Genomic DNA, 121,896 nt, shown 5'->3' with positions numbered 1-121,896 from the left:
TATACATGACATTATTTTGGAATTCATATACACTGGGTGTACAAAACAGTAGGAACACCTGCTCTTTCCATCACAGACTGACAGTTTGAATCCAGGTGAAAGCCATGATCACTTTTTGTTCTCACCTGGTAAATCCACCTGAAGATATATACAATAGTTAAAAGAGGGATTTTTCAGCCTTGAGACAACTGACAAATGGATTGTGTTTGTTGTGTGTGTGTGTGTGTGTGTGTGCGTGTGTGCGTGCGTGTGTCATTCAGTGGATGAATGGGGAAGACAAAAGATTGAAAAAGAGTGTAAAGAGCTTCAACACTACTAGCTTTTCCACACTCAACATGTTCCCGTGTTCATCAAGAATGGACAATCACTCAAAGAACATTCAACCAAAGACAGGTGAGTGTTCAAAACAGTTCACTAATGAAAAAGGCCCAAGGGTACAGACATAAATTATCCAGAGCACCAGACGGGCTACAGTCAGTCACCTGACAGTCTAGTACAACACTGATGCTGAAATTCTCATTAAACAATGCACACTTCATCATAACTTCTATGTCATTTAGATAAAGAAACTCATTGGATATTTGAGGATTGGATATACAGTACATTACCCGGTCTGATGAATTCTGGTCTCTTGCACAACTATGAGTACATGCCTCCATCTTGTTGCCTGTCAACAGCGCAGACTGGTGGTGCTGGTGTGGGATGTGCTTTCATGGCACACAGAGGGCCCCTTGATAAAAACAGAGCAACATTTGCACACTACTGGATACCTGAACATCATTCCCAATCAAGTGCATCCGTTCCTGACAGCAGAGTATTCAGACTCGATTCAACAGAACAGTGGGAAGCACTGAAGTCAGCATCACTAAGGAATGCATTCAACACCATGTCTACGCCCAGGAAAACGGAGGTTTCACTCGGGGCGAAAGTGATTGCAACTTATCATCAAGAAAGTGTTCCTAATGTTTCATACTGCAAGTACAATATGCACTATTTTACCTTTATCTATTATTATTGTTATTGTCGGTAACTGTGGTTGAGGTGATGGTGTTGGTGTTGTTGTCCACACTTTTACTTTCATAAATTCAATAGGTTTAGATTCAATACAGCATGTTCACCAAGTTTTAGTGGACTGGGGCAGTTTGTAACACACTGTCACATCAGATGAACCAGGTCTACCTTTGTAATGGTGTAGATCACTTGTGTGTTTTAGCCTACCTTATAACCCCTGCTTCCCACACCCGCAACCAATCCTCCAAATTCCAAAATCTAGTATTCTTCTAGTATAATTATTTCATATTATCACAGCTCGAGGTATATGGAGAGATGTGGTGGTTTGACTGTATAGTTTGCTTCAGCCACTCCTCATGACAAGCGCATGGTGAGCGCATCACAAGGATACTTCTCTACAGTCCAAGGCTGCTCTTGGTTGGATGACTCGGGTTCATTGCTTTCGTTGGGATGCACCGCCCTGCTGAAGTGTCTTTGAGCGAGACGCTGAGCTCCTTCCAGCTCCAGGGGTGCTGTTCTGTAGCTGAGCCTGACCTCTGACCTCCCTGTGGCTGTGGAGAGGAGCAAGTGAGAAAGAAAATTTCCCTACAGGGACCAATAAAGTCACACATTAATAAATCAAAACCAACAAGATTTTTCCAAAGGAGGACGCAGCTGCAAAATGTCAAATGGGGGTATTTTTCTGTCTTGTAAATCATGGTGCCCCCCTTCCTTAAATACTGAGCACATTGGATTTAGACAATTTCCAACTAAGTAGCCTACTGTTATAAGCACATCTGTGGCAAAAGTTGTGCAACACTGTCCTCTGCTGATTGTTACTGGTCTGTGCAGGTTGAGCTCTGGTTACAAAACAGGCACATGTAAGGAATGCAACTAACTTGGAGGCATCAATGAGACCAATAAACACAATCACAGAGTTAGTGATTGAAGTTTTTGGTCACAGTGTGGACGCAGTAGCCTAAATTAAAAACGTTTTTCCATAATAGTAAAAGTTTTGAGAGTTTAACATGTTCTGCTTCTCTAAATGGAAAATAGTATTATTATTATTGCTTATTTTCTCATGTTCCCTCTATTTCACTTCTTACTTTGCGTGATGTCAAGTTCTTAGCTTTTTTACTTGTTAAAAGTTATCTGACTTAAAACGACCATTGGTTATAACTCAAACATAAACGAGTATCTTCCGTTAAACGAACAACTATCCAATACGACCTTCTGCTGCTTTTGGCTAAAAAACGTTTGTCCAATTTTGTTGTTTTTAATTGAAACATCAGTTATGCCTAATGTGCATTCTGTGCTATTCATTCTGCGGCTTGTTTTCTAAAACAAAACATCAGCCACCAAAAACTACCTTTGTAACAGTGTGCGTTGTGTTATTCTTTCTTACCAAAAGCACTGGAATTCCTGAGTAGTTGTCTTTATTTTGATAGTGAGAAGTAGGAGCTTAGGAGGAGCACTTGAAGGCAGCACTATGTTTCGCCTGTGTGGGATGAGAGCAGCCAAAGCGTCTGAAGCACGACGTCAACGGAGACAACAGAGAGGGGAGGCTGAGAGACGAGGGATGTAGCTAGCTATTATTAGCAGTTTGAGCTAGTTGTATTTTCGATACAGCGATAAAATCCAACCTAGCTGATCATAAGTTTACTTGCTAATACAACGATAAGGTAAGATGCCGCTCCCGTGCTAACTTAACGTTAGCTTGGTGAACAGTAAACTAGCTTGTTGGAAACATGATTGAACTTCCGAGCAACATTAGCCGGTCAATGTAAGCTAGCTTGCTATTGTTAGCTAAACAAATTGAGTTCGTAGCTAAAGAACAGTTTGAAACAAGATAGCTAGCTAGCAGCAGATGGCTATAGATACTAGATCGCTACTAGCCGAAACTGCTTCTGTTTTCGTCAGTGCCTTTGCCACAGTGTTGTTCTCAGTAAACTTCAACAGTTGGCATATTTAGCTAAGAACATTAGCTAACTATATTTTTGGTGGGTTAGCTCACTTGGCATCAGTGCATGTTTGTTTGGGTAACAATCAAGCTAACTGAGCCAACCTGATCTGATCTGTTGGCTAAAGAACTTTGCAGCCCGTCTGTTATCAAATTCGGCATGGTATCTGCTCAACAAAGTAACCTTTTTTGGCTTGATGGCAAAAAAAAAAAGTTACTCCAAGAATATTGAATCCATGTAAGCTGCAGTTAAGACATTCTAAGTTTCAGCACTAGCGTTACATATCTTGTAACAATCTAGTATTCAGCCAATAATGGAATGCACCAGGTGGACACTCTTTACCTCGCTGGCTAGATTTTAATTATTTATTTATTTTTAAGATACACTGAAATGACTTGTGCTTTCCCCCTGTTTGGCAGCATAGTGGACTCTATCCCACTGCCACAGTCACCCTCAGAAGCTCTCCAGCCTGATTCCTCTGAAGATGGAGGAGCACCATGTCCACTGTATGTCCTGTGTGAACCAGCGATGCATGTTCAGACTGAAACCAGGCATTTCTTGTGATCTTATCACCTGTCCTCTGGTGTGCGGGGCTGTATTTCACTCCTGTAAAGTCACTGAGCACCGCCTTCTGTGCCCACTGGAGAGGGTTCCCTGTCTGAACAGTGGCTTTGGCTGCCCCGCTACCCTGATGCGCAACCGAATGTCTGCACACCTCGAGGTGTGTCCAGCCGGGGTGGTGTGCTGCACTATGGAGTGGAACAGATGGCCTGTTAGTTGTCTGGACTACACTTCCTATGAGAGCCTGAGCCGGGGGGTGGAGGAGGTGGAGCAACTGGACATGGCGCTTGCCCTTCAGGACCAGCGTACACTACTCGAGTCCCTCAAGGTGGTTGCCATGGCACCTACCACAGAGAGAGAGACACTTGTCACTGAGAGTGAGGAGGACAGTGCAACACACTCAGCTTTGCCTACAACTGCTCCTGTGGCCTCCACCTCTGACTCACCTCCACAGTCGTCATCCTTAGCTCAGCCACAACCACCCCCACCAGGCTCGGCAAAGGAGAAAATTGCCAATGGAATTAATGGTTTGAATGAGGAGCACTTCAGTAAACTCTACGAGGCCACAGTTGAGACGGCAAGAAGCTTAGCTGCTGCTTTAGACATCTTCAGCAGTGCCAACTCCTCTGACAGCAGCACAGAGTGTATGAACAGAGGAGCTGCTGTGCAGGAGAGCAGCAAGAGCAGCAACAGGAATGGGGAGCTGCACAATGGACTGGAAGCCAAAACACCTGTGGCCGCTGAGGGTTTTGACGTAAGAGAGATGGATGAGCAGAGTGTTTGTTATGGCTGTTTGAGTGGAAATGGAGCTCAGAAAGGAACAGAATTGCAGATTTTAGACAAAACAAACGGACCACTGTCAGGAGCTACGGGGGCCTCTCTGGAGGCAGCCTGTCCTGTTGAGGGGCAGGATAACATGAATGGTGGTGTTTCTCAGGAGCTAGTGACCTCTCCGATGACACCACCACTGCATGTCAGCCAGGGTATCGCACAGAGGGCTGGTCACGTGGTCCTGGAAGACAGGGGGCTGGTGCTTTTAGAAAACCGGGGGCTGGAACGGAAGTTCCACAACCACCCGTTGCTCAGGGGCCTAGGCCAGTTCTCACTACCTAATGGACGGAGGGGTTTCTTCCCTGACCGGTCACTGTATAGATTGCGACCCAAAATGGAGGACAAAGCAGTGGACACCTCAGACCTGGAGCAAGAGGATGACCCTATGGGTCTGGGAGAGATTGATTTGATCACAGCAGCCCTGCTTTTCTGTTTAGAGGAGTCCAGAGAGTGTAGAAGGATCTCTGATACGGTTTATGTTGACGGCTACCATGTCGACTTTGGCACACAGACTTTCACCTTCCCGGCGGCTATCTTGGTAACCAACACTAGAGTGGGCGACATGGCTTCTGCATCTGCCTGTGACCACGCTGCCCCCCAGCTGTCCTACCCCAGCCCTTTCCGCACACTCCGCCTCGGCCTTGTCCTGGAAGCTCTGGAAGTGGAGGAGGTCCCGCATAATCGCTACCTCCCCCCTAACCCGCGCTACCAGCACATGTTCCCCTTCGTGTGCGGCCAGTCCTTCCGCCGGGACCAGTTCTCTTCTCACTTCACAAACGTACACGGTGACATTCACGCTGGCCTCAACGGCTGGATGGAGCACCGCTGCCCCCTGGCCTACTACGGCTGCACATTCTCCCAGCGGAGGTTCTACCCCTCCACTCAGGGAGCCAAGGTGGTTCACGACAGGCACCTCAGGTCCTTCGGGGTTCAGCCGTGCCCAGGGGCAAAACTTCCGAGCGTCTGCCAGTCTGACCAGTTTAGTGGGCTTCCCATTGAGATATTGTGGCACATAGCTGGGTTCCTGGACAGCTTCAGCCTGTGCCAGCTGTCCATGGTGTCACGGACGATGAGGGAGGTGTGTGCCAGCCTCCTCCAGGCCAGGGGCATTGTGGAGCTGCAGTGGGAGCGATCGCAGTACCCCAACGTCCAGGGCACTGTGTCATGGCAGATAAAAAACAGAGTAAGTGGAAAACGGCAAATAACTCTTTTTCCTGGAAAAATTATTTGATGTAAATCACTTTTCAAGTGCTACCAAGAGACAACATTCCAAATAGGTGACACACCACTACAGCACTACTACTACTACTACTAGTTTATCGCCACACATACAAAATAACAAGTTTAAAAAATGACTATTACAAATCTAATTTACACATATTACAGTGACATAGCATGTAATCACTAGACTGAAAATAACAATACAAGTAATCAATAACAATAGATAAATGTAATTCAAGTAGACAGTAGTTTATGCATGTGCCATAGGGCTACAATGCAAGATGTCCTTATTCCAGCAATGAGACTAATTGTTAACCTCATAACCCTCATAAACATTTAGATATGCAACACCCTCTTTGTTATAACTACTTTCTTTTTTTCCCCTTATGTTTGTTTTTTCCCCCGTTGTAGGTATGGAGATTCAGCACTGCCTTCAGCCCTGTGTCGTCTTGGGGTTTCACAGACCTCCCCAGCATGTCAGACCATCTTAGGAAGTGCCACTTCAACACAGTGGAGCGCAAGACGGAGCCTGTGCCCCTTCCTGCCATGTGCACTGCACGGGATGGACACTCCCTCCGTCGCGTCCTGCGTCATATTAACACCTGACCTAACACCTGCCTAACCTCTTGTAGCTGCGCCACAGTCACTGTGTAATTTAATATGTTTAATACGTTTTTGATGTTAGATTTATTTTCTGTTTTGCAAAAAAAAAACTCCCGTGTTATACAGGAGTTGAACGAGGAGAGCCTTAATGAAAGAACACTTAACTTGCTACAATGGAGGTCTCTGTGCTTGTGGGTGGTCCATAAGAGGAACAAAAATACAGTTTAGCATTTACCTTTGCATGGATTTGTGCTGCAGATGTGCCCCTATTCTGGTAACATATATTTTCTTGAAAACAAATATGCACAATAGCAGATTTATATTGTTATTCTCTGTGAGATACTGAGAAAGAGGAGATGGAAATGTTTTCACTGTCTTGCCTTTCAGTCGTAGCCATGGGATAAGCAAATTGTTTGCCATATTGCACCGTTTTTGCGTAACACAAGTTATGCTAGCACTTTAAATGAGATTTGCTAATCCCTATTTTAATCAATTACCCATTTTACCCAAATGGTCTAGTCATTTTATTCCCTATAGTGGGTGTCATCCCAGTGCAAACTGGACTAATGACAAGTCTGTTGTCTGGGTGGGTAGGATATGAATGTCAGGACACAAGTCAAAACAGATGGGAAGTCACATGGAGATATCCCAATAGTGCATGTGATTTGCTACCATTTAATAAAGTCTTTACAGCCTGTTATGCATTTCTTTTATTTAACCAGGCATGCAACCTGCAGCTCCCCTGGTTTTAAATTACTCTAGCTCACGTAAAGCTGCATTCTTTTCAAAAAGGTTGTATGATGAAAAAGAATGTCCTTAAAACTTCGCTCACAAAGTCCAAGTATCTTTTACTGTTCAACCATAACAGAGCCATGCTTATAGCACGGGTGCCAACATCTGTGCCTTCACAATGGTATTTCTCCCATTGCCAGTTTTGCACAGGAGTGAGGGACTGTAACCATAAATCAGATTAAAATTTGTCAAAACCTACCCAAACTGAAAAATAGCCTTTAAAAGATTTCAAAGTTGAACATCCATGACAAAAGTGTAGCTAAACTAAAACTAATTTTCAATTTGTCCAGGTGGCATGTTAATAACAGTTATGAAAGTAGAATTGCCGTTGTACTGTAGTAATTGTAGCCTCAATTTAAGTCTTTACAATGACATTTGTGAAGTATTTCTCCCCACACCAACCAAATAACGCAGTTATGTTTTATTCAAGACATAACATTCCATTTAATGATTTGAGAATAGCCAGATGCATACCGTTGATTAACAAAATACTTCATCCATTAAAGTTGTGAGAACATTTATTTTTAGAATGAGCAATCAGTGTCAGTTACAATACAGGGATCTCAGTAAATGGGACAATATTCTCACAGGAGGAGAAAGCAAGAACACTTGAAGTGATGGCTACAAATGTTTAAATCAGAAAATGTTGACTTAAATTGACATTTCAAGACTTAAAAAATACAGCTTTGTAATGCACTGCAATGCAAAATAGTCCAAGTGTCCCATCATATTGCAGATCTCATTTAAATGGTTACACTGTTTTCTATCTCTGTAGGGTTCAAGTAGTTGTAAGGCAGCTCAAGCTGCGAGTTCCTCTTGGCAATAGCCTCACTGAGGGAGGACAACTCTGCTTGAAAATCCTTGATCATCTGTTTGGCGGCAGGCTCATCAAAGTGTTGGTCAGGATATGTGCCCAGAGGTATCTGACAAGGACAGAGCCAAGATGTCATGTTAGGACAGTGAGAGACTGTTGATCTTGGATCAAAAGGTACAAACACTGGTGCAACACCTGTGGTAGTTTTGACTGAAATACATTATCCATGCTAAACTTACAAAATCATCATATTTCTTGCCGAGCACCCACATAAGCGTCACAATACGGGCTCCAAATGCTTTATTTGGCAGTGTCTCCAAAATGTTCTCCATGGTGGACTGCCCCTTGGTAGTTGGGGGAGCTTTACGTAGGATCAATGGAGCATTGGGGATCCAGCCTAGATAATCAAACTGAGGAGGATATACAACAGCCATCAACAGTTGTACTTTTTCAATTAAGCAATAAACTTAAATCTAGTTCAAATCTACACCTGATAATTGTATTTACAATCCCTCAGACATACTAGTTCAGTTCAAAGCTATATAAAAAACAAGTGAAATGAAAAATATTTCTAAATATCCCCCCCCTCCTCCCCAATAGGTACTTATTTTATCAGTTTAAGAGACTCAGTAGTTTTAAATTTCAATAAATTTAAGACATGGGGTGGAATTGGAAAATTTGGACTTCAGGATATGAAGTTTTCCTATTGGGATGAAAAGATTTACTATTGAGGACAATTTATAATCGTTACATTCAAAATATGAATATTTTCCCTTCTATGGTAATTATGTGCAATATTGTGCACAATATATATCTAAGAATTTTCAAAATTTAAGACCATATGAGAAACCATAAAATAGATGTTTGTTTCTTGTTCGACATTAGAAAAAGTTCACCTGCCCACTGTTGACTGCAGCATGTTGAACTGATGACGTGTAGATCACCATGGTGACAAACTTGATCACTTCCTCCACAGTTTCAAAGCTTTCGGGGATTCCTGTCAGAAATGTGCTAGTTAAAATACACTCCCTAGTACAAAATATAAGAAGCACCTTCCCCATACTGGATCACATCCTCATTTGTACAATCCATGGCCTAAGGCTTAAGATCTCTTTAAATCTGTCCCCTCCCCTTCATGACCAAAATTAATTTAGTAGTTCAAATCAATAAGGGATTATAGCTTTCACCTGGTCCATCCATCTCCTGGAAAGAGCAAGTTCGCCAAATAATTCATACACTTGGTACATGTCCTATTCCCTCCGTCTATGAAAACTTCTCAGTTAAAAGCTTCTTGAAGGAGCAGCAATATAATGAACTACTAGCCACAACATGGGAGGTACCGGAGTTGCTATTTCGCAGAAACCCGTAGGTGAAGATCTCGTTGATCCAGGCCTGGAGCTCAGAATCCCAGGACACTTCACTGTCAGATGGGTAATAGTACGCCACCATTACCTTGACAAAGCTGAGGCCGAAACAAAAAACATACCAATATAATACAGTTCACATGTTCATTTTGATACTAAATAATGACCAGTGGCCAGTTTTAGCTTTTGTACTTAACGTCCTATTTGTATTGGTAGCGTTTGAATGCAGTCAGTGCATTTTAATTCATTTCATTTCTTTCTTTCATTTTCATTTAATTTCATTTCTGCTAAACTCACAGATCAGGTGTGCCATACATTTGAAAGCAGATACTCAGATTTCACTGATCCAGCTCTGACATCAAAACCACCAGGGTTCACCACCTCCAGTGTACCTGTTGATGATGTTCCACAGTCTCAGTCCATCGTCTCTGTAGTAGAAGTTGGGGATCGACTCCAGTCCTCGTGCAGCGATGTCTTCTGGCAGACAGAGGGAGCTGTAGGTCGTTTTAGAGAGAGCCCTTCTCATGAGCTCTGTTGATCCTTCTGTTGCAAGTGAACTCTGAAGAAATGATTTGCATTAGATAGGAGGCACTTGAGCTCATATAAATCAAATATTTAACATGTAATTGAAATGTTTTGCTTCCAACTAGTAAAATATTACTAATAACATTGTATTTATCAGTGGTGTAAGTGCTTTTCATACCTGTGATAAAACTTTTGATTGCTTTGTTTTTTTGTTTTGAGCAGCTATCATTCTATTAGTTTAGGACAAGTAAGAGTACAATTTTTATAATACACAAATTTAGTTAATCTCTCAGGGTTAACTTGAAATTATGCATTATGTTCATAGTAGAAAAAAGCTTTAGTTCACCATACATTGTCTAAAACTCTACCAGGCCCATGAAGCCGAGCACGGGAAAGGATGTTTATGTGGAGAGTATGTCGATGGTGGGGGATCAGCAACTGTAAAAAGGGAGAAAGTGAAAATGACACACCATTTATCAATTAATAGAGAACAATGTTATTAGGAATTATGGGCGTAGAAGCAGAGCTAATTTTGGCCTGGAACACAGAACCATCATTTAGAAAAAGCTCAAAGGCCTGTAGTGATAGTACCTTGTGCAGGGGGTGAATCATAGGGAGGTTGCGAAGCGTAGCGATTACAAAGACTTCTGACAGTAAGTGAGTATTCTGCAAATGACTGATGAATACGTGATGGACGAAATCTGCATTCCTCACAAATATCTTGGCCAGCAGCCAGTCAGACTCTGAGTCGCTCGGCAGAAAGATAGGGTTGTTCTCTGAGGGCTGCTGACCCAACTGAGAGGGGAGGTAGAACAGGTTTGCAGTGGTTGATCAAGAACAATAAAAAAAAAAAAAAAGAATATTCAAGTCATGACAAAAATAAATAAGTTAATTGATTCACTATATCAAAGAAGAACCTGAATGGCGATGGGCAATAGTTTCTTCTCTGGGTTCACGTACAACAGGCAGAGGGCAGCAGTCAGAGCCACCGGTTTACCATCAATAAGCCTTGTAGGCAAACCCTCCATGATCTTGTAGTCAGAGATGAATATGTTGCCCTTCTGTGGAAGAACAAACATGTGAGGCATTATAAAGGATCAATGGTTGAGGGAAAATGGTATAAAAAGGTCTGGATTACTGGAAATGCACTCTTTATACCTTCATCTCCATAGTCAGAGAGCTTCCATTGGCTAGAAAGGGCTTCACCATCTCCTCTTTGACGGGGAAGTTGGAGGGAAGCTTTGAGCACCGCTGGATCACTTTGGGGTTGACTCCATTCAGAAACTGGTATCCAAAAATGTTGTCCTCTTTCCAATGCTCTGAGACATACTCTGGGACATAATCAGGTAAATACATTTTTCTACAAATAGGTTAAATCAGATCATACACACAGTACACTAACAATACCTGAGATGGGCGTCCTGTTGAACCAGAAGACCTTTTTCATGGCCTCAAAGCTTTCCCACTGCTCAGTAGAATCTATCAGACCTTTCAGGTTGAGCTCAGCCAATCTGGATCAAAGAAGGTAAAATAATTCACTTTTACATAGTTTATCAACTAACTAATAAATCACTTCTCACTGCTGTTCCAATGAACCTAGGTTGCCGGTGATAAAACATTTTATGCAAAACATGCATCAGAAACCATGACATCGTCGTTATAACTTGTTGGAAATAGTATTGTAGGCTTAATAATTTGAAACCTGAGGCACTGCGTTACATTACATTTGTGTTCATTGCACCAATTATTCAACTTTAGCATCATCAAGGATTAATGTTTAGATAAAATGAATAAAAGCTTGTCTCCAATAGTGGCCAGTCAATTAACACTTGGTAATTTTGGTAATTGAAATAAGTTATTGGAAGTTTATTGGCAAGATGTAGCACTCACGTCACATCTTGTGTATGACTAAATTCAAAGGCTTTGGAGAAGGAGAAGCGGATTTCTGCTGGGAGGGATGTTGGATCTTTGATGTTTAAGGTATAAGGCATTCCTTCGGCATAATTATCCCATCTATGGAGGAAGGAGAGTACAAGAAATCAAAACGTTGGGAATGAGAAACCCACTCAAGACTTGTAGAAATACATCTAGTTCAACTCTTCATGAAACACTCACTGGTACATTTGTTTTTGAAGAACCAATTCTTTTCTCCGTTGGTCTACCAGTCGAGGATGGTCATCCTCAAAAGCCTTTGTAGCTGTGTGGGTTACAGCCCAAAATTAAAAAAAAAAAAAGTTAATGCATTGAAACCATGTTTTATACAAACAGCATGATCAAAGGAATAATGCTGCACCGTTTTTAACCCTAATTAGCCATTGTGACACAGTTAATGGTTCAAATTTGCACATGACATAACTCCATTACAAGTGGGGAAAAAAAGACAGATCCAAAACTAACCTCTCCCTCCTCTCAACAGCACAAGTTCCCCCCTGGACACCCATCTGTGACAGGGGAAAAGGATGACGTCGTCCTCGGGTGTCGTCACCAATACCTTGGAGCAAAACCACTCATTTTCTGGAAATTCATGATAAGGGTCTTTCTCCAATTTGAGCAGGAGAAGACATCCCAGAGACAAAAGGGTAGTCACTGTGTAGGTCCCAGTCTGTAGTTGGAGAAGGTGACATAGTTGTTTAAACCATTTTGTCAGTCATGAGCACATATAGACCCCAAATAGTGAAGAACACTACATGTCAATTGACTCAAGTATAGACCTTCCTCCAAAACCACAGCAAACCATTCCCCAAAGACACCATCATTTTGTTTTGAATTCCCAGCAAGCAGCTAAAAGTGCTGATATGAGGTCAACACTTTAAAGTTCTTCTTGTCAGATAAGAATCAAGAAACGCTACTACAAAACAGTAGCTTTAGTCAGTACAATAGTTTGTGCAACATGTAACTGAAATTCATCAAAAAAATGTATAGAAACAGTGAAGCACATCATTTAAGACATATGGGCATTTCCAGTTATTGCATTTTTATAACTCACCTGTCCAACTTTAAAATCCAAACCATAATTGGTCAGCTCAGTGCGTTCAGACTGCCTCTCAGTTCCTATCAGAGTGGCATAGAGGCTATCAAACATGCCTGCATGTAGCATGCTCCCTGTAGTCACCTGTAGGTTGTACTCTACCATAATGCTTAGCTTGATTTGAGAGTTTTAAGATAAAAAAAAGGCACTCTAACCCTCTATTGTCCCTGTTCACAACTGTCAAATTACACTATGATGAGGTCAAACACACGCAAACATTACAACATATACTCTAAGAAGACAGGTGAGGTTCGAGGACACCCAACAATTTGAAGCACTGAACATATTTAGATGAAATGCAACACCCATTGAGCTAGTAATCAGCAACCTCAGCTGTTAGACATTCTCTAATTACAAGAATCCACTGCAGTTCAATGTCGGAGCAACCTCTGTGGAGCAGGTCACTCCACCACAAGGGGGCTTTGGGGAATAGATGAACAAACACCAGCACAGTCACTGACTGACATGACAGCACAGCCTTAAGTCTCCATAATTTCACCAGTGTCAATTTGTCTTTGTCCACTGCCCCGCCCCGCCCTGCCCCGCCCACCCCACCTCACCCAACCCCACCCCGCCCCACCTATCTCTTTGTGTCTTGACTAGTGTGGACCATAGGAGTGTACAGCTAAATTCTGATGGATGGCTTTAACTGGAAGGACTGTTCTTATCCAGGTTTCATCGGGTTGGATAAAGCAGTAAATTTTAGAAGAAAAGCTCCAAAAAAAAATTGGGCAAAAAAACAAAGTTCCCTTCCTGGAAAGACATGCATGTTAGGGATGTTAGGTATCAGATACTCCTGCCAATGCCCTTAACCAAGGCACTGGCCTCAAAATTGGAGTTGTACCCAGGTGCTGCACTGTGGCTGCACTGCTCCTGAGCAGTTAGGATGAGTCAGATGTAGAGGATCGCAAGGTGAGCAGAAGCAAATTCTTTTATCACTCATAATCAGTTGTATCAAACATTTTTCAAACAATCAGTTCTATCAAACAAAAAATCTGAATTAAAAAAAAAAAGTGAAATATTGATTTAACAGAAAACCCTTGTAAAAAATATTGAATAAAGATGGTTTTCTGTGAGAACTGTAGTAGAGGTCATTGAGAAAATAATATTGATTAGGCTAATTATATTAAAGTTTGCATTTCAAAATGATCTATAACATGCTTATATATTTTGGCCCGCGACTCACTGATGAGATTACATTCTGGCCCAGATAGCCTAAAACTTCACCCCTGTACTTACTTTTGTCTTAATACGTGCTACGATATAATCAAGGAGATTGTCTATAGAGAAGATATTTTGTTATAAAAAAAGACACTTTTCATGTATTTGTCCATTGTTTTGTATGCTATATATCTCTTTGTAAATAGATGTATAGAACCTGGATAATGACTCACAAGGTGTGGCTACGTATCATGTGATTATGCCATCCCATCCTAAGTATTTTTAGTTTAGTTTTTAAGTGCGTGGATTCCTTGCATTTTCTCATAAACTCTCTGCTAATTGAACCAATGTACCTTCTGCCAATTACACTGGAGGACTAAACATAGGTGCAACAGTTCCCTAAATAACTTAACTTAGGAACATGGTGAATGGAGTATACTTCCATCCATTAGGTCAGTGGATAAAGGAGTCAGGCCACATATGAGATGAAACACAACACTTTTATTTTAGTAAGTTTGGTTACCGTGAATATCATGTAAATGATTAAAATTCAGAATTGTATGAACTAAATAAAACAGCACATTTTGACATTTCAAAAGGTTTTAGATTTTGCTAGACACAGCGATTACATGAAAGCTGATATATACTGAGCCACTGTCATTTTCATTGTGTAGCCTACGTCTCTTCTTAATAACTTAACATTCTCTTTATCTAGTTGATCCCTGCCCTCTCCCTCTTCATATTGTGTCTCCAGGTGGACTAATTGCATTCTGTCCAGTCAGATCTTATCCGCTTCAATTAGATATAAAAGTACAAATCTGTTTGGAATTTAGCATCTGAAAATAATGAAAAATGAAAGAACATATCAAGTTATGTGACATGTATTATTGTTGTGAAGCAGCAGAAATAGCCACTTGGATTCAAATCAGATTGAGTAATTCTGTTAAGAATAAATCATAGTCAAACAGTTTGGAATATTGTTAAACCATGACATGGTTTTAAATTCAGAATGCTGTCAAAGTCAAATATCTGCTCTTACAGGAAGACTATAACGAAAAAAGAAAATCAGTGGCAACAATGATACTAAGGTATTGAATGCAGGTTTAACAGAAATTAAGGCATGCTTTGCTGTGTCCTCAAACTTATTTAAATGGCTATACTGTTCTCCATTAGAGCAGGGTCTAAGTAGTTGTAGGCCAATGCAAGCTTTGAGTTCCTCTTTTCAATAGCCTCACTGAGCTGGGCCAACTTTTCTTGAAATTCCTTAATAATCTTCTTGGGGGCAGGCTCATCGAAGCGTTCAACTGGATATGAACCCATAGGAACCTGACAAAAAATAGGAATTGAAACAAAAACCATGACTGACACAGTTTAAGGTAAGTTTAAGTGTCTCAAGGCAGTTTCTAAAGGAATCAGTTGCAATAAGTGTTTATTCATTCATGTCTGCCAAACTTACAACGTCAGTGTATTTGTAGGTAAGCAGCAAAGCCATTGCTAGAAAGATGGCTGTCTCTCCAACATTTGGCATCGTCTCAAAAAGTGTCTTCATGCTAGACTGCCCCTTAGTCTTTGGAGGCGCTTTGCGCGTCATGAGAGGGCAGCTGGGTATCCAACTGTAGTCATACTAAAATTAAGAGAGATGCATCAGTATGTATTGCAGTATCAATTATTTTTAGGGTTGTGAACTCACAATTAACTGAAACCTACTTCATAACATTGAATCGACCATTATGAAATGACATGCTTTCATTGCTATGTTGCTTCTTTGTTAACGTTATAAAAGGAAATGATAACCAAAGACACCAGCAATAGATTAAATAAATTCACTTGATCTGGCACATGACCTATTGTACAATATTTTTTCAAATCACAAAGCATTCTATTTTCCCAACTCTTAATTGTCTGACCTGCCCGTTGTTGACTGAAGCATGTTTGGCTGTCACTCTGAAGATCAACATGGTGATGAACTTGATCAGTTCCTCCACAGTTTGAAAGCTTGTAGGGATACCTGTTGGTCACCATCAACAACCATTTTATAAAATAAATCTTTGGAATCTTTGGTATTTTTATGTTATGTTTTTCAGTAGAGGCACACACAACATCATGCTACTAGAACAAACTAAAATACCTGAGTTTTTGTTCGCTAAGAAGGAGTGGATGTATATCTCATTGATCCATGCCTGGAGCTCAGAGTCTTTACGCACATCACTGTCTGAGGGGTAGTAGTACTCCACCATTGCCTTAGCAAAGCTGGTGGTAAAAAACAATGGATATTAATATTAGGTGTCAGTGGCCAGAGATTGTAGAAATAAATAACCAATCAATGAAGCTGAAGCAATCACACTAATAATGCAAAAGAACATTGTTCCTGGCCAATTCCTGTGTGCGTTCAATGACAACATGTAAGTCTATTTCCTTGATATTCCCTTCATATTTGTGGCTGATGCATGAGTAGCATGGAGGCTAGGTTAGCGGTAAGTAGTCAGGTCAAACCTAAACAAGCCCTTGTAATAGTTGTACCTGCAGTATAGGTTAGACATCATGTTTAGTACCAGTACTATTTATTGTTTAGTATCTTTAAGTTCACAGAATCTGTTTAGTTGCTAAGTCTATATTATTACTGTGTAAAGCAGAGAGTTCAAGAAATTATGGTCCATTAGCCTTGTGCCCCCTCTAGTGGGTAGTTTGGAGGATGCGCTTATGTTCCTTAAACCATTAGGGTAATTTATGCTTATGCACAACGAAGACCTACATCATAGCTATGCCGTAGGTCTTTGTGGTGCCGGAATAGCCCATAGAGGCTGCCGCCGTAGCTTGCATAAACCTCTCCAAAAAGGTAACCGTGCGTGGGACGATGCAAGACCACAAGAACTGTGATTGGTCGTATTTGTATTTCTTTCTACCTGTATACGGTTGATGTCAATGGAGCAGATCGAAGAGAAAATAGCAGAGCAGGTTCACAAGTATGTTCATTTTTATGACACCTCATCTGCGAATTATAAAGACTACCAGATGTCACAGAATTCAAGGTGAGAAATACCCCAGAATCCAGATCCCAGAGTTTCGAGAGAATGTAAAAACTACTACTTCTTCTGTTACTACTTCTATGTTAACAAAGTACACCACTGCTGGCTAGCGCTTTGATTGTATATGCACAGAATCACCAACGCAGAACCATCCGTGCTTGAACTGCTGTAGACATCTATGGCGTAGCTTCGGCACACCTAATTTGGGGGCAGTGGTGGCCTAAAGGTTAGAGAAGCGAGCTTGTGACTGGAAGGTCGTCGGTTCAATCCCCCGGACCGGCAGGATAAATCTGGGTGGGGAAAGTGAAAAGCAGCGCTTGCCCCTCCCTCATTACCACCACTGAGGTGCCCTTGAGCAAGGCCCTTAACCCCAACCGCTCCAGTGGAGCTGCTCAGTGGCAGCAGATCAGACTGTGGTTGTACTGATCAGCTTCCAGGTGTGAATGTGATCAGGGCGTTCCTGAAAAAGAGAGCATTGCTCTCAGTGAAACTCCCCTGAATAAATAAAGGTTAAAAAAAAAAAAAAAAAAAAAAATTTGGCCTTTACTGCTTATGTTTGTAGTGCAATGTATGTTACCACATACAGTAACCCTTAGATTACTGTGTCACACTTGAGGTTTATGTACATATCTTACTGAACCAAGTAGCCTAAATTGCACCATTTATCCATATGTAAGACCGTTGTCTCTATATTTCCTTTCCAGACCACACACTCACTTACACCTGCTCAGACCTGAGAATACTGTTGCTGTTATTGACCCACAAGTAAAACACCTCAACCGCGCATCCTGTCTACCGTCTTTGCTTACACCCCACTGCTAACATTCCTGTCCTGACCAGATCACATACAGTTCCTAGCTTCCTAAAAATGTACATGAATCAACAATACCATCACCATTAGAATATATATTAGAATATTAGAATATAACCTGTTGATGATGCTCCACAGCTTCAGTCCATCATCTCTGTAGTAGAAGTTGGGGACAGACTCCAGTCCTCGTGCAGCGATGTCTTCTGGCAGACAGAGGGAGCTGTAGGTCATTTCAGAGAGAGCCCTTCTCATGATCTCGTTCAGCCCCTCTGTTCCTAGGGAACACTACACAAACAATTAGCATTAGACTACATTAGGTTTGCCAGAATGTCTTGCTGACATACTGAAAACCTAAATCTCAATTTTCACTATTTTAAGATTAAAATCTGATTATCAAGAAAATCACAGTAAAAGATTCATACTTGACTTAAAGCTCCTTTAGGTCCTATAAGTTTTGGGCGTCCGTCAATGATCACTTGGATGGTGTAACGGAAGTGTGGGATCAGCAACTGAATGCACAACAGAGAGAAGAATATCAATATCAAACAATTATTCATGGCAGGGCTAAAATCACATTTTACAGAGGGATGAATTACAAAATAAGCCTCTTGTTCACATGTAATCTAATTTAGGTGTGCTGATAGGTGGTTTAATTCTTAAATTACCTCTTAACCCCTTGTACCCTGACTTTACCTGACCTTACCCTTAAATTTCCCCTTAAGCAGCTTCAAAGTTAGAAAAAAAAAAAAGTCCTAACTGTACAACAATGTCACGTCCATATTCTGTATCTGCTCATTCCAACTCTTTCTTGAAGCTCTAGCTGCTTATATTGAATTAAATATTAAAATACAAGACGCCATGTTTTTATGGCTGCACCATTACATCAAATGGAAAAAATCTATATGTTTGTGTATCATTTTATACACATTTCCCTGTAATTCAGCATGACACATTTGGTGTCTTTGGAAAACTTGTTATCTTGACTAGAATTTAAGCTAGCTCGTAGTTGTAACTCAAACATTCACTAGCAAAAAATTATTTTTGTCAGCACAGATTACGGTTACAAACACTCATTGTGATACAAATGGTGGTAGATCAAGGTTCACCCTACACTGGATAGAGCACCCATCTCGGGCAAACTTGATAAATTCCAAACCTTTTACGCAAAACACAGCTTTGCTTGCTCAGTGTAGTTGTTACTGAAATATTTGCCGGCAATTTTTTTTTTTTCACATATAGATTAGCTACCGCAGTATGCAATTTTGTGCCATGGGAAAAACTTCCCTTCCCTTCCCTTCTCCCTTATTGCAGTCCCAGTATTCAATTTGGATTAGGGCTGTTACACATCATCTCTTCTGTGGATATAAGTTATTTGTTTTCTCTCTGTAGTCGGCAGGGTGGGCAGGACTATACTGAGCTGTGTGCACGTGTGTTTGACAGGCAGTAGGTACGCCTCCTCATAGAGAGTTCACCTTGAACTCACTCTGAAAACAGAGGCAGGGGCTTTCACAGAGACGGATCTTCTGTCAGACCACGGAATTACCGTTGGCTGAAAAGGTGTTATGAACTTTTCACCAAATAACAATACTGAACAGGACTCTCATAAACACACCCCAGTAACCATCATTTCAAGTTGTGTCCTGTCATATTTAAGGTCTTGTGTGCCTCATGACTCGATCAGTCATCCAAGATTTGGTGTCTTATTCCTAAAAACTTCACAAATATGGTCCCACAAGTTGTACTTGGAAACTGAGTGCAATGTCATGTTCAGATCATAAAACATAGGACCACAGAAAAACAACTGAACTAGATCCATGATCTCTGCTACGTGATCATACCTTGTAGAGGGGATGAATTGCGGGGAAGCTGCGAACAGTGGCAACAGTAAAGCCTTCTGCCAGATAATGAGTGTTCATGAGGTGATAAATAGCCTCATGTAGCATGGCATCTGCATTTTTCAGAAACAACTTGGCTAGCATCCAGTCGCTCTCTGAGTCACTGGGCAGAAAAATGGGGTTCTGCTCAGAGGGTTGTTGATACAGCTGGGATGTTGAAAAAGAGACATCATATTTTTAGTTCTTTTTCTTATTATGAATGATGATACTTTTTTCATGAAATCATGATTCAATTTTAGTGCTCATAAATTTTTTATCTTGTGTAATATAGTTGTGTGAGTTGACCAATGATTTGACCAATGATTCTATATTCAGTATTCCTGTTCTTTGAATCTATGAAGTATGAATACAGGCATTGATTCACTGCATCAGTGAAATACCTGGATTGCGATTGGCATCAGTTTGTTGTCTGGGTTCATGTAGAACAAGCCGAGCCCAGCAGTCAGAGGCAGAGGTTTACCGTTACATATCCTTGTGGGTAACCCATCCATCCTCTTGTAGTCACAGAGGAATATATTGCCTTTCTGTGGGAGGCAGAGATAGATTAAAGAGCAGTATACGACATGAAAAGGTAGCAAGAATTAGCACAACAAATGGAAGCAAAGCGATCCATTCTATACATTAAAAAAAAAAAAAAACTAAAATGATCTAACATTAAACCAAGAGAACATCAAGCTGTCAAACTGTTATCCAAACCATCAGTGTTCAAGAGTCATAGACCTTACAAGACTCAGGGTCATCCCACTACTACACAAGCATAGGTTCAAACCTACAAATTGTCTCTTAAGACAACTATTATCAAACATCTTAAGGCACTCTTCTTCCATACCTCCATCTCCTTCTTCAGAGAGCTACCCTTTTGCAGGAAGGGCTTCACCATCTCCTCTGTGACTGGAAAGTTTGAGGGAAGCTTCAGGCAGCGCTGGATCACATTGGGGTTGCTTCCATTCAGAAACTGGTATCCATAAAACTCATCTTCCTTCCAATGCTCTGTGACATACTCTGGAAGGATAGCAGTTGACAGATACATTTTCCTGACATGTTTAATGAAGTTATAAAAATTAAAAAGTTAACTCAACTAAGGTAAACTATCAACATGTCATCGCTGTATGGTGAAACCCTTTTTTAACTTTAATTGAAGAATTACATGCTCCTCTATAGGATGAGAAAATTCTATAACAATGGTCGTCAAGCTAGAAGCAGGGTTTTTTTTCTTAGTCCCTGAAAATGTGACATTTTGGAGATCAAGGGAAGCTCATCACAGCACAATCACATTGTGATTGGTTGCATTCAGAAAGAGTCCATAATCGTCATCTTCCCTCCAATACTCTGGAAGGGTGGCAATTGGCAAATCTAATTTCCTCAAATGTCTAATAAAGTAATGAAAATAAGTTAACTCGACAAATGTGAGCATACATGTATCTTTAACTCCAGAGTGCCCAAACCAAGGCCCGCCCAGCAAAGACACTTGGTTTGGCCCCCGCCAGAGGGGGGTCACAAATATGAGATAATTTAGAATAGATAAACTTGTGTATAAACACAAAAGTATATTATTCAAGTGGCAAAAATACATGATTAATATATTATGTTACATTATAAATAAATATGTAATGAGCCTCCTGTTGTGAAAACTAAAGTGAAAATTAAAATTCCACAATTTGCTCTAAACTTGCATGTGTTAGTAATGGGATTTGTAAACAGTAACCTGATAACATGTCTTCTGTTGCCCTACAAACTTAAACGGTAGGTAACGTTTTACTTTGTGGTATTTCAGTAACGTTGGTGGTGCAGTGCTTCAATGCACTGAGTGGAATTGAATTGAACAGAACACACGCACCGTTATTCAATGCAGAGAATGAACAAGCACCCCCCAGCAGAGTAATTTAATGGACTAGCCATCACCAAGTGAACTGGCATCTGAATATCAGTCCATTGGTGTCCTTGAAAATGAGACTTGGTTCTCAATGGACTTAGGTGGTTCAATAAATGTTAAAGAAAATAAATAAATAAATAAATAAATACACTTGACATCTTGAGTTCGCCTAACTTACAATAATTTAGTAACTGGTTACAGTTGATTTTTCAAATAATTTTTTGTTTTGTTTTTTACAGTGAATGTTATAGAGTATACTACATAATAATCTGTATCAAACATTTTTCAAACAATCAGTTGTATCAAACTAAGAATAGATAGAAACATTTTTTAATAATATTGATTTAACAGAAAACCCTTGATAAAATGTTGAATAAAGATGATTTTTGGGAGAACTGTTGTAGTAGAGGACATTGAGAAAAGAATATTGATAACAATTATATGAAAGTATATATTTTGGCCCACGGCTCACTGGTGAGATTACATTTTGGCCCACAGAGCCTAAAACTTTGGTCACCCCTACTTTAACTCAACAAAACCCAGAGAGCTGGATGCATCTCTTTATCAAATGTGGATGCAATGCAACATGGTTAGTTAGTTATACATTTCCCAGTCCTTACGCACATCCAATTTCTTTGGTGCTGAGCCAAACTGTATACCACAGGCATCTACCGCCTGACGAAGATCCCATTGGGGATCGAAATGTTGTCAACCTAACTAAATAAAATTGTTGGGAGCATTCAACGAGAGTCGCGAGCCACTCCTCTACAAACTAGTTAGTTATACATGCCATAAATGCATATAAGCATAACCATCTGTGATTATTAGGAAACCATGAGAGTGCAATGGGTTAACTTCTACCTGCGGTCGGTGTTGTGTGGGACAAGAAGACCTTTTTTATGTCCTCAATGTTTTCCCAGTCTTCAGTTGATTCTATCATGCCTTTAAACTTGAATTCAGCAAAACTGAGGAGGTAAGAAAGGATAGGACAGGAAAAGCCCATTACTACAGAGCCCATCTGGTGACATCTCATGTTAATAAAATAAAGCATGTCCACGACTTTGGCGTGGGAGCGAGATCATTATGTTTGGGACTGAGAGACTGGAAAGGAGAGAGAGACAGAGAGGGGGCAAGAGAGAGGCGCTGTTTAAATCAGTAATAATAATAGGAAACTTTATTTTTGATAGAAAATATGTTCAAAGATCATTTTACTAATCCATCGTCCTGTCTGGAACAATTTCATCTTCCTATTCCTGAGTGCTGTGAATGCTCTTACGAGTTCATTTTCATCCTTTTTTTTTGCATCACTAAGCAGAGAAATGGTATTTATGTCCAAACCACGTTAAACGGGTGTGCATGCAATAACCATGGACATAAACACCACAAAATACAGAATTAACTTTTTGGAGCTTTCACAGCACTCAGGAATAGGAAGGTGAAGTTGTGCTCGAAAGGATGTCGGATTAGTAAAATGGTCTTTGAACATATTTTCTATAAATAAAAATATTTTTTAGAAATAAAGTTTCCTATTATTATTGCTGAATTAAACAGCGCCTCCCTCTTGCTCCCTCTCTGTCTCTCTCCTTTCCGCTCTCCAGGCCTCCATGGTGCTGAAAGGATGCACTGCGCTGTATGTTGACTTGAAGCTTCAGCAGCTACTTCTCAGTCCCAAACATAATGATCTCGTTCCCACGCCATACTAAGTTATTCCCACAACATAATGATCTTGTTCCCACATGTTACTAAGCTGTGGCCGCTCATTAGGATCCCGTTCCCACAGGTTAATAAGTCGTACTATTATTTTATTAAGATGAGTTGGCACCAGATGGGCTGCATACATTACAATACAGGAGCGTAAACGATATTCTGACATGACTTTTTCTACACAGTTTTGTGGCTTAAAACAGACAAGGGATGTGACTATATTGTTAAGTGGTTATACTATGAATATATAATGCAATACCCATTGTGGAATTTCAACGTCAATATCTACATAGCCTTACCTCGCTATAGTTGTATAATGTATTTCCAAATGTTTTGACCAAGTGAAGCGGATTTCATCTGGGAGCCTGGAATTATATTTGAAATTGCTCATGTGTGGCAACCCGGGAACATTTATCGTCCATCTAAAAAACAAAGACAGAAAAAAAAGCAGCATGTAAAATTTTGTTCTAGACTTCTGACTCTATAGTATTACGGTGGCCCTGAGGGTCAAAACACAACGACATTTCACAAAACACAACGACATTTCACCAAACACAACAATATTTCAGAAAACAAATGAACATTTCACAAAACACAACATTTCACAAAACAAATTAACATTTCACAAAACACAACATTTCACAAAACAAATTAACATTTCACAAAACACAACATTTCACAAAACACAACATTTCACAAAACACAACAACATTTCACAAAACACAACATTTCACAAAACAAATGTGAAATGTTAATTTGTTTTGTGAAATGTTGTGTTTTGTGAAATGTTAATTTGTTTTTTGAAATGTGTTTTGTGAAATGTGTTTTGTGAAATGTTGTTGTGTTTTGAAATATTGTGTTTTGTGAAATGTTGTTGGGTTTTGTTAAATGTCGTTGTATTTTGTGAAATGTTGTTGTGTTTTGACCCTCAGGGCCACCATAAGCATCACTTTATAACTTGAAAAACTCACTGGTACACGCAGGAAGAAAGTATCAGCTCTTTTTTCCGGTGTTCAATCAGTAGAGGATGCTCCTCCTCAAAAACCTTCATGGCTGAGAAGTTCAGGGCAACAATGAGGACACAAAACAGGTCATATAAAATCATACATCGAATCTTGACCACTAAGGAATTTTTTAATATGAGATATGAGACTTCTGTTATTTTATACATATGACAACCACAATGTATGATCAAAAACACTTGAAGCAGACCTTTTCCTCCTCTGAGCTCAACAAGTTCCCCCCTGGACACCCATCTGTTACAGGGGAAAAATATAACTTCTTTCTCTGGAGTTGTCACCACTATTTTGGAGCAGAACCACTCGTCATCTACGAGAGAAAAAAGGGGATCTTTCTCCACCTTGACCAGCAGAAGTTTCCCCAGAGACGCTTTGGATTTCACAGTATAGGTCCCTGTCTGTGGAGAATGGTTGGAGGAGGGTAGATGTGTTTGAACAGCTGCTGTATTTTTATCAGATAGATCTCTGATTTGTGACTACTGACTGCTGTTCTCTTTGCAAAATAACCATTTATCAACTATCACAGCCTAGGACTGAGCTTTGACCACAAATAAATGGTGCATATATTCAAAATATTCATTAAATGGTGAGAAAGTCTATCCTCTCTCTCTCTCTCTCTCTCTCTCACTCTCTCTCTGTCACACACACACACACACACACACACACACAAAATCATTTCTATTGTCCTAGTCCTAATGTGAAACATACCAATGTTCAACACTTGGATTCAACTTACCTTCCCAGCAGTAAAATCGATGCCATAGTTGTCCAACTCTGTACGCTCACTCTTTCCCGCAGTTCCAATTAAGGTGACAAATATGTAGTCAAATGTTCCTGCATTTGTTATGTCACCTGTTGTCACCTCTATCTTGTACTCAGCCATGATCACTCAGTGGAAAAACTGTCTGGAATAACAAAAGGAAATGTCTGAATTCTATGGCAAATCTTACTAACATAAGTTTATAGAGTAATAAAATATTTATCCATCAGTTCAGATAAGATTCCAGCCATTGCTAAATGGCTTTGCCTCGCTCGGACTGCTTTGTAAACGAGTGTCAGTACAAAGCAGGATTTGCAGCAAAACTGTCCCGATCAAAAGAGCTATTTTGGTGGTTTGTGAAAGATGGATCAATTCTAACTGGACGTGATCCAGCAGCAAACGTACAATCAGTAAGTGTTGCCACTTTATGATAATACTTACAGTACAGTAAGTTGGGCTTGAGAACATGTCACGGTTTGCTAACTATGTTCCATGTGCTTGTTTGCGACATTGTTTTCTTGCTTATGTTTTAATACAGTCTGTGGTGCTTTCTTGCTGAATTAGTTGACTTGTGTGGAGAGACGTGTCCGCTAACATATCTTGAGAATGAGAAATGGATACGGTAGTTTATGGTATTTCTGTCCGATTAGCATCAGGTAGCAATTTAGCTACAGCCCTGATGAGACAGAGTTTGTTGCGGGCCTGGGAATACGAGGAAGCCTGTTGGCCACAATGACAACAGTTAGAAATTGGGGCAAAAACATTTGCAGCCAGAGTTGGTTGTACCTCACCCGGCCAAAATGAGCACCTCGTCGTTAACCCGGTGCCGTTAGGACAAACCTACTATCATCAAGGTTAGGGGCTAGTGCCACTAGCAACTAACTGTTGTCTGTTGTGTTTTTAAGCTGCAAAACAAATTGCCTCAATGGGAACATTTACGTTTTTCTAATCGTATCTCTCTCTAGTCAGAAGATAATTGGGTAAAGTGATTAGCCTACATATGCTGTAATATGAAGCCCAGTTTTTTTGTCAAGAAGCAAAAGTATCACCTACCTCTTTGCTTTAGTTGCAGGCGCAGAGTCTCTTTCCTTCTTGATATTCTCAGTTTCTTTGCTCTCTCTCTTATATCTCCAGATCTCATGTCACCCCCCACTTTTTTGCATTCCCAATGAGCAACATGATATAACTGATGGCAACCAAGACAGAAGACATTTTAATAAAGATTTGACGCTACGCTTGTGCCCTACTTGCATATTACTGAAAATAACATGCATTTGCAAATTCACATGCAAATCACACCTTACAGCCAATATGAGATGCTAATCTTAAACCGACCAGGCCGTTGACATACTAGCAATAATAAAAGAAAAGATACTGTTCATCCTAACCACCTGTAAAGGTAACACTTCACAGATATAGCTTACATCTGGCCAGAAATTCTAGGACAGGTGAAAAAAATCCACTTAAACAGGAAATTTACAATGTTTAAAAAATTGACAGAGCAAAGTGCCCAAGAATCACTCAAACAGCATCACAAAATAAGGTCATGAAGACGGCAAAGCAAGGCTAAAAAAAATGTCCTTTTACATGAAAATATTTGGGAACCCTTGCTGTAGCTGACACACTTCTTGCACTTCTTGCATGCAATTAGTAGCTCAGGTCCAAGTATTCAAAACATGGTGGCTAGGTTCAGTGAGGGCCGAGTGTGTGTACTCCACACTGCAGGCGTGTCAAACCATGTCCCATGGTGGGTCGAGAGTATGCAGGATTTCATTTGAACCAAAGACTACAGCAGGTGATTACACTGATTAGTTCCCCTTGTTGGGTTGAGGATGTGTTAAAAAGCCTGGTGTAGTGTGTTTGCTTGGAATGAAACCCTGCAGACTCTTGGCCCTCCATGGCACCTACTGTGTGAATCTCCCCACCCTGTACCCCCTGCTATATTGGCCCCCTTCAATGTGTGACTATTTAACCCATGACAGGATCTGTCTGTGATTAAAGGTCCCATATCGTGTAAAACAGGTTTTCCCTTGCCTCTTTGATTATAAAGGAGTTGGATGTGCTATCTAAACATTGTGAAAGTATCAAAATGCACAGTAGCCAACTAAATCCACACAATCCATATTAGAAAACCAAAATGTTTTTTTACCGGAGAGTTTTCCCTAACTGTCTGCTGCCATTAGCTGCCAATCTGTGGTGTCTCACATTTCACTCTTGAAACGGTTAGCCAATCAGAACAGAGGGGTGTAATGTTAATGTAAATGAGCCTTAAAGACACAGCAACAGAAACAGCCTGTTCTTGGTAAGGCTCAGAGAGATGCAGGAAAATGAACGTGTAAAAATGGATTGAGAGTGTTTTTGGTACATGACACCACACAAACAGCTGTTAATGGACCTTAAGACATAAAATATAACACAAGTGTAGAATATGGGACCATTAACACATTTTTCAAGGCACAGAGCCATGTGCATGAATTCTGAAGGTTTTTGAATTCTATTATAAATGTAAAAATCTTTTTTGCATACTTGGAAATGAGCTATTTGAACTATTTGGATTGGCAAAGGTTCTGACCTCCATGTATCAAGTGTGTCTGCTATAGCAAGGGTTCTCTTTTCATGACAAACACCCCTACATCAATACACTTAAGATAACAGACCCCCATATGACAAAGGATTGTCCAAGGGATCCCCATCTGAGAAGATTTTTTTGTCTGTCCATTCTATAGGTGGGGAGATACTAGTGGAAAGTGAAACCTCCGACAACAGTTAGCAATTGGGGCAAAAACATTTGCAGCCAGAGTTAGTTGTACCTCACACGGCCAAAACGAGCACCTTGTCGTTAACCCGGTGCCGTTAGGACAAACCTACTATCATCAAGGTTAGGGGCTAGTGCCACTAGCAGCAAGCTAGCGTTAGCGTTAGCTAAGGTTAGCTCCTCTGGCTTACTTTGCGGACACATCTCCTTAAACGAGACAGCCGCACCTGTAACGTGGCAAAACTCGAGTAGTACTTTGTTTATCGGGGACTTTTGTCACCACAAACATTTCTAACGCCAAATGAATGGAAGAGAGTTATTGGCTGATGAGATGTAACATTTCACGTTCTGTCTTTGCACCTAGTCTGGTAATTCTAGTCTTGTAAACTGTCAGCTGGGGTTGTGACAAAAAAATAACTAGAAAACCTGAACACCAAGACTACAATAAATACTACCTTTCTGGAGGTTATGATGTCCTATTTTTCTTGAGACTGTGTTGGAGACATTTAGAATCAACTACACAGTAATTATTGAGGCTGTAGTGGTAGTGGTAATGTAGTATTGGATTGCAGTATATTGTAAGGCAGGCCTATTCAACTGGTGGCCCGCGGGCCAAATCCGGCCCGCCAATCAAGTCACACCGGCCCGCCGATCAGTTCCGTTTACAAATAAATGAAATTTAAAACCTGAATTGAAAGAAATCATGCGAATAACGGGCATCCTTCAAACCAGCAGAGCGCTCCTGTGTAATCTAAACTAGATGGGGTCATTCCTATGTTCCCAGGGTCCTAGGCATGAAGTCCCTCTGGTTGAGATAAGGGCAGGTTTGCGGTTGAGTGGTTCCCAGGCAGAGGAGGTGGTTGGGTTGAGGCATGGGGTCACTGAGGTTAGGGTTAGAGCAAGCTTACGGAGCCAGGCATGGAGTTGTGATGGCTGGGTGGAACTTAGGACCCTGGGAACATAGGACCCTGGGCACATAGATACGCTCCCAACTAGATCCTGTTCTACATACTCCAGTACCGTAGGTGCAGTGTTGCCAACTTGGCGAATTTGTCGCTAGACTTAGTGACTTTTCAGACCCCCCTGGCGACTTCATTTCTCAAAAGCGACTAGCGACAAGTCTGGCGACTTTTTCTGACCGTGGGAAGCAATGTTAATGTGTTAACATTAACATTTTAGCAATAAATTGGTATGGCTGATTCCGGTTTGCTCTACTTGCATGTCGAGGTCTGACGATCACAGAGCAGGGACTGTAGGATAGGGTCCACTTGTAATTTCTACCGGTGTACGCCAAAACTGGCCAGGGTGGGCGGAGTCAGCACTTATAGCCTATTAAAACGGGCTACGCCGCGGCGTGCATAACAAGTGCAGTATTATACGTATGACATCATCAATGTCACTATCAACGCTTAAGAAAAGAAACGTTGATGCCGAAAATCATCAATTCAACAGCGACTGGACTGAGAAATATGTATAAATAAAGAAAAAGAAAAAATTAAAGAAAATGAAATTAAGCACTTGGCCTAATTACTTAAAGAATGCCTGTTTATTTTCTTTTTTAATTTATGATTAGGCTACTTTTGCAATGTAGCGAAATAAAAGTTTTGAAAATGTGGTGGCGCGTTATGTCAAGTGTACATACATAATGAGAATAATAGCTCAGGGAAATGTCCGGCCCCCGGGCCCTTAGCTTTCTGACAATGTGGCCCCCTGAACAATATAGTTGAATAGCCCTGTTGTAAGGTGTAGATATAGTCATGATGCAATATCCTAAAAAAATATTTGAGATAATTGGTTGCAGTAAACATTTCTATTACCTGCTATTAGGCCAGCACATCTCAGACATTCCCAATGGTACAACATGTTGGCTGCCAGACTGCCCCCCCAGCTACAGACCGCTTGGCACACAGCTATCACTGAAATCTCTGCAGCATCACATCTGAAGTACAGGTTAGTGGTCTGGCAGACGAGATCATATGTTGAATACACCAGTTATTGTGTTCAGAATTTTTTACAGGAATGACTCATTGCAGCTCAGACATGAAAAGTCATGGTTAAATTTTCATTACTTCATATTGCACAATCTGATGTCACTGACACACTGGTATCACTGCTCTTACCCTGCAACCCAAAATGCCCCAGCACTAGCTGACAAAGGATCTGTAGGCTAGATACCTGTAACCACTGAGCAATGGTACACATACTGTCAATACATTTCATTGGAATACTTCAAATACTCTTCTTCCTTTGTTTTGGTTAACTGGCATGAGGTCAGGTTGTAGTTGGGTGTTTTCCAAGAATACGTAACAGATACCTAAACACATCAATTTATAAATCATTTTTGTGATTGATACTGCACTACTGTACTACACTGCAATAACTGCTACAATGGAACACACCCCTGTGTACACTCACAGATGTAGATTTTGTAACATAACAGCACTCCATTATGGTCCTGCATAAGCAGTATATTATGTGCCTTTTTTATGCCTTTTCTATAATAAAATAATTTTATTCTGTATGAACAGTCAGTGTTGTGGTTACTTATTAGTTTAACCTTTAATTTACATGGCTGCATAAGGAAAAAAATATATAACCCCACACACTTGCATGGTGCTTTACAGCACCAGTTTAGACAGTGGGATTATATTACATTTTTGTCCTATGTCACTAAAAGACTTTTAGGTGTGCTAAAGTTGTTTTTCTACATGGATGTGTAATAAAGTATAACAACACAGAGTTATTTTACTCAAATTTATTGTCATGTACATTATTATCCAAAGTCACATGTTGGCCATATCATTATTTGGCATATCAATTCATGCACAGAATGCATAAAAGAAACTTACTGCTCTATACCTCTAAGCTGTAAGGGCCCATAGTCTGCTTTATAAATGTTCATTGCATTCTGTAGTGAGAAAACATTCAAACATACAGGCTCCAGACCAGGATGATCCACCATGCATGTAGGTGGCTCCTGAAGCTGATTCATTCTTCTGGTAAGGAATGAGAAAGAGTAACCGTTAATGATTTTGCAAGGTTTATAAGAACATTACACTGACAATTACGTTTATCTATACTACAGACAATTTAGAGTAGATGTGAATACTGTACAAATTAATGTAATTTAGGACATAAACAATAAAGGTGTCAACTCCAAAACTGGTAAGATGTGCAGTGTTATGTACAGGGGGAATGACCAGCAGGCCTCCATGAGATGCAATGTTTGAATATCTCAGCTATAGTTGTACATGTTAGATCTCAAACTGTTGAACTATAGCTGAATAACACTGGCATAAATTATGACAGTCATATGTCCAAACGGTAGATATCATGGGACATAACCATATGGTTTGCCGGTGTCATGACAATGTTTCCCTGAACATGATTTTTTCTTTTGCGTCTTCACATCAATTTGATATAATTGAACGTAATAACTACATAATGTCTGGTGTGGATTTGTTTCCTATCGCTAGCCAGTACAACGGCAATTGTAAGACATTTCATGGAATAACATTACAGCAGCTATCAAAGTAGCCAGCAAAAAACTACCGACACCTACTGTGTTGACGAACTTACTAGACAGCCTCAAACCACTGGCACTGGTGAACGTCAGACTAAAAATGTATCAAACCATATGGTACAGTAACCGTATAATGACAAAACAATAACACACACTCACAAAGCGAGACACTCCCAACAGGTAACGTTAGATATCATTTTTACAGGACACACATTTTTCTGCTATGGCTAGCCAGCAGGAAAACATAGCCGACACAACCACATACACACGCACGGTGAGAAAGCACCAACAACACACTCAAATTACTACCAGTCAGAGACATCCTGCTGTAACCGTGTCTGTAAAACTTCAGCAGCTGCCTCCTCTTGTTCGGTTGTCAGATTCCGGCTCTAACATGTGCGGTCTTACATGTTCTGTCACAGAGTTTTCTCCTGTAGCAGCTGCCATGTTGGTTTTGGAGTTTTTCCGCGTCTGCACCTGCACCCTCCCTCCTCACCCAGCCAATCAGGCAACAAATCAGAGCGTCCTCGCCCACTCAGAACAGCGCATAGTTAATGAGGGGAGAAACTGAGGCACCACAGAGGCTGGATTTGTGTGTTTTTTTGGAACAGAATTCAAAACCATGATTTAAAGACCACTGGGAAATATTTTAAACTGCTAAAAAGAGCATAATATCGGACCTTTAACATTCAAATCCTGTATTCAGTGATTTGATATAGTCACTGCCACCTGTAGTTTTTCTATAGTTTTTCTAAGGTGTTCCAGTCATTAGTCAATGCAAATATGACCATCTACAGTGTATTTTCACACACAGCTCTCCATCTCTCTATTTGACGCTCTGTGACCATTGCTACTACTGCAAACACCAAGTCAAAGTGACTATTGCAAGCACACTTAAATTTTCTTCAGAAAATGTAGCCTTTTCTAGTTTCCTTCTACTATTTTCAGGTTAGTAATGTACAAACAACCACAAAACTTGTTGCATATATCTGGGTGACTATTGCTTATTTGGATTCATGTAACTAGGTGATTTGACCGAAATATGGGATTTTATTGCCAGTGTTAGAAATCAACTGCCCGCCGAGTATAGCTGGTAAGGTGACGGCATTGCCATTTTGTTTAGCTGCAAATACTAGCTAAAGTAACCTAACCCCACACATCATCTTTTTGGTTTAAAATAGCTCTGAATCTGCTCATGTTATGTTTATTGGACAGATTTTTAGGCATGTCACTTTTTTGTGTTTGCAGATGTGTAGTTAGGTTTTTTTTTTTAGAATGTTTAGTTTATGGTACCATTAGCTAGCTCCGATTAGCCATTTGTTCCCGTCTTGCTACCTCATAGTTGCCTCAAGTGTTGTAAACATCTTTCTAGATGTGTTATTTACCACAAGAAAGTAAATCTTCTAAGGAAATGGAAGTTACCTTGTAATGGGAACAGTATTAATGTAACTTAGGATATACTGAATATAACAGCTTGACAGTCTGCAGGCCCCATACTCTTAGAATCTGTTTATCTCATTTTAATAGCTCTCTTATAATACTATAGTGCCTGTCCTCTCTTGCACAATTCTTTTTCTGTGACAATCCAGCAAACAAGATTGCAGTTAGCCAGATAGTTCATAAATATAAAACGCCATGGAGGTAATGTTTTCACCCGCGCCTGTGTGTTTGTCCATCTGTTAGCAGGATATCTCAGAAAGTTGGGCACGGAGGTCTATGCTCTACTGAGCATATTTTCTATTTACCTCTGCCAAGGAGGTAATGTTTTCACCCACGTCTGTGTGTGTGTCCGTCCGTCCGTCCAACTGTTGGCCACTGATTTGCACAAAACTTGGTTTGAAGGTTGGTTATGGGCCAAGGCAGAACTGATTAACTTTACATGTCGATTGACCAAAAGGGGGCAGGTGGTGGGCGTGGCATATCACCAAAAGGTGCACAACTTCCTTACTGGGTGTTGTCAGACATAGAGGAGGTCTGTGCTCTACTGAGCACATTTTCTAGTTAATACTGTAATTGGAGATCCAAAGTACAAATGACTAAAATACATTCCAGAACTTTATTTCAATGATTTTGAAATATTCTAATCCAAATGTGACAACATAGCCTTTAACTTGCTTTTTTTTGGTCTCTTCAACTCTCCTCTCCTTTCTTGTAGAATTGTAGAAGTGCTGAGGCCGCCATCAGTTCACTGACAGGCAAAGGGGCCCCACAAGGGGGTTAAAGAATAATGTCACATCTAGCTCCATGTAAAAGTTTAATGACCATGAAAAAATCTTATGGTCATTCAATTTTTTTTGTCATTTTATTTTTTTTGTCTTAATACATACTACGATATAATCAAGAATTTTATTGGGAAGATATTTTGTTATAAAAAAGATACTTCTCATGTATTTGTCCATTGTTTTCCATTTGTATGCTTTGTTAATAGATTTCTAGAACCTGGATAATGATTCACAAGGTGTGGCTATGTATCTTGTGACTATGCTATTCTATCATGTGACTGTCTTTTACCTATAATGGGTTCTGATATTGGAACTGGTAAGACACTGATGATGTACTATTGAAAAGTTTGTCTGCTGTTTGGTGAGCAGAACATGGTTTAATAAATAACATGAGAAGACTTTTTCTACCCCATAGTGCATGGATTCCTTGCCATTTCTCATTAAGTCTCTACTAATTGAACCTACGGACCTTCTGCCAATTACACTGAAGGACTGACCATAGGCGCAACAGTGCCCTGAATAGCTTTGGATTCAATTTTTTTATTGCAACAGTCCCCATCATGACAGATATATGTATGAGAAGAAGAACATGGTGAATGGAGTGTATTTCCACCTGTTAGGTCACTGGATAAAGGAGACAGGCCACATATGAGATGAAACACACAAGCAACTTTTATTTTAAGTGAACAGAATGAGAAGAGGAGTGCTACTTGGGTGTCTCTGCTACCTTCCACTGGTGCTCTTTGGTGACAGGGATTGGAGTCTTCAATAGTAAAAAAGGAGGTCCAAGGCACTCACGTGGACTACAATGGCTGGTGGACTACAATGGCTGGTGACCTACGCGTTGCGGCTACATAGACCTTCATCAAGGACTGATGAAACGCCAAGTCCACTTGAGTGCCTTGGACCTCCTTTTTTACTATTGAAAACTTTTATTTTAGCTTTTACTTTTATTTACGTCTGGTTACCGTAAATATCATATAAATTAGGCGAAATTCTGAATTGTATGAACTAAATAAAACACAGGTAAAACACATTTTAACATTTCAAATGGTTTTAGATTTTGCTAGACACAGCAATTACATGAAAGCTGATATATACTGAGCCATTATCATTTTCATTGTACATGTCTCTTCTTAATAACTTAATAACTCTTTATCTAGTTGATGCCTGCCCTCTCGCTCTTCATATTGTGTCTGTTAATTTTAAAGCCAAATAGAATTACACTAGGTTAACTGCATTCTGTCCAGTCAGATCTTATCCGCTTCAATTAGTTATAAAACCGCAAATCTCTGTTTGGGAATTAGCATCTGAAAATAATCAACAATGAAAGAAAATTTGACGTGTTGTTGTTGTGAAGCAACAGAAATAGGCACTTGGATCCAAGCCTGACCAGGTAATTCTGTTAAGTATAAATCATAGTCAAACAGTTTGGAATATTGTTAAACCATGACATGGTTTTAAATTCAGAATGCTTTCAAAGTGAAATGTCTGCTCTTACAGGAAGATTATAATGAAAAAAGAAAATCTGTGGTAAAAATTATACTGAATTAGAAGACGTTTATAAAGGTCTTGAATGCAGGTTTATCATTAAGGCATGCTTTGTTGTGTCCTCAAATTTATTTAAATGGCTATACTGTTCTCCATTTGAGCAGGGTCTAAGTAGTTGTAGGGCAATGCAAGCTTTGAGTTCCTCTTTCCAATAGCCTCACTGAGCTGGGCCAACTTTTCTTGAAATTCCTTAATAATCTTCTTGGGGGCAGGCTCATCGAAGCGTTCAACTGGATATGAACCCACAGGAACCTGACAAAAAATAGAAATTGAGACAAAAACCATGACTGACACAGCAGATTTTTTTAAGGTACAGTGTCTCAAAGCAGTTTCAAAGCAATAAGTGTTCATTCATGCCTGCCAAACTTACAACGTCGCTGTATTTGTAGGTAAGCACCAAAGCCATTGTCATAAAGTGGATTGTCTCTCCAATATTTGGGAGTGTCTCCATAATTGTCTTCATGCTAGACTGCCCCTTAGTGGTTGGAGGAGCTTTGCGCATCAGGAGAGAGCTGTTGGGCATCCAGCCTTGGTAGTCATACTAAAATTAAGAGAGATGCTTCAGTATCTATTGCAGTATTAATTACTTTTAGGGTTTGAAATCATGATTAACTGAAACCTACTTTATAACACTGAATTGAACATTAAACATTAAAAAATATATAGTAGAAATGGCATGCTTCTATTGCTGTTGTTTCTCTGATAACCTACGAAAAGGACATAACCAAAGACACCAGCAATAGATCATATAAATTCACTTGTACTGGCACATTATCTATTGCATTTCTTCAATAGAGAACCTAAGTCCCTCCCCTTCCGGTGGACCACCATGGGACCTTATTTCAGAAAAAATATGTACGGTAGTCAACGGCGAGAGACAAATAATTGTTTGATCCTGTTTGAATTGTGCCATGAATTACACATATGATGTTTTGTCAATTTAAAAGATAATTTTGCAAGTCAAGAAAGTCGCAGTTTGTCGTAAAACTGTTGAAGTATAAGACTGAGAATACGTAATTAGAAAGACTACACACCCAAAAGTCGCGCAAGTGACGTAACTTTCTTTCTCCACAAGCTACCCAGAGCCGCTGAAGCTAAGTCCCTCTCAGATAGCAGGAGTATTATACACAACCTGGAAGGTAGACAGTAAGAACGGATTTAAACTGGTTTAGGATAGTTTTAGTACAGTGGGGGCTAACGTTAACGCGATGCCTGTGTGTTTCGTATGTTTCGTTCCATGTTGGTGTTGGTGACGTATATTGTGCGAGACGAGAGATGTAGTTCACTGAGCGGTTTCTCACAAAACTAAACGTTACTTTACTGTTTTATGACAAACTGCGACTTTCTTGACTTGCAAAATTATCTTTTAAATTGACAAAACATCATATGTGTAATTCATGGCACAATTCAAACAGGATCAAACAATTATTTGTCTCTCGCCGTTGACTACCGTACATATTTTTTCCGAAATAAGGTCTCATGGGGGACAGCGGAAGGGGAGGGACTTAGGCTCTCTATTGACAAAGCATTCTATTTTCCCAACTCTTAATTGTCTGACCTGCCCATTGTTGACTGCAGCATGTTGGCCTGTCACTCTGAAGATCACCATGGTGATGAACTTGATCAGTTCCTCCACAGTTTGAAAGCTTGTAGGGATACCTGTTGGGGTCACCATCAATAACCATTTTATAATCATAAATCTTTGGCATTCATTATTTTTAGTTTAAGTTTAGTTTAAGTTTTCAGTAGAGGCTACTATAGAGATTTGCTGTTTACACAACATCATGCTTCTAGAACATAAACTAAAATACCTGTTTTTTTGTTCGCTAAGAAGGAGTGGCTGTATATATCATTGATCCATGCCTGGAGCTCAATGTCTTTACGCACCTCACTGTCTGAGGGGTAGTAGTACTCCACCATTTCCTTAGCAAAGCTGGAGGTAAAAAAAAAAAAGTCATTGTCAATATTATGTCAGCGGCCAGAGATTGTAGTTAGGCTACTTTTTCCAATTTGAAATGAATGGCTCACTTTTTATAATTCTAAATAAAAAAAATTATTAGTAAATGAATAATACATGAAAAAAAACTACACTTCTATAGCCCATCTGAAATATGGTGTTCCACAAGGGTCAGTCTTAGGCCCTCTACTATTCTCCATTTATATGCCTCCATTTGGGGACATCATCTGCAAACATAATATTCCTTTTCACTGTTAAGCAGATGACACTCATATACACGTAGTATGTGCTAGGGTTCAACTGATTTATCGGGGTGTCCATGTCTTTCCTCTCTGCTCCCTTATATGAAAGAGGTTAGTCTATTCGCCTCCTGGCCTGCCCATTTTGTTTAATTTTGCCCTCTAGAGGCAATTCAGAAAACTGTTTCCCTCTACCACTGCCTGTCGGCTCAGAAGGCTGGTTTTATTGTCATGCAACTTTGGAGCAGCCTGTATGGCTGCAAACAAGAGGTAAATGATCTCTGTTGTAAGCTATAAAAATTGACAAAGTGACCAGAATTGAACTTAAGTTTCACATACAATAGAAGTTTACCTGTCCTTACAATAATATGTCCAGGTAGGAATATAGTGTTATGTGTAATTTACTCTGCTAACAGTTAAACGATGGCTGGCTAAATGACAGTGAGTAAGCTCAGTAGCCACACCATTAGCTATAATGTGCAAGTTTATGTGCAAGTGAAGGCTAGTTGCCCTTTTCACCGCCATTTGTTCTTCATGAGAGTTGATAAATGGCTCATGATAAAGAGCCTTTTTAAAAAGAACAGTTTACAGTCACGCTGATTATTCTCTTTTTTTTCAACTATTGTAGAAAAAAAAACGTATGATGGATCATCAGCTCTTATGAGCGGAACTGCGTAGCTCCGTCATATTTGACCAATAAAGTTATTTTGACTCAAGGCAGGGTAAGTACCGTGAAGACATGATTGGACACGCAACAAAATATAAAGAGCAGCTGGCAAGAGCATGATTTTACAAGAGACTGCTCACTTGACTGCAGTCCCTAAACCATGCATTAGGTGGAGTGCTAACTTTATAGGTCTCAGGGCACTTCTATTTTGCATTTGAAGTATTATTTTCTTTGCACATGTTATTTATTTAATGTTTTATTTAAAAGATAATTATTTTAGCCGTGCATCCTGTCTACTGTCTTTGCTTGACACCCCACTGCTAACATTCCTGTCCTGACCAGATCATATACAGTCCCTAGCTTCCTAATAATGTAGCTTCTGTAACTTGTGGTGCTTGGACCCCTAATTAGAATATAACCTGTTGACGATGCTCCACAGCTTCAGTCCATCATCTCTGTAGTAGAAGTTAGGGATAGACTCCAGTCCTCGTGCAGCGATGTCTTCTGGCAGACAGAGGAAGCTGTAGGTAATTTCAGAGAAACCCCTTCTCATGAGCTCGGTCAGCCCTTCTGTTCCTAGGGAACCCTACACAAACAATTAACATTAGACTACATTAGGTTTGCCAGAATGTCTTGCTGACATACTGAAAACTTAAAGGATACGGCTGGTGTTTTTAAATACATTTCTTATCATGAACAAATCCTATGAAAATAACAAAATCAACAATGCGTTTGCTCTACTCCCATTAATTTCCGACTTCCCACGTATGCTTTTTAGCCTACAAACCGGAAGTCATTGGCTCCAATTGTAAGCTAAAAACCTTGAAATACAGCTCACAAAGACATAGTTTCAATTTTAAAAATCACTAACTGTTACCAAAAGTCAGGCTATTGTAGTTATTACCAAATCAAATTCAAATGGGAACAAATTCTTCATTACGATGGGGACTATTTTCAGTGCTACGGAACTACTTTCCTGAGATCGAAAACGTGTTTACAGCTAGCTTGTTTAGTTGTTTGAGGAAAAAGTCGGCCGGCCCGGTGCATCGCGATGATGAAATATGTTGCCCAGAGCAACGGCATGGCTCTTTGACGTGTTTTTAATCGTTTTTTTAATACAATGGAGTTCTATGGCTACTGAGACATGGCTTTATTGGGCATCGACTACATGGACCAGACTTGTTAACAAAACAAATGAATTGCTGATTTTATTATTTACCTAGGATTTGTTGACGGTAAGAAATGCATTTAAAAACACTAGCCTTATCCTTTAAATCACAATTTTCACTATCTTAAGATTAAGATCTGAATATTATCAAGAAGATCACAGTAAAAGATTCATACTTGACTTAAAGCTCCATCAGGTCCCATAAGTTTTGGGCGGCCGTCAGTGTTTATTTGGAGAGTGTAACGGAAGTGTGGGATCAGCAACTGAATGCACAACAGAGAGAAGAATATCAATATCAAACAATTATTCATGGCAGGGCTAAAATCACATTTTACAGCGGGATGAATTACAAAATAAGCCTCTTGTTCACATGTAATCTAATTTAGGTCTGCTGATAATTCTTAAATTACCTCTTAAAGTCCTCTCATACTGAGGTTTAGTTGGCTTTATGTCCTGAATATGGTGGATTAGTGCTCTTATTAAAGATGGTTAGGCAGCTTTGGAGAAATTAGCAAGAATTTGAAAGTACACAAGAAAAAAAATCCACCCCGTCACTCTCCGCTCCCTCCCTCCAGTAACTCCTCCCTCCCAACAAAACTCTGGTGCGTGTGTGAGAAATGCAGAAATTAAGCACTCAATAATGTGACTCTGGTTCATTTGCTTTTTACCTTAGACAAGATTGGGCTCTGCATTCAAACTGAAATTCACCTGGATTTGCTAGGTTCGGTTTTTCACCACAAGAGCGCAGCCATCTTCGAACAATCTAGGTGGTGACGTCACATGGATGGTTTGTCTCTGCTGAAGATTAAGGTGCTATGGGTTCTACGTGCTAGGTGATTCAGTATGTGGTGTGTCCACATCAAGGATCAAAAATGAATCTACACCGAGAGGAGGATAGGTGCACGAACGCAAAACCAAGCAGTTTTCACCTGGCACTAGATATCTAACCCGAAACGCACAACTAGTGGGATACTGTTGGGAGGAATGTCGCAATCAACCTGACAATTCTTCTGATGGTGAGTCATACCATTTATTTTGCCTATGCTTCTGCCTGCTTCATGATGCAGAAAGCGCTTAGATTTGACTTGACTTCTAGATGGGAATGGTATATTGATCCTGATATGGTGGCATGTGGCCATGACCGCTGGATTAGCAGCGATGTAATACGCATTGAGCACAGTTGTTGTGGTGCGACAAGTTGATTGTGACAGTGGTAGAGCACAGACTTTGTGTGGAGAGTTGTGTTTTTTGTGGTTTGGTTTCATGGTATACTTTAAACACCTTCCCGCAACAGCAGGGGTTCTATGGATCGCAATAATGGTTGTTCGGTCGGTCGCTCTGTTCAACACATTTGGTCACCTGGTTGAAAGTGTGCTGCAGGGAGTTAGATTGCAGACTCTCAATCGGGAGACCCGTGTTTGATTCCTGACAGAGACGCTTCTACAAAATGCAATGTCACGGGGCTGTTAGACTCTTAGTCTTGTTATATCTTCTGCAGATAGTATTATAAGTTATTTGTTTTCTCTCTGCAGTCTGCAGGGTGGGCAGGACTACACTGGGCTGTGTGCATTTGATTGACAGGTTGCCTCCTTGCAGAGAGCTCATCTGCTTGGTTGAGACCTACCCGGAATGGAGAGATTTTGGAGAGTCTGAAAACAGAGACAGGGGCTTTCACAGAGGCCTGATCTTCTCTCAGACCATTTGAATTACTGTTAGCTGAAAAGGTGTTATGAAATTTTCACCAAATAATATGAAAAGAAAGTTGCCTACTCCAGCTTTAAAGCTTCATGACTATGGTCTGAAAGGTTTGACTGAAACTGAGCAGGAAAACAAATGAACCAGCTACATCATCTCTGCTACATGATTATGCCTTGTAGAGGGGATGAAGTTTCAAACAGTGGCAATTGCAAAGGGTTTTGCCAACCATGGACTGTTTACTCCCTTAACATCTGGAACCGCAACATTCCAGCACCAGTAGATTCGAGAACACTGACTGCGTTTACATGGACTTGAGTATCCCAGTTATGATCGGGTTTTTGAAGTATCCCGTTTTTGTGTTTGCGCATGTAAACATCATATCCCGATTTCAGAAACCTGGATAAGCCCTTATCCCGGTTTTGAGAAACCCGATTATGCTAGCTGGAGTACTCCGAAAGAAACCGGGATACTGTTGCATGTATACATCTTATCCCGGTTTCTGACCGCTGCCGACTACCTGCGCAGGCGCGGCTTCAGCCAAGTGACGTAACAGAAAAACACAAACAATGGCAGCAACGAGAGCGTCTCACTTCTGAGGAAACTGAGTTTTGTCTTTCAGTGATGAAAGAATTAAATATACTTGGCAATTTAGATGGGAGAAAACATCGAAATGCTGACCTATTCAAGTCTGTAGTATACAGACTTGAATAGGAAAATACTAAAGAAGCATTAATTTACTACGTGGCCAAACATCAAAACAAAACAGTCAAATTAATTTAAGGTTAACAGTCACAGAGGAATATCAGATTAATGATATCAAAATTGCCGGTTTGTGTTGTAAACATCACAGGTGCCTGCGCATATAGCATGCAGTAATCAGTAACCGGGATACTAGTATTTATCATGTATACGGGGATATGAATAACCAGATTTCTCTGTGTTCCATGTAAACGCCATATCCCGAATATGATCAAAACCGGGATAAGCCTCATAACCGGGATACTCAAGTCCATGTAAACGCAGTCACATTTTACTTCCAAGCCATAAGAACACTGAACAGGACTCTCACAAACACACCCCACTGGCCATCAGTTCTAGTTGTGTCCTCTCATATTTAAGTTCTCATTTGCCTCATGACTAGATCAGTCACCCAAGATTTGTTCCCTTATTCCTAAAAACTTCACAAATATGGTCGTTGTGCTTGGAAACTGAGTGCAATGTCATGTTCAGATCATAAAACATAGGACCAGAGAATGACAACTGAACTAGATCCATGATCTCTGCTATGTGATCATACCTTGTAGAAGGGATGAATTGCAGGGAAGTTGCGAAGAGTGGCAATAGTAAAGCCTTCTGCCAGATAATGAGTGCTTGTGAGGTGATAAACAGCCTCATATTGTATGGTATCTGCATTTTTCAGAAACATCTTGGCTAGTATCCAGTCGCTCTCTGGGTCACTGGGCAGAAAAATGGGGTTCTGCTCAGAGGGTTGTTGATGCAGCTGGGATGTTGAAAAAGAGACATTATAATAGTTTTACTTCTTTTTTCATCATGATTGAATGATTATTTTTTTCATGGAAACACGGTCATGGTTCAATTTGAGTGCTCATACATTTTTAATCCTGGGGTAATATGGTTGTGTGATTTGACCAGTTATTCTATATCAGTATTCCTGCATCAGTGAGGACAGTGCATCACCTGGATTGCGATTGGCATCAGTTTGTTCTCTGGGTTCACATAGAACAAGCCGAGCCCAGCAGTCAGAGGCAGAGGTTTACCGTTATACATCCTTGTGGGTAACCCATCCATCCTCTTGTAGTCACAGAGGAATATATTGCCTTTCTGTATGGGAGGCAGAGATAGATTAAAGAGCAGTATACGACATGAAAAGGTAGCAAGAATTAGCACAACAAATGGAAGCAAAGTGATCCATTCTACACATTTAAAAAAAAAAAAAAAAGATCTAACATTAAACCAAGAGAATATCAAGCAGTCAACCCATTATCCAAACCATCAGTGTCATAGACCTTACAAGACTCAGGGTCATCCCACTACTACACAAGCATAGGTTCAAACCTACAAATTGTCTCTTAAGACAACTATTATCAAACATCTTAAGGCACTCTTCTTCCATACCTCCATCTCCTTCTTCAGAGAGCTACCCTTTTGCAGGAAGGGCTTCACCATCTCCTCTGTGACTGGAAAGTTTGAGGGAAGCTTCAGGCAGCGCTGGATCACAGAGGGGTTGCTTCCATTCAGAAACTGGTATCCATAAAACTCATCTTCCTTCCAATGCTCTGAGACATACTCTGGAAGGATAGCAGTTGACAACCAAGGTAAACTATCAACATATCGCCGCTGTCTCGTGAAACCCTTGTAACTCCAATAGGGTTCGACCAATATCCGCCTTTTTTGGAATACCGGATATCGACGTGTCCATGTCTTTCCTCTCCAATCAAAGAGGTTATTCTCTAAATCCCTTATATGAAAGAGGTTACTCTATTCACCTCCTGCCCAATTGGCTAATTCTGCCCTCTAGTGGCAATTCAGAAAACTGTCTCCCTCAACCACTGCCTGTTGGTTCTGAGAAGCTCAGTTTGTTGTCATGCAACTTTGGAGAAGCTGACCGCTTGGATGGCTGCAAAGTGGGTAAATTATCTCAGTTGTAAACTATAGAAATTGACAAAGTGACCAAAACTGAACTTAAGTTTTCACTTAACTCATGAGTGCTTACAATAATCTGTCCAGGTATGTAATATGGTGTAATTCACTCAACAAAGTTTGCTAACAGTTAAATGATGGCTGGCTAAACTACAGTGAGTTTAGTGACCCTAACCCTAAAACGTCAATCAAATAATATTTTTCATGGTAACATGTTTAACATGTATAGGTGAAGGCTGGTTGCCCTTTTCACAGCCATTTTTTCTTCATGACATGGGTATACGGTACAGCGCTGGCAGTGGCCATATTAGCAGGCTCGAATTAAAGCTGCAATAAGTAAAATTTTCTGACCACTAGAGAGTGACAGAAACCGCAACACATTTGTAAATAACTACGTCAATAGCTAAGCTAACCGTACCTACAGAGAAGTGTCGCTGGTTACCAGTCTTACTTTACCAGAACTTTCTCCTGCTGAAGGTTATGTGTCCCATGATGACAAGTGAAGAGGTAGGTAACAAATTGCTAGTTTACATGCTTGCTTCATCGATTACGCCGTTACGAGAAAATTTTCAGGAATGGGAGGGGGTGAGGGCCACTTTTAAAAAGCGAGGGAGGTGCCAGGCTAGTTTTAAAAAAAATGAAAAGCTACTGAATGGCCCGGGAGGAGCTTTGTTCCGGAGCAGAATTTGACAACAAGCTTTAGAAAAGAGGTGAAAACAGCAACACAGTTGGCCCGTGTATGTGGATATTGGCATATATCATTATGTCTCAATGAAATCTCCACATAGCACACATTAGTTTCAGGATTGGTTATAAGGTCTCGTATCGCTTATTGCAGGTTTAACACAGTGTGGTTCCCTAGGGTGACCACACTTGAAGTACCTTTGTTCTTTTTGTTCATTCAAGTATTTCATTAAAAAGGGATTTACTCTAGTAATAGTTTTCTTGTTTATTTTTTTGCATAGTAATTTTCAAATGTAAAGATATTGAATATTGGCACAGAATATCAGCTATCGGTCAAACCCTAGTTGGTAATTATCATGTTTTAACTATAACTGAAGGATTACATGCTCTATTGGATGAGAAAATTATAAACCATTTGGATAAACTAAGCGAGTAAACTTGTTAAAATAGTAAACTTGCTACCTACCTCTTGTCATTGTGGGACATGTAACCTTCAGCATGAGACTGTTAACAGGCGACACTTCTCTGTAGGTATGTTTATCTTAGCTATTAGCCTTTATGCACGGTTTGTCCTTGGGGGCATCTGTAGTCCATTAGCTTTGCTGTGGTTTGTTGACAAATGTGTTGCGGTTTCTGTCACCCTCTAGTGGTTGGAAAATCGCTTAGTTTAGCTTTAACAAAACCCAGAGAGCTGCATACATCTCTTTATCAAATGTGGATGTTTTCGTCATGGTTAGTTACTTGTATGCCATAAATGCATATCATCATAAGCATAATCATCCGTAATTATTAGAAAACCAAGAGAGTGCGAATGTTGCAATGGGTTAAACTGCAAACCAATGGGCAACATCTACCTGAGGTCGGTGTTTTGTTGAGCATTAAGATCTCCTTCATGGCCTCAATGTTTTCCCACTCTCCAGTTGATCCTACCAGCCCCTTTAACTTGAGTTCACCACCACTGAGGCAGAGGTAAGAAAGGATAAAAAAGACAAATTAAAAACCCATTACAATGCAGGGGCATAAACAATATTCTGACATTACTGTTTCTATACAGTTTTGTGGCTTAAACCAGATGAGGGATGTGACTGAATTGTTAGGTGGTTTTACTATGAATAGCCTATATAATGGAATAAGCATTGTGGCATTTCATCTTCAATATTTACATAGCCTTACCCCACTATACTGGTATGAACTATTTCCAATTTTTTTGACACAGAGAAGCGGATTTCTTCTGGGAGATCCGAAGTATCTTTGAAATTGTTGATGTGTGGCATCGCGGGATCATATAGCGCCCATCTAAAAAACAAAGAAAAAAGCAACATGTAAGATTTTGTCTGGATACACTTCTGAGTCTATAGCATCACTTTATAACTTGAAAAACTCACTTGTACAAGCGGTTATTAAGTATCAGCTCTTTTTTCCGGTGATCAATCAGTAGGGGATGCTCCTCCTCAAAAATCTTCACAGCTGAGAAGTTCAGAGCAACATTAAAATCATACATTGAAACTTGACCACTAAGGAATTTTTTTATATCTTCTGAGACACGAGACTTCTTCTGTTATCTTATACATATGACAACCACAATGTGTGATCAAAAATGCTTTAAGCAGACCTTTCCCTCCTCTGAGCTCAACAAGTTCCCCGCTGGACACCCATCTGTTACAGGGGAAAAGGATGACTTCTTTCTCTGGAGTTGTCACCACTATTTTGGAGCAGAACCACTCGTCATCTATGAGAGAAAAAAGGGGATCTTTCTCCACCTTGACCAGCAGAAGTTTCCCCAGAGACGCTTTGGATTTCACAGTATAGGTCCCTGTCTGTGGAGAATGGTTGGAGGAGGGTAGATGTGTTTGAACAGCTGCTGTACTTTTATCAGATAGATCTCTGATTTGTGACTACTGACTGCTGTTCTCTTTGCAAAATAACCATTTATCAACCACCACAGTTTAAGACTGAGCTTTGATCACAACTAAATGGTGTATATATTTAAAACAATCATATGGTGAGAAATTCTATCCCCTCTCTCTCTGTCTCTCTCTCTCTCTCACACACACACACACACACAAAATCATTTCTATTGTTATTGTCCTAGTCCTAATGTGAAACATACTAATGTTCAACACTTGGATTCAACTTACCTTCCCAGCTGTAAAATCGATGCCATAGTTGTCCAACTCTGTACGCTCACTCTCTCCCTCAGTTCCGATTAAGGTGACATATATGTAGTCAGATGTTCCTGCATGTGTCATGTCACCTGTTGTCACCTCTAGCTTGTACTCAGCCATGATCACTCAGTAGAAAAACTGTCTGGAATAACAAATAGAAATGTTTAAAAATGTGTAAAATATTTATCGATCAGATCAGTTCAGATAAGATTCCCTGTGGGGAAACTGCGTTGTTGCAGCAGCGAAATGAAAATAGAATACAGCAAAGAAAAATAGATTAAGAAATATAGCTGGGGTGGGTGTATATTAAACATAACACAACCAACAATTCCAACATTTCAAGAACAAGTGTAAAAGTATGTATGAATGAAAAGTATGAAAAAATATGGAGTAGGGCCTACAGCATTATGAGGGGAGGCAAAATAGTAGAAGTCAAACACACTGGAACAAAGAAAGCTCAAATAAAAACGCCATATTCACGTTGACAGGTCCACTGAAGGCTGTACATATGTTCTGTACAGAGTCTTGGCATGCAGATGTGTGTTGTAAAGAAATGTTCACCTTATCAAAAAAATGCAATTAAAACTGTCATAAAACTACCTGTTTGCCTTATTGTTCAATCCACCTCTCACAAACATACAGTATATAGATGTATAAATAACGTGATGTTTTTTTAATCATCAATAAATAATGAAAAAGTTTATTCTAAGCTAAACTCTATATATTTTGTAAACCATAACCCCCACAGGCAGTAAAAGATGTTTTCGACATTTTTACTTAGCCTAGACTTATCCTACTTTTTCAGTTACATGTAGTTAGGTTGTTTTGGTCATCATTTGTGGTTAAATTATAGGTGAGCAGCAGCAGTTTTTCCATGTGATATAATTGTGTGTTGAATGTTGAAATAACTGTTGTCTGTTGCAAAACAAATTGCCTCAATGAGATCATTGAAGGCACATATCCTGTCATATGCTCAAGAAGCAAAAGTATCACCTACCTCTTTGCTTTAGTTGCAGGTGCAGAGTCTCTTTCCTTCTTGATATTCTCAGTTTCTTTGCTCTCTCTTATATCTCCAGATCTGATGGCAACCAAGACAGTAATAGAGACCTTTTAATAAAGATTTGACAATATTCAAACCAACAGAGATGCTTTTGCCCCACATTTGCATTGCAACTTCACATGTAAATCACACCTTACAGTCTATATGAGATGCTAATGTAACACCGACCAGGCCGTTTACATACTAGCAATAGCACTGATGTTCCTAACCACCTGTAAAGGTAACACTTCACTGTTTGCTTTAATACTTAAAGGATCTATGTGTAATTTTTTGTGTAATGCTAGCCTCTATTGTTCAGTGTTGTCATTGCAACAACACTCTGCCCTCCGCAGAGCGAGACCATCGTTAGCATGGTGGCACCGGTTCAACTGTTTCAGAATCAACAATAATGAACGTTCGATCATGTTTCACCAACATAACCACAATTCCTTTTGTCTGTGTATTTCTGGAACATATCGAAGGTAAGGAATTGACAATTTGTGTGTGAAGTAACACCACTTATCCGCCGTGTAAATGGGCTGCTCCGTTGAAATTTGAGCTGTTTGGAGGACTATATACATGCCAAATTTTCCAGAACACCCTACAGATTAATGCTGAATTCTCAAATTATATTTTCCGATGTGTGTTTTTTGCCAATAAGCAAGGCAAAAACAAATTGCCAGTTTTTGGACATTAGCGTAGTAGGAGGGCCTTCAAACAACAACAAAAACATCAGCCTTGTCTCGCAGAGCATGCGAGGCTGTTAACTTTGTTTCACTCACTACTATTCAGGAACCTCTGCTGATTTTTACTAGTCATATTATGCTTCAGTATAGCAGAAATATTACACATTTAACCTTTAAAATTTTCATAAATATGAAATCAAGTAACAACACTTGCTAACAGATTGCTAACTAACTACAATATGTTACCTGCATGCCTGCCACTCATGATTCAGCAGAAATTTCTCTGAAGAAATGTAAGTTTTCACCTTTCAACTGACTTACTATTTTATTGATTCAGCAACCTTGGTTTTCAGTTTTTAACAGTTAAAAACAACGTCATTGTCCATATAGGATTTGTGATGTGAGAAAGCTCTGTGGCTGTTTGCAGTAAAATTCCAAATTCACATTACTTGTTGATTGTAATATTTCTTTAGATTCCGAGAAATTGTTTTGTATTAAAGTTGGATAGCCTAAGATAAATGAGTGTTCAAAGATACCATTAGTGCTTCATCTTCAAATGCTTTGTATTTACATTTGGTAGACAAGACAGCACATTTTGACTCAGCCTAAGTATTACTAGTAAGTAGTATCAAATTGATGTTATATGATAATAGGGTCTTTTAAGTGTAAAAAGTGTAAAGTAATGCTTTTCTTCAAGTATAATTTGGTTTTTGTTTATATTTGTAGTTATTTGTCTTTGGATGATCACCCATTGGAGGTCATAGTTTTGTCATGATCTGCCCCTGTCTGGCCCCTGTCTGCATGACCTGCCCCTGTCTGCATGTTCTGCCCCTGTGGTCTATCATTCCATTCGCTCCCCAGTCCTGCCATCCTGTAGACATCCACTAGATGTCCTCGGACTTCCCCTCATCACCTGTTCCCCCCTCCTGCTCCCACACACCTGTATTCCATCACCCATTAGCCCAGTTACCTTGTTCCCTCTTCTCCTGCCTGCTTCAGCCAATCATCTCCCAGACTCTCCCCTGCCAGCCAGCTGTCCCTCATTTGTAATCAGTCTGTGTGTGTATATCTAGTCTTGTTTCCTTGTAGTCTTTGCCAGTTCATTGTTCAGTTTTGTTACGTGTGGAGTTACCTGCCCTCCCCTGGACTTTCTGTTCTCGTTGCCTTTTGACCTGTTTTCTGTTATCTGCCTTTTTGGATTGCCTGTTTTAGTTCTGGACTCTGCCTTAGTTTTTTCATTAAAGCCTTTTTCAGCCAAGTTCCCTCTCTGCTGGTTCTTGCATTTGGGTCCAGCCTCCTTATCCCTCATACGTGACAAGTTTATCCACATTGTTTATCACTGTTGATTTTGATTGATGTTAATCAGGGTTCATTAGATCTCTGGTTGAACTGACATGTATTTCTGATATAATGGCATGTAACTAAATTATCCACATCCAAAACTATTGTATCGTGATATATAAGCTATGCTATCATGTTTGATTTACTTCTTCCAGATATCAATTCATATACACACACAAAATACCCTGCAAGGATGTGTGATGCGCATGGTGCCAACAATGCTGTGACTGCCACAGGGGAAAACCTCTTTAGGGTCTTTCACCCCATTGATGAGGTGCCCGGATGAGAAGTTTAGGAGTTCCCAAACTGGGGTCCTTGACAGAGTTTGATGGGGCCCCTTGGCAAAGTATCAATTTGCCTTAAGTTGGTACCAAAGAGAAATTGTGTAAGAATGAAGATTCAGATCAGGTTTCACTCTTTCCCATCTAATCACCTACAACAAAAATGTTCTCAGATGGGGATCCCTCGAATAATCCTTTGTCGTATGGGGGCTTGTTAACGTAAATGTATTGCTCTAGGGGTATTTGACATCCAAAAGTTTGGTAACCCTTGCTATAGTTCAGCTGACACACTTATACATGGACGTTGGAACCTGTACCAATGCAAATTAGTATGTAGCTCAGCTCCATATATACAAAAAAAAAATTGCATCCGTTATTCAAAAACCATGAAAAATATGTTACGTCACAAACAACCGTGTAACGAAGGCGCACTTCATTACCAATCCTTTGCACTATTTGCACATTTATATTGTACACTTGATTTATTGAGTGGTTTGCACAGCATAGTTTGCACAACATAATTTGCACAGTAGCATTTGCACAGCATTAATAATTGCACAGTCATGATTTAAAGTATTTTATTGAATATATATTTTACTAAACATTTTAAGTTGTTTGTGAGTTATTTTATCTTGTCCTGCTGGATCAGCTACTCAGCATGGGCAACGATAAGCTCCACCTGTAGAAGCAAACAAATGTTCAGTACTTAACCTGACATGAAATAGGTTTTCATTGTTTGGTTGAATGTCATGATTTGGCATGGGCAAGTGCAGTATAACTTAAGTGCAATATTGGTGCAATGTAAGGGTTTTAATTGTTGGTTCATGCAATCACTTACCTGTGCTGTCTTGTCTGTGTTCCAGGGTGTCTGAGTATTATATATATATATATATATATATATATATACATATATATATTTATTAATATTAGTTCCGGGAGGGACCATGTGATGGGATAGTAGAGGGGGGTGTTGTTGTGTGTGTGAACTAAAATGTATATTGTTTATATGTTGCAATATTTATTTATTGTTTGAGAGCAACATCTGTTAAACTGTACAGTATGTTATTCAATATGTAGAATGGCATTTTAAAGGGGAAGTGTAGAATATTGTTGAATGTCATTAAGTACACCCCTATAGTTGGTAGCATCCAGGTAATTACCTGTGGCAGGGTATAAAAGGCTGCCAGTGTTTATCTGACTCTGCTGTTGGTAGGACCCTGGAGAGCTGCTCACAGCCATGCCTCTCACTTATGTCAAACTAGTTTTGTTTTTGTCTTATGTCATTTTTGTGGGTGAATAAACACCTTTTGGTTCACCGTACCACCGCCTCTTTTGCTGTGAATCCAGCTGCTAATCAGGTCAAACCTAACAAACGTAGTTTTTCAGTTCCGTTCAGTGCTTGCAAGGTGACTGAGGAAGAATATCATTACTTCTTTCTTACAAAGCCTTTGTAAATATATGCCTCTAAACAAATTACCTTATTTCTGCTGTCACTGAAAGTTTATGGCTCTCAGAATATGGAGGTGGAAGATGTGGCAAGTTAACCTCAAAGAAATCATGGTAATTAGAGCCAGTGTACTGTATAGTAATTTGTTATGAGTTAGCAACAAGCTAACTGACTATATACTTACCTAGCTCTGTTGAACTGCAATGACAATTAAGCCATTTATTTTTTTTACATTACTTGATCTGATATAACATTGAATAACACGTATATAGATATGACACCAGTTACAATCTTTCTGTATTTTCAGTTTTGCAAGAAAAGTTCCTTCAAAGATCATCTCAAGGAAACACCCTAACTTACCTTTAGCCTCTGGTGTGTGTTTATACATGGTGGCTGGGTTCAGTGAGGGCCGAGTGTGTGTACTCCACACTGCAGGGGTGTCAAACCATGTCCCATGGTGGGTCGAGAGTATGCAGGTTTTCATTGAACCAAAGACTACACCAGGTGATTACACTGATTAGTTCCCCTTGTTGGGATGAGGATGTGTTAAAAAGCCTGGTGTAGTGTGTTTGGTTGGAATGAAACCCTGCAGACTCTTGGCCCTCCATGGCACATGGGTTGACACCCCTGCCCTACTGTGTGGGACTCCCCACCCTGTACCTCCTGCTATATTGGTCCCCTTCAATGTGTGACTGACTATTTCACACAAGGCACAGAGCCATGTGCATAAATTATAAAGGCTTTTGAATTCCATTACAGATGTAAAAATCTTTTTTGCATACTTGGAAATGGGCTACTATCTGGATTGGCAGAGGTTCCAGTGTATCAGCTACAGCAAGCCTTTTCAAACTTTTTCATGACAAAGACCCCTACATCAATGCACTTGTCTCAGGAATATATGAGAAGATTTTTGTTGTCTGTCTATTCTGTAGGTGGGGAGATACTAGTGGAAAGTGAAACCTCTGATGCGAATTGGCTAGTAGTTTCGCTGAAACTAGTTTAGGTGAAACCAGTTAAATTTCAAAGTGCTTGGCTGGGGAAGGCCAGTTGGTGTTGAAGTAGTTGTTAATTGTTGGGAGTGGCTAGGGTTGGCTATTGTAACTACCTTTCCTAGTTAACTGCTTTCCTACTTAACTGCTTTCCTGTCTGCTACACTGTGTCTCTCTCCCATCCCTGTAACATCAGCTCATAGACCCCGTAGACATGGCACTATTTTCAGGTGTAGGAACTCATGTAATCTTATTTACCCAATTTGCACCAGCAGTCCTTCTCTTACTATTGCTGATTCTGGAGCTGACAATCGGCAGTTAAGAAAACTGAGACCATCTCAGCCCATTCTCTATCTCAATCCCTCCACTTTCTGGCCCTCACTGAGACCTGGATCATACCTGAAAATACTGCCACCCCAGCATCCCTCTCTGCTGCTTATTCTTTTTCTCACACCCCCAGAGCCTCTGGCCATGGGGGAGGCACTGGACTCCTCATTTCACCCAAGTGGACTTACACTGTCATTCCTCTTTCACACCTCTCAATCCTCTCTCTTGTCCTCTTCTCCTTCTTTTCTGAGGATGGCACTCCACTCATTCTTCTGGGTGACATCCAGCCAGAGAAATTGCAATCCCTGGCCTTCCTTAACTTTTTCTCATCTTTTGACCTCACCCTTTCTCAATCTCCTCCGACTCACAAGGCAGGGAACCTGCTTGACCTGATCTTCACCAGATCCTGCTGCACCTCCAACCTTACTGATACCTTCCTGTATCTGACCATCACTTTAAAACCTTCTCCCTTCCCATCTCACCTCCCACTCAACATCCACTCATACTATCACCACCCGGCACAACCTAAAAACTCTCTCACCTACCTCGCTCTCTTCTGCTGTCCTTTCCTCACTTCCCGCAGCTGAGCAGTTCTCTCTCTCCTGTCCACTGAGGAGGCCTCCACTACTCTTCTATCCTCTTTCCACCTTTCCATCTTGACTCTCTCTGCCCACTAACCACTAAACCAGCTCGATCCTCTCCACCTGCTCCTTGGCTGTCTGAATCTCTGCAAACTCATAGAACAGAGCTTCGGGCAGCTGAGAGGAAATGGAGAAAATCGCAGCGCCCTGACAATCTCGCTGCCTACCACCTTCTCCTCTCCAACTTCACCTCTGCTGTGTCAACAGTAAAGACTTCGTTCTTCATTACTGAAAACGTCTTCTGCCTCCAACCCCAGTAAACTGTTTTTCACCATCTCCTCCCTCCGTAAGCCACCCTCCCCTCCCTCTTCCCTCTCAGCTGATGATTTTGTCACCTACTTTGCTAAGAAGGTGGATGACATCAGCTGCTCCTTCCATCATCCGGCCACTAGCAAAACTATTCCCTACTCCAAACCTGCTGCTCTGCCCCTTGTCCCTGGGCTTGCTTCCTTCTCTACCCTCTACCCAGAAGATGTCCTCACACTTGCCAGGTCTAACCGAGCCACCACCTGCCCCCTGGTCCTATCCCTTCTACTCTTCTCCAAACCATCTCCACCGACATCATTCCCTTCCTCGCTGCCCTTATCAATTCCTCCCTGTCCTCAGGCCTTGTTCCGGCTGCGTCAGCCGGAACAAGATGCACAAGAAGCAATTACAGTGTGTGATTGTGTGAAGGCTGTTTTTTTTGTCAAGAGCCAAGAAACCTATCACCTACCTCCTTGCTTTAGTTGCAGCTCCACATTGTGTTTCCTTGTCAATATTCTAAATTCTTACCTTTCTTTCTCCACCCCCTACTTTTGACAAGTATTTTCCCCAAGGCATAACATAACAACCTGAATGTTGACTTTCCTTTACCTTTCCTGACCACTGTAAAATGGAATTAGGGCCAACCTAATGTATAGCCTTGCTTCAAGTGTACAAGTACAAGCATATCAAAAAGATACAAAGTTTGCATCACTACTCAAGGGCATTTTTTACATTTAATATTTGCTTTTTTTCATCATAGTCGTGTCACTAACTCTTGAATGAGAACACATACTGACATAAACATCTTGTGCAAAGGGGAGAAGGGGAGGAAGGCCTGTTCCTGACTAAGTATATGGTTCTTATGTGCATACAAGGAGGCAAAAGGCTTTGCAGCAGGCCTTACAACAGTTATATTTCTTACTAGCACATTATTCATTATTTCTAGATAGTTCATGCTTTGTGAAGTAGTACATTCATGATTTAATTGTTTTTCTTTAGAAAACTATACAATTTTTCCTCTGATTCATTTGTTTGAATAAGATAGAAAAAAAAAAGAACAAATGGAGAGTATTGAAAATCTCGAAATTTCGAACAATTACAACAAAAGAACATTTAGAGAACTAGAAGGGCACTCGGAGAGCGCAGACCTCCGCCAAGGTTCGTGCTATTATTGCTTGTTTGTCAGTCGGATTCGGATCCGCTCCAAAATTTAATGGGTTCTTCCTTGGCCCATGCTACACCCTTCCACGAAGTTTCATGAAAATCGGGCCAGTAGTTTTTCCGTAATCCTGCTGACAGACAGACAAACAAACAGACAAACGAACAAACGGCACCGAAAACATAACCTCCTTGGCGGAGGTAATAATACAACAAATAATGGTACAATGCCTTCTTTGATAGATTTACAGGTGTGAAGCAGATATACAAGTGTGCATGGTGAGCTATTCACATTCAGCTAAATGGAGCAAGTCAGAATAGCAATGTTTTATCCCCTACTCGCACAGTGACTCATGTTAGAAATGCTGTTTACTGAGGTGTTCTTGTGAGAATCCTGTCTCACAAACTCCTCAAACCATTATTCTCATGGCTTGGGGGTAAATATGCTTCCTGAGTCTATTGGTGCCAGAGCATGTGAGTGGCCATACATTAACCTGACCTAACCTTATTCAAACAAATTAATCAGAGGAAAAATCGTATAGTTTTCTAAAGAAAAACAATTAAATCATGAATCTACTACTTCACAAAGCATGAACTATCTAAAAATAATGAATAATGCGCTAGTAAGAAATATAACTGTTGTAAGGCCTGCTGCAAAGCCTTTTGCCTTCTTGTATGCACATAAGAACCATATACTTAGTCAGGAACAGGCCTTCCTCCCCTTCTCCCCTTTGCACAAGATGTTTATGTCAGTATGTGTTCTCATTCAAGAGTTAGTGACACGACTCTGATGAAAAAAAGCAAACATGAAATGTAAAAAATGCCCTTGAGTAGTGATGCAAACTTTGTATCTTTTTGATATGCTTGTACTTGTACACTTGAAGCAAGGCTATACATTAGGTTGGCCCTAATTCCATCTTACAGTGGTCAGGAAAGGTAAAGGAAAGTCAACAATCAGGTTGTTACATGTTATGCCTTGGGGAAAATATTTGTCAAAAGTAGGGGGTGGAGGGTCTCTGGAGAAAGAAAGGTAAGAATTTAGAATATAGACAAGGAAACACAATGTGGAGCTGCAACTAAAGCAAGGAGGTAGGTGATAGGTCTCTTGGCTCTTGACAAAAAACAGCCTTCATTTGTAGGGATATGTAATCACTTGATTATGTTTTCTTATGTGTATGACAACCGATGAGCAAAACAAAATACATTTAACTTAATTGTTTTATTTGGAAAAGTAGGATAAGACTATGCAAAGTTAAAAAGTTTGAAAAGTTCTTTGGCTGTCTATTTGTGTTACACTTTACAAGATAGAGAAAGTTCATTAAAAGGAAAAAAAGAAACTTTTGTGAGATAGTTTTTCAGTTGGTAATTTGTTAATGTTAAAAAATGAACCATTTAAACATTTGTATACTTTTGTGATAGCAAGAGTGAACAATATATAGGTTTTATGACATAATAGATAGATATTTTCCTACTCTGGTTACTTTTGTACAATATTAGCATATGAACATTTACCATTGAATTTAGACATTTCCATTTGTTATTCCAGACATTTTTTCTACTGAGTGATCATGGCTGAGTACAAGCTAGAGGTGACAACAGGTGACATGACACATGCAGGAACATTTGACTACATATTTGTCACCTTAATCGGAACTGAGGGAGAGAGTGAGCGTACAGAGTTGGACAACTATGGCATTGATTTTACAGCTGGGAAGGTAAGTTGAATCCAAGTGTTGAGCATTGCTCATTAAGAAGGTCTTAAATTAGGTTTAGGACAATACAAAAATTTCTTTTCTTTTGTTTGTATGTTACTGTATGTGTGCGGGAGAGGATGGAATTTGTCGCCGTGTAGTGATTACTTGGAATACATGCACCATTTAACTGCAGCCTTGCATCATGATGGTTGATGGATGGTAATTTTACGACCCTACCTGAACCCTTCTCCCCAGACAGGGACCTATACTGTGAAAACTGCTTTGTCTCTGGGGAAACTTCTACTGGTCAAGGTGGAGAAAGATCCCTATTTGTCTCTCCCAGCAAACGAGTGGTTCTGCTCCAAAATAGTGGTGACCACTCCAGAGGAAGAAGTCATCCTTTTCCCCTGTAACAGATGGGTGTCCAGGGGGGAACATGTCGAGCTCAGAGGAGGGAAAGGTCTGCTTTAAATATACACAAAAAGGATTAGGATATCTCTTCTGCTCAAAATTCCTGTTAATGTTTAAATATATTAGTTATGTAATTTATAATGTGACTAATTTTGTGTCCATATTGTTATCCTGAACTTCTCAGCCATGAAGGCATGTGAGGAGGAGCATCCCCTACTGATTGACCACCGTAAACAAGAGCTGAAACTTAAAAGCTGCTTGTACCAGTGAGTTTTTCATGTGCACAATGTGTACCTAGACCTGCAGTTAAACTCTCAGAAGCCTATCTAGACAAATCTTTACATGCTGTTATTTTTGCTTTCTGTGTTTTAGATGGGGGGTGAATGCTGAGGGACTGCCCCACATCAACAATTTCAAAGATGGCTCTGACCTCCCAGCTGAAATCCGCTTTTCCATGTCCAAATCATATGAATTACTTTATACAAAGAAAATGATGTGAGTTTATATTGATATTTAAGTTGGAGCACCACCTGGTTCCAATATAGTCACATCCCTTACCCTTTTTAAGCCAAAAAAACTACATTGAAATGGTAATGTTTAATCATCTGCATTGTCCTTGCCCTTTTATAATCTTTCTTACCCCTAACTCAGGTCTGCTGAATTAAAGTTTAAGGGACTGACAGGATCTACTGAACAGTGGGAAAACATTGAGGCCATGAAAAAGGTTTTCTGGTTCAACAAGACTTCGATCTCAGGTAGAAGTTTCCAATAGTGTTGCAGGTTAACCCACTGCAACATTCTCATTATCATGGTTTCATAATAATTATAGATTACTATTTATCATTTATATGGCAGCTAAGCAGTAGTTAAACCTGACTGTTGGACATACGTCCATAGCGGAATGAAAAATAAATCCTAGAAATTGTCTTCCCTTAAAGGTCCCATATCATGTAAAACTGGATTTCCCTTGCCTCTTTGATTATGCAGGAGTTGGATGTGCTATCATATTGTGAAAGTATTAAAACGCACGGTAGCCAACTAAATCCACATAATCCATATTAGAAAACCGAGCCTCTGAAGGAGCCGTTTGGACTTCCGTAACTTTGTGGCGTCACAAAGGTTCACTCATTATCATTTTTGTAAGAAATAATAGACTAACAAAGCGGTTGTCATTGTTTATTACCGGAGAGTTTTCCCTGCCTCTCGCTGCTGCCGGCTCTGTGGTGTCTCACATTTCACTCTTGAAACGGTTAGCCAATCAGAACAGAGGGGTCGTTAATATTGATGAGCCTTAAAGACACAGCAACCGAAACAGCCTGTTCTTGGTAAGGCTCAGAGAGATACTGGAAAATGAACGTGTAAAAATGGATTGAGAGTGTTTTTACATGACACCACACAAACAGCTTTGAATGGACCTCAAGACATAAAATAAAACATATAGCCTACTGTAGGTAGGGCTTTTCTCAACCTTTCTTATACCACCATCTATGATCCTCATAAATTCATAGTGGCTACACAATTTAACTAATAATATGAAGCTTAGTGCTCTCGCTACTAAGTGGGGAAAAAATGTAATCCTGCCATTCTCAGTTAGATTAGTATCTAGCTAACCATTAAAGTTCAAACTAGCCATACTAGCCTGTTGTTATCTAGGTAAGCTGGTTAGCTAGTCTGCTGATCTTCAAAAATTATGAATGCCATGGTAATGAGTGAATGAAAGAAAATAAGTAGTTACCATTCATATTTTGTGTTTATATTTTGAACACAGTTCCTTCTTTGCCTAAACTGTTGAAAAACTGTGGTTCTTTGGCTCGTCCCATTGCGGTTTAAGTTAACTAACTTTTTGGTTTTATAATACGGTAATTACATAACTTACATTTATTTACAGTGTACTGTAAATAAATCAACTAACCATTTTGCATTACATCCACTTTTGATAAAGCCATGTATCCATTTCTCTGGCTGTTGTTCCTCACTATTTTCATCACTTTATTAGACATGAGAAAAATGTATCTGACATCAACTGCCATCCTTCCAGAGTATGTCTCAGAGCATTGGGGGGAAGATGACTTTTATGGATTCCAGTTTCTGAATGCAACCAACCCCAATGTGATCCAGCGCTGCTTGGAGCTTCCCTCGAACTTTCCAGTCACAGAGGAGATGGTGAAGCCCTTCCTGGAAGATGGAAGCTCTCTGCAGATGGAAATGGAGGTATGGAAGAAGAGTGCCTTAAGATGCTTGATAACAGTTGTCTTTGGAGACAATTTGTAGGTTTAAACCTACACTTGTGTGGCAGTGAGACGACCCTGAGTCTTGTAAGGTCTATGACTCTTGAACACTGATGGTTTGGATAACGGTTTGACTGCTTGATGTTCTCTTTGTTTAACATTAAATTTTATTTTTCCTGCATGTGGGGAATGGATCACTTCCATTTGTTGTAATTCTTTTTTTGTCTTATATTGTTCTTTAATCTATTTGTGACTCCCATAACAGAAAGGCAATATATTCCTTTGTGACTACAAGAGGATGGATGGGTTACCCACAAGGATGTATAACGGTAAACCTCTGCCTCTGACTGCTGGGCTCGGCTTGTTCTACATGAACCCAGAGAACAAACTGATGCCAATCGCAATCCAGGTATTTCACTGATGCAGTGAATCAATGCCTGTATTCATACTGTATATATTCAAATAGTAATACTCATATAGAATCATTTGTCAAATCACCAATAGTGTATATATACTATCCTTTCATAAAAGTCTAATTAGCCATTGTATGAAAAATATATATTTTTTTTAATCTTTTTGACATTTCAGCTGCATCAACAACCCTCTGAGCAGAACCCCATTTTTCTGCCCAGTGACCCAGAGAGCGACTGGATGCTAGCCAAGATGTTTCTGAAAAATGCAGATACCATGCAATATGAGGCTGTTTATCACCTCATGAACACTCATTATCTGGCAGAAGCCTTTACTGTTGCCACTCTTCGCAACTTCCCCGCGATTCATCCCCTCTACAAGGTATGATCCCGTAGCAGAGATCATGGATCTAGTTCAGTTGTTATTCTCTGGTCCTATGTTATGTGATCTGAACATGACATTGCACTCAGTTTCCAAGTACAACTTGTGGGACCATATTTGTAAAGTTTTTAGGAATAAGGGAACAAATCTTGGATGACTGATCTAGTCAAATGAGAACTTAAATATGAAGAGGACGTCTAGAGATGATGGTTACTGGGGTGTGTTTGTGAGAGTCCTGTTCAGTCTTGGAAGTAAAGACTGTTCTTGAGTCCACTGGTGCTGGAATGTTGTGGTGCCAGATGTTAAGGAAGTAAACAGTCCATGGTTTGGGTGGGTGGTGTTGCTGATGATCCTGTGGGCATCATCTTCCTCCTACACCACTTGTATGGGTGGGAGTGAGGACCCAGTGATGCATTGGACTGACTCGTCACACTCAGTGATTAGGCCCACAGTGGTTGTGTCATTAGCAAACTTAATAATGGTGGTGGAGACATGCATAGCAACACAGTCATCAGTGAGTACAGAGTACAGCAGTGGGCTGAGTACGACCCTGAGTAAAGTCACCAGTCCTGACAGTCATTTGTCACAATGTCAGAGATTTCTCAGGGGCGAATTCACAAAAGGATTGTGCGGCTTTTGCTGACGCTAAACCTGTGCAAATAAGACAAAAAGAAACCGTCTAATTCACAAAGCACTCGCAAAGGGAGAAATGCCCCGCTAACTGCGCTGCCACGCAAATAGCGTCTCGGTGCTCCTGTGCTATTTGCACGTATTTAAATTAGGTAATATGCATACATTTGGCGCAAAACTGGCCCCTTTCTATGCAAATGAGCCCAATTCACAAAGGTCGGCGCTAATTGCCACACGCAGTTAGAGTGAAATTATTAGCGTCTTCAGAGAGTTGGTGGTAACTGAAGCGCATTTATAAGGGGTGTCACGCCTAGACTTTATCACTTGTTGATTTAACTGAGAATTGAATTGAATTGACCTTACAAATGTCTCTGCAACAATTCCACCTTTGTGTGACCTAAAAAATAAGATTGTCTGTAAATACAGTCTGTAAATAATATTTTGACATTATTATTATTATTACTATAGAACTTTAACACAGATTGCTTCACAAACGAAAGCAAATAAATCAGTACAACCAAACAATCAATACAACTCAATTTCTCACTCTGAAAATATTTTCACTTATCTCACTAGTCAGCACAGTGGGCTTTATTTTGGCCTAAAGATTCAGCACCATGGACAGCCCCGCTCAAACTCATTTACAGTATTACCTCAGCCAAGGAGGTTATGTTTTCAGTGCCGTTCGTTTGTGTGTGTGTTTGTCTGTCTGTCAGCAGGATTACGGAAAAACTACTGGCCCGATTTTCATGAAACTTCGTGGAAGGGTGTAGCATGGGCCAAGGAAGAACCCATTACATTTTGGAGCGGATCCGTATATTGGTTGCGCTTGCACATTTGCATATCATAGAAGACTGGATTGGCCTTGGCGGAGGTCTGCGCTCGCGAGTGCCCTTCTAGTTTATTTCTGGATGCAGTGAGATGCAATGACAAACAAAGGATGCAGTGACAGGATGCAATTGTGTCATGAAAAATAAATTAATAAAGCTCCCCTACATTCTCCTTTGTTCTCCGCTTCAAATCATGCCATCTTCGTTTGCAGTCTGAAGGTGCGTTTGGAAACACCAACAGCACTGACAGACTGGGATATTAAATCCCAAATATGGTTTCTCGCAGTCCCGGTTAAATTTCTTGCCTGGAGTCTCCGTCAGGACTTGCAGCTCACAGTCTGAAAATTTAAGTTTTATCTTTCTCTCTGCCATTGTCCTGCCTATTGTGTTCTTGGCGCAAAGCCAACATTTATACTTTGCCATATCGATAATTGCAGTCAGACGTAAAACAGGGGCAAATTGCGATCAGACGCAAAACAGGGGCAAATTGCGCTCAGTTGCAACAGGTTATGGGCGTGTTTGCGCTGGCATATCATTAGCGCAATATCTTTTGTGAATCGGTCCTTGAGACGGAGCAAATAGCAGTTGCAAATGAGACGCAAATCATGGTGCTATTAGCGGCCGCAATCCATTCTTTGTGAATTCGCCCCTCAGTGTGGTGTTTAATGTTAGTGTGCCAAGTTTAGAGATCCATTTCTGAATGTGATTTATGGTATGAGGCCATTGAATGCTTAACGCTAGTCCATAAAAGGCGTTCTTGCTTACTTTTTTTTCATGTGTCAGGCCCAGATTGAGGGCAGTGAAAATTGCATACTCTGTTGATCTTTGGGGGCAGTATTTAAATTGTTGAGGGTTCAGTGTGTCTGGGATGTTAGCCTTGATGACGGTTGCTCTTCATGCACTTTATGATTACTGGTTTGAGAGCGGCAGGGTGACAATCATTGAGACTTGTTAATGCTATTAGTTTCGGCAGATTGCGTGTTTCAACCCTTTCCAGGGTCTTTTTCACATTGTCTGTGGTCACAGACTGTTGCCAGAGTCATGGCCTTCCTGGCATTGCGTTGCTGGCCTAAAAGTGTGTGTAGAGGTTGCTGAGCTCACCTGTAAGAGAGGCATCAGTGTCTTAAGCGCAGGTCTTCTTACTATAGTGACTGATGGTCTGGATGCCATGCAATATGCAGTGGGGGTGGTTTTCCCATGAAGTGGATTTCTATTTCTAGAGCATCTGTGGCACCATCGCCGGATCTGGCTGACTTGTGTGCTTTCAGCAGGGAGCAAATCTCCACTGCTGATTCTGCCTCCTCTGCCCACACTTTAATCAGTTTGAAAGCTAGTTTGACCCATTTTATTAATTGTCTGTAATCAGGACACAGATGTAGTTAGGTATGGCTTTGTGGCCATCAGGGTGTCCAAAATGTCTGCTCTTGTAGGACAAGAGGTGATGGAAGAATGTGATGGAAGAATTTAGGAGGAACCAAACAAGTTTGTTTGGTTGAAGCCTTCTGTGAAAACACCCTCAGGATGCACTGCCTGTTGTTTGCTAATCGCACCATAGAGATGTTTGAGTCCTTCGTTAGCATTAACATTTGGGGGAATGTACGTTGTTATGATGATAATGTTGGGCAACTCTAAGTCAGGTGGTCCATGATGCTGGCTGTGTTTGGACATAATACTTCATTTCTGTAATTTAAGAGCAAAAAAAAATAACACTCCTGTTCTACATTACTATATGTATAGTATGTTATAATTGATCACTGTGTAAAATATGAATTTAGCTGTAGCATAAATCCTAAATTGATTTTTAATGTAATTTAATTTGTATTGTTCTCTCTGTTGCCTGTACAGCTGCTGATCCCACACTTCCGTTACACCCTCCAAATAAACACTATTGGCCGCAATGTTCTTGTGGGACCAGATGGATCTTTAACCTCAGTATGAATCTTTGACACCCATATTTTTGAATATTCAGAACTTAAACCTTAAACTCCAATTACAATATCGTGAGCAAGAGATTCTGCCAAATCTAATGTAGTCTCATGCTAATTGTGTAGAGTTCTCTTGGACCAGAGGGGCTGAACGAGATCATGAGAAGGGCTCTCTCTGAAACGACCTACAGCTCCCTCTGTCCGCCAGAAGACATCGCTGCACGAGGACTGGAGTCGATCCCCAACTTCTACTACAGAGATGATGGACTGAAGCTGTGGGGCATCATCAACAGGTCACAAAATAAAATAAAATCATGTCATGAAATATAGCTATTGTCCATAACCCTTACTTGAACAGGTAGTCAAGTAAGGATAGAGTAATAATCTATTCTTTTTTTTATAGCAAGAGCTTGCGAGAATAGTTGCAGAGGGAGGAAAGGTTACATCTGTCACAGGGTCACACTTCTTGTACTGCTGCCCCTATCTATTCAGTGTCTGGAAAATGTTAGTTGGCTGGCACAAAGATTATATAGGGAATTCAAGAAATTAGCTTTTATGAGAATCAGTAAATTACAAAGCTCTTGATGCTCACACTGCTGTCTGTATGTATTTGAAATTTTAAGTAAGTAAATGTGTAATTCACTGGCTGATTTGAGTTAATTACAAAAAATAATAATAACAACCACAATTTCAAAACACTGATTTCAAATCTTAACATCCTTTGTGCTTCCTCTCCAGCTTTGTTGAGGCAATGGTGGAGTACTATTATCCTACAGATTGTGAGGTGTGTAGCGACTCGGAGCTCCAGGCATGGATCAATGAGATATTCACCCATGGCTTCTTAGGAAACAGAAGCTCAGGTCATTTATTTATGTTTGAGTCGTATAATTGTGTAAACAGCAAATCTATCTAAATGTACATACAGACATAAAGATTTACTATTATAAAATGATTGATGATGACGGTGACACCAACAGGGATTCCTTCATGCTTTCACACTGTGGAGGAAGTGATCAAGTTCATCACCATGGTGATCTTCACAGTGTCTGCTCAACATGCTGCAGTCAACAATGGGCAGGTGAGACAATTAAGAATTGGGGGAAAAAAGATTGCTTTATGAATTCAAACAAATTTGATTATAGATCAGGGTCATCAAACATATGGCACATGTGCAAGATCAGCAGGATATCAACTGAGCAATAAAGTGATGAAAACATGACATTTCTAATATCGTTTTATATAATTTTTATGTAATGTTTAATTTTACATCTATTGTCTTTAAAGTGGGTTTCAGTTAAAGATGGGCCCACAACCCCAAAAGAAATGGACAGACCTGCAATAGATACTGAAACATCTCTCTTAATTTTAGTACGACTACCACAGCTGGATGCCCAACAGCTCTCTCCTGATGCGCGAAGCTCCTCCAACCACTAAGGGGCAGTCTAGCATGAAGACAATTATGGAGACACTCCCAAATGTTGGAGAGACAGTCCACTTTATGGCAGCGCTTTGGCTGCTTGCCAGCAAATTCAGCGATGTTGTAAGTTTGGCAGGCATGAATGAATACACACTCTGGCCTAGCGTGACTAATCCATTTAGAACTGCCTTGAGACCTTGTATCCTAAACAGTCTGCTGTGTCAGTGGTCAGTCATGTTTTCTCTGTTTTTTCTGTGTCTTTTTTGGCAGGTTCTTCTGGGTACATATCCTGAAGAACGCTTTGATGAGCCTGCCCCCAAGCAGATGATTAAGGAATTTCAAGCAGAGTTGTCCTACCTCAGTGAGGCTATTGCAAAGAGGAACTCAAAGCTTGCAGTGCCCTACAACTACTTAAACCCTGCTGAAATAGAGAACAGTATATCTATCTAAATAAGTCTGTTGGGACAGTAAAACATGGCTTAATTTCTGCTAAACCTGCATTCAAGGCCTTTGCAAACATCTTCTGAATTTTTTGCCCCTTGATTTTCTTTTTTCATTATAGTCTTGCTTTATATTATAGTACATTATATTATAGTCCCCCATGTTGTTTGATCTGCTGATAGGCCACAAAGTTTCATGGTGTTACGTGAATCTGTTCGGAAGTTATATGCCTTTTTATGAGAAGCCATGCCCCCTTGGCCAATCGGTGTGAAAAGTTAATCAGTTCATGACCAAACCCTCCACAGAGTTTCATGCAAATCCATTCAGAACTTCTGGAGTTATCCTGCTAACAGACAAACAGACGGAACGGGGCGACAACATAACCCCATAACATAACCTTTTTTCCTGTGTGAGGTGATGTCATTAAACCGCAATATAAGCTTTCATGTAATTGCTGTCCAGCAAAATCTAAACCTTTTTGAAATGTAAAAATGTGCTTGTATTATTCAACAAACATGCATTCATGATTATGTTAAGAGGGCATTTATTTTTATATATCATTTATTTTATTTTAAAGTTGCTTGTGTGTCATCTCATCTGTGTAGCCTGTTTCCTCTATGCAGTGGCTGACAGTATGAGGTGGCAATACACTCTTATCATACATGTATCTGTTATGATGGGGACAGCAAGAGAAAATGACCCATAGGTGCACAGTGATTTTGTAGTAGTTAATTACTGCCTTTCTGGACCCACATGTACCCCTGTTGGTTTGATTGAATATCACCAGCACCTTCTCTCCTGTGTCTCCCATATTCTGAATTGCTACTCTCTATTTCATAAAGTGAATGGACTGCTCATTGTCTTTTAAAAGATGACCCATAAGCCACAAAATCAGTGCATAGTGTGGGATATGTGACATTGCTCCAAGGAATCCATCGCAATTCTTTGCCACAGAAGAATGGGTGTATATTTGTTTCAAGATATCATGTAATATTTTATTTGTATAGCACATTTCATACACAGGTAAGCTCAGTGTGCTTTGCATTAAAAGACAAAAATAGTGACAATAAACATAAGGAAATACAATACACATAAAATACTCCACATAAATAAAATACCCTTTCAGCCACACATACAATGCATACACACACATAAAATACAGCTTTTTATAACCCCCTGACCTACTTCTACAACAGCACACACACACACACACACACACACAAACTACAGCAGAACCACACAAAGGCACACACAAACTTCCAAAGGCCTGAGAAAAAAGGAAGGTTTTAAGACTGTTGTATCAGACCTCAGGTCATTCTTTCTAATCCAAAAAAAGATGACAATTATCACCCAATACTCAATTGAAAAGGGCCAAACAAGTTCCTGAAGGTTTTGCCCTTCCGCATGTTGCAGAGAGCAGAGATTCTCCAGGCTGTCACACTGGAATATTGGTTCATGTCCATCGATTAGAAGAGGGCATACTGTACTTCCACGTTCCTCTGGTGCCCCATCACAGGCGGCCTCCGCTTTATGTTCAAGGGTCAGCTATATCAATTCAAGGTACTCCCATACCTGGACACCTGGCCGATCTGTGCCCAAAACTGGGAGCATGCAGTCAAAACCCAGAATATTGTATTGCCCGTATGGCCTTACTGTCAATTACATATAGTAATAGTTCCCTCACAGCCAGACAAATCGTCTATCGTTGAGATGTATAAATTTTCCAAAATTATTAATCGTATAAGCTTAAATTTATATTCTCTGTCAGATCATTTGGCATAATTTGTGGCTATATCTATTATTATTATAGAGAGCAGTCTCTGGTCTGGGTCCGCCGGTGTGTGGTGCCTGGAAATAGGGACAGAGTGGGACCTCACTGCTTCTGCCTCCTCTTTGCTGCAGACTAGACCATCCAACATAGGAACTTGCGTTTATTTTTAGGCTAGACGGACTTCCGGACACGTATGAGATTAAAATGAAGAGCAGAGGCTGTAATGACCCGCCAACCCCGGCACACTAAATGAGTCTCGAGGACGTACATTATCTAAACTGCGACAATGTTATTCAGATTCGGTGTGATTCTCACTCCGGAGTGCTCGGATGTTGAGGTGTTTGTTTTGGGTTCCCGTCCCGAAATGGGCCACTGGGACCCCAACAGGGCGGTGCAGATGAAAGCCACACAAAAAGTCCTGTCACAGCATGACCCGTGTCTCTGGACCGGCGACGTGCAGCTGGCAGAGCCGTGCAAAGACAGCCTGTGGTTCAAGTTCATCAGAAAAGTCAGCGGCACTTACGTCTGGGAAGGTAGATTATATCGCGATATTGTGCATGACGTGTTTATAAGGGTATAGGTGTTGTCACGTCACATACATTTAATTTGAATCCCTCCGTGCATAATATTACAGGTGCAAAAAAAAAAAAAAAAAAAAATCCGCCGCCATCTTTGGTTCATCCTTTTGTAATGCTTCTTTATAACCACGTGGTGGCGGTAAAGACACACCTCACATTTGCCATTCCTGCTGGCTGCTGCAATCCACTATACTTACCTGGAAATATCTTCCTGTTGCTGTAACATAAGAGAGCCATGTTATTATGTATTACTTACTTCTGGATTTGATGCTTTAACTGTTCTCCCATTCATCAAAATATAGCATTTTGTACAATAAAGGAAGTTTTGTGTAGCCTATGATTCCTCTGTTATTTGTTTAGGAAAGAAATCTTTATTGATGCCTTAGGCCTGTTTTGTCCATGTATGATCCCTCACTGGGCATCGGGTCACTATGTTGTCTTCTTTGTTACCAGGCAACGGTCCCCACCATGACAGATGTTGCATATATGATAAGAGGAACATGGTGGACGGAGTGTACTGCCACCCGATTGGTCACTGGATAGAGGAGACGGGCCACACAGATGAGATGAAACACACCACCAACTTTTACTTTGGCGTGGCCGATCAGAAAGCCATGCATTTCTCCAGGTAATACAATACAACAACAAAAAAGCCCTCTTGGCATGACTATGTATGTGAATGTCATGAATAACTGAATATCATGAGGTTCAGTGTCAGTTTAAATGATGCAGCTTGAAGTCTCCTCAATCCGCCCCTCTTGAATTTCATGTCATTTGCATATTCATACAATCTGTCTTCGCCTCACCTCTCTCGTCTCCGAAGAGAAATTGCACGAAACAACCTGCAAAACTGCCTAAGCACTCTTACATGCAGCCTGTAAGTGAGTTTTACTAATAGAGATGCATCATCCAACTCCGCGGTAATGAAATGCGATGCTTGTTGGAAGTTATTGTTTGTCTGCATTTGCGATGTGAAATCTGATGTGTACGCCTAATTTAATAACGCTATAAAATTAATGAGGTCCCCTGAGGCCAATGCATTGCCATACTAAAAGTCTGAGGAAAGGATCAGCCTCTCTTCCCATATTTTCCTTATGACTTTCAAAGCTAACCAATCCTTTCATTATGTCTCCTTTATTCTTTTATAGCTTCTGTGCATGGTTGAATTCTTCTGTGACCTGATATCGAATCTTTCACTTGGTTAAACAGAAAATAATTGTTCACTCCTCCAGCATCCTACTTTTTACACATTTTTGAGTAAAGAATAGAGTCAGAATGAAGTCACAACGTTATGCTGCCCCGCTCTTTGCCGATGAAACCTGTTGTAAGCTCTGCTCTCGCTCTCTTAACGGAGCAGACAAAGCCTCAATCACCCTCTTATGTCTACTGCTGGCCTTTTGTTTTTCTGACCTTGCTCTCTCCCATTCATTTGTAATTGACGTGTGAATGCGGCTCCTCTGAGTCAGTTAGCAATTCATCCAAAGGAACAAACATTGGAGGGCCGTACAAAAATTAAACCACTAGCAGGTGTGTTACGTCAGCCTCCTCAGTCTTCTTTGTGGATCTCATAGGGATTCAGCCAGAATTCAGTTTTATCTTTTGGGCACCTCATACAGTAGCTAGCTCGTTTTATTAGTGATAAATCCAACAGAGGAATGAGAAAGTGTTAATGACCCTAAATTGATTTGTATTAGAGGAGTGGGGAAAACCTTACAGAGGTGATTGATAGGAACTGTGTGTATGAAAAAGGCTCTCATCTTCATTCTCCTCCTCGCCATTCGTTTTTTATTTCCTCCCTCTTCACAAGTATTTTAGGGAGATAGCGAGTCAGTCTCATAACATCTCAATGACACGTTTGGCTAAATTAAGTCATTGACTGCTTCCAGATTGAATGGTTGCATTAAAAGCAGCCACTCTACGCTGCAGCTGAAATAGAGCTCAGCAGTTAATAATGGTTCTGAATCTATGAGGCTGTGGCTTCGTAAATGATGGGCGAATGACAGGAGAAATTTGATGATGCTAAATACACACACACACACACACACACACACAGACAACAATCAACACACGCCCACTTAACCTACCCCAACATGCCTTCCTTATTTAAGGCGCACTCTCCGTGTCATGGTATACCAGACACAGCAGAAATGAGGCTGGGTCCCCCTGAGGCAGTGAACACATTCCTTGCATAAGAAGCAGCGGGCTTGGCTGGTGCCGTCAGGTTTTAATTTGTGTCCAAAGACCTTACAAGGCTTATGTCAAGGACCTGTGTTCAGTAGGAGGCACCGTGCCCTTGTACCTCGCCTATTAATAGCTTTTTAAATTAGTCGCCCAGACCTTGTATCAGTGTAGCCCCAAGTATCATACACACTCACCTCTGCTATGTGCGTCTCATTATTTGATTCAAAGAGACTTTAACTCACTTTACAGGTGCCTTGTCCCTCATGCTTAAATTCAAAGGAGAGGAGACCCCAAGGACGCTAGGCCATGTTTGTAATGAGGTTTTTGAGCTTATGATTGTTGTACAAGTGGAGTAATTTGTTTGTTTTTCAATTATGAGGCAGTATTTAAGGCGAGCTACAAACAAAACATTGGTAACAACAAAGACATCAGCTTCAATTGTCAATTCTGATATTTTTTGCATTGTTTGCTTCTGTAAGGCCCACAGTTCATGAACAGAACAAAATGAAAACAACAAAGTAAAACAATAAAGCTGCTAGAACTAATAAAAAAAACAACAACATATTTTCACTTTTCACTCAGTCAGGATTAGCAAACTGTTGAAGAGCTGCCATGTTTGGAAACTGATACGCAGCATAGAGAATGAGGAAAATGATTTTACACAACTTGTAGATGCAAGAGATTCAAAGCACCAGTTTGCTGGGGGCAGTTGATTTTTATATGATTCTCTTGTTACATATTTGACATCCTCTGTGAGAGCAGGGAAGACAGAAAAGATTTGTAGAATAATGAGTTTCCTTAGGAACCAAACAGAAGTGTATTTCTTTAGCAGCAACATAGGACGTTAGAATAATCTACAACAGTGGTTCTCAACCTTTTTGGCTTGTGACCCCTTAAAACGAAGCGATGCCTACTCGCCACCACCCGTCATGTCACAGGTGTACATATGCAGAGTGGTGAACAGTTCAACAATTATGTTCCCTTTTTAGGTTGCTTCGTTTGATTACTTATCAGAGGCTGAAAACTATTCCGTATTTCTGAAGAAAAAAGCAAAATTAGAGAAAAATCTGAAAAAATACACTACCAGTCAAAATTGACACCTGATTGAATGTGCTATGTTTTTCATTCTCTTAAAGCCATTTTGATCTAAAGTCTTATGCTTAAATGCTTGAAATGTGTTTCTTAGACAAATATAAATAGTGAAGTTGATGCCTATGTATGAATTTCTTTCCAAAGCCTTTGTCTTTCCATCAAGGCAAAGGGCGGCTACTTTAAAGAATCTAAAATATAAGATAGTTTTGATTTGTTTAACAATTTTTTGGTCACTGCATAATTCCATTTGTGTTATTTCATAGTTTTGATGTCTTTACTATTATTCTAAAATGTGGAAAATAATAAGAATAAAGAAAAATGCGTATGTCCAAACTTTTGACTGGTAGTGTAGACATGATAATTAATTTCTATAGTAGAAATATGTTTTTTTCTTATCCCATAAATCATTGCGCGACCCCTCCACAATTATTTTGCGACCCCCTGGGGGGTCCCGACCCCCACGTCGAGAACCACTGATCTACAACAATGCTGTTTTTGCAGTGAGTTCTTCAGTAAAAGCCAGAGGTCTCCTGGTCACAGCCAGTCGCCAACAGGAGCAGAGAGGTCTCTGCAGTGCCACTCTGTGACTTCGCAGAGTAACAGCGTCCTTTCTTATACGTGTCACTTCCTCTGGCTGTTGAGCTTACGCATGCTAATGAGCACTAAATGGAGTCTGCCTCAGACCAGAGTGACCAGGCAGAAAATAAGAGGGAGGAGAGGTCAAGAAAATATCACTGCTAGGAGGGAGGGAGGGCGAAAGAAAGAAAGTGAGAGAGAGAGAAAGATGAAAGATGTTTGCTCTTCTGACAATATTCCCCTCTGCTTACCCTGCGAAGAGAAGAATGTGATAGGTGAACTGCTAAGGTCAGCGTGCCTGCGGTCTGTCTGAAAGTTACTGTCCAAAAATAACTAATCATTTTCCTCAGGAATCGCTTGAACTTCTGTGCAATTGCCACTCTCCTTCCCTCCCTCTTTATCCATTTCCTTTTTCCCTCAGTGTCTGGCGCTCTCTTTACACCCTGTCTGCTGTGATACTGCTATACTTCTAATCCCTCACCACATTTCTTCATTCCATACTTCCACCTTGCATCCTCTGTCCTAATGCTTTAGCCAGGCATTACTCTGGTATTGTAGACCCACTGATCTTATGTGACCCGGCACTATTCAATTGTGCACCACCTTGGGAACAAGAAGCATCGCTAGAATGTATTTTCTCTGCAGTAAACCCATTGGCCAGTCAGTCATCGGGTGGACCCCACAATGAGTCGTTGCAGCATGTGCAGCATATAATGAGGACTCTAATATGCAAATAAATAAACAATCCATCCCTGTTTGTGGCCCCCAGGGTGCTGCCACGAGTGTGGCTGGGCAGCTGCCCTCGCCAGGTGGAACATGTGACGCTCAAGCTAAAGCGGGAGTTGGACGTTACCGCGGTGATGAACTTCCAGACAGAGTGGGACGTGTTGAACAACTCCCACGGCTGCAGGCGCGACCCTGGAGAAGCCATGACCCCGGAGACCATGACGCATCTGTACAAGGACTGTGGCCTGGTGTACGTGTGGATGCCCACGCCTGATATGAGCACCGAGGGTGAGGGGAACTTGGTGACACATAAGAACGCATTTTAAGAATAATGTGAGACTTTGTTGGTCCCCGTTTTGCTTCACCCTAACCGTCGATGCAAGGTGGTTAATATGTATGTAAGTTAATCAGCACGTATGGCGTATGTTAAGTGTGATATAGCACTGAAAGCATCCTCCTGCATGTGTGTCCTCCTGCAGGTCGTGTCAGGATGCTTCCCCAGGCTGTATTCCTGCTGCATGGTCTCCTGGAGAACGGTCACACCGTCTACGTTCACTGTAACGCTGGAGTGGGCCGCTCCACTGCAGCTGTGTGCGGCCTGCTCATGTATGTCCTGGGCTGGAGCCTGAGGAAGGTGCAGTACTTTGTCACAGCCAGGAGGCCGGCGGTGTACATAGACGAGGAAGCTTTAGTCCAAGCCCGGGCAGACTTCATCCAGAAGTTTGGACAGCTGCGATCATCCGTCTCTTACCCAGAGACTTGAGAGTGTCCTCGCAGCGTTGAAAAATTGATGTAGAATTGACACTTAGGGGAGCTTCACTAGAGACTGTTGGAAAGTTAAAGTAGAACTAAAAATGATTGCATTTGAAGTTGAAATGCGAGGGGGAAGGAAAAACATTTGTATAGTCAGCATGATCTATATGGAAGGTGCCAGAAGGTGAAATAACTTCTGGGGAGAAAATAAACTTCTGTGCACTTCGATCTAATGCAAATGACCCGTTTTAGCTGAGTGGTTGTCATAACCTGGTCGATCCCCAGGTGTCCAGGGAGAGTTCTGCTGGCTGCCAGCATAGATTCTACAAGCAATTAATCCTGCTGTGATGTGTTAGCCTTTAACTTTGGGAAATACTCTCTGCCATTTAGCATATACGGATGCGGATTGCGCACTTTGGGCCAGCCGAGGACACGAGCAGTAGATCTCTGTAAATGTCCGCAGGGGTTTTTGGAAAGACCTTTTGTTTCGGCCTTGTTTGTATTAATCAATGAACACAGCTGACATTTTGAGAAGGCAACTTGCAGCTGATGTTGTGCTGATTTAAAGGGTGAACAGTAATGAGTGAGAGGGACTCGCAGCCAAACAGACCAATACCAGTCTAACAAAGAGCGAACGTAACAAGGCCAGAGACGTCGTGCAGGGTGAGGTTTCTCAGTTCAAGGTGCGAGGAGGGGAAGTCAAACAAGGAGAGAAATATAAACGCTCTTTCTGCTGCATGGTCTCCATCTCCTTTAGCATGTTGTGCTCCTCAGCAAAGGATTACTCCTTAGTCACTAATGCTTATGTGCCGTTTCTGAGAAGCTGCTGGTTCATTTCAGGAAGGGTGCAAAGGAAAGTCTCTTTTGTCGGGGAGAGGTCTTAATGCTACATGAAAATGGTATTTCCTGCCAAAGCAACAAATCAATTCCTAAAACCAAAAAGGCGACGTTGCCTCTCGCTTTCTATCAGAGGGATATTCAGCTTCCAGACAGAGAAGAATAGAACTCCGCCTTGGCTCTCGCACAGAGCCTGATAGCATTTCATCTTTGTTTATTTTTCCCACAGATGCTATTCCGACCTATCCTCTAAATAACAAAAGCAGCATCCCTGCCAGACCATTTTTAATGCATACATAATAAGACATTATAGGAATACGGTTTGGTTGTCAATTCTGAATTTCAGCCTAGACTCCTTTCGAGTATTTATTGCTTTTTTAAGATATATTGTTTTTTTATTATCTGTTCCTGATTTAAGACAACGTGAAAGTCGATGGGATTGTAGGAGAGGGGAAATTCTTCGCTCCCTGCACAGTTCTTTTGCCTGCTCATTACTTTTCTGCGAGTCCCTGTAGAAGAGAGCACCTTATGCTTGCGTTGCTTACTGACTAAGTACGGGTGTCAGCGGGGATGGGTGGGTGGATTGAGCATGCGTGTGCGCTCGTGGAAGCGAATCATTGTGGATCTCTAAACGTTCTAAAAATATTCACAAAGACTGAATACGAAATGAGTGAAATGTTTTTTCTTCTTTTTTTGAAGGAGGCAGAGTCTGTACGGGTGAAATTGTGTCTGTGTATACGTGTGTGTGTGTGTGTGGGGGGGGGGTAACGCTTAATGCATGTCAATGTAATTGGTAAACAAGATGCATTTATTATAATTATAATAAGAGCATAAAAAAGGTATTTGTAGTTCACGCTATTTCCAGCATCTGCCAATCACCCACACCAGTTACTCCAAATCTTTGCATTTAAATTAGAGTGAACATTAGAAAGCATTCGCAACCATCACCAAGACTGCTTTTTGTGTCGCAGAAGATTTTTTCATGTGGAACCCACAAATCTATGAATTGCACTTAAGCTCCATTTAATCCAGAATTTGCCATGGTGGATACACTGTGTACTTGTGTCTATTGTTCTAGCCTGCAATGTTCCTGCAAGCCATCAGCTTGTATTTATTCCCTCTGCTCCTCCTTTTACAGACACATTCATTCTGCTGATTTAAGCCTTCACAGACCCATTCTTTAAATTCGCCTCCGCAGTTCACCTTCCCATTCATCCCTTAATGGATCCGCCAACTGAGATTGATCATTTCCTGTTTTCTCTCTACTGTAAAATGAAATGAAATAAAAACTTAAGAGGAAAAACACCCCCGGGGTGGAAAGTACAGTTAATGGGCCAATCACCCCCTCTGAGCATACAGGGGCTTGGAGATGATAACGCATGGGTGGGACAAGTGGACAACAAGAATTATTCCAACAGTATGTCCAATGTCCTGTCAATCATGCCCAGAGGTGGGGTTTATGCTTTCACAAGCATGTTTGGTATAGTGTTCAATATTCATTAGAGGTATTTAATGCAGTAGCCTATTGGACTACATTTATGTGCAGATTAGTGCACACGAATGTAACTAAATTTAAACAGCTAAAGAAATTGTATTGGAATCCTGTCAGATCAAAGATACATGAGGAAGTAATAATTTCATTATTATTATTCACATGAGGAACAGGACCCTCTTGCTCTCAGACTGTTTAATTTTACCAATTTAAACCTCTGGAACAGTTTTTCCAGCGGGGTTGAAGACTCATTACTAGTGAACTATGCATATCTCCATAGCAGTAGGCCGACTGTAGTGATGAAATGAGAGTAATTTAGCTTGAGGACCGCTTTTCTTATGGTAAATCAATGAGTCCAACAGCAGTGATGTCTCCATTAGGTATGGACGAAAAGATTTTAATTGTCCAATTACACTGGGCGGCACAAAGTATTAGGAAAACATACTCTTTCCATGAAATAGACTGACCAGTTGAATTGAGGTTAAAGCTATAATAACTTATAATTTCAACCATTAAATCCACTTCAGTCATGGTGAGGGTATGAAATGAACAGGAGACAAGTTAAAGGAAAATCTTTAAGCCTTGCGACAATTGCCAAATGGATTGTGCAAAAGCATCTCAATATTAAGAAGGTGTTGTTGAAAGTTTGGCACCATGGACAGCAACATGTTACTGTGTTGACAGCGGTAGAATTTGAGGATTCTGTGCACTAGCCCACCGTGCAATTATTACTAGCCCAATATAGATAATGTAATGTTCAAGTGTAACAAAGCAGATGCTCTAAAATTCAATACATGCACTACTGGTCCTTACCTGCCCATCTGCATCGCCTCAGAAGAAATGTAGCATAGATAGTGAATCTGCTGCCTGACCTCGCTCACCAACTGGGCAACTGCTCCCTTTTCTGGACACACCCGCTCCCAAAATCACTCTCCTCGGATGAGCAGGCGGGCTTAATTTCATGCCATGTGTGTTACCATTTCAAGCCCATAAACAGGTGCTGCTCCAGAACTTTTCATATCTCCCCAAATCACTGTCCCCTGTACAACACACTATTGTCCTGTGAACATTGTGTGTGTGTGTGTCAGGATGGGTGGTGGGGGTGAATAACATTATAGAATAGCAGATGCAATCAGAAACCCTTTAAATGCAAAATAGAGGAATAGAAGAATCAGAAACCCTATAAATGTAAAATAGAGGACTACTGGAATTTGTCTTGATGTCACTGGTGCAGAGACAACATAGATAGTAACACAGTAGATACTGACACACATCGTACAGAGACAGTAACACCTTACATACAGTGCAATGAGACAGTGCAAGACATACTATGTACAGTAGAGTATACGTATCACTTTGGATACATTCAATATTAAATATTCAGTATTCTATGGCTGCAGTTATTCTCAACTTTTGCCTCATTTCATCCAACAGTTTGGCAACAAAGCTGTTTTCAGTAGAATAATCAGCCAGCCATGGAATATGCATCTTGACTAGGCTCATTAAACATCCCTCTGCTTTCTTTTGCATATCTGCAAGATGGACAGGCTGACCAATTTAAAGTCAGTAAGAGACACACTCACAAAAACACACATTATTTTTTTTACTTTCTGTTTATATCATTAAATTTAAGCAAGTCAGTTTCCTTTGGCTTTAGAGACTGAAATGTGCTTTTCCCAGAAGCATTTGGTCACATGATATTTTAAACATGAACTCTGTCCTTTCAAACATTTGCCATTTTCCTTGGGCTTCTATTAGCTTGCCCAGTCTGCAGCGGATGCTCATTCATCATGGAGGAGTAAAGCTCTCTCACCTGCACAGAGCGCTTCCACAAGTCACACATACAAAGGGCCCCAAATGATTTATATACATCACTTTCACTCTGGGAGCCCCTGGTCGATTTCCTTAATAGATTCTAGGTCCAGCAGTATCATTTGCATGATCTGCACTCACTGTGTGCTTATGGAAAACCTACTGATGGAGACACTGCTCTTGACTTCCCTCCCGGGCAGAACTCCAGTCACCCTGGGAGGCTCTGACTATAGATGGAGGACAGATGTGGTTTGACCAAATGGCTCTAGATTAACGGCCTCAGCTTACCTTGGGTGCTTCAGCGACATGCAGCAGCAACTCATGTTGTCGGAGGAGAGGAGCGAGGTTTATCTGATGCAGTTCAGGAACAACATCTGACTGCGAGACGCGCTGTGCAATATGAGGAGTTATGAGCAATGTCAGGGGGCTGGAAATAAAAGATCCAGGCATCCCAGGAGGCCAGGGCGCCATGAATTACAGAGCTGAATAATTAATAAATCTGTTATCAGGAAAGATGGCAAAGCCTCTTTGGGGTAAAAAACACATTTTCATGTTTATTTTTGTCTGTGTGTCATTTACCAAAATATGTGTCTCGTTTGTTTTCTGAGATGCACATAACTTTTTGTCCTTGCACTGTGGCAACATCGATAATAACATTAAGTATGTAATGACATACTTCAGTATTTATATATTGTATATTATGCAGCTCAATTTGGTGTGTTGTGTAATGTAAAAATATAAACATAGAGGAAGCAAAGTGCAAGACAAATTTATAAACATTAGAACGAATGCTACTATAGAGAGTAGGAATACTCCCAATGACAATTACCACATTGGTCCTTTACTGTGTGCACACTTCAGTGGATTGCAAGAGGACACAGACTTGCCACATTTGAACTCTGCAGTAGCTGCCGGCGACGTCATTGGCCAACTGATCTTTAATGCATAATTTGCAGTTTGAGTCATTCCAAAAGCAGCTCGTGGCAGTGCCCCAGTGATTTCATTCAATAATATCCAGCCTTTTAGCCCTGGGGACCCATAACAAGGACCATGCTGATGTATACAGACTTGACATTTCACCTGCAGACTGTGTGAATACAATCTGAAGTGTGGTTATTGCTGTAACACATAAGGCTTGTGCCCGATTCATTTCCCGATCAGTAGGTGGGCTTGAGCCTATACTCTGGGTGCACTTTATTTTGTTGTTAACAAGAACCTTATTGAGGTTTGTGTAAAGGGCGCCATGTTGCCCTTTCCTTGATGGGTCTTTTATAGACGTGTTGCACCATACATCTCTTATTTAATTAACTGCATAACAGGTGCACTTTGTTTTGCACAACTTACTCATCTTTCACTTGTTTTTGGACATTTTACATCAGTGATCTTACGTGAGCATGTGCTTCTTTGTCTAGTTTTTAGTTATGTCGAGTATTAAGTCGGTTTCACCTCCCAAAGAAAACTGGCACCATATTGGTTATACTACTGCCAATATTGATTATCAAATGTCATGTATTCATTGATTCCATATGTACATTCTTTGTTTTTGGTGATGTATGGTAGTGTTTGAATGGTGGTTATACCATTTAATAAATTACCAACTTGACAATTAGTTTCCCAGATGGTCTAGTTTGCATTCAACTCTGTTTGGCTGTTTGGTTTGGCATCAGTTCAGGCAAAGAACAGGTTGTGTCATTCTTTTCATTTTTATTAATTTTCACACTGTTAACCTGGTTTCTGTTCTGTTGCTTTTGCACCCAACTTTGCACCCTTACAGGTTGTACTTTAGTGGCAGCAGTCATTTCAGTTGAATATAAAACTAATTTTTGATTACATAAATCTTCTCTGAGAATGAACTGAATGGTTGCATTCATAATCCAGTGATTGTTCCATTGACTGGACTGTTGCTTTCCATGGAGTTCTAACTCCATGCTTTGGCAGATAAGTGTAGTCCAGATATGCGCACACACACACACAGACACACACACACACTCACACATACAACAGCGTATTGAGTCTTGTGTGTGCAAGCTTTGATAAGACAGACCCAGCTATGTGGAAGAAAGATTCATGGTGCGCTCATGCCATGCACTTCTCTACGTTTATTTATGTAAAGCACTTTGAATTGCTGTTGTGTATGAAATGTGCTATATAAATAAACTTGCCTTGCCTTGCCATACGTCTGAAGTTATTTAAAATTGTGGCACCAGAATTCTGTTCACCGCTGCTGGATTGCCCAGTGATTTTTAATTGAGAGACACAACTCTATACACTATAGACGATTATTCTTGGTGGTTGTAATGATTGCCTCACTTTACAACACTCAAGCACCATACTCATTTTAAGCACATTACTGTTCATCATAGGGAAAGGAAGGATGGTGGAGGAGGGAAATGAGAAATGGATGAAGTAAGTCATTTACTTTGACAAGCCTCCACCACGGCCAATCACTGGGCCACTGTAGTGACTGGGTCCCTGTAGAATCCATTCTTGCTGTCAATACCTCTGTTGTCCTCTCCATCTTCCACATCGCCACCCATTGATCAGTGTCAGCAGGACACATCCCAATATGAATGGGATAGATAGAGGGAGATAGAGCTGTTCTGTAGTGATTAGAGAGTGTGTGTGTGTGTGTGTGTGTGTGTGTGTGTGTGTGTGTGTCTGTGTGTGACAGCGAGAACAAGAGTGAGAGTGTGAGGTAGTGCGTTGTGCGTAAGCCCCACTCAAAATAGCAAGAAGGCGAGATGAAGACAAGTTGTCCTATGTCTTTATATGTCATTTTGCTTTATGAAATAAAATCTTACCGCATTGAATCAAATGCTACATTGAATCAAATGCTATGCTGGGTGGCACATCATTTATCATGCTCAACCCAGACTGACAGCACGCTCACTTCGCAGGTAGAGGCCAGGTTCACTGACCTTGGACTTGGCTAATAGAGATGTATCAGCAATCAATGAATTCCATCTCTTACCCGGGGCTCTGGTCTGGCGTCTGTCCACTCTCCTCTCTGCGTAGTCTGTATGACCCTGCATCGGTCAAACATGAGAGGCAAACCAAAGACCTTGAGTCATTTAGAGGATGGAGGAGACATTGGCTCTACGACTCACTTGTCACAAATCTCCTAGCAACCACGTCTGGAGCCGTCATGGAGGTCGAGTGGAGAATTAGCTGTGTGCAAATAATGGCTAAATATATAACAACCATGCTAGAAAAAGAGAGATACCTGAAAAAGTCTGTTGTAACGTGGGTGTAGGTTAATTCAGTAATTTTATAAGCAAAACTTATAGGGCTGATGAAGTAGATTTGTTTCCAAATTTCGGTTTCGGTTTGACACAGTGAACTGTCTTGTTTTAGCTCTAGCCCCGTTGGTCCTTGTCCCTACACCGAAACAGCTTGAGAAGATTCAGCTCAGTTAACCTAAACAAAGTTGTTTTTTGGCTTTGTTAGCTAGTTAACTAGAAAGCAGGTTCATGTTTAATCATTCTAGTAACACTAGCTTCTACTAGATACATTAGTTTACGAATCAGATGTGTTTATCAGACGCTAAACACAAAATTTATCAGATTTATCAGCAGTGACTAGATTAATTCCCAAGCAGTGTGGAAATCAACCATGTCTATTGAACACCCCAAGGAACCGTACTGTCACCATTCCTATTCACCCTCTACACCTTGGACTTCCGCTTCAACTCTGGATCGTGCCACCTACAGAAGTTCTCTGATGACTCCTGCATTGTCGGCTGCATCACGGAGGACAATGAGGAGGAATACAGAGACCTGGTGGAGAGCTTTCTCGGTTGGTGTGACAACAACCACCTCCAGCTCAACATCACGAAGACCAAGGAGCTGGTGGTGGACTTCAGAAGGAGTAGGAAGCCCCCAACCCCTGTCACCATCCAGGGGGAGGAGGTAGAGATGGTGAACTCCTATTGGTTCCTAGGAGTGCAGCTCAACAATAAACTGGACTGGTCGGACAACACTGAGGCTCTACAGGAAAGGACAGAGCAGGCTGTACTTCCTGAGGAGACTCAGGTCCTTCAACGTGTGCAACAGGCTGCTGCAGATGTTCTACCAGTCTGTAGTAGCCAGTACGCTCTTCTTTGCTGTGGTGTGCTGGGGAGGCAGCATCAAGGCAGGGGAAGCCAACAGACTTAACAAGCTGGTGAGGAAGGCCAGCTCTGTAGTGGGACACAAACTGGACAGTCTGGAGGCAGTGGCAGAGAGGAGGATGAGGGGAAAGATCAATGCCATCCTGGAGAACCCCTCTCACCCTCTCTACAATGTGCTGAGGCTGATGAGGAGCAGCTTCAGCCACAGGCTCCTCCTCCCACGCTGCAGGACGGAGCGCCTCAGGCGTTCCTTCCTGCCTGTACTTGTTTTCCTTACTGTTCTGCCATTTGCTGCTGTGGCACCTGAATTTCCCCATGGGGATTAATAAAGTGCTATCTTATCTTATCTTATCTTATCTTATCTTATCTTATCTTATATTTTATATATTAAAAGCAAAATGGACTCTCTGTGAAGAAACAGCCCTTGATTGCATCACTGTGGTGCCCATAATAACAGTAAAGAATGCCCTCTTGGGTATTATTGCTATGTCAAAACTGCTGCTGTAGTCCATAGCAACTGTGTTAGGTCATCCTCCATCCTCCAGCCTCAGAGATGACACACATCAAGGTGGCAATCAGCGGCCTGTCTGTCTGTAGAGTGACCTCTGAGGTGATTATCCTACCTTGACCCCAGTTGAGAGGAAACAGACACAAACCTGATAGAGAAGGGTCAAACATGGCACCTTTTTTGTCCTGGGTTGTTGTGATATAGTTTTTATTGGGCTCCACCCTGGATGTAGATGGCAGGTGATCTTTATGAACTATGAATTAATAATTAATTAAATACTAATAGTGATACTGCACATACTACACTTACTACCACCTGCATGCTTCAGTGAGCCAAAAGACCACAATCCCCACATTCTCCACTGTAATCTTGTGATTTTTTTTAACAAATGCACACCTTTTAATGAATGCTTTGCAGCTTGGCCAGAAAATAACTGGCATTAACAACTCAAAGTCAGACCACTTCAGGTGAATGGATATTATTCCCCTCAGCCAGCTGCACCGTCAGTTACACAAATGGAGAATTGTTAACAATAAAAGGTTTACTTCTGCACTCAGGCTTATTAGCTGCAAAATTAACCTGTAATTCTCCTCTGTGAGTGAAAGAAATAGGAGTGCGGGCGATAGCGGCATTCATTTAGCTCTTATGAAAGTTGTCTTCACCTAGTGGATTTCTTCTGTTTATGAAACGGGGGGAAGGTGTGAGCTCAGAGGGGGCGCTGACCTTATGGAGAAGGGTTGAAGCCTTGGATGAGGGGAAGAAAAGGTAATACTTCTAATGAAATCCTCCTCCTCTCCAGACTCTCTTTCTGGGGGGAAAACCTGTGGGTCTAACAACTTTAATGAATGATTTAATGAAATGATAGCAAACCTGCATTGTTTTTGTGTTCTAATCAAACTAAAAGGTCTTTGATTAGAATATGAATCAAACTGAAGTCCTCTGAAGATATTTATATGGTTGTGTGTGAGGAGGAAGATGCACTTTTTCCACTGCTGTGCCGTAGAGTTACAGCATTATAAATCTGGGCCTCAGATGCCATAAATTAGTATCATATAACTGTTATTGATGCTCACATTCCAAACAGTTTCTCCCCTCATCTGCCTCTAGAGGAAGACAGACATGTTTGACAGGTTTATCAAAACACATCAGTCAATTCTGTCTGTTCTCTAAATCATGTCTTATGCTTTAATTTTGGACTTCATTTTGGCATATTGTCTTCTGTCTCAATAATCCATCATGCGGCTTTGCTGTGAATATGGCAGAAAGCGACACATCACAAAGAAAAGAGATGTCTCCATTGAGAATAATGTGCTGTGTGTGTGTGTGTGTGTGTATGTGTGTGCACAAAGTGTTTGTATTCATGTGCTTTCCTCGCCACAAGTTTGTCATTTTGCTTGAACTAAACCAGACTGGACAGGTATACAGTGCTCTATGAAAAGAGCTCGTTTGAAGAAGTTTTTAGCACGTAATTAAACCGGCTAGCCTTTAGAGAAAGGGAATAGCGATTGTGTGGCCATGCATGATAAGTGGGCTTGCCTCACCATTTTCTTTCCCCCTGCCTGAGTCAGTGATGCCAGATGCCAAAGCTGACAGCTCAGTTAACATGGTAATCATGAGATCAATGAGCGCTAAACGATCCAGTGAACGACACGTCCATCATTTCAGCACGGCTCTATAGGGAGAAGGCTGCAATGTGATGTGTATCATGGTGGTTTATTCTGACTTTAGCCTTTATTATCAGAATCAAAATCAGAATCATTTCATTTGCTAAATACAATAAATGTACAGGAATTTGTCTTGGCACTGCTGGAGAGACGCACTACATTGTCTCTGTTAACAGTTCTCAAGTGTTTCACTTAGTTTTGCAGTATCAACAACTTGCTTAGTATCACAGCACATACTGACACATTTGGTACAAGGAAAGATCATTACCTCAGATGTCAACCACAACTATGATCATCTACTTTTATCTTTGGAACACAGCCTCACCACTGCTTCTTCTTTTGACTTATTTTGTCTGCTAGGAAAGCGTCGACTTTGAAACAGAGAAGAGTGGGAGCCCAGATGATAGCTATGACCAATCCAAATGTCCCTGAACATCTCTGTATACCAAATCCTAGGCAGGGCTGCTGTTTCACTGAGGAAAATGGATCCAACATGGCTGCCATGGTCCCATCTGATGCCCCACTATGTCTGCGTTGTCCGTGATCACACCGACCCAGCAGGCCACGGAGGGGCAGAGGAAGAGCTAAAGTGGGTTGACAGCGACAGAGCGTGACTCTAACCCTCTTCGTCACCCTCCTCACCCTCACGCTATTTGACATGGACTCCCTGCCACAACAGATAACATTTACCACAGAGGAGCGAACAACCCTGCACAGATGGACCAGACTCCAACACACACACACACACACACACACACACTGCCACTGACCTCTTTTCACCACCTTGGATACTCACACCTGATACTCTATTCACATGGAAGAGTTGCGGAAAGAAACACAGTCTCTACTTAATTGTCATTTAAGGAGGCGTTCTCAATTGACCTACCCATTCAAATAAACATTTCCAAGATGGCAATCAGCAGGCTGTAAAATGCCAAGCTAACTATCGTTTTATGCAAATGTCTTACATATAGCCTGGGTATTCACAGTGCTGAAAGCTGATGAAAGCATCTTATCATTTACAAGGCATTAGAGGGGCTAACCAGATAATGACTCACTCAACACAATGGGAGGCATATTCAGATTAACCCCCCCGGCTAATGGACATCTTTGGACCTAATGTGATTTTCTCTCTTTCAATCTAATATGCTGGCTGGTGGACAATTGGAAAATGGGGTATTTTTCTGTCCCTGTTTGGCAACAACACTCTTCATCGGGAACCGAGAATTGCTTCGCAGAGCTTTTCCTTGTCCAAATCGAAGTCTCTCTGTTATGCTTGTCTAGCAGAGCTGGGAGTTGAAAAGAGGAAAACTCTGACGTTGTCGATACCATTAAAAGTTCATTTGGTGTGTTTATTGTGTCTTTGGATGATGAATCCGAACATCATTAATAGGACGGTCCCATGTGTGTCGGGATGAGCAAACATATGGCTGCCAGAACCCCGGACCGCCAGACTCATAAATCACCAGTGACAACAGATAATGAATGCAGGCCTATCGGAGAAGATTGGTTTGCCCAACTCTATATTAGCTCTGTGAAGAGACGGTAGAATGTACTTTCCCAAGAGAATCCAAAACATGAACTATATCAGAAAGCCTATTATGTACTGTATGAATTAGTTAAAACCAAGGCTAAGAATGTATTTAGCTACAGTGCATCTATATGTGTCATGTGGCCCCGCAGCAATGCTGCATTCAAATTCAGCCCTGAATACTGCTGCTTTTGTGTGTCTCGCTCTTCCTGATATTTGTCCTATATCATTTTGTTCTATGGTTGATTGTTGATCAGTTAGATCTAGTTAGGCTCATTCTCTGTAAAGTCCTTTGAGACATGCTTATGATAAAGAGCTGTTATATAAACTGCTGTATAAACTAACAGACTTGAATTTGAACTTTAAATAACCCTAATTTCATTATATCCATATACTGTATATCCGCGTTGTCTTTTAAATTGTGCTCACAAACTTAGAGCTGAAACTTCTCTATCCTGATATTTATTTATTTAATGTTTATTTGATAGGGACAGATGCATTAAGCATAGAGAATTGCACAACAATTATCCAATGCAATGCATCACAGCATGTATAGCTACTGCTAATTTCCAATGCCCGTCCCTAGAAGGGCCTTTAAAATAACAGACATAAAACATGTTACATGAATGCAGCTATGAGAGAGGTATCTGGTCAAGTTCACTGCTCATTTTGCTCCCTGTAGTCCTGAAGATCTGCTCTCTCTTCCTCGCCTTCATTACTGTTCCTCGTCAGCACATCTGGGCCCCGCAGCCAGACAGATGGAAAGTAGATGAGGCCTGTCTTTAGTCTGGGGACCAAGCCAGGTGTTCAGAACTTACATCAGGAATATATTGGTCCGATCAACTCCCAACAGACATTAATAAGGGCCTCAAAGTTTGGTGAACATGAATATGATGGCAAAGACTTGAGGCAAAATATTCACAGGTGAATTAGTGTTGCAGAGCAGACAAATATGATATCAGTTGTCAGATACTCTTAAGCAAGCTGACATATTAAGGGAGTTGAATGGAGGTGAAGTTCATATAGTAGTTAATGAGACACTTGAAGAGTTTACCTTTCCTGACAAATTACTTGCTCTGAGACTAGTCTATCATGACTTTGCAAATGAAGCGGTAGGAGGAAGAAGTTTGCACTTTTGGGCTGTTCCCCTATCTGTCTTTATCTTCAGAAAGAAAGTTCCATTCCATTCAATGTCAATCTTTCAACCTGAGTATACCAGTTATCTCTCTCTCTCTCTTTCTCATTCCCTCACACACACACATACACACACACACACACACACACACACACACACACACACACACACTCACATGCAGATGCACACACAGGCACACACAATTTCACTTGAAATCCCTCCCTAAATTATCCTGCAACTCTGGGGGGCTGTGAAACTGCCAAGTTGATGGGAGGGCAGAAGGGGATTGTGGGTAATTTCATGTCACATTTCCAGCAGACTGATGTCTCTTTGGACAGATAATAGCCTACAGCACACAGTGACAGAAAAGGCAAAGTCATAGCACACCCTCTCTTCAAATACTATAAATTTCCACATACCCAGAAACCGTCTCTGTATTTTTCTGAGGGGTATTTTCAATTTTTCCACATTTGTGAATTTGCATAAACATATGGAAATTATGTGTTTGTCTGAATATTGCCATTATCTTGCTCCCTGGTCGCATTGGCTTCGCTAATAATATGCTGCCACTGCCACTTGAGCAGTGCATGGATTACTTTGAATAAATTTACACATTCACCCTCGCACTTATTTCTGCCCCATTAGTGAGGGTGAATGGGTTCCACCTCTGTCAAATTCGGAGGTCCTCCTGTGACCTTGGGGACGCGGATGATGGGGCTAAACTTTCGCTTCCAATGTCCAGCCAACCTCCTGCAACACACAATGACAGAAAGAGCCAAAAGCCAATGAATCAGGCAACAATGCAGCAGCAAAGCCAGCTCATTGGGAATCACATCACACGACCCAGCTGAATAGAAAGACCATGTCTATGCAGATGACCAGTGCATCTCTACCCACAGGTTATGTCATCAGAAGTTCTCATCTTCTTTCTCTCTCTACTTGTCTGTGTCTTCAGTCTTTTTTTCCCCCTCTCCCTCTTCTTCGTTTCTGTCTCTTCTTCGGTTGCAAAAATCGCTCAGGTGAGACAGTCGCCCAGCAGAATCTGTGATCTAATCTGAGCCCCTTGCCGCCTCATGGTGAACCTCATTCTCTCTCCTCTCTCACCCCCGCGTTTTCTCTCATCCTCCAAATCCACCCATTCCCTTACTCTTGCTTTACTCTCCTTCACTTTTCTGGTCTCGTCGTTCTCTTTCGCCTCTCCCTCGTCTCGCCTCCTCTTTCCTTTCCGTCTTTAGTATACCTCACGCCGCTGCACCGCCGGCTGAAGGCTTGTCCTTCCAAAAGTAGTATTCTCTAAATAAACACATGATTTATAATGCCCATTAGCGAGAAGACATAGAGACTCGGGGAAAAAAAAACATTAAAGCGCCGGCTGCTTCATTGACTGCCAGAGCTGACGACATTGTCTCGTTTTTTTGGTGTCTGCTGTTAATTTAGTTTGGCATCTCCACCGGCAGAAAATTGGAATATGTTTGGGTCCATGCTTCAGCGGGCACGGTAAACGGTGCATCTTCACACACAAGCAGATGCAGTCAGACGTGAACCCCATCTACCCCCTCCGCCCCCCACCTTCCCATGCACACACACACACTCACACACACTCATTTTATACACAGAAATCAAGCCTTTTACGCTTTGCCATGCTTCAAGGAGGCCATGGCGAAGACAATACCTCATTTTGCCCAGAAAGAAGGAAACGTTTTTCTCTTGCTCACTGGTGTGGAGAACAAGAAAAAGATTGAAAGGGACCAAAACATGATTCAACAAATTAAGGAAAAGGGGAAAGGGTTTTTGTTAAATGTCGTCAAAGCAATGGCTTCATCTCTGCTGACTCCCTGTGTGAATAAAATGCATGCAAATACAAAAGTCACATGTTTTGGTTTGATGCAGGTCTGCGTGTTCTTATGTGTAAAAAAAACATATTCCCACATGTTGAAATGTACCGCCAACATGCAGTGGAGTGGTCTGAGGGTCTATGAAAAGCAACACTATACACAGCAGTTGTTACTAAGGGAACACTAGATTTATGGGCGCTTTTGATGATTCTCAGCAAAAGCCTGTCCTTTGTATTGGAAAGCAACTGCATCATTTTGATGTTCCATGACAACTAAAAACAAATACCGGTAGATAGTGGATTCATTTCAAGCATGAAGACTTTTTTTTTTAGGTTTTACGGTATTTCAAACTTTTAGAGAAAAAAAAATAACTTCCTCCTTCCACACAAAAGAATAAAACATCTTAAATCTTATTTTTATGATGTGTTCCTCTCTGAAAAAACAGCAGGTGTGAATCTTAGACAAGTGCAAGTGCTGAGAAAATCCAACTGGCTACTTTGAGCATCCATCAACTGTGAGGACCCCAAGGCATCATGTTAGGTGGCCCGATGTTAAAAGCCCAGTATAAACTCCAGCCCACACACACACACACACACACAGCTGTCAGAGCTCTTGGCCTCGGCACTCACTCTCACTAACAGTCGTCTCCTTTGCCCAGTGTGAAGAGTGGTTCTGCTACTTCAGCATTCATCCGGCTCTGACATGTCCGCCTCTCGACTTGCCTCTCGCCCACTGCCATGCCAAATATTCCCTCCAATTCTCTATCTGCAGCCTCCGCCCTCAGGAAGGAACGTGTTGGACTGTAGAGAACAAGAGAGAGAGAAAAAGTCGAGAGAACTGAAATGTTTGGATGCGGTCTTGACACTGAGTCATGGTGTTGTAAGCTTGTCCGGAAATCAGATTAAATTGCGGTGTGTGTGTGTGTGTGTGTGTGTGTGTGTGTGTGTGTGTGTGTGTGCCTGTCTTTGTTTGTCTTTGTGTGTGTTCAAGTCCAAGTACAGTCCAGTCCAATTCTCTGCTGTCAGCTGTGAGGACATGGAGGCAGAAGTGAGTTGTATTTGCTATCAGTGTGTTGCAGGAAAAATATCACACACACATTACTATGAGATGCTCAAGTTTTTAGCACCTCGGGCATGTAAACAACAGCTCCAGAGGTACACACTCTTATGTGACAATTCTCAACAGCCCTCTGCTTCATTTAATAAGCGGTCCTGTGTGGCAGCATTGAACATGTCCTGCAGCCAAAATAGTAAGTAAGTGAATGAATTTCCTAAGTAGCTGCAGTTCTTCACTATACAGAAAAGGACAGTGAAGAGCTGTCCCAGGAACTGAAGGTGGTCGTTAATCAGAACTGTATGTCCCTTTGTGCATGAAGTAAAATAAAACCAAGATGGAGTCAGTACCATCACAAGAGCCATCAGAAGATAAACATGTTGGAAGTGATTTATCCATCAGCCGCTCACTTGTTCCACCACCTGCCATTGGGAGAAACTCTGACAGCTTTAGCTCTGTTTGCACTGGAAAAACAGCAGCCCTGTTTTGTGCCATAAAGCAATATTATTTTGTGCGGTAAAGCAATCCAGAACATTTTGCGAGACACCACCCAGTGGCACACAATGTAAAAGGCAGTGTAGGGGGCTGGTAGAGGCTGCCAATGCTCTTGGCAATGGTCTTGTTTGTGTAGTTTAATTATACTAATGTCTCAAAATGAATGTGGTAATGATTTACTGATGTTAAAACGCTACAACTAGCACTTTAAAGTACTTTGCTTAGGGACATTTTGATGGTAGTTGTCAAGGGAGGGAAGAGCCTCATTCCCTCAATTCCCCCAACTAGATTCTCTCAGTAAATCTAGGGACTCAAACCGTCGCCCTTCCGGTGATGAGATTGCTTCTCTAACCTTTAGGCTAACGCTGTCACATCCACTGGAGATGAAGATCGTGGTCTGTCCCGAGGCCACAGACCCGTTCCTGAGGATGGAGCCTCATTCGCACAAAGGCCTTACTATTAGATTTAATAATTAAAGAACATTTGATGGAAGAAATGTGTGCAGGTGGAAATCCGCTTCGAGTTATTTAGAAACCTTGAACTTGACACGTATAAAGGTCCCAGCTCCATAGCAACTCCCAAATTGAAGAGTGTACATCTTAAAAAAGTGACAGGTGTACAATGCTGCATAACAAAACAGGAAAAGCCTTGACTGATGGTAATTGTTCGAGGATGTGGAGAGCCTAACCCCTCCCCTCAGGACAATAGCCTGCCTTCCTTACCCCTACCTAGTATGAGTAACAGAAGGTTATTCGCATGCGCTCAAACCGTGGAGGCACTTTATGTTAATTCAGGAAATTCCTGACTACAGAAAATCATGAAATTCGTGTCTATGGTATTCATATATTGGATAATTTCATCTTTTAGCACACAAGATTGGAGACTTTTGACGTAACCCCCTAAATCACAATTATAGATTTGAATTGGGTGGTGGTAAACTCAAAACATCTTGTTGGAGCAAGATGGAGGACATGAAGAGACAGAAATCTATCTGTCATATGACACATTTCATACAACGAATTTAACACAAGGCACTTCACAGAATGATTAAAAAAAGATAGATGCTACATAGATAGACGACTGAAATGGAGAATCAACAGCGATGTACCATGGTGATGAGTGCAAGATTGGTTTTATCCATCTGTGTGGTGCTTGAAAAGAGAGAGCCACCCAGGAGTTCTCCAGAACAAGGTCTCTGATTGGGTTGTGTAATTTGGGGGCAGAGACGATGTTGGGCTCTGATTGCCGGGAGGCATGGAGACAAAATGGAGGGAATGGAGGGGTGGAGGAACGAGAAGAGAGGGTTGATTTGGCTTGGTACGGGGGCTGTCGGCCAATTTCTTCTGCGTGTACATACTGATGGCTGACTGATGAGCAGGAGCTTCAAAATGGAAAGTGGAGAGAAATGGGAGGAAATAAAATTGAGTGGCAAAGGATAAGGGCACATTTAAGAGATGACAAAGGTAGTTGGAAACTCCTCTGCACTGGGCTCAGAAGACTCTGCAAATGCCACAGAAACTATTGAAAGTAAGAGCAGTGATATTCAAACTTGCAAGTTCTGATTCAAGCGATCTGGTATTCAAAGTATTCTGTTACATCATCACACAGCCATCTGGGTAGGAAAATAACAGGTGATTGTAATAAATTAACAGGTGATTGTAATAAATTAACAGGTGATTATAATCAACTGACAGCCACAGCCAATGAGCTGTGTGTATGGTAAAGCACCATATTGGTAGGACATTCATGGGGATGGTACGAATAGAAGCTGTTTAATTTGTGCTGTAAAGTGTACCAGAGAGCATTCTCTGCCTGCTTGTCTGCCAAACAAGGACTACAATGTAAAATTTATAATCAATTTATAATCCCGAGTTATAATGCTGTATGCTTGCTGATATATTGCATTTTAATTTATTACATAGCTTAGTTGAATCCTCAATTCTGATTGGCCAATGAAGGCATTCTGAGGCAGACACTGTTTCACATAGCACACTGCTGTTTCACATTTAATCATATCACTCCGCACATAGAAGTCTGGTGGATTGTTTGTTTCTAATCAAATTAACTAGTGACACCTTGTGCCAAAAAGACGTTACACCTTGGTCACTAAGTTAGAAACATGGAAGATTTTTCCAATATTACTTTTAATTTATTCAGAGAGCATGAAACTTTTGATTGCTGGTTAGAAGCTGAACAGCAATCTTACCAGATTTTTTACAGTGGTTACAGTAAGTGCTACAGTGTGGCCATGGATGCTAGCTACAGTGTTTCTATGGTTGCAGTTCTGCTGGTTTTTCTTTCTTTTTTTGGTGGAAGCTTGTAAATTACATTAGTTTGTAATGAAATCATTTTAAATCAATATTCTGTGTCAAATGATTGTCTTTGGTAAATTCAATCAATTATTTGGTAACTCCATGGAGACATACCGAGAGTTGGAAAATTTTGACCTAAGTTGTCTAAATCACAACTTGAACTGCGATGTGCCCACGCTTGTGACTTGACTTGTGAATCTTATGGAGAGTAGCTGTATGGTGAGTGAGTCACTTCCAAAGAAAAGAGAACAGAATGCTTTTTTTCAATACATATAGTCCTCTTTTCTATTGCTAAAGCAGCGTGACAACATTCAATGAAGTGTATTTTTTATTGTCAACATAGCTCTATTCATCAGAGACATTGCACTGCAGCTTATTCCCTCTGTCCTTACACCACAGACACCCAAAGCACACACAAACCCACACACACACAAACGCCAACAGCATTTGTTTAATTTGTATTTTATGGAGTCTCTTCCATGGACAAACACCCCAATCCCAAGTATGCTTCATTAGTAACACCAACACAGCTTTCTCTTTACTCTTTTTTCCACTTTACTGTGTCTTTTATGATGCTTTCCATCTGTGTCGTTCTGTTTTTAGCCTTCCGAGGGTGTGATGACCGAGGAGTCGGTGATTGTATCAGGTTTTAATATCTGTCTGGTGGCTGTTTTCATGGGCACAAAACAATGGGTGGGAACAGAGAGGATATTGAATGCACAGAGAAGCAAAGCATCTGTTCCATTTGCCGCCAACATATCAGCACCTCTTTCCCCTAACTAACACACCACATTGGATCACGCACAGACACACACACACACACATTAAAGTGTGGAGTCGTGTGCTTGTGTGTGCGGAAGAGACTTTTTTTTTCAGTCAGGCCTTGGGAGATAAATGAGCAGACAGGCACCAGGACTGATGCTATGTTTATCAGAAAACACAATGGCACAGTAATACCGGTAATACATCACCATCACTCTGTGTACCATAGCAGCTGGCAGGGAGTCTCTGGTCTTATATAAAGTCAGTGACTTTCATTGCAAAATACCCACAATGCCACATGCTAACTTATCCTACATTCCTCTGCGTGCTTTAGTTTCCTCCCACATTCCAAAGACATGCAAGTCGGATGGATTGGACACTCTAAATTGCCCATAGGTGTGAATGTGAGTGCCTGTCTATCTGCATTAGCCCTGTGATGGTCTCCCTGTCTTCCACCCAATGCATGCTGGGATAGGCTCAAGTCTCCTGCAACCCTGGAAATGTTTAAGGTTAAGCGAGTAAAGAAAATGAATGAACGTTACATTTACACTTACAACTGAGAGAAATGTCTTGCTGAGGCCATAAAACACAGGACCATAGAGAATAGATCAATCTCTGCTACCGGATCGTTCTTTGTAGAGGGGATGAATTCACAGGAAAGATGAGTGACAACAGTAAAGTCCTCTGCCAGATAATGAGTGTTCATTAGGTGATAGGCAGCCTGGGACGTGGATGTTAGGCTCCAGCCCCCCGTGAAACTCAAAAGGATCAAGCGGGTGGAGAAAAATGAATATGTTACCTACATCTTTATCAGTTCAGTCCTTTAGAGTGGAGTGGAATGAAATGAAAGGAAATATTGCGTTAAGGTTTAATTAAATACTTGAAATGATAGTTCCTCAATAGAGGTTCAGGGCTGGTCAGCTCCACTGGGATCCACTGTGTCACCGCTGACATTATGGAGTTTCTCCCCAAAGTCTTAATATCATAGTGGTAAACAGCAAAATTACATTTTGAACCAAAAGATATAGAATGATATAAAATGACCTATATTAGAAGTACTACTATTGGACAATGTGCTAAAAATTATAGTGAGAAGGTTTTACTGAGTACAGGTCTGCACCACTAATATACAGTATAAGGAAATAGATAGAGACTGGGTTGTTCATTCCTGCAGCACAGCCTGAAGCCAATTTTCAACACTGCTGCCATGGTCTAGTAGCAATTCTATTGTAGCTTGTTCCTGCTACAGCGGTGGTGTTTTGGGTATTTTGGTAGTCTCCAGAGCCTGTGGCTGTGTGTGCTAGAAATGTAAATGTTCTACAAAAGCGACATATCACTTTAACTTCTTTCATTATAAGTTGTGTATGCAAATTGAATTCTCCATTTTGAGCAACAATTTAATGCACCATACTTGGTTTCACCAGTATTAAATTCAGGCACCACAGCTTGGGGGCGGCTGTGGCTCAGGAGGTAGAGCGGGTCGTCCGCTAATCAGAAGGTCGGTGGTTCGATCCCTGGCTTCTCTAGTCCGCATGTCGAAGTGTCCTTGGGCAAGATACTGAACCCCAAATTGCTCCCGATGGTTGTGCCAGCACCCTGCGTGGTAGCTTGCCGCCATCGGTGTATGAATGGGTGAATGTAGGCATTATTGTAAAGCGCTTTGAGTGGTCGGTAGACTAGAAAAGCGCTATATAAATGCAGACCATTTAGCTTGCTTTATACATATACAACTGCAATGCAAATGAATAATTAGCATTAAAATCTACAGATAGCTGATTCACACAAATTATAATGGCTAAAAATACTGTTGTACTTGTCTGCCATTGAATAACACTTCATATAGGCATGACTGTTAACATGCATATTCCAATTAATTTCGCTGTCAGGGCAGATGACTTCAAAGCAAAAGCACAGAAAAATTGGGTTTTTGTTGAAAGCCCCCCCTGACCAAAATCCATCAGCTGATTTGCATAATTAAATGTAACAAGCAGCAATTAACTAAAAGCATGCACTGGAATACAATTCACAGCCTTCATTTCACAGCAAATTATAGATAGGAGAAAAGAGGCAATTCTTATTGCTGGGACCTGCACAGATATATAAAGCTCAATACTATATAACAAATACATAAAGCTCCAAGCTCGTTATTCTGATGGAGATTTAAAAGAAAAGGAGGAAGTTTTGGGAAAATGCTTGTTATAATAATACTCTTCGCTGTCTCCAGACTGCAAGAAAAAGTTGAGGAGGAGGAGAAATCCATTCTATAATCCTGACTTTGCTTTGAGGAAGGTCACTATTACTGGCCACCTTCTGCACAGGCTGAGAGGCACGAGTTCAGCAGTGGGAGAGAGATACTGTATGTGTGTGTGTGTGTGTGTGTGTGTGTGTGTGTGTGTGAGTGAGCGTGTGTTAAAGCATGAATATACTCAATTACTAAGCTTCTCTCTCTCTCTCTCTCTCTCTCTCTCTCTCTCTCTCTTTCTCTCTCTCTCTCTCTCTCTCTCTCACACACACACACACACACACCACACACACACAAGATTAATGACACTTGGCTTTGGATGGGAAAGCATTCCACTTAACTTCTCTGAGCTGGATACTCCTTAATTATGGCAACCAAATGGGCTGAGGAGAAAGACCCAAAAACCCCCAATAAGCAGAAAAGGGGACAATCTAGCGATTACTCTACTGACCATTAACACACACACACACACACAAACACACAGGCATGCATGCACGCACACACAGTGGCCAGTGATGGAGACCTTCCCAAAGGCAGCAGATAAAGAGGAGACCATTGTATGTATTTAGGATTATTATAATTTCATTTTCACTCAGGAGTTACATCTCACACTTGTGCTGTAAAGTGTACCAGAGAGCATTCTCTGCCTGCATGTCTGCCAAACAAGGACTACAATGGAAATGTATAATCAATATATAATCCCGATTTTTAATGCTGTATGCTTGCTGATATATTGCATTTTAATTTATTACATACCTTAGTTGAATACTCACTTCTGATTGGCCAATGAAGGCATTCTGAGGCAGGCGCTGTTTCACATCTAATCATATCACTCCACACATAGAAGTCTGGTGGATTGTTGGTGTCTAATCAAATTAACTAGTGACACCTTGTGCCAAAAAGACGTTACACCTTGGTTACTAAGTTAGAATCACGCACACACAGTGGCCAGTGATGGAGACCTTCCTAAAGGCAGCAGATAAAGAGGAGACCATTGTATTTATTTAGGATTATTATAATTTCATTTTCACTCAGGAGTTACATCTCACACTTGGCTTTTATCACTGTTTCACAGGCCAAGAGCAACCCAACAAAAGATCTTCCCTCCCCCTCCCTCTCCCCAACTATCTTTGGCTCGTATGCCACGAGGAGCGTGCTGAGCAGGACACTTCCAAAAAGGAGATCCAATTTAATAACGAAGAAAGGGGAGGGATGAAAAAAAACAGTAAGGAGATTAAGAAAAACAAAGCCTTCTTCATCACTGAAATGCTTACAAAGCACAAAAGCGGGGTGAAAAGTTTGGTATGAGACAGACGCAAAGAAACACAAGAGAAAAACAGGGATGGGGAAGAAAAAGAGCAACTAATTTGCTTGTGACTAATCTTTCTCTTGGAAATTCGGGCTTAGAATAAAAGATAGTGGCAACTGTTGAATATGACTGGCTGCAAGGACAAGATGACATATTGTCAGAGACAGACACAGAGGACGGAGCACAGTGGGTGAACAATAATTGAGTCCACAGAACAACTTAACCTTTGTGAGAAAGACACAAAAAAATGAATTCAAAAGAAAGAGTTCGGTCTCCTCGAAGCGAGGCTTGGGAACAGAGCAAAGAAACTGCTTAAAATTCTTCTTTCAAGGTTCTCGGAGAAGAATTTCACCTTTAAATCGTTTACAATTTTGCATTTTATTCAATCTCAGATGAATGGTGGGACTCGGGTGGGCTTCTGTTCCTTTCAATGTCACCAAAAACCAAAAGCAGAGGAAGTAGATCTAAAGATTGATCAAAGATGCAGCCTCCTTTATTGTTTTAGTTGTTCTAGATTTACATTCTAGACAAGGATACAGCGAGGGAATTTCATGTGTTTGGCACGCGCTCCAAATCTCGGCATCCGCAACAAATCACCCCCCGGTGCGTCCTATCCCTCAGAGCTCTGCGGCAATGTATATTCCTGATGTCTTTGTGAAGCCCGTTTGTTTATCCCCAGGCTCCTTAAATACTCAATCATGTTCTGCAGCAACCAGGGAGGGAGGGGGAAAAAAATAGATACGTGAAATCATATTTTACAGTTCCCAGGGAGGGATTCACTCCCGATTCTGAATGCGTTCCAAGAATTGATGTTGGATGCTGTTGAATGGTAGCCGGGCCTATTTGGCAGCACACGCTCCAGATCGCTTCTTTTAATAAGAGGACACCCGCTCATGCACTATAGGCAGACAATTATAACACCAGGCGTTGGGTGCCAGGGCGGCATTGATCTGGCCATTGTGTTGCCGGAGTAATGGACGATCATCGTTACTGCCCACTGAGGGTAGTCTATGAGAGGAATATTTATCTCATGGCACCACTGAGTCAATACGGAGTTGATCATTTACAGAGATGCACACTACACTGCACGGGCCCCTGGCATCTGTCCGCTCTGAATTCTCAACTCGAATTAAAATCGACTCCAGGAAATGCACTGTTGTACTTTTTTGTAAACATGAACTGGAATCTGTAGTGGAAGTTCTGCTATGTTGCCCCTTTGTCTTGTGGTGTTGAATTATGGATTTATCTTGTCTGTTTTTAGCTCTACCACAGTGAAAGATATTCTATTCTATTCTATTCTATCTATATTGGTGTTTGCACAGCCATAAAACAGGGTATATGTTTATAATCAACAACCAAACTCAAAAATAAGATTAGCCCAGTTAATAATCACAACAGATTCTGAGATGATTTGCATCAGTGATGATTGGCTCATTAAAGACAAACTCCTGTTTTGTGGAGCTGACTTTGTTTAATGAGAAAAGATTTCTTGTTCTATTATACTTCTGCTTAATATATCAATCACAGATGTAAGCAGAAATTCTTGAGGGTTAATAAGATTTATCGAAGCAAAATAATTTCTTTGCAATTTTCAGATGTAATGTAACTCATTAAAGTCTGACTAATGTATCTGATGTAACTCAAAACTCATGCAGAAACTCATTGGCTCTGGTCCAATTTGTACTGAGGTTCAGCATTCAGCATGTTGTCACTGCCAGTGCTTGTGTGTGTATAGTGCCACATAAAGGGAGGAAAGCCCACACGGCCCTTTCTGAACACATCAGAATAGTTTCAAAGGCTTGACTCGCTCTCTTAACTAAGTTTAGACCCTCAATAGAAAACTGTTGCTTAATTTATGATGGCACTCAAACACTGAAACAAGGTGGAGTCGCCTTATTGATGTCATTGGTAGGTCCGCAGAGTGCCGTTTTCATCAAAGTCATTTTAGTGACTTATTAAAGACTCATGAGTGAAAGGAGAAGTAGCACTCAGTTGATGGCAGCTCAGAGGAGATGGTCCTTTGCCAATAAAAGGCAGACTGACCTTACAGACTCATACAGAGTTTGCCTTAACTTGACTTAACTGAATGAGCTTCATATTCATTCTGTATGAAGCTGTACATCTGTTTGACACCCAGATCCGGGGTTAGGATTACACCGAACTCTCTTGGGCAATACGAATAAGACCTTTCAAAGCTGAAGTTCAGTGGCAGTCCACTTTAATGGGTTTGAAAGAAACTTATGACTCTTGTAAAAGAAAATGATGGGAGAGACTGCTGCCTGATTGGTGCCCTCTTCCACAGACTGTCAGTTTGAATCATGGAAGTTACAGCTGAATTTCAGCTATCCGGGCCTGGAAGAAGAGGAGAGTAAAAAGACGACTGAGGTGAGGTGAGTGCAGGCCGGCGGAGGTAGGAATATTAAAAGCAGAGTGAAGACTAACCGTCCCGTGGGTCTCGGTGCGTCCCTGTGCGCCGACCCCTCTCTCTCCATGCACGGTGTTATGAAAGCAGAAGTCGGGACATGCCGGTGTCCCGATAGCGCCCCTCTGTTCCGGGGCGGCGGCCCCGCTCTCGCCCCGGGGCCCCGGGCAGGATCTCTTTATTCCGCTTCGATCCTCTCCTCTCTCCGCAGCCAGCTGCTGCCCTACTTGGGTTTCTCATTCTGTGCCTGCGATTACCCTCTCCGCTCAAAGCCTGTGCCAGTTTCATCACAGGGCTATTTGAATTCATTTCACCTTGAATAATTGTGCAGGTCAGAGCTCTGTGTGGGGGCGCACGGTTCAGAAACGGTTTGACATGCAGGTTTGATTGCAGTTTCAAGCATCGGGGTAAATTGGTTCATTTGGAAATGTCGCGTATCGCAGATACGGCCTCGGTCAGGATATAAATGACATACATTGATTTTTCTCCTCTTGCAAAGTATTTCTCGCTCAGCTCACGAATAAGCTGTCTTTTAGCATTCAGCTTGAGCAACTCATGCAGTAATTGAACCTATATTACCCCGTTACATCAGCATGGACCATTTAACATTACTCAAGCAGGCATGCACCTCATTATATTAGGCAGAGGACAGGATGTTGGAGAAGTGCGGCATTAGGAAGTGCATTATATTTATCAGAAATTCAACTGTAAGAAAGTGTCCAGGTGAGACGCGGGCCTTGTTATGAATTCCGCACCAGGCGGCGGATGCCGGGGAACATTCGTTAAGATGTCAGGACAACGCTCATTAAAGCGCTCTTCATATTAGCATTAGCTCAGTGAATATGTGCAGCTGATAATAGATGTGGCTCTCTACTCTTTAAGCGGCCTAGTGTCCATTTGTCAGGAATTAACGAGGGGCTGTGTTCATTAAGAGCAGATAAGCTCAGGAAGGAAGGTGAGCCGGCAGTGCAGAGGTTATCCCGCTCACACACCGATGGGAAGTGCTGGAGTGGGTGGCAAGGTTCAGGCAAGAGTGTGTGTGTGTGTGTGTGTGTGTGTGTGAAAGAGAGAGAGAGAGAGAGAGAGAGAGAGAGAGAGAGAGAGAGGGAGAGAGAAGAGAGAGAGAGAGAGAGAGAGAGAGAGAGAGACATTTTTAACAGCATTTTTATGAATATTTATTAAGACAAACGCTGAGATTAACTGACAGAGACAGAAAAGCAGATAAATAATGTTATTGACAGGTTTGGAAAGGCTACACTGAAAGGTTATGGTAATCAAAGGGAAGGGGAAAATATAATCGATTACAGATGACTGATTACCTGTTTAAACTTGCAATCAGTAATCCACTGAAATACTGATCACTTTTGAGTTCAATTTTGGGTCACTTTTTCTCCAAAATCCATACAATTATAATTAAATGAAAAACTCTGATTACTGTATTTTTTTTACAGTAATGGATTGCACAATTCTTTGCAATCCCTTCTCATTTAATCCTTTACTTTCCAACCCTGATGTAGCGATTGAGACATAAAGCTCCTCTCTGCTGCATAATCAAAACCTCCGACCGCTTTCTCCCTGAAATGTTTTCCCCGATCTCTCATTTTGCACTCTTCAGAGTTTACACCTCCAATTCGACCTGCTCCCTTCCCGTCTCATGCGGTCTGCTTCAATATTCATCAGCAGAACGGCCGGGCTAATGCCTTTCCCCTCGCACCTCCCTCTTCACACTGACATTTTCCTCACGGACTTCAGTGTGAACATTAGATCCTGACGTGACAGCAGTGGACGGGATGCGGCTGTGTGTTTTCCAGCGTGTGGTGTGTGTGTGTGTGTGTGTGTGTGTGTGTGTGTGTGTTTTGTTGTGTTGTGTTGTGGGAGTGGAAAAGGAAAAGGGCGAGATTGAGAGAAATTCAATAGCCACCCTGGTAGTAAATGACCTTTACAATAAATGCATTCCTTTTTTTTTTTTTCTGGCCAGAGAACGATAAACAATTCCTCCATTCAATCCCAATGAAGCAAACTTAAACTTTAACTTTAAAATCAAATTTTACCCTGCAGCTAAACATGAACTCTGGCATTGGAAACAATTTTTGTGCAGCCAGGCCTGAACAGTGCACACACAGGTACGCACACACACACACACACTAGCAAACTGACATGCATGCACCCACACACACCCACACACACACACACACACAAGGAAAGCGTAATTTAACATTATCTCATTAGCTCATGGACTTCTTTCTGAGCAACACACACACCCACACACAGTAAAGGCATAATAATAATACCCTGCTCACTATGCCACCCTGCAGCCCGAGATAATGTAGGAACCCTTCATTGCTTGGACTGTTATATTATGAGGCCTGGTTTCTATGTAACCGTGGGTTGGGACTCAAAATTCCTCCCCTGGTGGGACTCCAAATGACAGGAGAAGCAATATGCTTGCATAAGCCCAGGCATGAAAGTTTCAATTTCTGATTGGATTCTGAGCTGAAAAGGTTGCAAGAAATCACAGATCACAAGGTAATTGTCACTCTCACGCTATCTATAGTTTAGGTTCACACTGCCCAAATACAAGTGAACCCGGGGCTTGTAAACAAAAGTCACATGGACTTTTGGACGGAGCAGGGGAGTCAAAACAAATGTGAAACTTTAACTATGGACTTGCCTGTGCTCTTTGCCATAATTTACCATCTCTGGTCTTCATGCCAGGTAACACATGAATAAAAAGTTGAATATGAGCATCAGTCCAGACTGCGGTTTGCCCTCAGTTCATTTTGTTCTGCTAGGCTTTCCAAGCATGAGGAACTGCTGGCTATCAGATGTCAACATCCATCTCCTTATATCCATAAAACCATATGGATCAACGGTCACACCAAACATGCCTGGTGTGAACGCACCCTTAGTCACTCTAGCCTCTAACTTCTTGGCTCATAGCAGGTCTACTTTTCCAGATACCAATTAAGAACAACAAACTGTAAAGTAATTAAGAACACCTCAGAACAAAGAACAAAGTGGAATCGAAAAACAGAAAATTCATTGTAGTTTCATTCTACAAGCAGCAGCTTTGTTCAGCGTTGAGTCAACCGCCTTGGTAAACTGCGCCCACCGTTTGCTGACATTTTGTTTTCCTCTCTCATTGTCTCTCAGAAGATTGTTTCAGCATAATATGGATCAGTGAGTGTGAAAGCATCCCAAAAATGAATCATACAGAGGGGGTGGAACTGACTTTATTTAGCTGTGGAGGGAGAAAGGACATCTGCTGTGAGGATGAGACTACCTTGTTAGAGCCAAGCTTGGCATGGTAATTTAATCCTGCTCCAGCCAATGGCTCCAGTTTGCCGTGAAAATGTTTCATTCTATTTGTGAAACCCTTTCCCGGGCCATTATTTCCCGCGCCTCGCCCCCGATCTCGGCCCACAGGCACCAGGTGAAGGGGGGTGAACCGTCGTGTCTGGCCACGTTTTCGCCCGATCCATGGAAATCTCGTTAAATTGTCCAGCGGTGGCATTAGGAACCTATTTCTGGCTGTTTAAGTGGGGGTGAATGCTGGGTGACGTCTGCATGCAGCCCTCTGAATGGCCGTTAGAGGTTGGAGGAATGTTGTTATTGGTCAGAATAATGTCTGATGGGGGATGCTAAAGGCTTCGTAATTATTACCTCCCTCCTTCGCGGGGCTGGAGGTGTTGGGCAGAGACAAGAGACCCATCGCATCACATTATCCGTTGAACTGTCATGGCCTAAGGAGGAGCAGGGTGACTCAGACATGTAATAGACGCAATTAACAATGGGCAGCCGTGAGCGTGTGTGTGCGTGTGTGTGTGTGTGTGTGTGTGTGTGTGTGTGTGTGCGTGTATGCTCGTATAAATTCAATTTCCTCATAACTCCCCCATCACAACAGCGCAGTTTCCAATTACTTATTCATGACATTTAATGGACGCAGTCTATCTAGCTCTTGAGTGGGTAAAAAATGTCTGTTGAGGATTTTTTTACGGGAAAACATAAAACAGATCGCAGACCAGCCTCTCTATAAAGTCACCTCCACATTAGCACAGAGAGACCAGTATTTCTGTGCTAATATGGAGACTACGGGTCTGGCTCCAAACTCCAAACACTCCAAACTGAATTCCAAGCTGAATGATCACACAATATACATTAAATAAAATATAATTGATTTTCCTTATATTAGAGGAAAAACATTTTAATATGTCTACTTCTATTCTGCCTTTGGGGATAAAAAAAAATAAACATTATATTGCATAGTGCATTATTGACCTGCAATAAAAATGTAATGCTTTAGTCCTATTAAGAGTAGTGGCTTTGTATGGTGTATGGACTACAGTGGGATCTAGGTGCTTGAGAGAGCCATATAAAGCAGCATTTACAGTATCATTGTAATATATAGAGGGAGTCTTGGAGGGTGTGGGCCGGTAGCAATACCATCAATCCCCGTTATACAGGCTGCTTTTACAGCAGTGTAATCTCACACAGTGTGATCAACGTAACAAGGCTTTTAAATGGTAGGTGGCAAGTAACAGAGCAAAAGAAGCAGAAAAAGAAAGTTAAAGGGGCAGTAAGTGATGTGTGACTTTTATCGACCTCTATCGAACCAAGGAATTCCAACAGCATCGACAGTCATATTTTCACAGAAGAGAAGAGTAAGCTTGCACATTAGAGCGGAGATCCAACAGAAATGTCTATTGAAGAGGAAATATATCAAAATTCCAAATACTGTGATAAAAATACCCGCAAGATTGATTGATTGAGAAAGCAGAATAGTAGAAGGTTTGGACTGCTTTGTGCCTTTGTTTTCAGCAGTACAAGTTCTTTTGAGCGATGTGTGATTAAGGCCACTCTCCGCCTGGCCTCCTGTCGTCACTGAAGGCGCATGTTAGCCGACAGAAAATGGGTTGATAAGTAGATCAAGGCCCATCGCAATGATTCCCACAAAGAAGAATGATTATTTTAAATGAAAAGGTAACAAAGTTTAAATCTGCAGCCTTGCAGATAAATTGTTAATTAAGAGGAAGAGATGAGTAATCCAAGAAGGAGAGAAGACGAGAAAGACACAGGCAGAACAGGCAATGAGTGTTTTGTATCTCATGCTGTAGCTTGGCCCTCTTCCATGGCAGTAAATTGGATTGTTAAGGCAAGCCAGTGCCTTGGGCTCTGTTAAGGCTCTCTCTCCAATCTACAAAGCTGCCACCAACAGCCACGCTCATACGCAGGCAGTCAAAAATGGATGATTTGTTGTTTCATAGGCATCCGCACAATGGCTTGGGAACACTATCAACTAAATCTCTGTTTTCCTATGAAATTGGTGTGAAATAGAATTGTTCCTCCGCCAGAAATAAGAAAAGATTTGTTTTCTCTCTAGATAAATGCACCCCATTGCAGATGCTTCCCATCTTTTGTCTTTTGTTTTATCATCATATTTATCTCTTTAAGCGATTGGCAAATTTGCATGAGAACAATCCCAGGTGTTTATGTAATGCCTCTTTAGAAAATTAAGCTGTGGGTAAAATGTAATAATGTAAGGGGGAATAGAGGGGATGAATGTCAAGCGCCTCTGTCCTGCTCCCTCTTGACTCGCGTGCACGTTGCGAGTGATGACGTGCCTGGAGAAACTGAGACTTGGTATGCCACCGGTGCGCTCAAGACCATCGCATTGTTTCTTTATGCGGCGCGTTCACGCTCGCCCTGTTTAAGTGGGTTTGCATGTTCCCGGTGCATTCAAGCGCAAGTTAGGTCGAGTCTGGTTTCAGGGATAAACAGCAGCAGAATACCTTCATTTATACAGTCCACCAGCCCCTAAGAGATCTGTGTTGCAACACAGTGTTACCGCGCTATGACTTAGGATCTATTCATGGTCTGTAACCAACAGCGCTCCGAGCTGCTCGTCTATTGCTGTAGATAAAGAATGTCACTTTGCCTTCATTGTCGGAGCATCTGCACACGCACACATACGCACGCGCACGGCACATTCAAAGAAAGAATTATAACAATGTCTACATCAGCCAGCCATGACGAGGTTTGACAGGTAATCTTAGGGGAGCGAAGAAAAGGGCATTCAATATGTCTCTCTGTCTTCGCTTCTCCAGGGCCGAGTCTCTGTGTGTATAAATATGAAGATGAGAAATGGATTGGGTCTTGTGGCGTGCGGAGGACCCAAAGGCCTCGTTCACTGCGGAGACCCGACACACCTCCCATCATTGAGCCATGAACGGCAAGACGTGGAGGAGAGAGAGATTTGTGTCAAAAGATTTTTTTTTTTAAAGAACCTTACGATTTACTGCAAGTATGAATTTAATCATTTGTGTCATTTTCATTTAAATAAAGTTGCTTCTCACCAATTGATGTAACTCAATAGCGATGCAATCTATACCCATGAAAGCATTTACATTTGCTTACAATTTGCATTTGATCACAATGCAGCCTCTCTGACCTTGTTCAGACATTTTCTCTATTTTTTATTTTCCAAATTACAAACATCTACTACTATTTACTATTTTTTGGTGCAGCCACAGTTAACCGATGTTAAATCAGCTGTGGCATTGTACATGATATAACTCTGTAGAGGCCCATCCTCTGCATGATTAGACAGTCACGATGTGCTATTATATTTTGAAGAATAGACCTCAGTTCATGTTCGCGCCCACACAAACAAGAGGGCTAATTTTACAGAGTGAGAAATTGGAGCGAGAGAGAAAAACATCGTTCTATTATCCTCAGTGCCCCTCAGCACTCCACACCCACACACCCACACACCCACACACACACACACACACACACGCACACATAAACACACAAACTAGCACGCGTGCACCCACACACTAATGGATACACCCACACACACACAAGGAAAGTGCAATTCGACAACAACTCATTAGCTCATGGACGTCCTTCTGATTGAGAAGAGGAAGGGGGCGTGTGTGTGTGTGTGTGTGTGTGTGTGTGTGTGTGTGTATCCATTCATCTTCGCCCACTGAAATGGGCAGCCAGCTAGCGGGCCTGAGCCCATCACATTAGCATGAAACAGTTGTCGTAGAGCCGGCAGAATGAAGCAGCGGGTTCCCAGCTTCCCAGCACACACCACACACTGGGCCCCGTCCCGTGCCACTCCACAACCTGGCTGCAAAACAAAAGCAGTACACTACAGTAACACAGACACATGCCGGCTTCTCGCACTGCAATATACACAAATGCACCGCGCGCTGTATCGTGCGCACGCAGCAGGCACACACAGCGCCCGAAGTGTGTTTCACTTGGGAGGGGATCAGAGAAAAAAGACAATTTCTCAGTTGGTGCTGCCTGGCAAGAGGGACACTGGAAAGGTACATGCTGCAAAGAGAGTGTGTGTGTGTGTGTGTGTGTGTGTGTGTGTCTGTGCTTTCCTTGTCTGTGTTTGTGTGTGTTTTTTGCTGCGTATGTGTGTGTTTGAGAAAGCACTTCAAAGTGTTTATATGAGCAAGCATGCACAACGACATGTGCATGAAACGTTAAGAGTGTGTGTGTGTGTGTGTGTGTGTGCGCCAGTGTATATCTCCAGGGCTTTTCCTTCTCTCATTTCCCAGGGTCCCTATTGTTTTGCAGGGAAATGTTCTATTTTTTTTCCTCCTCAGCCCAGAAAGCGATCAGGAGAATACTGGACAGAATACCAAACGGCCCGAAGACATTATCTCTACACAGCCAGTCAGTCCCCAGAACAAAAGCTATCCCCTCCATCCCAGAATATCAGGTGTCACCATGACAACCTGCTCTGTGACAGACCCTGTCGTTGGCCGGATTAGCACGGATCAGTGTTAGCCGCTGGCCTGATCGAATTCAACAGGGGTCTCTCATACATTTTGTTGTCTTTGGTAAACAGCGGTTGGTACAGTGTCAGAGAGGGATTATCCTGTACATAGGGAGAGATTAGTCTAAATCAATAATGACCCCACTGTGAGCGTGTTATGGCTACTGGGATCTACCATATAGAGCAGTCCGGTTGTGTTTACCCAGGTTTTGTTTTGACGTCAAGGGGATAAATTGGCTTTTGGAATAGAGAGTTAAATCTGTGGATTATTGTGGAACAAATGAGGGGGTTACTCTGTCACTGATGCCCACTGAAAAAACTCACTTTAGGTCGCATGGATTCAATTAGAAAAACGCCCACTGATGTAACGACGGCCAAATTCCAGTACCGGTTTGATAGATGCACAGAGAGGTGGAGCTACACAGAAAAAACAAAACACACCACAGGGTTGCACATTCATCTTCTTCTCTGAGATTTCCATCTGATGCGTGATTTTAAGATCATTGGGGAACCAAAAGTATTTTGTAGTTTCGTTGGCCTGTCTTGATATTAGCTATGCCAACTTTAAAATATCTGGCTGTTCCTGCTATCCAGAGGCTGTAACGTGGTAAAAATGATCACTTTGTAATGCTAACAGCATAAAAATAAATTGGCTGCAACATTAGCCCATCAGTCCTACCTGGAATGGGCTGTCAGACTAATGTCAGACTGATATCTGCAATGGATATTGGATAATGTCGCCCAGCAACATTTTGGCATCGAGTAGATACGACGGCCTGCGCCAACATTAAGAACAGTGTGTAAATTTTGTGACAAAAGTTGAGATGATGTCCATAGTCATCGATAGCTGCTGCCTCCATCGTTTTGTAAAATTGGGGTGTAAACATATTTCTCATATCAACTCAGAACAGTTTCCAAAGTTTTTATATGCATTTTTACAATGATATATTATGAAAAGTTTGTGCCTGTTTTGGTTGACATTGAACTTGGCCAATTTCTGTACGTCATCGTCCGTCAACTTGCTGAGGAGTGTTATAAAGGTTGACATCATGCTATTATAAAACCTCCTTTCTACTTTCATTTTTCCTCCATTGTGAGCGAACCAAACAGATTCTCATTCAAAACTATCTCAAAGCTTAAAAGAAAACCAAGTCAAAGCCGACCAAAGCTTTAGTTGAGGACGATTTTGTAGCCTCCTGCAAACCACTTGAGGTTACATAAACTGAAAAACTTTCTATCACCTTTAAAGGCCACAATTCAACTCCTTTTCCTTAAAAGCCCCACTCAGTTTACAATGCAGACATTCAACTGATGGTCATATCCAGATCGACTTATAATGAGCAGGTAGGGGTTCAATGTCTTGCTCAAGTGCACTTCGACAGAACACATGGCTGTTGATGGATACACACAATCATGGATACACTTCATCATCACCTTGGCTCATAGTGTAGAAGTTTGAGCCGTTGATCAAACCAAGTGGTTGTTTCTTTGATTTTTCAATCATGGGAAAAAACACCGCGCTTTGAGGACGCACTTAAACAAATACACTGCGAGAGTGCCATTCAACACACCTCTCATTTCTTTATGCATAGCAGAGCAAAAGAAAGGCATAAAGAAAAAGAGGAGAGAGAGAGATGGGATGAGAGAGAGAAAGAGGCAGCATGAGAGAGAGTGTGTGTGAGCGAGAGAGAGAGAGAGAGAGAGCAGGATCAAGTGGCGCAATGTCGACAGAAGGAAAGATGTAAAGTAAGTCTTCAATGAGAGGAGGGAAAGAAAAAGGGGTGAGAGAGAGAGAGAAACGGAGAGCGAGAGAGAGAGAATGTGGGAGAATGTGAGAGAGAGATGAGAGAGATGAGAGAGAGAGAGAGAGAGAGAGAGAGAGAGAGAGAGAGAGAGAGAGAGACATTAATGCTGTGGATGGATACGGACCATTAGGAGATTGCTGCAATGTTTCCAATAAGACTCCCAGGGCCGGCTAATTCAGCAGCAACCATTTCCCCTATGTTAGAACACAGGCACAACGGCTGCATGGTAATCAGCATGCAGAGGAAATGAGGCTGCAGAAACACACACACACACACACACACATATGTTAACACACTTTCCCTCCCTCTCTATCTCACAGACACACACACACACCTGCTGTCTCAAGGTCAGAAACTATTTTTGTCCTCCTCACTTTGTTTCCTTCCCTGCTGCGCTGTTGCTGTTTCTACCATGCATGCTCATAATTAACAATTAACCTTTAATAGACAACGCTTGTCAGTGCACACACTTAACATGTCCATTAGTCTCATATCAGTGCGCAGTTGATATTAGCAGACTGCGCACACTTAATATCTCGCATAATCCAAAGTACACAAAGTCTGACCTTCTAGCTATTGAACAGATGATTAACCTTTATGCTCATTTAGCCTCCGGTTCGCTTCATTACTTGATGAAATTCTAATTACAAAGCCGAAAACGTGTTTCATGAGCCCCAAGAAATCCATATCGGAACTCTCCCTTGAAGACTATCAGCTAGTGTGCAAATTGAATCCATCCAGAAGTTTGTCCTAGTTCACTAGTGGGGACAGAAAACCTTGAACTGGAGTTCAAATGGGGTTTAGGATTCTGCCAGTTCATACTCTATTGTGAAAAACCTCCTGGCACCCAAATCTGTGTCAGGAAAAACTCTTGGCCCTCAGTATTTGTCATGTTTTAAAATCCCAAAGCCAAAAGTTGCGCATTATGACTGTTCTATCGCAGCAGGAGTCCATATTAAATGGCTCTTCACACAACTGGCGGCTTCAGGATCCAGAGGATGACTGGGAATTCTCCAAAGCAGATGGTGTTTTCAATAGTTAAAGCCTGAACACATCATATGTCCCAGAGAATGCACAAAATAACTCACAAACACTACACACTTGTACGCGTCAACAATATGCACAGCCGCAACTGCACAAAGCTCCCTCTGTTTGAAGCAATGTATGTTGACATGCACACACACACACACACACACACACTCACAGCCAGGTATAGACGCACTCACACGGGGTCGCATATGTTGATCATCTGGCAGTAAACAGGTTATTGTTATATTTAGCTGTTTGCTCCACTTTGGCACTTTGGCTTGTCCCTCGTCAGCAGAAAGCAGAGCGTGTGCGGAGAAGACGAGGCTGGCAGCTCCGGTTCAACAGATGCCAGCGCACAGCTTCTATTGTTCACTTGAGGATTTAGGAACAAAAAAATGGTGTCATGTCGTGTCATCCCGAGCCTCTTCCTGAGAAAAGGATAACCTGCTTTCTAACCGCAATCTGTAGCACCGACAGAAGCCTAATTGTCAGCTAATTCTCGGTAAAACTGTGATGACGGAGAGGCAGAGGAGTCGCAGAGGGCCTCGGATAAGGAGCGATCAAGACGCCCGATTGGTTTCAGCTTCAGCAACATATTTTGAGAGGTGGGGAAAGTGGGGCATCACTTTCCCCGGCAGCTGTTGTCAGCCATGAATAATGAAATACAGACATGAAGAAGGAGTGAGAGGGTAAAATTGAGAAACTTCCATTCATGAGATTTTCCATTTTATTTTGAAGGCGCGCGTCCTGCTGGTTCTCCCTCGCCTCTCTGTAGGAGAACAGACAGAAAAGACAGACAGATATCAGTTGGAGATTAAAGGGGAGTGCCACTCAATTTCCAAATTTGCATATTTTATCCCTATGGCCCAGAGAATATTTTAGAATAATACAGAGAATAGTTTATCCCCCAGAGCTGGAAAGCAGAGATCCAAAACTAATGTGTGACATCACACTGATGTGTACTGAGAATAACGTTGCAGGCTTACCTGCTGTTTGTCTGAACTTTTACATCCAAATCAACTTTATATGATAATAATCTTGAGCCAGAAAATGTACCATGATCCTCAAAACATCCTCCTGGGGTGTCACAGTCATTTTTCCATCTCCTGAAGCTCTATGGAGCTTTATATTGTTGCAGCAACATACATTAAGCAGCAGAACACCGTCCCTTACTATGGGAGACAGTAATCTGATGCAGGCTGAACCATGGTGGAGCATAAAGATATTAGAATAACATATTTAAAGGCTGAATTTTTGTAGCATTGATCTGTAAGGGACCTACAGCTGGGATGGTGAATTGGAAGAGAGAGATTTATCGAAACGCTCTGCGAGGTTATATTGTCTATATGAAAACCACATGGAGTGTGATCTAGGTCATCAACCTCATTAGCAAGCAATACAGGGAGACAGAGAGGGGCCGTAGCAGGGAGAGAGGAGGAAAACGTGAGAGAGAAATAGATCAACAATTACATGACAAAGAAGACAAAGGGAAGGGGCGAGACGGTGTGAAGAAAAGAGGGGAAGAAAGAGTGAGAGGGAAGCTTTCGATTTTAGCGAGAGCAGAGAACGGAAAGACTTGGGAAAAAGGCCGCTACCCATCGGCAGAGAGAGAGTGTGGGAGAAGAGGAAGAACAAGAAAAAAAGAAAAAGAAGAAGAATGGCAAGAAGAACAAGAGGAAGAACAAGAACAAGAAGGCAAACACAGATTGACAAGCGGTTTAGCACCTCAGGTTGCACTACCAGACAGGAGGATCATTGAAAACTGACAGCTACAGCGCTCAGACAGAATGCCTGGAAGAGCCAATTAGAGAAAATGAAAACAATGAAGGGTGATGATGGATAGCTCCTGTATTCATGAATGGATAATTAAAAGGATTCCTGCAGTTATTACAGAAAACTCAAGTGGAAGACTGTCTCTGTCTCGGCTCATCATAATACAAAGCCGGGAACATGAGTGATTTAAGTGTTCAGTCACCCACAATAGGACTGATTACGATTGGCTTAATCAGTCAAACCTCAGCTTGAGTCTCCACTTCTCCTTTCTCTTCCTCTTTTGCTTCAATCCCTCTGTTATTTCCACTTAAAGTATTCATTCCTGCTTTTGCCTTTTGTTTTATCTTCTCCCGTTTTGTGCAGTTTGTCTCTTCAGTTTTGTGCCTATCCTGGCTTCACACACACATCCACACTGTCGCTGTCGGGTGGAAACCTTGTATCTCAACAGCCTTGTTTTCACATCGACATCATGCATTTTTGAGTTCATCCAAAGGGTTTTGAAAGGGATTTCCTAATTTTCTCAACCCCTAGAGAACCATGTAATCCTTCAATTGAAGTTAAAACACACACACACACACACACACACACACTCACTCACACACACACACACACACACACACACAAGTGAAATGAGCACATCAAACCACTCTTACACTAAACACATACATACATAATTCACATAATTCATACATAATCTCCCTGGTTTCTCTTGTTGTAGCTTAGTTGCTTGTTCCTGTGACACATGACAACTCCCCTGCCTCCCTTCAGTCTCTCCGCTGGATCAAACTGGCTCCTTTAATGCCTCTGTAAGTTGAGTTTTGATCATTAGCATCCTATTTGTCAAAAAGAATATGTCTTGTTTTGAGAAGAGCTGGGGGCAGAGCCTGATCCTGTAGGGCCCCGTCCCTCTGGATCAACTTTCCTGCTCTTGTCAGGGTATCAGACGCTCTCTCAGCATGTAAATCCAGACTCAAGACCCATTTATTCAGCACCAGCTATTCTACAACCTACCTTGACTCTCAGCTGCTGCCTGTCATCCACTCATTCTGCACGCACACACACACACACACACATGTATGTGCGACGTGTGCACAAGCTCCGGCCCTGTTTCTTGGAGTTCTGCCTCTTGTGATTATCTGTGTTTTTGCTTTCTGCAAAGCACTTTGTGATGAAGCTGCACTGTGTGTGAAAAGCGAAATAAACTCGACACGTTGTTCTGGAGATGCACATGGGTTTTCTACAGAGAACCATCAAGAAGACAGACGAGACGCCTTTCATACACACATCCGCGGGCTAAATTGGAGCGCGTACCAGAACCTGTCATGTCACACCCCCGTGGCACGGCGGTGTGATCAGCGTTGGATTTGTTACTGGCACGCGCGTGGCTGAAATAGGAAAATAAGGAGTGTGATGTAATGCCAAGGCTTCAATCACCCTTGTTGGGAACATTTTCTGAAAATGGCCGCGAGCAAAACACCTGGGAGCACATTTAGCACATTTTAGCATGCAAAATGCTGCAAATGTTTTCAGCCCCATTTACACATCAGAATATCATCTGCATACCAAACAGCTATCATTATGCAAAACGCAGAGGTGGACACTAGAATTGTTAATACTTATCTTTCCCGTTGAATTCAGAAGACCCTTTCCCCCCCCCCCTCCCCTGAAAAAATATGGACCACAGAAGTCCAGCTCACATTTTTCTTTCAGCAATCCATCTCAAACTCCTAAAAAAGAGCAACCAGTTCTATCTGAACCTGCTTGTGTCTGTTTACTATATTAAGCCCATTGGCTCACGCTGGTGCTGCGGCAGCACGGCTCTCAGCACCGCGACCGAGAATGATCTTTTAATAATTCAGAGTGTTTCTCATCCACAATCTGCAGGGATCACAAAGTGTTGCGTCTGCCGGAACCCGTCGGCCACGGTGGTGCGATCAACATTGGATTTGCACTGGCAGACACGTGTTTTTTTTAATTGAGGGGTCTGAGGAAAACACCTGTGACACAGCACATTTTGTCACAACTTTCCAACTCCATTTATACTCCGAAATATCATATGCATATCAAAAAGCCATTATGCACATTATGCACAAAATTGATTTTATGACTTTTTTCCTATGCAAAACAAAGGTCCAGTTCACTTTCTCACTTTCTCCTCTTTCTTTCAGCCCATACAAAATGAGCATCAAATTTCATTAGAGCCTGCTTGTTTCTGTGTTTACAAGCGGCCTGATTGGCTCACGCCGGCGGTGCGGCAGCGGGGCTCTCAGCACCGTGACCAAGAATGCCAATGACCTGACCGCAGCTAATGGTCCATACTGTAATGAAACCGGGAAGGTATTGACTGATTCCCCGCACACCTCCCACTGCTCCCATTCTGACACACCGATTCCTGTTTGTCTCCCTCCATTAGGCCCGGGCCCAGACCGGGCATCGGGAATGAGGCTGTGGCATGGAGGTGTGGGGCGGGACGGTAAATAGTGTCAGTAAGCTTGGTGCATTAGTCGTGGCCACGGGGCGAGAGGGCTGAAGGGATATGAGAGAGAGAGAGAGAGAGAGAGAGAGAGAGAGAGAGAGAGAGCACACATGAATGGGTATCTGTGTGTGTGTCTCTTTATAGCAGGTTCACAGAAGGTGATGTACAGTAAGTGCAAAGAGGCGTGATAAATATGAGCATGATGGCCTGCCGCTAATGACTGCCGTGAAGTATGAATCAAAGAGCGTAAAGGAGACCGGTGGATGATAACACAACGATGACAATACTGCCAAAAAAAGAAGGAAAGAAAAACGAGTAACGAGTGAAAGAAAATATGAGGGAAAAACATGGGAAAGTGGAGTAAGAGGCACATGGAAAGTTGTGGATATACTCTTTCATAATAGACCTGGCTGTTAATGAAGTACATTAAAGTGAGAGGCTATAAGATAGAACTGTTTTTCGTTCAAGGCCCACAGGAAAATTAAAATGCTGATGCTGCAGTATGGGACAAATGCCCAGGATATTCCCTACAGCATCCACAGTGGAAGCTTCCCACTGCAGGCCAATGCCAAGCCAGAGGGAGGCCCAGTACTGTTAGCGACTTAAAATTAATTGTCATAGAGAGCTAATGATGCCGCTAATGCTAACTCGGTGTGTGCGGTCAGCATATTCTGGAGATCTGGAGTGCAGTGAGGGCAATAAACTTTACAAGATAACTGTAAGCGCTGCGAGGGAACTGTTAAAACTCCGCAGCTTATTAGGATACAAGTTTAGCTCACGATTTGTTTTTAACATTAATGTAACATTTTTTGTGGAGGAGCACTAGTGTCAGCATAGCAGAGATTCAACTGCTAACAAATAATGGAAATGAATACAGAAACTGCCTAGTCTCGGTCTGTTTTTTCACAGCTTCTCCCCTCCGGGCTGCTTGCCTCTCACCCATCCTTCTCTCTCTCTCCCTGCCTCCATCTCTCTGGGGTCCAGCCTGTATCCCGTACCCCGGACCGGTCCTGCGGTGTCCTGCCTGCCTCCTCCTCCTCTACATCTGTTCCCTGTCCTTCCTGCGTGCCAGGGGGCAGCTCTCAGCCAAGACACCCTTGCCCACCGGCACCGGCTCCGCCGCCGCCTGCCAAGGATCTGATCAAAGGGGACAGCTGTCGAACGGATCGGCGTGCCAGCCAGCGTCGCTACATGAATGAGAAAAGGGCAGAGGAGGGAGAGGGGGTGAGCGGGGGGTGGGGGGTGGGGGGGGATAAACATCCAGCACCATCGCCCACTGCCACCCCATTCTAGATATACAGAAAGATGCGGACAGCCGAGGGAGTGGCGGCAAAAGCCTGGAGGGATCGCTCTATTCTGTTTTTACCGAGAGCAAAGAGAATTTGTGACAGCAGACGTTGATGCTCAGAGGAATAGAGGGACGAGAGGAGGAGGGAATTAAATAGATCGGATATTGTTTGGATCAGAAGTTCATATGCAGGGTGAGAGAGATGCCACACTCCTGTTTAGCTCTGCATGTAGAGGACAGCGCTAACAGTACCAGGGTTGAGGTTTGATTGCAAGCTAACCCAAGGTACTGTAAAGTAATACATGATGATATGTACTGTATGTCCACCTGAGGTCAAACCCCGTGTCAGCAAGCATCCGTTCTGCTGCAGAATCCTAGAGCAAGATGCTGAATCCCTACCGGCTCCAGAGATGCTGTTCTGCAGCTGAGCCTGACCTTTGACCTCCCTGTGGATGGGGGAGGGGTAAGGGCAGAGAGAATTTCCATACAGGCACTAGCAGTGTATCACATTGTTATTACATTATTACTAATGCATCCACCAAGTGGCCTGTGTTTGCGTTGTGCTGCAGAATGCTAATGTTTGCTCACCGGAGCTTTACAGCCTGATGCATTAAGTATTGCTTACCTCATCTGCGCCTGAACAGGATTAAAATACATGAGGGCATTTCACTGATGACAAACGCAGTCTTGTTAGGTTTTAAATGAGTATATTAGATTGCTACGGTGATTAAACCACATTCTCCTACACATATAATTGGGTATGAATGTTAATAACAATACCAGTGCGCTTCTCTTACTGGTCCCACAGCATAGAGACCAAGCACTCCCTCCCCTTGGGTACGCCACTTTACGACTTCCAAACTTATTTGTCTTTACAAACGAGCTGATTCCTGAGGTGCATTTCAGAAGGGGGGGGTGGTGGTGGGCTAATTGAGGCACCCCAGGGAATCCAGAGGATGTGAGCACACTGTCTATAAGGACTCTGAATATGTATCCCTGGATCCAATTAGGGTGCACTACAACTAGGCTGCTGTTGCATTACTGAAGCGTGTTATGGGACGGCTGGACCATGGCATGATAGGGAGCGCTATTAGGAGAAAACTTGTCCAGCATGCAAAAGCTTCTTTAACTAATTAATTTGTGTTGAATTCACACAGGCGTCACAACAAAGAGATTAAGGAGATGATTCGGGGGCGACATCAGAGACATTTTCTCCTCCTTCTCTCTTGTCACTGAGCTGGAAGGAATAGGGGAAAGAGGGATACAGGGTAAAGTTACTATTCCACTACGATGTGTTTGCTTATTTACATTTGTGATGGTCTTGATGCAAGAAAAGAGGAAGGAAGGGTGAACGAAAGGAAGGAAAGAGGGCAGGGGGAAAGGTTAGGAAGCAAGGAGCCGTTAAAAGAAGGAAACAACAAAACATGAGTGTGTTGCAATCTAATAAGTGCAGATTTAAGAGCAGAGGCAATTTCCTGCTGAAGCATAATTCAATCTGACCAGAATCTGACAGGCTGCTAGAATGAGCAAATTTCACACAATTAAATCACTCATGTAGTCAGATTTAATTTATGATCAGCAACAGCCAACAACGTGGCCTAACAGAACCGTGGTGAATCTCTTTCCGACAACATTAATCGAACATCACATAATCTTTAAGAAAGGCTGGGATAATGAATGCATCCAGCCACAAGTGTGTAATGCTGCTGGGATGGAAAACTGGGTGTGAAGGGCTGGAGACCCTGGGCGAAGGAGGCTGGTGCGCTCCCTAATTACCTTTCATCATTCATTTGCAGTTTTCAGTTCCGCCTCAGCATGCTCACAGCAAACACATAATAACGATACAACCTCTCGCTGTGTGATCAATTCCTTTGATAAATAGTAATGATAAAGTCTGGGCTGGACGACACTGCAGAGTTTGCCGGTAATGAGACCTATTTTCTTCATACCAGGTATGGGCGTACGGGATGCTTTTAAATGCAGAGCAATCACTGCATATGAGATGACTCTAAGCAGGGGGTATGAGTGTCTGATTATATTACTGTTTATTATTTATGAAATCCTTTGAGGTGATACGTTTTCCCGTTACCTTGAAATATGTATTGTATCAATCTACCATGACAGTCCTAACAATGCACAGGGTAATAAACAGCAGACAGCATTAAGTTTGATTTTTATCACAGCGGTTGGCGGCTTGTCGCTCAATCAAATGCAAAGTGCAATTTGTATTTATGCAAAATATATACAGTGCCACAATTTCCAGTGTAGAGCTGTAGTTGGTATTGTAATATTGTAGACTTACCTGTAAGTCTGATATTAGACAACTAAATGTCACTTTTTTGACAAAGTAGAGATCCATGCTTTCAAAAAATAACAAATGTGCAGAGAGGATGCGTACTTGTTATAAAAATTTTATTTAGAATAAAACAACGTAGCCATATTACACGTAGTGTGGTCAATCTATTCTACATACCTCAGGAGAAACGACACAGTTCTGCCATGGTACGGTTCATCATGACTATAATCATGATAGTTATCATCATCATCAAAATCACCATCATCATTAACATCATCATCATCATCAGTCCACAGTCGGAGGAGGTTATAGTAGTGTTGTTAAATCTCACAAGTTTTACAGGATAGCATATAGCACAACAACACAACGCAGTGAGGGACCAGTGCTAGAAGGCCAGTGGAAAAACCAACAACAGATAAAAGTATAATACTCATCATAACGGGCGGCTAGCTTCAGCAGGCCACAGACCCATTGTGGTACAGTAATAGGAATTCTGTTTTTTTTTACTTGGTATCTCCTCGTTGCAGTGTACATCAATACAGTAAGCACAAGCTTAAAATGCTAAACCAGGTTGTTCATATTCTGTGTATGATCACGAGTTAATTGTTCAGTTGAAACAAGTTTACGGACCACGCAAACAAAACTGTGTCTATGAGTCTGAGGTAGCAAGGCAATCATGGCTTTCTTCTGATTTTCGAACATAGATCTTTTTTAAAAACAAAAAAACAAAACTATTCTACAAGATGACTGCGGGCCTGTTACGAACCCAAATTCAGAACAGCTTTAGATTCAAATTAAATCTATATTTTGCAAAACCTCTCTCCTTTATACACTTCATCCAACTTTAATTTATCAACTGTTATCTCTGTCTTCCACACGTGGAATGACAAACTGTATAGGCACAGAAGGGGTTAAGTTTACATTAACAAATCGTGGTCGGCACGACAGAGTCATATCAATGCTTTAAAGGGGAACTTGACATCAAGCATGCTACAAGATAGATCTTCCAAACAGAACAGATGCTGTGAGGGGTGACACACAGTCTACATCGTGAAAATTAATATTGGAGCCACTAATTGGTCAGAAACTATGGGTGCTCCCAAAATGGGAACAAAATCTGTGGCTGTGTCCCTTGTAATGACAGCGATTTGGAGGGGGGGGGGGGGGGGGGGGGGCTGGGAGGTAAAAAGCTGAAGATAGCAGTGGAATGACAAAACAAAAAAAATGTAACAGTTTGATTCCCAGTGAAAGCAGAACTAAACAAGAACAAAACATAAATCCCACACCACCCTCTGAACAACAAAAAGCATTATTTTACTATACAAAGCCCGGAGCCCAAATACTCATCCGTATATCCAAACAAATCACTGACAAATGTTTAACCGACTTCAGGTACAATCTACAGTTCATAAAATGTACAGTTTGCATAGTACAAGACGACAAGGTGGTAATAGTAGTAAAGTTGTCTGGTCCTGTGTGTCTTTGGGATTGAGGGTGGGATCTCTGGCTAGAGGGAGGGGGGGGGGTCTCCATCTGTCCTCTGGTATTGGTTTAGGGGGTGTGGGGGTGGAGGGGGGGAGTTCTGTGTTTGGGAATGCTCCTGCCTCTTCGGACACTTACTGCGCACGCACACACACACACATACATACACACACACGCACTCACACACACGCACACACACACGCACCGTCCTCTGTGGTGACTGTCCTCACATCACCTGCAAAACCAAGAGGAACATGAGATCATCAGTGTACAAAATATAAAGATATGCAAACAAAAGTGCATACACATTCCCCAACACAACCGCAAAACGATCGCCTGGGTGGAAAACACACAAACTAAATGCTCTTCAAGTATTTAATGCAAAGATCCTACAGCTACGGTGCGTTCAGGGTGCGTTCGGGGGGATTGGAGTTGGAGACCCATCGAAAACAACTACTCCTCTGCGTTGGTTTGGTTGGTGCAACGCTTTCCATGTGCTGCAGGTGAAGCTGCCTCATTTCTCTTCATCAAGACATCACTGCGGGGAAATATCAGAGGTTCTCAAAAAGTAATCGGGTTTGAAAGCTGGTAAATGGACTGCGGTCCCTCAAGCCTGTTACGGTCCATTAGGAGCGTGGTGTGGAGAAAAGGCGGCAGGTGGGCACGGATGATTCAGGGGAGTTTTTACATAACGTTAGTTGTCTTCTTAGAAAACTAACTAGGCACTCAAAACCTATTCACCCGAGCCTTGGCGTAAAAACCCAACAGAAACCGTATGAAATGGCGTTAGATAAGGACAGTGAAAAAAGGGGAGGGGGTGAATGAATGACTCGTTAAAATGAATAAAGGCTGAGAGAAGAGCTGGGAAGAGCAGTTCATACTTTTGTCCCCCCCATGCGCTGAATACAAAGTGCATATTACAAGCACATAAATATCAAACTTGACCTGACTTTAATTAAATTAGCAGGGGGAAAAAAGGCTCATAGTGACAATTTAGGCTGTAATGGTCATCAAAGGGGGAGGGAAGTAAAAATCCAAGGGAAATATGTGGCAGTTACAAAAAAGAAGCCACCAAAAATGGATTCATAGCAAATAAGCAGTTTAACTGGCGTGTAACGGCATTAGCTGAGTGTGGAAGAGACGGGTGTGTGCAGTTTAAAGAGAGAGTGAGAGAAAGGGGGAGGAGGGGTGTGTGTGTGTGTGTGTGCACAAGAGTCGGGATGGGGGGGGGGGTAAACAATTACAGTGGGAACAGGTCAGTGACAACAGCTTTTGCAGCACCTCTGTCCCGAAATGCACCTTGGCCTCCGACAGAGGGATGAGAGGAGGCGCTAATGGCACTCCCCAGAGACCCATTAGCTGTCTCTTTCACACAGGCCACCAAACATGGAGAGCCGGGGCAGGTGGAGGTTGGAACGGAGGGGAGCGCTCCTCTGGCAGCAGCCGTAATTACCTCTAAAATGCCGCTCTGCTCCGACTGCGCTCGCCTTTACAAATTACTCAACCCTCTCGGATTGGACGGAGCCACAGATGCACACAGAGGAGCGCGAAGAAACAAAACAAAACAGGAACCATCGGACTAGCTGAATACACACTCGTAGATTCCAGTCCTGACTTTTGCATACTGTATGTAGCAATCTTAATAGGCATAAAGAGACACTGGCAGCATCCGGTATGCTTCCTAAATCTCTCCTGTACTCAGCTGATGTAGATTCTTACTGTTGTTTATCTGAAAGTGTGGAAGGAGCTCGTCTTACCTGTGGTCTCGAGGAGAGGCTTGAGGCTACAGGAGAAAGGACAATAGAGTAGTTTAAGATTTGCACTCCATAGTTCTCTCTTTCATAAAGTCTATACTATCGCCCCATGGGTCCCCTCCCACACACACACACACACACACACACACACACGGTCCTGTACAGCTCAGTCTTTGTGCCTCGGAGCCGAGCAGCAGCCTAATGCTAATAACCCGGCAGCCTCTGCCAGATTAGAATGGATTTTTAACTAAACTCCTCAAAGGAGTTTCGACACCAAAAATTCGAACGCAATTTAAAGTCGGCGAGCTCTAACTCGCTACTCAAACATTTTTATTTATTTTTTTTATTTGATGAACATCCCCAGCAGTAGCTATTCTTTCAATGCCTGCCAAACAGAGTAACGAGTCTAAAGTTTTTCCTGATCATATCAAATACTGAATATAAATGACAAGAAAAACTAAAATCTCAAGGCTGTATTTAAAATCTGTCTGAGAGAGTTTTTCATCAGCTAACATCAATCAAAACCAGCACATCACATTGCAAAGGAACCTGCATGCATCACATACTGTAATATTACATACAAATAATGCACTTATCGTCATCATTATCATCATCATCATCATCATCATCATCATCATCATCTTTTCAATGATATGCATGACAGGACAGCACACACACACACACTCCACCACTCCACACACACACACACACACACACACAGAAACAGAGACAGACACACAAACACTCACACACACAAGGCTGGATGACAAGATGAGGAAAAAGGAAGAAGAAAGGATGCAGAGCAGGAGTGTGTGAGGTGGCAGAGGAGGGAGTGGAGGGCAGCAGAAGACAGAAGGAGGGAAAAGTGGAGGAACGATGACAGAATGATGCAGGGACAATCAGAAGGTGGAAGATGAGTCTACTGGAAATTGTTGATGCTTAGATGACGTTGATTGTCTCGGGATTGTACCACTGGTTCTCCCCTCTGAAATGTTCTGACTTTTTCTGAAATGTTCTATTATTTATGGGTTTTTTTTTTTGTTTATTGTTGCTCCGCCTTGCTGCTTGGCCAGGTCGCCCCTTGTAGAACACGTCCTAGATCTCAATGGGACTAACTTGGATAAATAATACAGCAATAAAAATAAAAATAAAAAGAAGGAATGCAAGAGGATCTAGGGAGAGGAGAACAGGGGATTTTAAAAAGAAGTGGTTTGTTTAGAACTTGTGCAAGTTCTAGTTGTGCAGTTCGATATGTTCTTAACTTTACTGTACTTTGTTCACCTTCCTCCTGGAAAACACGATGGCCATTGTTTTGGCGGGGGATCGGCCACTTCACACCTGTTTGCCTATGCGAGCGTATACATTGACTCTCAAATACTCTACTATAGATACACATTTGGCCATGGACACCCATATTGAGATTTTGTCCCAGGGACACCCATATTGGAAGATTGTTGCTCTTGTTGATTTTGAATCGAAAAACTGTCTAAACTGTAAGTGGGGAGATAACAGTGGGGAGAGTGAAACCTGTAATTACAATAGTTATTCTTTAACTGGGGTAAAACCTAGTGAATGAAATGACAATGACTATTCCTAATTTTGCTGGAGATCCCCTGCAGCCCCCTCCAGGAACCCTTGGGGGTCCCGGGACCGCATTTTGAGACCCAGTGCATTGAGCTGTGTGGAGGAAGGATCATTCTATTCCTGAATTACACCCATTTCCCAGTTTTTGGACAGACGTGTGATTGCCCACTTCACACATCTTGCAGGCTACACATGAATTCTCCCCAGGAAGGAAAAAACAGTAGGAACAGTTGAGCGGAGCGAAGCGCGCTATTTTTCTTCGGAGCGCTGACCTTGTCGGGAAACACAAATCTGCCTCTAGAGGGGAAGCAACAGTGGCTGGACGGAGGAGTAGGAAACTTACGACTGCATGCAGGGAAGGTGTTGTTAATCTGCTCCATTACATCTGCCAGGTCAGAGCTGCTGTTGTGGGGGTCCAGCAGCTCATCTGAACACACACACACACACACACACACACACACACACACACACACACACAGGTTGAATTTCCAGTACATCAGACAGACTCCGATATGGTACCACTGTGTGCAATATGTTTCTATTTGCAGAGGAACAAAGCGAGATCATATGTTGTGTGCTTTACACTCTCAGTGTATCTTGCTGTAAAGATGTGAACAGCTGGAAAACCAAGGAAGGGAGGGTCTGCATACACTTGCCAGCAGCAG

At 41.6% G+C, this 121,896-nt stretch overlaps 7 protein-coding genes across 15 annotated transcripts in view; 3 read left to right on the top strand and 4 right to left on the bottom strand.

Annotated features, from left to right (window-relative positions):
- Positions 1 to 2,544: 2,544 nt before the first annotated feature.
- On the top strand, positions 2,545 to 6,858 carry fbxo30b (F-box protein 30b). Of its 2 annotated transcripts, none has more exons than XM_071915812.2 (3): positions 2,545 to 2,672; positions 3,376 to 5,526; positions 5,976 to 6,858. In XM_071915812.2, the coding sequence occupies exons 2-3, from the start codon at positions 3,436 to 3,438 to the stop codon at positions 6,168 to 6,170; spliced, it is 2,286 nt and encodes a 761-aa protein (XP_071771913.2). In that variant the 5' UTR covers positions 2,545 to 2,672; positions 3,376 to 3,435; the 3' UTR covers positions 6,171 to 6,858. The 2 variants fall into 2 exon arrangements, with proteins under 2 accessions (XP_071771913.2, XP_071771912.2); XM_071915811.2 differs by having other exon boundaries at positions 2,554 to 2,672; positions 3,371 to 5,526.
- An 844-nt stretch (positions 6,859 to 7,702) lies between these two features.
- LOC139924706 (polyunsaturated fatty acid lipoxygenase ALOX15B-like) lies at positions 7,703 to 12,795 on the bottom strand. Its single transcript, XM_071915816.2, has 14 exons — positions 12,649 to 12,795; positions 12,060 to 12,264; positions 11,778 to 11,859; positions 11,553 to 11,675; positions 11,070 to 11,173; positions 10,821 to 10,993; positions 10,580 to 10,723; positions 10,254 to 10,457; positions 10,014 to 10,100; positions 9,530 to 9,696; positions 9,114 to 9,235; positions 8,670 to 8,770; positions 8,013 to 8,183; positions 7,703 to 7,882 (listed from the first exon to the last, which is right to left on the bottom strand). Exons 1-14 carry the CDS (start codon positions 12,793 to 12,795, stop codon positions 7,703 to 7,705), a joined length of 2,010 nt encoding a protein of 669 aa, XP_071771917.1.
- A 2,202-nt stretch (positions 12,796 to 14,997) lies between these two features.
- LOC139924705 (hydroperoxide isomerase ALOXE3-like) lies at positions 14,998 to 25,062 on the bottom strand. The gene is made up of 14 exons (XM_071915814.2): positions 24,912 to 25,062; positions 24,373 to 24,573; positions 24,132 to 24,213; positions 23,460 to 23,582; positions 22,318 to 22,421; positions 20,413 to 20,585; positions 19,964 to 20,107; positions 19,527 to 19,730; positions 18,111 to 18,197; positions 17,807 to 17,973; positions 15,980 to 16,101; positions 15,759 to 15,859; positions 15,308 to 15,475; positions 14,998 to 15,177 (listed from the first exon to the last, which is right to left on the bottom strand). The coding sequence occupies exons 1-14, from the start codon at positions 25,060 to 25,062 to the stop codon at positions 14,998 to 15,000; spliced, it is 2,007 nt and encodes a 668-aa protein (XP_071771915.1).
- A 10,000-nt stretch (positions 25,063 to 35,062) lies between these two features.
- LOC139924707 (hydroperoxide isomerase ALOXE3-like) lies at positions 35,063 to 46,349 on the bottom strand. The gene is made up of 14 exons (XM_071915817.2): positions 46,199 to 46,349; positions 45,677 to 45,877; positions 45,450 to 45,531; positions 45,238 to 45,360; positions 44,919 to 45,022; positions 42,856 to 43,028; positions 42,418 to 42,561; positions 42,017 to 42,220; positions 39,198 to 39,284; positions 38,273 to 38,439; positions 36,802 to 36,923; positions 36,549 to 36,649; positions 35,361 to 35,531; positions 35,063 to 35,242 (listed from the first exon to the last, which is right to left on the bottom strand). Exons 1-14 carry the CDS (start codon positions 46,347 to 46,349, stop codon positions 35,063 to 35,065), a joined length of 2,010 nt encoding a protein of 669 aa, XP_071771918.2.
- Positions 46,350 to 55,952: 9,603 nt separating this feature from the next.
- On the top strand, positions 55,953 to 64,761 carry LOC139924698 (hydroperoxide isomerase ALOXE3-like). The gene is made up of 14 exons (XM_071915803.2): positions 55,953 to 56,103; positions 56,338 to 56,538; positions 56,674 to 56,755; positions 56,862 to 56,984; positions 57,141 to 57,244; positions 58,528 to 58,700; positions 58,983 to 59,126; positions 59,306 to 59,509; positions 62,815 to 62,901; positions 63,021 to 63,187; positions 63,633 to 63,754; positions 63,872 to 63,972; positions 64,264 to 64,434; positions 64,582 to 64,761. The coding sequence occupies exons 1-14, from the start codon at positions 55,953 to 55,955 to the stop codon at positions 64,759 to 64,761; spliced, it is 2,010 nt and encodes a 669-aa protein (XP_071771904.2).
- Positions 64,762 to 66,720: 1,959 nt separating this feature from the next.
- On the top strand, positions 66,721 to 72,439 carry epm2a (EPM2A glucan phosphatase, laforin). The gene is made up of 4 exons (XM_071915819.2): positions 66,721 to 67,056; positions 67,555 to 67,729; positions 71,720 to 71,964; positions 72,156 to 72,439. The coding sequence occupies exons 1-4, from the start codon at positions 66,810 to 66,812 to the stop codon at positions 72,437 to 72,439; spliced, it is 951 nt and encodes a 316-aa protein (XP_071771920.2). The 5' UTR covers positions 66,721 to 66,809.
- A 44,071-nt stretch (positions 72,440 to 116,510) lies between these two features.
- utrn (utrophin) overlaps positions 116,511 to 121,896 on the bottom strand; it is a 182,619-nt gene continuing 177,233 nt past the window's right edge. For all 8 annotated transcript variants that reach the window (XM_078289962.1, XM_078289960.1, XM_078289965.1 and 5 more), the window contains 3 exons: positions 121,575 to 121,658; positions 119,651 to 119,676; positions 116,511 to 118,128 (listed from right to left, as the gene is read on the bottom strand). In XM_078289962.1, coding sequence (XP_078146088.1) covers positions 118,120 to 118,128; positions 119,651 to 119,676; positions 121,575 to 121,658 — 119 coding nt within the window. In that variant the 3' untranslated portion in view covers positions 116,511 to 118,119. The remainder of the gene's footprint in view (positions 118,129 to 119,650; positions 119,677 to 121,574; positions 121,659 to 121,896) is intronic.

Source organism: Centroberyx gerrardi, chromosome 18 (genome assembly GCF_048128805.1).
Source record: "Centroberyx gerrardi isolate f3 chromosome 18, fCenGer3.hap1.cur.20231027, whole genome shotgun sequence".
Taxonomy (NCBI): Eukaryota; Metazoa; Chordata; class Actinopteri; order Beryciformes; family Berycidae; genus Centroberyx; species Centroberyx gerrardi.
Note: the sequence above shows the minus strand (reverse complement) of the source record. Positions and strands in the feature narration are given on the sequence as shown.

Bases quoted from the DNA above. Each gene is read 5' to 3' on its own strand.
- epm2a (XM_071915819.2), top strand. From the start codon at position 66,810: ATGTTATTCAGATTCGGTGTGATTCTCACTCCGGAGTGCTCGGATGTT. The intron at 67,730-71,719 runs GTAATACAATAC...TGTGGCCCCCAG, and splicing joins AAAGCCATGCATTTCTCCAG to GGTGCTGCCACGAGTGTGGC. The intron at 71,965-72,155 runs GTGAGGGGAACT...GTCCTCCTGCAG, and splicing joins GCCTGATATGAGCACCGAGG to GTCGTGTCAGGATGCTTCCC.
- fbxo30b (XM_071915812.2), top strand. From the start codon at position 3,436: ATGGAGGAGCACCATGTCCACTGTATGTCCTGTGTGAACCAGCGATGC. The intron at 5,527-5,975 runs GTAAGTGGAAAA...CCCCCGTTGTAG, and splicing joins CATGGCAGATAAAAAACAGA to GTATGGAGATTCAGCACTGC.
- LOC139924698 (XM_071915803.2), top strand. From the start codon at position 55,953: ATGGCTGAGTACAAGCTAGAGGTGACAACAGGTGACATGACACATGCA. The intron at 57,245-58,527 runs GTAGAAGTTTCC...CCATCCTTCCAG, and splicing joins CAACAAGACTTCGATCTCAG to AGTATGTCTCAGAGCATTGG. The intron at 59,127-59,305 runs GTATTTCACTGA...TTGACATTTCAG, and splicing joins TGATGCCAATCGCAATCCAG to CTGCATCAACAACCCTCTGA.
- LOC139924706 (XM_071915816.2), bottom strand. From the start codon at position 12,795: ATGGTAGAGTACAACCTACAGGTGACTACAGGGAGCATGCTACATGCA. The intron at 11,860-12,059 runs GTTAGTTTTGGA...TAACCCACACAG, and splicing joins GCTGTTGAGAGGAGGGAGAG to CTACAAAGGCTTTTGAGGAT. The intron at 10,101-10,253 runs GTACTATCACTA...CCCTTTTTACAG, and splicing joins TGATTCACCCCCTGCACAAG to TTGCTGATCCCCCACCATCG.
- LOC139924707 (XM_071915817.2), bottom strand. From the start codon at position 46,349: ATGGCTGAGTACAAGCTAGAGGTGACAACAGGTGACATGACACATGCA. The intron at 43,029-44,918 runs GTAGATGTTGCC...CTATCCTTCCAG, and splicing joins CAACAAAACACCGACCTCAG to AGTATGTCTCAGAGCATTGG. The intron at 42,221-42,417 runs GTGATGCACTGT...TCAACATCCCAG, and splicing joins TGATGCCAATCGCAATCCAG to CTGCATCAACAACCCTCTGA.
- LOC139924705 (XM_071915814.2), bottom strand. From the start codon at position 25,062: ATGGCTGAGTACAAGATAGAGGTGACAACAGGTGACATAACAAATGCA. The intron at 16,102-17,806 runs GTTATATTCTAA...TTTTACCACCAG, and splicing joins CTGTGGAGCATCATCAACAG to CTTTGCTAAGGCAATGGTGG. The intron at 15,178-15,307 runs GTAAGTTTGGCA...ATTTTTTGTCAG, and splicing joins CCTACAAATACACTGACGTT to GTTCCTATGGGTTCATATCC.